Raw genomic sequence first — 110,838 nt, 5'->3', positions numbered from 1 at the left:
AGGATTTTTCTGCATATAATGGATTTCAACAGGGACCAACGGTTGAAGGATCGGCCAGAAAGCTCAGATTTCATAAAAAAATATACACATTTGTGTTTTGAAGATGAACGACGATATTACAGGTTTGGAAAGACATAAAGGCGAGTAATTAATGACAGAAGTTTCATTTTTGGGTAACTAATTTAATAAATTTAAAATCACATGATTAAACAAAAACACACTCAAAACTCTAAAGCAATTAATAAAATAATAACACACAATTGGATTGCATTTAGCCATTTATGCTTTACATCTCTCACCTCTACTCGCCAGTGACCGAATTCATGTTTATGATAAACTGATTCACAATATATAGAGAGAAACGAGATGCAGCTTTTTCTGTTACTCGTGTATGAATGAGCTTTATTCGCACTAAACAACGGCCATTCGTGTTCGATAAAGCAGTGGAATGTCACAATAAATAATCAAACATTAATTTAACTGGGGTTTTTTTCAAACTATAAATTTGCCTGAACAGTTCGCATTTATTTAAACACTTTAAACGCTTAAAACACAAACCTTCCTTCAGCAGAATCACAACAGATGCAGGAGCGCGGCGCAGCCTTATGACGTCACATCTCCACTACAAAATAAAAGTCCCGATCACACACTCAAGTCACAGATGTGTGTAGAGACATTCACATACATACAAACAATACAACACACATCATGTGTGTAGGCGTTCACATTCAAAGAGAAAATAGTAGGTTGGGATGTTTTTTTTTTCTCTTCATATTTGTAATGCATATAGGTTGTCATTAAATAATCTTCATAATAAAAAATGTATATATAAAAAACTGTGCTTGTAAACAAGTTGTTGACAAGTAAATCGGTCATTCACTTGTCCGTGTAAAAAAATTTGCTTGTATGAAAAAAAGTTCGGTGTGTGTGTGTGTGTGTGTGTGTGTGTGTGTGTGTGTGTGTGTGTGTGTGTGTGTGTGTGTGTGTGTGTGTGTGTGTGTGTGTGTGTGTGTGTGTGTGTGTGTGTGTGTGTGTGTGTGTGTGTGTGTGTGTGTGTGTGTGTTGATATAATTATTCTCACCATTGTTTAATCAGCTTTGACATACACTCACCTAAAGGATTATTAGGAACACCTGTTCAATTTCTCATTAATGCAATTATCTAGTCAACCAATCACATGGCAGTTGCTTCAATGCATTTAGGGGTGTGGTCCTGGTCCAGGCAATCTCCTGAACTCCAAACTGAATGTCAGAATGGGAAAGAAAGGTGATTTAAGCAGTTTTGAGCGTGGCATGTAGCCTAGAAATCTAGACGCACCCTAGCGGCAGCAAATTGAATCTGCCCGCAAGTGTCGTCTAGGAACTCTCAATATCCCTCTGAGCTGTAAACGCCAAACTCTGGTCGGGCCAATCACATCGTGTATAGTAGGGATGGGGAAATGAAGCCTCATGAAGCAGTGAGGAGTTACCCTGACTAGGGCTGGGCGATATGGCCGAAATTTCATATCCCGATATAGCTCATTTGATATCCCGATAACGATATACATAACGATATAGCAATTTTTCTGTTAATTCAGTTTATGAATAGTCTATACAAAATTGCAATGTGGAAATGCAGTTTGAAATGATATACAAAACAAATAAAGGTAGTATGGACTACATTTTTATTTTATTTAGAACCTTTTTTTAAAGCAAGACTGTTGGTAAAGTTAACACCTGCCTAGGGATGTTAACCGATGACCGTTTGACCGATGGCTGACCGTATCAACGTTAACCGATCAAAGTTGTCGGTTAAAATAAATAAAAAAGTGATCTCTAAATTAGGCTATTATAGACAGTGGACTAAACGCTACTACAGGTGGCCGTCTCATTCCAAAATCTTTTTGTGTGATTGAACATATCCCTCGCGCTCAATTTTTCATAACTCGCCTGTTTGTACTTAATAAACCAATAAAAACATTTGGCGCGAGGTCACAGCGTTTGGGTTTGCGCGCTCACAAGGTTTGCAAAAAGTAAACACTCGAGGTTAGAGCCAGAGCAGACGACAGTATGAAGCGTGCATTTCGCTTAAGATGGGCTTACATTTGGAAATATATTACATCTTCATTTCAGTGGAAACACATAAGGTGTTGATCGTCTTTCTTTATTATTGTTAGCACTACCTCGAACTAAAGCGGCGTCTCTTCAGAATGAGCCGCGGCAATGTTTCAAATGAGCTTCTAACGCTGGACAAACGCCTTTTTCACCGCGATCCCCTTGTACCCAAACCATTTCGAAACTAAGGAGCCATTTGTCCTCTGATTACAAACAAGCTCCTCTGCGGCGCGTTTGCGGGACTCGTGTTTCGCGCTGTGGGGGATTTTAAAAAAGTGACGTGAGTGGATGGGAGGCGGCAGCGCGTGTGTGTGTGAGTGAGAGAGCGAGAGAGAGACAGAGGGAGCGCGGCTCGCGGCTGTTATTTCAAATAGCGCAGCATATTTTAAACTAATCGGTTTCAACCGGCTAATGAGGCTCGGTGGTCGGTCAAGAAAATGTTTAGTTTTCGTCATCCCTACACCTGCCATTAAAATATTTCAATATATGGCTGGTGTGCCACGCGTAAAAGCCCGTTGCAGCGTCTGTGTCTGAAGTTTGTTTTGAACGCTTATGCCACCACTCTGGCATAATTACTCTGAGAATTACCCTGGTCTGAACCGCGTCTACTACCGTCTTCCTCCATGTTTGTTTATGTATTGCAGCGTCCATGGGCATGCCGTGGCATGAGGTGCATCTTGACGTAAAATTCTGCCATAAACGCCTTATCGTGGCGTAAGCGATAGAGCCTAATATAAAACGATAGACATTTTCTATCGTCCAGACGATATATTTCGTCATATCGCCCAGCCCTAACCCTGACTGTTTCGGGAAAATACTTGAAGCGTCGCGAGTGTCAAGAACAGCGCCATCTGGTGCTTATTTAAAATAAAGCGGGCAGAACCCTCTGGAAGATCGAAGCTCTGTCCGATAAAGCAATCACAACACACTACACCGTTTCAATGTATGTGCACAAATAAAAGCCTTGCTTTATAAAAGCATTAGTTTCGGCTTTTGTTCACACAGCGCTCGTCCCGGGTCGAATACCGCAATATTACTAGGTCCCCGACCCGGGTCGAATTCGGTAACCAATTCAGGGACGTGGTTGCTTTTACACAGAAGGCGACCCGGCAATGCTCCGGGAATACTGCGGGTCCGACGTGCAGTGTGAAAGGGGCTTATGTGATTCAAGAAGATCTAATGTAGGCATATTCTCTCCACACACACATAGTGAATAAGGCCATTGTGTGATATGATCATTAAATGTGCTTATGACACTTAGCAATGATAATGCTTGTGTACAGTGAATGACAGAAAAGTGATAAAGTTTTGAATTATTTTTATTAAGACATAAAAGCTGTTTTATAGAGTCTATTTCTTCTCTTAGACAGTAGTTCCCCATTTATTTATTTTGTAAAGCATACACACATTGAAAGCTATAAACTCAAAATATACCCAGATAGGGAAATGCCATTACTCTTTTCTTTTCAATTACTTTTAAATACAAACACTAACACCAAATTACCTTAAAAAAAAGCAAATGTTTTACCAAAAAAAAAAAGAGACAAATAAATAATTGTGACAAATACATTTTGGTTATGTAAATGACATTTATTGATTAACTTTTAAAGTACAGCACTCTCCTCGCAAATACATCAACCAGACTGACTGAGCCAACAACTCGATCTGGAGAACGTGATTGGACAGAAAGTGAGGCTTCATTTGTCATCGATCACATGACTCTGGGAAACCAATACACACCCCGATACGGAGCTTCACCTGTGCGTACTCTCTGCTCTTTTATTCGCCTTTTATTCTTCCGTCATACCCGTTTAAAATCTATGGGTGATAGGGCATTTTCAGTCGCTCCAAGACTCTGGAATTCCTTGCCTGCTCGGATTAGGCAAGCAGAATCCTTTGGTGTTTTTAAATCTTCCCTTAAAGCTTATTTCTTTAGGGTTGCTTGTACTTGGTAATATTTTAAAAAAAAATATTTTACTTTATATCTCACTTATTGTAAAGTATTGTTTGTAGAATTGTATGCTTTTTCCCCCCTTCTGTGAAGCGCTTTGAGATGCTAATTTTAAAGTCGCTATAGAAAATATCTCTATAAAATATAGCTGTTTACTGCTACTCTGCTGGTAGTGGGGAAGCTCACAGTTTTCGACCGCACAGCAGAGTAGCGGACAGGTTGATTGATTGTAAACAGTAGCAAAGGTATGGTTATTTGTTATTTGTATTCTAATGCTTGGAAAGAAGAAGACACAACAGGAAGCTTACTGGAAGCAATTGTTTAATTATTGAAGCACAATAAAAAAAGACACTGTTTGCGTTTTACCTCCATCTGCATGGACTCTGTTTGTCCACGTTTAAACTTACTCCTATACCAACGAGCGGCTTAATGGTAAGCCGCTACATAGCCTGTGTAACACATAAAATGTGTATTATGTTTTTTTTTCTGTTTCTTGACAGGCTATGCGTGATTAAGACATTAAAAATATAAATTATTGTAAATTAATTCACTCATTGCATACTTACAACATACCAAAGTCATCCACACTTTTAGTATCTCTAAAATGCTGTCTTTATTCAATAATAATAAATAAATACTAAATAAGTTTTTGGTGTTAAAGACTGGCACACTTTTAAATTGTTTATTGGCATGGTTTGGTGAAAATCTGGGAGAGTACTGGTGACACGCAGCCTCAAACTCAACCTTGAATTAGGCTTATGAAGAAGGTCACATATGGGCCTCATAATTTTTATTTATTTATTTGAATGATGAATTACGTCCCTTTTGTTTTGACTAAAAAGAAACTGGGATTGACCAATCCTGTGCCAGAAGAAATGGGCTGACTTGTATGACGGTCACAGTCACAAATGATGATTATAGCCATTTATATGGAGACAAAAGAATTAAATGATGACTTGAGGTTTTATTCAAAGCTTTATTCTCTCCAAAAAGCCTTTTTACGATTTACAAGTTTCAATGCAGCAAAATCCATAAAATTTGATGGGGTGGATGGGATCTTATACGGTGGGGATCCACCCCATCGGTGTGGCCTACGAACTCCTTATGAGACTTGAAGCTGGCTTCTGCTTTTGAAATGGCAAACTATTCTAAAGTAAATTTTTATTTTAATTAATTGCAATCCTGACTCTTTGTCTTCATTTCTTATCTACTGGTCCTGGTTCATAAGCTGTTAACCCCTAACAAAAGAAATGTTGCAAAGAGATCGGGGCTCGATCCTGTATTCAGGTCAGCCCGGGATGCTGGTTGTTTCCAAGATAGCCAGCATTATGTAATTTTCAGAAGTCAGGTATATATATTTCATTTTTATTTCGGAGTATTTGATGGATTACCTTTGAATTGACTATGTAATTGGCTTTATAAATTTACCTGACTGTTAATAAATTGCTACACTTTGATTGATTCTGACTTGCTCTGGAATTATTCAGGTTATGAACGGGTATAATTTCAACAAAAGGTTAAACAGAATAATTAAACATGTAGTTAATCTATTAAATATAAATGACCAAAGAACCAATTGGCATTCTAACCTAAATTCTAAATTATGATTAAATGGAGTCAGAAAAAGAGGAATTGGAATAAAATCCCTTTTCCCAACTGAAAAGATCGAACCCGCAGCGACCTTCACCCTCCAATCGTTAGCCTCCATTGGGACAATTTGGGCGCCCTTAAGCTACGTTCACACCAAACGCGAATTGAGCATGAAAATCGCGTCTACCGCGTCTAGTTTGACGAGTGAACATTTTGAATCCATTCGTGCGTCCGCAGCTAATTGGACGCGCGTAGAAATCGAGCATTTGAAGCCAAATAGACGTGCGTTAAAGGCGCTCCAGGTGAAATATGTTAAGCATTAACAGCCACACATGTGGTTCAGCCAACACACTACCTGGATTATCTTCACTGCATGTATATTTAATTAAAATATAAAGTTATAAAACTTCACTTTGCCCTCAGTCAAAATGATTTGGTAGGCAACAATAGATTATTTGGACCAAAGTTCACCCATTAGATGTACACAAGACGAGTTATATATCATGTTTAACCTCTACATAGACTTCCGAGCCAGCAGCAAATGCCAGAAGGACTGGCCGAGGAAAGGCTGCTCTCGCCGGGGTTAACGAGCGCTGAGCGCCCGGAGATCGCCTGGAGCTCACAACTCCAAAAACGCAAGAGAGTGTTCTTTTAAATAGGCTATGAGTAAAACATCCTAGGTAAACCACATATTTTAGCTTTAAACAACTACATTATCAACTGAAAAGCATTAAAACTACATTTAGTGACAGAATATCAGTATTTTTTTAAATTATATGCAGGGTTTCTCATCACGTGGCAGCAGCAAGCAGACTCCTCATTGGTTAACGCGGCGCGAATTGACGCCAAAGTTCAAATTTTTCTTCAAACTCGGGCGTAGACGCGAATTCGCTTCAAACGCGTGAATGCACAAAAAGCACCACTCGCGCGTATCGGGCAAGATGCTCAATTCGCTTCAAATTCGCGTTATTCACGCGAACTGGATGAGCGAATGAGGCGGAATCACGTCCATTGCGCCGCACGAAACACGTGTATCGCGCCGCTGGACCTCCAGACGCGCGTCCACGCGCCTTTCCATTGACTTAAGATGGAAATCATTCGCTCCAGACGCTCTATTCGCGTTTCGTGTGAATGTACCTTTACACCGCCACCTACTGGACGTGTGAACTGTGATTCATTATGGATAGGAGAAAAGAGAAAAATCCTATTGATTAGACATAAAATATTGTAAATGTGAACCTTATATTGTTTTGGTGTATTATTCAGTATATTTTTACATGTCACATTATCTATTTTGAGTAAAGCGCAAGAACTTTAACTTTGAAATGGTTCAATTGATTCCCCGCCTCTTTTTTTCTTCAATCCCTTATCCAAATCCTTTCGTCAAAAATCCCGCTGAGAAAAGGGAAACGAATGATTTGCTTTGCGAGCTTTCCAGCATTTGTTCGTAAACACCGTGTACAACAGTTTGCATTGCCTATTACTACTCGTGATTGGCAAACGGTTTGCCAGAATATACCCTGATTGTAAAATATATATATTTCAAGGTCAAGGTGTCATTTATTGTCTCCCTTTGGAGAAATTTGTTTTAGATTAGAGAAATGCTGCAATGTGAATGCACAACACATACACATACAACATTAACAACCATTCTAATCCTAATACAGTAGCCAACACAAATGTCAAACAGGATTTATCAATTTCACTACATAATATAACGTAAAGCACCAAAACTTCAAAGGAATTATATGTGGAACTAGAAGTTTGAGTAATACTGAAGATATTATTATAAATTACAGCAACACCTCCCCCTTTACCTTTCAGATGCTGTTCGTGTTTATAACGATAATCTTGGGGGGTGAACTCATTTAAAGTAATGTAATCGTTAGGTTTTAGCCAGGTTTCAGTCAAACACAGCACATCTACATTATGGTCTGTAATCATACCATTACCAATAATACATTTTTACCAGTGAATGTTTTTTTTTTTTGTATCTACTAATTTGTGGAACAGACACAGTCTCTATGTGATAATATCTAGGTGAAAGATTCTCTCTGGGTTGGGATTTATCTCATTTCGGGGGCCGTGAGACAACTAGCAGGCAGTTGGTTAAGCTAGTCCATCGAAGATCCCAATGAGCAAAGTGGCCTCCATCAGCCGTAAATGGAAAAAGTTTGGAACTTCAAGGACTCTTCCTAGAGCTGCTGCCTGGCCAAACTGAGCAATCGGGGGAGAGGGGGCTTAGTCAGGAAGGAGACCAAGTGACCTGCCATTTATGGTCACTGACAGACCTCCAGCGTTTCTCTGAGGAGAAAGAAGAACCTTCCAGAATAATAACCATCTCTGCAGCTCTCCACCAATCAGGACTGTATGGTAGAGTGGCCAGACGGAAGCCACTCCTCAGGAAAAGGCAGGAGTCTGCCAAAAGGCACCTGAAGGACTCTCAGACCACGAGAAACAAAATTCTCTGGTGTGATAAAACAAAAATTGAACTCAAACGTCATGTCTTGAGGAAACAGGCACTGCTCATCACCTGGCCAATACCATGGTGGTGGCAGCATCATGCTGTGGGGGTATTTATCAGCAGCAGGAACTAGTCAGGGTCTAGGGAAAGGTGAATGCAGCAATGTACAGAGACATCCTTGATGAAAACTTGCTCCAGAGTGCTCTGGACCTCAGAGTGGGGCGAAGGTTCCTCTTCCAACAGGACAACAACCCTAAGAACACAGCCAATATAACAAAGAAGTGGCTACTGGACAACTCTGTGAATATCCTTGAGTGGCCCAGCCAGAGCCCAGAATTTAACCCGATTGAACATCGCTGGAGAGATCTTAAAATGTCTGTGCACTGACGCTCCCCATCCAATCTGATGGAGCTTGAGAGGTCATGCAAAGAAGAATGGGAGAAACTGCCCAAAAAATAGGTGTTTCAAGCTTGTAGCATCATACTCAAAAAGACTGCCCATACGGAAATGTAATATATGTACATATATGTCCCTATATCCGAGTAGTGATGTCATATATGTTTCATATAAGGCAATACATTATTAGCGCATATATACATTCTCACGATATATGAAGATATAGGTTTATACCACGTATGAAATACCCATTGAAGAATTATTATATATACATATATTAAAATTATTTATATGTTGACTTTTTATATGGTACTGTATGTTAACGCCATATATGCAAACAATATATGTTGAATTTATATATATATAAGTTTATTTAAACATAATGTATGCAAACATTCAGTATGCTTGTATAGGATTTATATAGTGGTGTTTGAATCCTGGCATTTCATTCTAATTTAGTTTTGGTTCAGGCTTCGGACATTAAAAGCTCCATGTGTGTTTTTCTCCCCGTTGTGAGTGTACAGTTTGAGCATTCACTTGGTCTCGTGAGCATCTAGTTTTGCTTGGACAGTATATACTCTTTTGTCCATGTGTTTAGGGTTGTTTGTTTAGCATGCGGCTTGTGCTCATCATTAGCCATGGCGTGTACACTCATGACATTTTTCATCCTGTCCTCTAGAGGGCAACAAAGGGAGGAAGGGGTTTTAAGGTTACGAGTAGCATAGAGGAGAGGCATAGCAATGGAGCATGGGTGAAAATGCCTGGAATCACATTGCGTTTGAGAGTTAAGTGAATTGTACATTCTAATGCTTTACAATCTTATTCAAATGCACATTTTGATGTACCCATAAAAATGTTAATTCATAGTGTTTGGAAGTTTGCAGAGAAGCTAGCAGAGGACTCTGTTATCGGGCTTGAGTGCACTGATACCTACTTCTGACCTGTGTTGGATTGTGCCAGTGCCTAACCTAGGATTTAGTATTGTATATCTTCATTGCCTGCTTGGACTGGGCCTTCTACAACACTCATATAAGAGACTTGCATTGCAGACTGTATATCCTTTTCCCTCTACGGCATTTTGAATTGTTTGGTACTGTTTTTTGTTTGTGTATCACTAGTATTTTGAGTTTGGAATTGATGTACTGTTATTGTTTTTTTTACTTATAGTGTTAAGCTTCGATATTCACAATGCTGTCTTGGATATCTGTCCATGTGCTAATTGTTACTATGTTATCTCATTCAGTGGTTAAATAGATACAATTTATTTCCACTCCCACATTTAGAATCTTACAGTTAGTTTGAACACAAACTATTGGCAAAAGTGAATTCCCGTTTTTTGAGGATTTCTTGTTGTATAAAAAACTAAGGAGAGCCAGTTACAAGCATGACAGGGTTTGTTTGTTTCGATTGTTTATTTTTGAAGTCTAATAAAAAGCCCATTAACCTCTGCACCCTTGAGTCCTTCATCTCTTGCCTCACCTGACAATAAGTAACATTATAAATATTTTATATTTTAAATGTCATTTGTTTTATACATAGTATATATTTTAAGACCCTACGACATTCGACATTGATAGTGATTTGTCACATATATAATTTAAACATATGTTGACTAAAGATATATGTCAATATATGGAATTTCTGATGCTGTGCATATATGTGCATTTATGTTTTTACTCTATATGAGCATATTAGGATATTTCATATATGAGACCTATATGTCAAAATATGTATTATACATTCATAAACATATATAATATATGGGATACATTTATATGTCAATATATGGAATTGTTCCAATTTCTAATGTTTCATATATGTTTTTACTTTATATATCACATATATCGCATATATTGATATTTCATATATACACATATATTGCATTTCCGTATGGGTGTTTTAACAAAGTATTGAGCAAAGGCTGTGAATACCTATATACAAGTGATTTCTTTCCGTATGCAATGTATTAAACATGTTTAACTACTTAAAGGAAAAGTTCAAGTAAATGCAAAATCCAAAAGATGCAAAAAAATAAGTTTAATACACAGTTTGAGCAGGAAGATTGTATTCAGTTTTTACTGTTTTTTTTCTATCATTTGTTTTATATGAATTACAAAAAATGGCAGTAAACTATTTCTGTCACCATGGTGGAAAACAAACATTTAAACTGAAAATGACAACATGATACAGGAACACATGGCAGGATCACACGAGGCCAAAGAAATCAGGCATTCAGTCAAGATTAAATTATAAAAGCACACAGCCATAACATGATGAGAAAAGATACATGGGAAAAATGTAATTAGTTAAAATGTAATATTAGCTACCCGTGAACCTTAATGTAAAGTGAACACCTGTGAACCATTTATGAGTTGCAAATATTAATAACCTGTAAATGTGAACTTTAATGTAAAGTGGTGTCATGGTTAGGCTGCATAAACATGCACAAAAAGAAAGATAAAGTTGTCAAACAGTATTTAATAATATCCACAAGGTAAATTCCCACATAGAAAAGCAAGCTGACACAACCATACCTAAACAAGACAGGAAAAATGTGAACTGAAAGCACAGGATTTAAATACACAGACAAATTAGTTGATTAACTAATACACAGCTGAAAATGACCAATCAAATTACTAACTAAGATGCAAGACTAGTTGCAGGAAATGGTGCAAGACAGAAAGCAAAATTCAAACAGGGTGATATTTTGACATTATGTCCCCTCCTGGAAGTTGCAACCTGGCGGCATAACATAGGAGGTGAGGGATGGATGGAGGGAAGGTGGCTAAGAATGAGGATGAGGAGCAGGCAGAGGCTGTTAATGCTCTGTGCACACCACAAGATAATTGGGGCAATTTTGGGCCGAGTTCTCCCCTTCAGACAATCTAGGTAAAGTCCCAATTATCTTGAAAGTTCTACAGATTATTTTATCAGATTTTCCTGTGGTTTGAGGTGTGTTCAGAGTGACTCAATCTACTCAGAGGAGCGTCGGAGGCGCCCCGATCTCGGATCAAGTTGAATATTTACGATCAGAAATCCTGTTGTGTGTGGGGATCCCGAGGACAAACGTGCGCACGCTCTGGAGATTATCGCGTCAAACGAAACAATACCCAATTAAAAAGCGATATACCCTGCAATACCCTGCAGCTCGCACTGTAAAATGTAAAGTCAATCTTCACACCGTTTCTACAACTTTATCTAAACATAAAAAACTTTTCCCCCACAAATTCTTTCTAAGAAACTGTCCATACACTATAAGCCCCATTTCTTCTTGCTGGTCGTCCGCAATGTTTGTTCACTTTACAGTCAAGTCTGATGCTGGAGATTTTGCGAGATTTCCCGTGATCACATGCAGGACTCACTTTCATGATCACATTGTGGCACTCCACACACTAGAAGAACAAAATAGTCCAATTTATAATTTCTTATCGTCATGTTTGTGGTCTCTCACATTTTAACATTTCTAGTGTGGCCAGAGGTAAAGAGGAGCAGGTAAAAGGCTGGTGAGAGCAGGCAGGCAGACAGACCGCCATAAAAAGCCAGGGAGGTGTAGATTGTGGTGTAATCCAGGGGATGGCCTTGAGCAGGAATGGCCTGATGGCACTCCAAGCCACAGCCAGGGCAGCAGTCCATGGTGCATTACTGGAGAGAGAAGCCATGGTGGGGAAGATCTCCCTTTACTTTGGGGACGTACAGAGGTCATGGAACTGATGGAGGTGGAACCCTAGGCACCCTGAGCCCACAAAAAGCACCATCGAACGACTGAGGGCTGAGGCAAAGCTTGAGGGTTGGAGCCAAACAGAGTCGTAGGTGAGGAGGGCCAGAGAGCAGCGAATGGCCCTCAAATCCGTGGTGATGTGCTGTTGATGTTAGGCCTGAGCCGATGGACAGAGGGAGTCCAGCTAAAAGCTTGACGGTCACAGTTGGAGTCAAGGAAGGAAGGAGCACAGGTGGAGGAGTCAGGGTGATGGGTTGAGGTGGTACAACGGGATCTGAGGCCGGGGAAAGCGCCATGAGACCTCCACACCTATGAGAAAGGAGAAGTTGGCTCTCAGCAGGCCCCAGGTATAGCATTGCTACTGAGAAGAGGCTGATGAGGAACTGAGGGTTTTTTGGGAGACAGCAAGGACTAGATAGCAGGCAAGGCTGAGGGCTGGAGAAGGGACTGAAGAGAAACAGACAGGACCAGCTCATCCAAAATAGAGCAGACAGGCCCAGGAGGGATTAAAGGGGGTAGGGCAGGGGTGTCCAACCCTAGTCCTGGAGGGCTACCACCCTGCAGATTTTGGCTCCAACCTGAATCAAAACACACCTGAAACAGCTAATCATGGTGTTGGAGCAGGGTTGGTACTGAAATCTGCAGGACGGTAGCCCTGCAGCTATTATTTTTTCTTTCATAGACAGCTCTTATCTTCTTACTATGTATATTTGTTTAAATTCTTAATATTTTTAAATCATGTAATATTCTGCAGAAGAGCGAAATTAATCTCACAGCTTCTCTCGTAAGAAGTGAATCTCAGTTCCACTGATCCACAGCATGTGATTGGCTGTTCACTCCTAATGACAGCTAAACTCCTGAACTCAAGATCAAAGACTGAGTTGACAGAGAAAGCTGATGATCAGCATCATAGGACTAGCAAAGTCTGAATAGATTGGTTTGGTTTTGTCAACTCGAAACTAATACTGTAACCCTGAGTTTGTCAAACTACCATCATGGTACAGGCCCCTGGTTAGACACGCGAGGATCTGGCTCTGTGGCAACTTTTTGAACATGTCATAGTGCAAAGTTGTGGGAGTGTCACCTATTCAGACAACTGTCTGATAACGACATGACATGGCTAAATAAATAATGAAGGCTTCTCTCCAGTGTTACTTCTCATGTATCCATTTTGACTGAAACTTTTCCCTCACTTCTTGAGTGGATCCTCAAGTGGCAAATAAGGGTTCCTTTATGTTTGAAACACTTTTCACACTGACCGCATGTGAATGGCTTCTCTCCAGTGTGAATGTTCATGTGATATCCAAGGTTTATTTCTGTTGTGAAGCTCTTCCCACACTGTTGGCAGGCGTATGGCTTTACTCCAGAGTGAATCGACATGTGCCTTTTAAGGTTTTCTTTTTCAGTGAAGCTTTTCCCACATTGTTGGCAGGTGTGAGGCTTCTCTCCAGTGTGAACTGACATGTGCCTTTTAAAGTTTCCTTTATGGGCAAAATTCTTTCCACATTTTTGGCAAGTGAACGCCTTCTCTCCAGTGTGAATTCTCATGTGTTGCCCAAAGCTTCCTTTTCGAGTGAAGCTCTTTCCACACTGAGGGCAGGTGTAAGGCTTCTCTCCAGAGTGAATACTCATGTGGACTTTAAGGCTTACTCTATCAGTGAAACTCTTTCCACACAATTCACAGGTGTATGACTTATCTCTAGTGTGAATTATCATGTGTAATTTAAGCTGTCCTTTTTGAATGAAACTCTTTCCACACTGTTGGCAGGTGTAAGGCTTCTCTCCAGTGTGAATTCTCATGTGATTCTCAAGGCTTCCTTTTTGAATGAAACTCTTTCCACACAATTTGCAGGTAAAAGGAGACTCTCCAGTGTGTATTCTCATGTGATTGTTAAGGCTTCCCTTTTGAGTGAAACTCTTTCCACACAATTTGCAGGTAAAAGGAGACTCTCCAGAGTGAATTCTCCTCATGTGATCCTCAAGGTTTGCTTTTTTAATAAAACTCTTACCACACTGTTGGCAGGTGAAAGGCTTTTCTCCAGTGTGAACTCTCAAGTGGACTTTAAGGTGTCCCTTTTCAGTGAAGCTCTTTCCACACAATTTGCAGGTGAAAGGCTTCTCTCCAGTGTGAATTCTAACGTGCCTGTTAAGGCCTACTTCTTGAGTGAAACTCTTCCCACACTGTTGGCAGGTGTAAGGCTTCTCTCCAGTGTGAATTCTCAGGTGGACTTTAAGGAGTCCTTTATCGGTGAAGCTTTTTCCACACTCTTGGCAGGTGAAGGGCTTCTCTCCAGAGTGAATTTTTATATGCTTGTTAAGGTTTCCTTTTTGAGTAAAACTCTTTCCACACTGATCACATTTGAACAAATCACGGTTTTTCCCATATTGATCTTTGTCATCTATTTCATACAGTTCTTGACTCTCCACTTTCAGTGCCATCAGATCTAAAAAAGAAGAAAAATACAAGTTAACCCCAGTTTAATGGCACAAAACAACAGAAATCAAGACATCAAAACCAAAAACTTGTGCTCAGTCCATTAAGCTACAGAAAGAGAACTGTAATCTCAGAAAATGTTCTCATTATTCAAAACCCTTTGCTTTCTTTAGGACACATTATAAAACCCTTTTCCACTGCCGAAGGTATTACGGAAGGGGTTTAGAATGTGTGTAATGCACTGGTAAAAAGTAAAAATGTCAAGTGAAAGAGAATTTTACTTTTTACAGAACTGTTATAAGCAATTTCCTCAGAGTTTGACTGTTTTGCTATTGCTGGCTATTGCGGTGCATTTGTTTCATCTTTCCTTTTGTTTCTGTAAAACACTGACACAGGGGTATAAAATCTTGGACCTTTCTTTGTTCCTCAGTTCACACTCGATGCAGGCATTACCTGGGTTTGACTGTGGATTCATTCTTGCAAGGATTAAATCTTTATAAAGACACGATTGGCTAAGCTTTGTCTCTTATTCAGAAATGCAACAGAGTTAAAGGGGGGGGGGGGTGAAATGCTGTTTCATGCATACTGATCTTTTTACACTGTTAAAGACTTGGATTCCCATACTAAACATGGACAAAGTTTCAAAAGTTAAGGTGGACGTTTGATGGGAGTATTTCTTTGTCAAAAATACTACTTCCGGTTAGTCATAAGTTTCGGCAAGTTTTTTGCGATCATGCGTCCCCTTTGACGTTAATGGGGGCGGAATTTCCTTGTATGGGCCTTACGGACAATTCTACCGGAAGAGCGTGAGAGAGAGAGAGGGAGAGAGCGAAAGTAACAGGCTACGCCCATCAAAGCGCTGGCTCGTAGGCTGCGCTGCACAGGTGATGTGCACAATTACAATGTCACCAAAAAAGTGCGTTTTTGGTTGCCAGACCAAGACAGTCCTGCACAGATTCCCCAAAAACCCCGCGTTAAGGCAACAGTGGATGTAATTTGCTTTTCCGGATCAGCAACTGAGTTGCGCGAATGTTTATATCTGTTCGCTGCATTTCGGTGCCGACTGTTTCATAAACAAGGCCCAGCTCGACGCCGGATTTTCCAATCGCCTAATGCTGAAGGATGGAGCAGTCCCAACGATAAAGGTCCCAACGTTAGAACCGCAGGCGGTGAGTAAGACTGCTTCAAATGTCTGTGTTTTTGTCTATGCTCATCAAGTAGCCCAAACCTGATCACGTATAGCTAATTGATCAATGGAGCATGCGATGTGTAGTGCGTATACATTTGTTTAGCTGGCCACTATTTGTGTAACTTTATGTTTGTGTATTGTAAAAGCACTCCAAACAACAATACACAAAGAGTGGGGAAATATGTTGAACTAAATAAGCGCGCTTCTTCATTCAAATGCGCTACTATTCCGTGTCTTTCTATGTAAACACTAACTTAGCCTGCCGTGCAAAACCAGTCCGCTTACTGTCTACACAAACCACGTGTAAACACACACACACACGTGCACAACTGCACTTCCCACATGTACACCTTTAAAGACAAAAATACGACGATATAATTCAAGTATAAATATGTAAATAACACAAGCCGCTAAGCATATTATATAGTTCGTGTATAACTTGTACCACATAGAGACGTCCTGCTCTAGTCGTTTTTGCTGCTGCTCCTGTTCAACTGCAGCCTCTGGGTCTGATTCCGGATCATAGATGTATGGCTGTATCTGATTAAAAGCCATATTTTTATTTTGAATAAAGTTTTTTTCCCGCTGTTAGGGATGACACAGCTTTACGACGCACTCGACTCAACATAGCAGCAGCGAGCACACGTCATTATTTAGCTCCGCTCACACGATACGCCCCCACCCGCTCGGCTTTTTTCGGAAAGACTCTGAACAGCGCATCTTTCTTATATAATTATAAAAAAAATAAAGACTTTTCGGAGATATGCAGGATGCAATGCTACTCTATAGGTACTCAAGATTGACATGACACTGACTGAAACTGAGTGTTTCACCCCCCCTTTAACATATTTTTGCCGCAACACTGTTCTTAACACTTTTGATTTGATGCAGCATGAACATAGACCCACACACAATTGTGGGCACACTCTAGATTTACTTATCAGTAAAGGTCTAAACATTTTATTGATTGTAAATAAGGATGTGGCACTGTCTGATAATTTCTGTATTTTCTTTTGATATATCAATCTCTCCTGCCATTGAAGCTAGATCTGTCTTTGTAAAGAAGTGATGCTTAAATGATAACACTAATGTGCTGTTTATGAAGGCTATTATTTCTCTAACACCAAGCAAAAGAGTCACCCCTAAGAGTGGCAAACAAAAAGCGCCTTGGAGAAACTCAACAGCAGTTCAAATTAATGAAACAATTATGAAAAGTAAATCTGAACTCATGTGGCGGAAGACAAAACTTGTAGTCTATTATAACGTCTATAAAGACAGCCTTCATGCTTTTAATGTGAAACTATGGCCCTGTCCACACGAACACGGGTATTTTCAAAACCGCAGCTTTTTCTACGCGGTTTGGCTGTTCGTCCACACGCAAACGCTGTATCCGGTTACTAAAACCGGACTTTTTTGAAAACTCCGGCCAGGGTGAAGATTTTTTTAGAAACTCCGGTTACAGCGTTGTCGTGTAGATGGTGAAACCGGAGATTTCGGCTTTTTTTAATTGAAGTGCGCGCCGTTCTCTCCTTTGTTTGATATCAGATTTTCCACATCTCCTTTTGATTTACGTGAGTCGATTCTATGCGGTGGACTCCACTAACAGCGCTTATCACATGTTTATCCTACAGATACATGTTCAGTTATTTCATTGTATTGCAGAACAAAGGCGCCAGAATGCAATAATAAAAAATAGTAAAGCAAGTGTGTGAAGCTATTCCAGTCCACTTCGGCCCTGCACCTGTGTATACAGTTACCTGTCACTGAGTCCAAAGCAAAGGAACTTGTAGAAGGGTTTCACTGAGCCCATGCCATCCCTCAGTCAGTGCAGCATCGGTGCAGTGAATGGGACCCATGTGGAAATCAGGCAGCCAATCATAGCGTAGTTTTGCGTTCTCATGTGGACAGATTTTTTTTTAAAACCGTGCTTGTGTGGACGCGATTGTTTTTTAAAACGGAGGAGGAAAAACTCCGGTAGTAAAAATACCCGTGTACGTGTGGACTAGGCCTAGGCAAAGCTAGACAGACCTTCTTAAATATTATAAACATAAACAACACACGCATTCTTTTTGCTATGGTCGAGAGACTAACAAACCCCTCAAATCACTATCCTAGGGAAATGCTCTTAGACAGCAAATGCGGTGGGTTTGCTTCCATCTTCTCAGAGAAAATCAATAAAATCAGAAAGACAATTACAGCAGATCCTCGAGTTGCTCTGAAAGTTCACAACCTCAGAAAGTTACTATGTCTGATTTTGAAGCAATCGACCCTAACATTTTAGAAGAAGCGGTACAGCACCTTAAAACATCAACCTGTGCCCTTGACACACTCCCCACTTCTTTTTTTCAAAAGTGTGTTTAGCTGTTTAGAAGCAGATCCCCTAGAAGTGGTAAACTCCTCACTTCTCTACGGGACTTCCAAACTCCCTTAAAACCACAGTAGTTAAGCCTCTCCTGAAAAAATAAAAATAAAAATCTGGATAACGCCTTATTGAGCAATTACAGACTAATTTCAAATCTCCCCTTCATAGGCAAGATTATTGAAAGTTGTTTTTAGTCAGCTGAAAAAATTCTTAAGCTCAAACGGATACTTTGACAATTTTCAATCTTGTTTCCGACCGCATCACAGCACAGAGACAGCGCTCATAAAGATTATAAATGATATTCGCTTAAATACTGATACAGGCAAAACATCAACTCTGTGCTGCATTCGACACTGTTGACCACACCATACTTCTAGACAGGCTGGAAAACTGGGTTGAGCTTTCTGGGATGGTCCTCAAATGGTTCAGGTCATACTTAGAAGGGAGAGGTTTAAATGTGAGTATAGGAGACCATAAGTCTGAGTGGACATCCATGACAAGTGGAGTCCCATAAGGGTCAATTCTTGCACCACTCCTGTTTAACCTGTATATGCTGCCACTGAGCCAAATAATGAAAAATAACAAAATAGCTTGCCATTGCTATGCTGACGACACCCAGCTCTACTTAGCACTGTCACCTAATGACTACAGCCCTATTGACTCCCTGTGCAAATGCATTGATGAAGTTAACAAATGGATGTGGCAAAACTATCTTCAGTTAAACAAGGACAAAACTTAAAAAAATCACTACATTTGGAAACAAACGGAGGTTGAGTACATTGAAAACATTGCAGATATGCTGATTAAATACAAACCCAACAGATCACTCAGATCAGCAGGATCAAGTCAGTTAGAAATACCAAGAGTTCACTCAAAGCAAGGAGTCTGCTTTTAGCTATTATGCCAGCCGCAGCTGAACCAGCTTCCTGAACAGATCAGATGTGCTCCAACAGTAGCCACATTCAAATCCAGACTCAAAACACATCTGTTTATCTGCGCATTTACTGAATGAGCTCTGAGCCACGGTACGTCCGACTGAGTGCACTTTCTTATGGACTGCATTTATATATCCAAAGCGCTTTACATTTTTGCCTCACATTCACCCATTCATACACCGACGGCGGTGTCAGCCATGTAAGGCGCCATCCAGCTTGTCGGGAGCAGTTGGGGTTTGGTGTCTTGCTCATGGACACCTCGACAGTTTGTCAGGTGGAACCAGGGATTGAACCACCAACCTTTCGGTTTGTAGACAATCTACATGAACAACTGAGCCACTGCCGCCCACAATCTATGCATTATGCCGTCTTATCTATGCATCACCTTTTTATTCTTTTTATAATTGTTTTAGTTTACCTTTGTTCTTATCTTTGGTTATTGTTATTTTATATGTTCATTTGAGTTAAATATGATGAGTGAAAACTGGGTTTGATGGAAATGGTAAGTTTGACGATAAGGTTTGAGTATGTGTAAATCTGTGGAGGGTATGATGAGTGAAAATGGGTTTAACAAGAAGGTTCCTGAGTAAACATAAAAGAATAGTGATTTAAATGGATGTTATGAACGTGTTTGAGAAAGAAATGAAGGAGAGGTGATCTAATTAAGATGGTACATGTATGTAGACTGTAAACTGAAGGATGTTTTATTTTTATTTCAGACCACTATTCTGTATTTGACCATTTTATTTTTTTCAGTTCTCTTTACAACTGTTTTAATTATTCTGATTTTTATTTTTAATTCTTAAATGTGGCATTCATATTTCTCATGCATATGTTATCACTATTTTAATTAATGTCTATGTAAACCACTTTGAATTGCCATTGGGTATGAAATGTGCTATACAAATAAACTTGCCTTGCCTTCATTTGTATGTAAAGGCAGGTGTCCCAAAACTTTTAGCAATATATTGTGTGATATAGTTAAGTTATGCTAAATATTATCATGATTGCAAATGTTGCATTGAATTTATAGTTCAATAAACAAGTAGCCTAGTTAATATTGACGGTGGGGTGAGTGTTATTTTAAAGGGGTCATATATTGGTACATGCACTTTTACAAGCTGATTGTATGGAAATGTGTGTGGTGGCCGTGCCTGTACACAACCATCCTATAATGATAAAAATCTATCAAGTGTTTTGTTAAAAATCTCCTTATATGTTTTCCCCTGTCTCAAATCAAGCCGTTCAGCCGTGTGACGTCACACGACCCGACACCCCTCCCACGATTGTTGTAACGATGATGCTCCCATTGCTCCATGACGGCTCGTTGGCTTCTGTAATGTTAGTCGCAATTAGTCAACCAACTGCACAATCATGTAAAAGTCTCTTCACCATCATAACGTCGCTACTCTTCATCTTATATAATTAATAACTGTAACTCTCGAAAAAGGATTTTTGTACTGTGATTTTTACCACTGGATTTCAAAAAGGTTTGAAGTTAGGACGCCAGTGGGGTTGTCCTAAAGTTAAGACAGCTTTTAGGATTTTTTGTTGAGTTGGGTATTACAGAAGCATTCGGTTTCCTATCCATATTTAAGATAAGATTATGCATTTAATAAATGTCATCCTGTAATAGTTTTCCTAAATTCATTGATAACTGAAATTGTCATGGCTAACAAACAGATAAGATAGGAATCTAAAGCTAAGATCTTTCTGTATAACGCCCCCTGGACTTTACTTGTCATCTTCTATAACTGTGCATTTAATTTTATATTCATGCTTATCCCCCCCCCCCCCTTTTCTTCCCTGTTCTTGTTATGATGAAAAAAAAGAGTAAATTATCACATATTTCACATTTATGTATTCATATTCCCAATACATACATTACATAAAAAATAAGTACATACTGGGTTTAATGTTACTCAAAATAATTTAGTTTTTTTCCAGGCCACTTCTGTATTATTTTTCCTAATTTAAAGCAAGACCTCGAAATAACGAATGTCCATGGAAGTCAGATCTTCTCAGGTGGTCAGAAATTAGGACACTCTTCAAAAATATTTTAGTAATTTCTGTAGAGTTGGACATTTGAATACGGATCAAATGAGTGAGTTCAGCTTTGAGAATGACACCAACCTGTTTTGTCCTCAGTTTCTTCATCTTTCACTCTCAGTGTTTCTTCAATCTTCACATCTTCACTCTCCTCTTTAATAAACGCCATCTTTGTTTGGTCTCCAGTTTCTTTAACCTTAAGGTCTTCACTCTCCTCTTTAATAAACGCCATCTTTGTTTGGTCATCAGTTTCTTCATGTTTGACTCTCAATGTTTCTTCAACATTCATGTCTTCACTCTCCTCTTTAATAAACGCCATCTTTATAGTATTATGTCACGTTTCACCAGGAGCTTTTTCAGTGCGTGTGTCCTGTTTAATGTGAAAATAATTAAAAGAAAGGAAAATACACCCAAATTAAATCTCCAAGTGTCTCAATAAGCTCTAGTTGATACTAACAACAACAATAATAATATATAAAAAAAGAACAAACTACAGAGTAGGTTCCTATTTAGACATTTTATTCTGCATTTTTAGATTGCCTTTAATAGATTGCACTTGCATGAAAACATTAGCAGTTGGTTTACAGAATTTGTTAGTGTTTTGGTCGGTGTTTGTGGTGATTCGAGTGAGTCGACTCAGTGAATCATTCTGTGTAGCGATTGATTCAGTTGACTGTTGAGTTTCTAAAGCTCAGTTTCTCTCTTCTCTACTCGTCAGTGACCGAATTCATGTTTATGATAAACTGATAAAATTCACGATATATAGAGAAAAATGAGATGCAGCTTTTCTGTTGCTCGTGTGGGTGAGCTTTACTCACACAAAACAACGTCCATTAATGTTAGATAATGCATCATGATGTTACATTAAATAATACTTTTATTATTTTACATAGCTTGTAAAAACGATTAAAATGATTTAACAGTTTGCACCGATTTAAATGCTTTAAAAGGTTAAAACACAAACCTATCTTCAGCAGAATCACAACAGAGGCATGAGCGCGGCGCAGCCTTATGACGTCACATCTCCACTACAAAATAAAAGTCCCGATCACATGCTCAAGTCACAGTGTCTAGAGGCATTCACATACAAACAATAAAACACATTTCAGCGGTGTTTAGAGTTGAATTCTTAGTGTAATACATATCTAAATGAAAGTTGATCAATGATGACTACCAGTTAAATAGTATGGACTATGTTTAATATGTGAGATGCTGTTAGTCATATTTGTACACGTTGTTGGGAACTTTTTTTTTTTTTTACTGTCTGCCTCAATTAAACATGGTGAAGTTTTTTTTTTTAAACTGGTAACATCATGTCAAGTAAGGACACAAATCAATAGATTAAGAGAAGCCGATTACAAACAACGGCATTTGTGACCGTTTTGTGGTCCGAGTGCAACACCTAAAGGCAACTGATAGCAACAGCAAACTATATGTCTATGATGCAAGATCACCATGAAGACTTCCAGGTCTATTAACAAATAAAATATCAATTAATATAGTATCTGGGTCAATATATAATTGAGGGAGTTTTCATGTCCATGAGATTTATTTCGCAAACGTGCTTATTAAAATAAAATTTAAAAAGTCTCCAGTGTTCTTCATGATCTTGTCTTTACAGATTCCATAGTTAATTATTGTGGAAATAATTATTTATTTATAAAAATTCACTAGATATCCCTAAAATGTCAACTAAATAACCGTCCGAAATGAATTACAACCACAATCTCATTACCTAAAAAAACATTTAAAAAACTTATTCAAAAACAGTTGTAATTATATTATTTACATTAAGTTGATGTAAATGTGAACAATGTGTCTTTTTGGGCAATGTGTCACATTTTCAATAGAAATTGACAAATTGAATATGTGTCCGAGAAGTTGCTGTCATCTAAGTTACCCATAGCAAATACACCCCTCAAGGAAGAGTGTGTTTTCCAAATCACATGACCTGCTCCACATTATGTCATTTTCTCCTGAAGAGAAAACTAGCAAGACTCCAAGGTATGTTCTCCCTCCACATTTGCAGTTATTTCACTTAAAGTAGTGCTTGGGGCAAATGTGTACTTATCATATGTCAACAATGTTACTACAATGAATTCATAAATAACTTTGAATTTCAATTTTACTCAGTTGTACATATAATTTTTAGAAGAACCTCTCCGTAAAATGCCATTTGGTGTCTGGTCCTAGGCAACCATTTTGATTTTATCCCTAAAAACAACAAAAATGTCAACAAGGTTACCAGTCACCTATGTTACTCTGCAAATGTAACTTAGTTGACCAAGAGTAACATAGTTGACATTCATGACATGTTCTCATAGTTTTCAGGAGTTCATTTAATATTCTAATTGTACAGTAACTATAAAAGACTTTGTAATAAATATTATAAAAGTAAACTTGTTTTTAAGCAAATGCCACGATTATCTGCTGCAGAAAAGCAGCGCCGTTACACAATCGTTAATATTGGCCAATGCGTGATGATGCGCTCTGGTATCCATTTGAGGATGTGCTCAGGTTGATTCCTGCCCCACACACGTCATGTTGAAATAAAGAGATGTGTGGGAAGATATTGCCAAATCATATCTTCATGGTTAAGGACATGCACACACACACACACGCTAACAAACACGTGGCACAAGCATACGGTCAAGCACACACACATATAGACACCATACTTGTATAGTCCATGTGACAGAAAGTAAAAATCCTGCCATGTTTTTGGATCTGCCTCTACATCTAGAAGAGTTGCTTTCATTAATGAGCTCATCTATCTGGTAGAGGTGATGGTTGGAACAGCGGCTGGACAGGATTTCTGGCACCTGGGCTACTTTCTGGCACCTGGACTAACACCTCTGATATACACACACGCACAGATAAAGACACGTTTTTTATGTTTTTTTTTTGTTTTTTTTTTGTGACATATGGGGACATTCCATAGGCGTAATGGTTTTTATACTGTACAAACCATATTTTCTATCCCCTTACACTGTCCCTACCCCTAAACCTACCCATCACAGGAAACATTCTGCATTTTTACTTTTTTTGGGTAAAACTCATCCTGTATGATTTATAAGCATTTTGAAGTGTGGGGACATGGCCAATGTCCTCATATTTCACCCTCTCCTTGTAATACCTATATGTCATACCCATGTCATTATACACATTTTTGTCCTCATATGTCACAAAAACATGCTCAAAACAAAACACACAGACACACAGACACACACACACACACACACACACACACACACACACACACACACACACACACACACACACACACACACACACACACAAAGATTACTTGATTGAGCTTGACAAAGTCATTGAAAAAAAAAACATAATTGGCCATGCTCTTGGGTTACAAAATGGGAAGTGTGTTCTGTCTCCGCCGGTTTCATGGACGCCTGGAAGTTGGAGGGTTATGCAAATGTTTTACTTGGGTTCTGACATTTGAATGTTTTTGAGATACAACTGTTTGCACTATTACAATTTGAATCCAATGCAGCACACTTATTCTGTTAACCAACAGAATAAAACACTATTTGGTTATTGTTACTTATTGCAGTGCACTATTATTTTTTTCATTCCACAAACAAGATTTTCAAAATGTTTACATGGTGGAATTTTTGTGTAAGTGCTTTTTTTGATACTTTTGTTGTTTTTGTTGTTTTCTATGTTAGGATCTCTTGCTTATGATAAACACTCACCAAAAGGATTATTAGGAACACCATACTAATACTGTTTGACCCCTTTCGCCTTCAGAACTGCCTTAATTCTACGTGGCATTGATTCAACAAGGTGCTGAAAGCATTCTTTAGAAATGTTGGCCCATATTGATAGGATAGCATCTTGCAGTTGATGGAGATTTGTGGGATGCACATCCAGGGCACGAAGCTCCCGTTCCACCACATCCCAAAGATGCTCTAATGGGTTGAGATCTGGTGACTGTGGCGGCCATTTTAGTACAGTCAACTCATTGTCATGTTCAAGAAACCATGATTGGAGCTTTGTGACATGGTGCATTATCCTGATGGAAGTAGTCATCAGAGGATGGGTACATGGTGGTCATAAAGGGATGGACATGGTCAGAAACAATGCTCAGGTAGGCCGTGGCATTTAAACGATGCCCAATTGGCACTAAGTGACTCTACCATCTGAATGTCTCAACAGATATCGAGACTCATCAGACCAGGCAACATTTTTCCAGTCTTCAACTGTCTAATTTTTGTGAGCCTGTGCAAATTTTCGCCTCTTTTTCGTATTTGTAGTGTAGATGAGTGGTACCCGGTGGGGTCTTCTGCTGTTGTAGCCCATCCGCCTAAAGGTTGTGCGTGTTGTGGCTTCACAAATGCTTTGCTGCATATCTCGGTTGTAACGAGTGGTTATTTCAGTCAAAGTTGCTCTTCTATCAGCTTGAATCAGTCGGCCCATTCTCCTCTGACCTCTAGCATCAGCAAGGCATTTTCGCCCACAGGACTGCCGCATACTGGATGTTTTTCCCTTTTCACACCATTCTTTGTAAACCCTAGAAATGGTTGTGTGTGTAAATCCCAGAAACTGAGCAGATTGTGAAATACTCAGACCGGCCCGTCTGGCACCAACAACCATGCCACGCTCAAAATTGCTTGTAGTAAATCACCTTTTTTTCACATTCTGACATTCAGTCTGGAGTTCAGGAGATTTTCTTGACCAGGACCACACCCCTAAATGCATTGAAGCAACTGCCATGTGATTGGTTGATTAGAAATTTGCATTAATGAGAAATTGAACAGGTGTTCCTAGTAATCCTTTAGGTGAGTGTATGTGCTTGTTAATAAAGTTGTGATTGATCCTTTTAAACTGATGTGCGTCTGTATTTCTCCTTTATGTCATGAAAAATTCAACAGGTCTTGATTCAATACAATAAAAGATTAGCTAATATATAATAATTGATATAGTTTAGGATTGTTTTTGTTAAATACATCATCCTACTTTGTCATGTCCAGTCAACTATGTTACTTTTGTCAACTATGATACTGGGCTGTCAATTAAGTTACCATTATGTTTTTTAAAAAATATATGTATTTTAATGGTTCCCTAATCTCCAAGTAAATATTTAGAAACTGAGTAGCTGTCAAATATATACCTCAGCATAATTTAATCAAAAAAATTATCATAAATCTAGCAGTTTGGAAAAAAAATATACAGACCGGTTACTTCAGAACTTGAAATTAAGGGTTTTAATTGAACAAAATGTGTATTTTCTAAATTAATAGGGTATTTGAATTGAAAAGGTAGGTAAATAGACACATATTCTTCCAAGAGTAATGATTTTTTTAAATGTATGCCATTTACTTAAAGTTAAAACGTATTGGTTTTGTCCGTAACATAGTTGACCAAATAATGACTAAACTTTTTGTTTTTAAAACTAAATATCTGAAATAAATTATGCCTGAGCTTGGCAATGAATAAAAACAAAATATTTCAGGGATGATTTATCAGGAAAGATAATATTTTGTAAATAAATATATTTTTTCCCAGAATTTTTCAAACTCAAAATCTCCCACAATTATATATTGACCCATCTATCAATATGTACAATTTCTGTAACTGCTGTTTTTGAAACAAATGGGTAAACTGATTTGAATATGGGCCACACTATGAATGAAGACAACCTACTGTACATGACGTTTAGCTTTAATGTACTATTAAAAATTCAACTTTTCAGTAGGCTTTTGACATATACATCAAGAAGTGGAGTGGTAAATCCAATCTCGTTCTCATTAGAGTCATTAAAAAGCAGTGAAAAGGAGACCATCCAGTAGACGTCTAATGAACATGTATTCGTCTAATAGGACAACAAAATGATAGCCAAATTACTTAAATACAACAGGTTCACATAAATGACATTCCACCTAAAAACATGAAATATGATGGTTTTATTTAGAAAAAGAACATTAACAATTTAGACAACTTAAGATAATACATCAAAATGACCACATAAAATATTAAAAAGTACAATGTAACAATATTAATCAAACAAAGGGAACATTAACAGCTTAAGATACTAAAAATAAGACTCTCCCTGGTGTCTGTTTAAAATGCCTCCCAATTGCATTTCTTTGATTAAACTCTGTTGCTGCCAGAAAATTGGTCATCACAGCATCTGACCAGGAACAATCTAATGTTTTAGATTTAACTCCTGCAGTGGACCACCATCCTTCATATTGAACTTCGACTTCCATCAGTGAATTCAAAATGAACATTAAAGGGATTATTTTTTACATTTCCGATATGTGTTGTGACCACATGGACGACTTATTGAGTATTGACACCAGAATGTTTGATTAATGTGGCTTTACCTGTCCACCATATTCTTCTGGCACTGGTTTCTTCCTCCATAACCTGAGCAACACATGCCAATGTCAGCACTTGGCAGGAAGTATTATAGTATGCTTCCATGTACCTTAAACATTGATGTCCATTGACCTACAAGTTTTCCATCACTTTAAAACGATCTATTACAGCAGATTGAAGGCCTGCACCTCCAGACTGGGAGATGGCCATGATTCAGAAAAATCGAGAAAAATACTTTGATAATCCATTGATATTTACTTTAGTCTGACATTGGGAACTTGTCTTGCTTTTCTGAAAGAAAATAAAAACTAAATGCATTTAATAGATGTGCAATTTAGAAGAAAAAAAATGATTCTCTTAATAAATTGGGAGAAATAGTTATGCTGCCCTATTTCTAACAATTCAAAGTTAAAACAAATTCCGTTAATAAGGTTAGTTTGAGTGATGGTTCTTGACTGAGCTTAACATGTCCATACTTCCCTTGGGGATTTCTGCCTCGAGGAGTCGTGGAAGCTGTAATCACATCAGAAAATATTACCAATGGACTATTTCCACCAAAGGAAAGTGTCCTGAATTATCGGTTTTGGTTTTCCATTACCTGGGGTCGAGGTGTGTGTGTTGGTATTTCTAAAAAAAACGACCCCCTGAATGTCTGCTTTGTTCCTGATGAAAGCATATTTGGATTACAAATACATAAAGATCAGCAACGTCTGAAAAGCGTATTGCATTCACCAATTTGAAATAATTAATAATTTTCAAATGAATGCAATTAATCTCCGCAGGATCCAAGTTGTTTGGCAACAAACAACAATAATCGAAGAAAGTAACAACTTACTTTTTGGGCATTTGGATACTTGTGGAGTCCAGAGACTGTGGAGTATCATGGAAAGCAACATGTATTCAAATGTAAAATTTACTACAGCAATAGAGCATGGAGCTCGGAGCAATAGAGCATGGAGCATGGAGCAATAGAGCATCAAATCAATCCTAAGATTTTAAGTAAAGTGAAAATGGCACTTACCTTGTCTTTATACATTTTTGGTGCACGCCTTAGTTCTTGAGACACAATGGCAAATACATTACAAAATCAAATACAAGAATGATAAAATTAGATTTTTACGTGTCTGTATATTAATTGACGTTGCATTATTCTCACAGGAAAAGTTTAACTGATGAGACAGGACCAAGCTTCAGTTAATCTTTAAGACATGGAGGAGAGGCAAAATGGCAAATCCCTGTGCTTGTGGTAAACCCTAATGCAGATCCTTTGCCTCTAAAAGTTTCCTCTTCACTCTGCTACTGTCTGTCTGTCCACCACATATACGATGTTAATCAGCTTTGACCCACAAGGTAGATTAAACAGCTGCTTCGTGACCTTTGGGTCAAAAACTTCCACAACCAACATTTCATCTAGCCGCTTTTCCCTCACAAACACAATTTGCACAGTCTCCAACTCATTTGATCCTGTCTACAGCAGAAATTGCTGTAGACTGAAATAGTTCAGTTTCTTTTCAGTGATCAAGTCCGGTCAGAGATCTTGAATGCTTGGCAAACTCTACCGGTATTGCACCTTTCATTTGTACTAAGTTGATTTTTTCACGCTGTCCTTTTCGCAACCTGCAAATAACTGGGCCTTGCAACAAAAAGGTCAGTAATTTCACAGGTCCAAGAAAAATTAGGTGCATGTGGAAAAGAGGAAACCATGTGACTTTTGATTGCCAGTTGGGCTAGATGTGTAGGTTCCTTCTGATGGTTTGGATACTGCAACTGACTGAATATGCCAATTCCGCGATTACGTCCGCGATTCCGTGATCGCGGAAATTATAGGGCCCTACAGTTGTAGAATCAACATAAAATGTATACCTCAAGTGTTGGTTACACGTCTTGCATACGTCTGGGCGCAGTGGTTCTTGAAGCACTGACTCCAGCTGCAGGCCACTCATTGTGAATCTCCCCCACATTTTTGAATGGGTTTTGTTTCACAATCCTCTCCAGGGTGCAGTTATCCCTACTGCTATCCCTATATATGCTTTTTTCAACCACATCTTTTCCTTCCCTTTGCCTCTCTATTAATGTGCTTGGACACAGAGCTCTGTGAACAGCCAGCCTCTTTGGCACTGACCTTTTGTCAATGACCATTTTTTGGACAACTTGTCAAGTCAGCAGTCTTCCCCATGATTTTGTAGCCTACAGAACTAGACTGAGAGACCATTTAAAGGCCTTTGCAGGATTTTTGAGTGAATTAGCTTATTAGATTGTGGCACCAGGTGTCTTCATTATTGAACCTTTTCACAATATTCAAACTTTGAGATGCTGAATTTGGGATTTTCTTTAGTTGTCAGTTATAATCATCGAAATTAAAATAAATAAAAAATATACCAGTCTGTGTGTAATGAATGAATATAATATACAAGTTTTACTTTTTGAATGGAATTAGTGAAATAAATAAACTTTTTGATGATATTCTAATTATATGACCAGCACCTGTATAATGCATTTTGGTCGACATGAAATCCATGACCTATCAGGTTTATTTTTTATATACACAGTTTATTTACCTCTCAGGAACACAGAAAATACGGAATGGAATATTAATAGTATTACTATTGATCTGGCATAGTTACACTGACCTTGTTTCCCTTGCAGATTCTTGAGTTCATGCCTGTTATTTACCTTCTCCAGGTGGAAATGAGAGACTGGGTCTCACAGTTTTGGCCCACCTGGGAAAGCTTGCCCGAATATCGGCTAGAAGGACCCACCTTTCGAATTCTGGAGGTCAAACCGTTTTGGCTAAGGGCAAAGTGAAGTTTCATAACTTAATATATTTAAGCTATTTAACTTTATTTCGTAGCTACTAGAGTCCTGAGTTTCATTTTGTTTTAAATATACATGCAGTGACGATAATCAATGAATGCTTTGCCTGGACCAAATCTGTGTGGCTTTTAATGTTTAAGTTTCTTAAAATGAAAACGAAGAGACAGAGTACTGTTTTAAACATATTTTGTTTTATTGTGGCCTAAAATATACATTAGAGTAGAGCTGAGTGATGCACACTGTTGGGAGGTTTAAAGCTTATCTTCATTATGAATTGTTGTGTGTCTTTTAAAGTTTCCTTTTTGAGTGAAACTCTTTCCACACTGTGGGCAAATAAAAGCCTTCTCTCCAGTGTGAACTCTCATGTGGACTTTAAGGTGCCCTTTTCGAGTGAAACTCTTTCCACACTGTTGGCAGGTAAAAGGGCTCTCTCCAGTGTGAAGTCGCATGTGGACTTTAAGGTTGAAATGATGAGTGAAACACTTTCCACACTGTTGACATGTGAATGCCTTCTCTCCAGTGTGAACTCTCATGTGGACATTAAGAATCCCTTTTCGAGTGAAACTCTTTCCACACTGTGGGCAGATGTAAGCCTTTTCTCCAGTGTGAACACTCATGTGGATATTAAGACTCCCTTTTTGTGTGAAACTCTTTCCACACTGTTGGCAAGTGTAAGGCCTTTCTCCAGTATGAATTCTCACGTGTTTCTCAAAGTTTCCCTTTTGAGTGAAGCTCTTTCCACACTGTGGGCAGGTGTAATGCTTCTCTCCAGTGTGAATACTCATGTGGATGTTAAGGTTTCCTTGCTGATTGAAACTCTTTCCACACTGTTGACAGGTGTACGCCTTCTCTCCAGTGTGAATTCTCATGTGGACTTTAAGATGTTCTTTTAGAGTGAAACTCTTTCCACACTGTTGGCAGGTGAACGCCTTCTCTCCTGTGTGAACTCTCATGTGGGCTTTAAGACTCCTTTTTTGAGTGAAACTGCTTCCACACTCTTGGCAGGTGTAAGGCTTCCCTTTAGTGTGAATACTCATGGGTTTTTTACTGTTTTCTTTTTTAATAAAGCTCTTTCCAGGCTTTTGAGTGATTTTTTGTGAGAAAATATTTTCAGTCTGTGAGCAACTAAAAGATTTTTTTCCAGTTATAAAATCATGATGTTGCCCATACATATCTTTCTCTTCTATTCGATTTAGTTCTTGACTCTCCACTTTCAGTGCCATCAGATCTAAAAGAGACAAAAATAAGTTAACCCCAGTTTAATGGCAAAAAACAACAGACTTTAAGACATTAAAACATTTAAGGCATCAAAACCATGGATTTTGGTTTTGATGGTTTGCTGGATCCTATACCCAACTAAGCTACAAAAGAGGGGTTACATTTAATCTCAAAACCTTCTCTCAATATTCCTTTCTTTGGGAAATTTCCAAACTTGCACAGTGGTTATGGATTAAGTGGAAGGACCCTTGCTAGGATCAAAGAGGAACAACATGCCCCAACACAGACTCCTTCTTCGTTTCCTTTTGGCTGTTCACTTTAGGGGTCACCACAGCGAAACAACTGCCTCGATCTAGCCCTATCCCCTCCCTGCATCCTGTTCTCTCAGACCGACTACCTTCATGTCCCTTCACTATATCCATAAACCTCCTCATTGGTCTTCCTTTCGACCTCCTGCCTGGCAGCTCTAACCTCAGCATCCTTTTACCAATATATTTACTCTCCCTCCTCTGAACATGTCCAAACCATCTCAACCTGGCTTCTCTAACTTTGTCTCCAAAACATCTCACATGTGCTCTGATTCTGATGTACCTATTCCTGAACCTATCCATCCTCGTCACTCCCAATGAGAACCTCAACATCTTCAGCTCTGCTACCTCTAGCTCTTCCTCCTGTCTTTTTACTCTGTGCAACTGTCTCCACGCTTCTTCACCTCTTTTTCAAACTCCCCATTGCTCTGGACTGTTCTAAGTACTTAAAATCCTATACCTTCTTTGCCTCTTCTCCCTGTAACCTCAATGTTCCACTTGGCTCTCTCTCATTCACACACATGTATTCTGTCTTGCTGTGACCAACCTTCATTCCTCATCTCTCCAGAGAAAATCTCCACCTCTCTAGACTTTTCTCCACCTGCTCTCACTACAGATCACAATGTCATCTGCAAACATCATAGTCCATGGAGATTCCTGTCCTCATCTGTCAGCCTGTCCATCACCACCGCAAACAAGAAGGGGCTCAGAGCCGATCCTTGATGCAGTCCCACCTTCACTGTGAAGTCCTCTGTCTCGCCTATGGCACACCTTACCACTGTCCTACTGCTCTCATACATATCCTGTACCACTCTAACATACTTCTCTGCCACTCCAGACCTCCTCATACAATTCCACAGCTCCTCTCTTGGCACTGTCATATGCTTTCTCTAAATCTACAAAGACACAACGCAGCTCTTTCTGACCCTCTCTGTACTTCACCATTAACATTCTCAAAGCAAATGATGCCAAGAAAGAGCACTACAGATGCATTAACTCCGCTTAGCCTTGCTTCCACTACTCTTTCCCACAACTTCAAAGCATAGCTCATTAATACCTCTGTAGGTATATGTTAAGCTCAGCTTAATACCTCTGTAGTTTCCACACCTCTGAACTTCTCCCTTGTTCTTAAAATCGGCACCATAACACTTCTCCTCCATTCCTCAGGCATCCTCTCTCACTCTCTAAGACCTCATTGAATAACCTAGTTAAAAACTCTACTGCCATCTCTACTAGACACTTCCATACCTCCACTGGTATGTCATCAGGACCAACTGCTTTTCCTCTCTTCATCCTCTTCAAAGCTCTCCTAATGTCACCCTTGCTAATTCTGTCAACTTCCTGCTCAACAATATTTATCTCTACAACTCTTCTCTCCCTGTCATTTTCCTCATTTATCAGTTCCTCGAAGTACTCCTTCCATCTTTCCCTCCCCCGCCTGTCACCTGTTAACACATTTCCATCTCTATCTTTAATCACTCTAACCTTCTGTACACCCTTTCCGTCTCTATCCCTCTGCCTCGCCAACCAATACACATCCCTCTCACCTTCCTTACTATCATATCCTCATATGCTTTCTGTTTAGCCTTTGCTACCTCCATCTTAACCTCACGCTGCATCACCCTATATTCCTGTCTACTTTCCTCCGTCCTCTCACTGTCCCACTTCTTCCTAGCTAACCTCTTCCTCTGGATACTCTCCTGGACTTCCTCATTCCACCACCAAGTCTCTTTGTCTTCTTTCCTCCTTCCAGATGACACACCTAGCACCTTCCTACCCAGTAGTCTAGTCATGTAGAAGCACCTCCTGACCACCTAAAGCTCGTCTCAACTCCTCCCTAAAAAAACCACACAGCACTCTTCTTTTTCCAGCTTCCAACTTAGGAAAGTTCTTCCTGAACTTTTCCATCACTTCCTCGTCCCCACTATTCCCTTCACCAACATGTCCATTAAAATATGCCCCTATCACCACTCTCTCACCTCTGGGAGCAGTCTGCATCACTTCCTCCAACTCAGTCTTTCTTCTCTTGCTTACAACCTAATTGTAGAGCATAGGCACTACCAAAATTCAACATCACGCATTCAATTTCCAGCATCAGACTCATCAGCCTATCTGACACTCTCTTTACCTCCAGAACATTTTTCACCGATTTCCTCCTTCAGGATCACTCCCTACTCCATTTTTCTTCCTGTCCACACCATTATAAAACAGTTTAAACCCTGTTCCAATGCTTTTAGCCTTGCTAGTGGAGACTCTAATCTATGTAGAGACTCTTTCACCTAGATATTATCACATAGAAACTCTGTTATCCGAATGAATAAATACAAAAAACTCTCAAACTAATTTAAGGGTAAAAATTAAACAAATAAAAATATGACACAAAACAGATGATTAAATGATAAAACTCAGGTTGCTGAATACTGTATAGAGATAATAGGGGCAGACAGCTTTCTGAGATGATTCGATGAACCTAAAATACTTTTTGAAACTGGAAAGCAGTCGTTAATTTTGTAACTACTGATATGTTGCAATGGGTAGTAGACCTCTTAATCGAAACAGGACTGTATGCCCTATTTTGTATATCAACCACATCACCTATCCCTAATGCAATCATAAATTAATTATTTTGTAAAGCAGCTCTAGTGTCATATTTCATTATATTCACTGAAGTTGTTAAATGACAAATATTCAACGTTTTAATTTGCACATGATTACCAAGTTTTAGTTCAAATTATTAGTTCTATTAACTATAATAATATATAGTTTTTTATTTGTTTTTATTTTGATTATATTATGTAATTTGTTTAAATATAGGAGACTATTTTATGACGGATACGTTTTACTTTAGATCATTTTTGTTTTTCTGAGGCTTTTAAGAATGCATGTAGCTCTCACTTGTAGCCAAAAACATGGGAATGGCACTACATTTACAGTCAATAATATCGTTATCACAAATAACAGAAAATATTGTGATATTGTGAAAGTAGAGAGGCAATGTTCTGCTGGGAAACCTTGGGTCCTGCCATCCATGTGGATGTTATTTTGAAATGCACCACCTACCTAAGCGTTATTGCAGACAATTTTCAGCCTTTCATGGAAACGGTATTCCCTGGTGGCTGTGGCACTTTCAACAGGAAAATGCGCCCCTGAAGACTTAAATCCTATTGTTATATATATTAAAATTAATATTAATGTCGACTGTAGTACAGTAGGCCTATTCTATATATGGAAAGGAATGATTTCCACAGCATATGTACCAAGGTTGTATACAGTAAAAGAAAGTAGATTGTGTCACGCATAGGGTATCATAGGTTCTTCCTATAAAGTAATAAAGTCCAGTTTCAGTCTACTGCCAACGGAAGATAGCATAAGACAGCAGGATAGGAAGACAGAGGAAGGGAAAGGGAAGATAGAGCAAGAGAGAGGGTAGAGGAACCAAGGAATGGAGAAACACATACAACTGGCATGAGACTAACTTTTCAATGTCTCGGCTATGTCTGACATATTTAAATAATAAAAGAGATCTCTTGGCACAATAACTGGTGTCTGGTCCCGTGAATCAACCATAACAGGGACAAAGCTTAATATTCAAGTCTACAATGCAGGCACAAAGCACAAATGCTTCAGGAATGGTTTGAGGAGCAAAACAACGAGTTTGAGGTGTTGAATTGGCCTCGAAATTCCCCAGATCTCAATCCAATCGAGCATCTGTGGGAGGTGCTGAACAAACAAGTCGATCCATGGAGGCCCCACCTCGCAACTTACATGACTTAAAGGATCGGCTGCCTACATCTTGGTGCCAGATACTAGAGGAGGCCAATGCCTCAACGGGTAAGGGCTGTTTTTGGCAGCAAAGGGTAGACCAAAACAATAGGAAAGTGGTTATGCTTGTGTTATGCTATAATGTTATGCCTGATCAGTGTAGAACATACCAACCAGCTATACCAGTTAAATGTCCAATATTATTCCCAGACGTTCACAAGCAGTATGAAGTCATAAACTTTAGGCAGGTGCACGATCAGATAAAGCACTTCACTAAAGATTAAACAAAAAATGGCCACACTGCCACTGCTGCTCCCCAAAAGCAATCTAATAAAATAAGCAACATTTCAACCTGAAGGTCTTCGTCAGGCAAACAATAAGTACAGAGCAAGGTACAATTTATACATGATCCTTCACACCTGACCTAATTATTCAACTCATTACCAGATCATCCAATATATTATATTTCATCCCAACACGAGTCACGACTACACAGTAATTATATTGAAGTACGTTCAGACTGATCATTTAGAAGTCCAAATTCACTATATCATCAGAACAAAGACAAAAGAAAGAGTTGCGTTCAGAAAAACTGGAACAACATTCTGGTCTGAAAATGAGGATCTTGAAAAAGACACTGGAATGCCCTAGAAAAAAACAGATTTCTAAAACCCTTAAAATCAGGAATGACTGGGACGGCATTGGAAAAGCATTCATGCAAAGCAAAGATTGCAAGATTACAGTAAGTTAATCTCAGATCTTTTGTAACAGGACAATAGGACAGTGAGTAAACAGAAAGAGAATATCAGAGCAAATAAAGTTTTGTGAGAATCACCCTTACATCTTATGTTTACTTTGCTGGATATGGAAGAAACTAAATTAAAGTGAAATTGCAAAAATGTGCGCAAATGCAGATTATTTCTGTTGTCCATTTAATTTAATGAATTTAGTTTATATCTCCTTTCTGTCCTTATTAATGGCTGTGATAAAGAAAGGGAATGTGCAGATACTCCCAGTGCAATAAATGTATCTTTATAAAAAAGTAGAGTAGGGTTAATATCTTCTCGATGTCTGATCTTCTCAGTTTGAAGGCAGCATTAAGGTTTGTCAGGTCATGTGATATCAACATGTTTGTCCACATGAGGCGACCTGCTCCATGCCAAATAAAACTGCTTTAAATTAGGACACTCTTCAAAAATATACCTAATTTCTGTAGAGCTGGACATTTTGATAAAGATCAAATGACTCAGTTCAGCTTTGAGAATGAAACCAACCTGTTTGTTCCTCAGTTTCTTCATCTTTCAAACTGAATACATCTTCAATCTTCAGGTCTTCACTCTCCTCTTTAATAAACGCCATCTTTGTTTGTGTCTCAGTTTCTTCATGTTTGACTCTCAGTGTTTCTTCAACCTTCATGTCTTCAGTCTCCTCTTTAATAAACCCCATCTTTGTTTGGTCCTCAGTTTCTTCATGTTTGACTCTCAGTGTTTCTTCAATCTTCACGTCTTCACTCTCCTCTTTAATAAACGGCATCTGTGTTTGTGTCTCAGTTTCTTCATGTTTGACTCTCAGTGTTTCTTCAACCTTAATGTCTTCAGTCTCCTCTTTAATAAACGCCATCTGTGAGATGAGAATAATCACAGAAATAAAAAACACATCCAAACTAACGCCTGTTTCTCTCTCACACACATACACTCCGTCTGCGGTGCATTGTGCTGTTGTGCTTTCACATATGCTTTGTTTGCAGTCTGCAACTGATCAGCGTTTTTATACCATAAACACAACATTTATTCATTTAAAACAATTTTTATTTCAAATCCAACAGTTGTTACTGAACATGGCTTGTCTATAGCCTACACTCGTTCATAGATGTCAAGTTTAATCAACTAAACTAATTAATAAACTACATTTAAACAATGTTTTAATCAATTCCTTGCTTTATCTTGTCCTTTACATTTAGCTATAGGCCAATATTACGTTGTTCACGCAAATATAAATACATTTAAATGTTTTATAGCCTAAAATCACAAACATTTTAAATTAAAACTCACAATAGGACAAAAACAGCCGACTCTCGTCTTTTAAGAAATTTCTGAACGAATAGGCTGTTCCCAGATTTCTGTATCAAGGCACCTCAGTGGGAAGTCTGTGGGAAGGAAAAAGTGTGGCGAAAAACTCAGCACAACGAGAAGAGGTGACCGGACCCTGAGGAAGATTGTGGAGAAGGACCGACTCCAGACCTTGGGGGACCTGCGGAAGCAGTGGACTGAGTCTGGAGTAGAAACATCCAGAGCCGCCGTGCACAGGCGTGAGCAGGAAATGGGCTACAGGTGCCGCATTCCCCAGGTCAAGACACTTTTGGGCTACAGAGAAGCAGCACTGGACTGTTGCTCAGTGCTCCAAAGTACTTTTCTCGGATGAAAGCAAATTTTGCATGTCATTTGGAAATCAAGGTGCCAGAGTCTGGAGGAAGACTGGGGAGAAGGAAATGCCAAAATGCCTGAAGTCCAGTGTCAAGTCCCCACAGTCAGTGATGGTCTGGGGTGCCATGTCAGCTGCTGGTGTTGGTCCACTGTGTTTTATCAAGGGCATGGTTAATGCAGCTCGCTATCAGGAGATTCTGGAGCACTTCATGCTTCCATCTGCTGAAAAGCTTTATGGAGATGAAGATTTGGTTTTTCAGCTTGACCTGGCACATGCTCACAGTGCCAAAACCACTGGTAAATGGTTTACTGACCATGGTATTACTGTGCTCAATTGGCCTGCCAACTCTCCTGACCTGAACCCCATAGAGAATCTGTGGGATATGGTGAAGAGAAAGTTGAGAGACGCAAGACCCAACACTCTGGATGAGCTTAAAGGGGGGGTGAAATGCTGTTTCATGCATACTGATCTTTTTACACTGTTAAAGACTTGGAATCCCATACTAAACATAGACAAAGTTTCAAAAGTTAAGGTGGACGTTTGATGGGAGTATTTCTTTGTCAAAAATACTACTTCCGGTTAGTCATAAGTTTCGGCAAGTTTTTTGAGATCATGCGTCCCCTTTGACGTTAATGGGGGCGGAATTTCCTTGTATGGGCCTTACGGACAATTCTACCGGAAGAGCGTGAGAGAGAGAGAGGGAGAGAGCGAAAGCAACAGGCTACCCCCATCAAAGCGCTGGCTTGTAGGCTGCGCTGCACAGGTGATGTGCACATAACAATGTCACCAAAAAAGTGCGTTTTTGGTTGCCAGACCAAGACAGTCCTGCACAGATTCCCCAAAAACCCCGCGGTAAGGCAACAGTGGATGTAATTTGCTTTTCCGGATCAGCAACTGAGTTGCGCGAATGTTTATATCTGTTCGCTGCATTTCGGTGCCGACTGTTTCATAAACAAGGCCCAGCTTGACGCCGGCTTTTCCAATCGCCTAATGCTGAAGGATGGAGCACTCCCAACGATAAAGGTCCCAACGTTAGAACCGCAGGCGGTGAGTGAGACTGCTTCAAATGTCTGTGTTTTTGTCTATGCTCATCAAGTAGCCCAAACCTGATCACGTATAGCTAATTGATCAATGGAGCATGCGATGTGTAGTGCGTGTACATTTGTTTAGCTGGCCACTATATGTGTAACTTTATGTTTGTGTATTGTAAAAGCACTCCAAACAACAATACACAAAGAGGGGGGAAATATGTTGAACTAAATAAGCGTGCTTCTTCATTCAAATGCGCTACTATTCCGTGTCTTTCTATGTAAACACTAACTTAGCCTGCCGTGCAAAACCAGTCCGCTTACTGTCTACACAAACCACGCGTAAACACACAAACACACGTGCACAACTGCACTTCCCACATGTACACCTTCAAAGACAAAAATACGACGATATAATTCAAGTATAAATATGTAAATAACACAAGCCGCTAAGCATATTATATAGTTCGTGTATAACTTGTACCACATAGAGACGTCCTGCTCTAGTCGTTTTTGCTGCTGCTCCTGTTCAACTGCAGCCTCTGGGTCTGATTCCGGATCATAGATGTATGGCTGTATCTGATTAAAAGCCATATTTTTATTTTGAATAAAGTTTTTTTCCCGCTGTTAGGGATGACACAGCTTTACGACGCACTCGACTCAACACAAAACAGCAGCGAGCACACGTCATTATTTAGCTCCGCTCACACAACACGCCCCCACCCGCTCGGCTTTTTTCGGAAAGACTCGGAACAGCGCATCTTTCTTATATAATTATTAAAAAAATAAAGACTTTTCGGAGATATGCAGGATGCAATGCTACTCTATAGGTACTCAAGATTGACATGACACTGACTGAAACTGAGTGTTTCACCGCCCCTTTAAGGCCTCTATCGAAGCATCCTGGGCCTCCAGAACACCTCAGCAGTGCCACAGGCTGATCGCCTCCATGCCACGCCGCACTGAAGCAGTCATTTCTGCAAAAGGATTCCCCACCAAGTATTGAGTGCAGAACTGAACATCATTATTTGAAGGTTGACTTTTTTTTTTGTATTAAAAGCACTTTTCTTTTATTGGTCGGATGAAATATGCAAATTTTCATGAGCTGCATGCCAAAATCATCAGTATTAAAACAATAAAAGACCTGAAATATTTCAGTTGGTGTGCAATGAATCTAAAATATATGAAAGATTAATTTTTATCATTACATTATGGAAAATAATGAACTTAATCACAATATGCACATTTTTTGAGAAGGAATGGTATCCATTTTGTAGATGTTACATTTACACGTTTAATATTATACAATTTAATTTGGCTAACTTTAGGCATATAAGACCATATTTAACAACAGAGGCAGCAAAACTATTTATGCACTCAATGATTTTTGCTCATGCTTTACTATCTGGTCACAAGCAAACACAACTTTAAAATCAATTAGTGTGTGTGTGCTCCTAACTCATACAAAATGTAAAGCGCTTGTACACAAAATAAAGCTCATTATTGTTAGAAAACCCATTAAATCGTTAAGTTCAATAATCAAACATTCATTTAACTGTTCTTGTTAAAACTATAACATTGCCTGAACAGTTTTTATTAATTTAAACAATTTAAAAGGTTAAAACACAAACCTTTCTTCAGCAGAATCACAACAGATGCAGGAGCGCGGCGCAGCCTTATGACGTCACATCTCCACTACAAAATAAAAGTCCTGACCTCATGCTCAAGTCACAGATGCATTCACATACAAACAATAAAACACATCAGTTTTATTTTTCAATACATATTTAAAATGTGTGTTGGTCAGTGATGTGTTTAAAAAAAAAAATACCAAAGAAAGAGTTTGAACCTGATCTACTATATGAGATTCAGTCAATGCTAAACACAAATGTTTGTGTGCAGAAATCATTTAAACAAGGGGCAGAGAACTTTTAATTTGTTGATACTTTTTTTTAAGAGTTTAATCAAAAACAATAAATGTTTGTTAATATAATTGTATCACTCTTAATAACAATTCCAGTCTCGCACGAGAACTCCGGTCTGACACGTGTGCTTAGTTGAGAAGGGTCCAGCTGCGGCTTTGGCATTCCCGTCATGAAACAAGAATGACTATTGGGCATTCCTGGTAGCGTCTCATCGACCAGTCGCGATGAGTTTATCAAGGCACACTGGGTATGATGTAAATTTTCCTTACTGTGTGATTTTTTTCCCCCACCCCAAACCAGTTCAGCAGAAATGCCCTGCAACCGATTCTAAACATTTCATTGGCCATGTCAATCACAATAACGATTGCCTACACCCAACCCTGATCCCTAAACCTACCCATCACAAGAAACATTCTGCATTTTTACATTTTCAAAAAAACATAATTTAGGACGTGTATAAAACCATTTATATTGTGGACAGACACACACACACACACATAATGGTTTGTTTACGCAGAATCACACGGGTGTAGACAAACAGATAGCTCAAAATGCGTACAGATAACATGCCACTTGGCTTTTGAAAGTTTACGCAAAGTCATGATGTCCTGTTGCAAGATGCTAGATCTTATTTTGAAGCTGCTGTTTGAGAAAAACTAACTTGAACATATGTTGAACATATAAATCCGGATGTTGACAGCTATCAGTTCAGCAGAAGAGGTGAAGAAGAAGAAGAAGAAGAAGAAGAAGGGGGCATTCCAGTCTGTGAAAACGGTAACCCCCACCAGCACGATAACGCCCATTTGTGGCTGCAGTTGGATGATATTGGTTTAGTTGGGAAACGTAGTTTGCGCACTGGACAGAGAGAGTTGTGTAAACAAAGGAGTGACTGAATGCTACCCCAGATAGTCATGCAGTGTGAAAAGAGCAGTGACCCGACCAGTTTAAAAATCATGCAGTCTGAACTCAGAATAAGATGTGGAGATTGACTAGCATGGTAGGTAATGTGTACGCAAAGGTCCCACTTAAAGCTCAGAGTTATATCTAGTAGAGATATATTCATGGCGAAGTTCTCTGACTTTCTTTCGCAAGATTGTTTTTAGATTTTTACACCCTAAAATGCTTTTTTATTTTTATTCTATGTCAATATTTGTGGCATTTCTTGTGTTTTTTCAGTGAGAATTTAGCATTTTTATTACTGTAATTTCTGAAAGGAGAACACTGATAATAACTCCAAAATGTCATCTCAACATTTTATTTCAAAAGTAACATCAAATAAAACTTGGTGAATAAAACATTATTAGGAACACCATACTAATACTGTGTTTGACCCCCTTTCACCTTCAGAACTACCTTCATTCTACGTGGCATTGATTCAACAAGGTGCTGAAAGCATTCTTTAGAAATGTTGGCTCATTGTCATGTTCAAGAAACCAATTTGAAATTATTTGAGCTTTGTGACATGGTGCATTATCCTGCTGGAAGTAGCCATCAGAGGATGGGTACATGGTGCTGATAAAGGGATGGACATGGCCAGAAACAATGGTCAGGTAGGCCGTGGCATTTAAACAATGCCCAATTGGCACTAAGGGGCCTAAAGTGTGCCAAGAAAACATCCCCACACCAAGTGTACCCCACACCATTACACCACCACCACCAGCCTGCACAGTGGTAACAAGGCATGATGGATCCATGTTCTCATTCTGTTTACACCAAATTCCGACTCTACCATCTGAATGTCTCAACAGAAATCGAGACTCATCAGACCAGGCAACATTTTCCAGTCTTCAACTGTCCAGTTTTGGTGAGCTTGTGTAAATTGTAGCCTCTTTTTCCTATTTGTAGTTGAGATGAGTTGTTCTTGGTGGGGTCTTCTGCTGTTGTAGACCATCCGCCTCAATATTGTGATAAAAGTTCATTATTTTCCATAATGTAATGATAAAAATTAAACTTTCATATATTTTAGATTCATTACACACCAACTGAAATATTTCAGGTCTTTTATTGTTTTAATCCTGATGATATTGGCATACAGCTTATGAAAACCCAAAATTCCTATCTCAAAAAATTAGCATATCATGAAAAGGTTCTCTAAACGAGCTATTAACCTAATCATCTGAATCAACTAATTAACTCTAAACACCTGCAAAAGATTCCTGAGGCTTTTTAAAACTCCCAGCCTGGTTCATTACTCAAAACCGCAATCATGGAAGACTGCCGACCTGACTGCTGTCCAGAAGGCCATCATTGACACCCTCAAGCGAGAGGGTAAGACACAGAAAGAAATTTCTGAATGAATAGGCTGTTCCCAGAGCGCTGTATCAAGGCACCTCAGTGGGAAGTCTGTGGGAAGGAGAAAGTGTGGCAAAAAATGCTGCACAATGAGAAGAGGTGACCAGACCCTGAGGAAGATTGTGGAGAAGGACCGATTCCAGACCTTGGGGGACCTGCGGAAGCAGTGGACTGAGTCTGGAGTAGAAACATCCAGAGCCACCGTGCACAGGCGTGTGCAGGAAATGGGCTACAGGTGCCACATTCCCCAGGTCAAGACACTTTTGGGCTAAAGAGAAGCAGCACTGGACTATTGCTCAGTGGTCCAAAGTACTTTTCTCGGATGAAAGCAAATTTGTCGTCCGTGTCCGGAATGGTGGACCTGTGCCTTGGCATGACCAGCTCATCCTGGACTGTCTGCTGAGACCGTGTCAATTGGTGTCTCCTCTGAATTTGCCTCACTGGCGCGTCCTTCCACGTCCGTGCACTTAGAACTGGAGACTCTTTGGCAATGCACATCAGGCAGTCATGCTTTCCTGGAACCTTTTTAAGGGCGATTAACTTGGCAAGTCGTCGTTTGACCGCCGTCCTCTCCTGGTCATTCCAGGGTCTCTTACCTTTATTCTTGACTACCCTTTCTGGAGCATCTATGAAACAAAAACCAAAAGGTGTTTGTTAGAAGTTGAGTTGATAATAAATTGAGACCTTATTGAATTTGTATAACCTTCTGAACCCTGCAAGGCAAAGCAAAGCATGTTTATTTATACCGCACATTTCATACACAAGGCAACTTAATGCACCGTACAAAAGAATATATGAGAAATTACAATCAGGTTAAGGCACAACACATACATAAAAACATTAAGACATAGGAAATACACAGTACACGTGGCCACGTGCTGAAATGTGTTTCTTGGGGACAAGAAGGATAACAGGCCATTGACCAGTAATAGAATAATGTTAGTTAAAACATTTTGTTTACTTTATCACAAAGTCCTTTTCTGCTTGAAGGCCCTAAACCTAATATAAACAAACTAAAACTACAACTAGTCTATTATTGTACAGAAAGTAAAGCTCGGTACAGCATTAGTAAAGGTCAGCTGACACCAAAGCCCAGGCTGAGTTACAGCAGTGAAGTCAAAGAGCAGTGTTGGATTAATATAATCGCTGTTAAATATAGGCTAGGTGAAAAGTACGCCGCAAAAAATAATAAATGAAATGCTTTCTTAAAAAGGCAAAAGAACACATCCATTTCTTAATATGATAAATCAACAGACTGATGAAAATGTGAATAAATATAAAACGGTGGAGTGTTCTATTAAGTCTGTAAAGTCAAAGCAAATGCATAAACTAATGATCACACACACAAAACCAATGATAAAAACTGAGGAAAAAAAACCTTTTTAAATTTTAAATGGACACCCAGTCAATTTTAAAAGTTGGCTTATGGAGACGATTTATGCCAAATGCCATGCTTGTTTCACCAACCTGAAGTATTTTAGTAAAAAAAGTAATTTATCTGCTGCACTATCTGTAGCTCTTTGGGAAGCTCTAAAAGGTTTATCACGGCGAGGTTGAACTGTAACAATGTCTGTGCCTCATAGACAACTGCGGGCCTATATATGTACAATTTTTTAATTTAGTTGGAACAGTTTTTTATTCAGGTGTGCTCAATAGTCTGGAAATTACGGCAGATATATGATCATTTATGTTCAAACGAAGTGAAAACAAATCAAATCTCCCATTAGAAATGCAAGGTTGAAAGATGACCTTCTTGTATTTCTGTTAACATGGTAATAGATTACTGTTCTACAAAGTATTACAATTAAATTCATGCATGATAACAGTAGAGCTGGCTCACTAGGCCAAGATCAGAAGGGAAGTGTTAATGTTTTATGTGGTGTCTAGTTCATCAGTGCAGTTTAGCGATGCTGTTAGCTCCAGCCAGTCAATAATAATAATAATAATAATAATACATTTTATTTGTTTGGTGTCTTTCTAAGCATTCAGGGTCACCTTACATCTAGGAAACACATTAAAGGGACACTTCACCCATTGGCATTAAGCTTTGTATCGTTAGAAACCCGGTCATATTTTTGAATGGCCATGTATCATTCCCTCAGTTTCCCCTGAGACGGGAGAAATTAGTAATTAACGGCCAATGTGAGAGGAAAAGAAACATTAACGAACTCGATTTCATCAGGGGAGAGCATTTTGCACCTACTTTCTCAGTTAATCTAAGCTATTTGGGGTTCAGAGTATTTATTTTCCCCACATTTCTAGTACATTTATGCGGTTTTGTTTCATTAATACAGTGTATACTTTACAGCTACAACATAGATCAAAACATAATAATTAAGCATTTCTGAACATCGACTTTATCCACGACATTGTCTTTATTCACCCTTTTCTCATGGTTCCTCAATATAATTCATAAAACTACAGAATATAATATTCTGGTTTAAATAGGGGCTCATTGTGACAACGTGAGAAATTTGAGACACTGGGATTTAACCCTGGCTCATGTCTCCTGCTGTTAGATCAGCATTAAAGAACTATCTCAACTGTTAAATAACAAATATAAGATTACATTATCACATTTGTCTGTTTCCTTTAAAAGTTATTTTATCAAGGATTTAGTATGTGGCCCTTCACTTGATTTGCAAAAATTGATGTGGCCCTCTGGTCTAAAAAGTTTTCCCACCTCTGGGATAGACCTTCATATTTGATTACTGATATTTTGGAATGTAGAAAAACAAAATGGACCCCTCCATGAAGTAAAAATACTTAACACTGATTTAAGAACACTTAATTAGTGCCAAAGTTACAGACTTACCATCATCATGTTTTTCTGCAGTTCTCTCCATTTGTCCTCCACCTATCTCCTGGTGAACCAGTCCATCTATAAAAGAACAAGTTTTGATAGAGTCAAAGTCCTTGCATCTGCATCTCAAAAAAACACCAGTACTACAGCAAAACTCTTTAACTGCAAGATGTTTTAGTTGAATGAAATTGCCCAAAACACGACAATGGTGCAGTGAAAGATTAAAGTCACACAGAGAGTGTTCCCTGTGTCTTCAATGCCTTGACTGATGTTATCACTCCCATCATCCTCATCAGCATTACCATCATCTTCATGTCTTGTTCTTGCAGTTTGACATTGTCTCTTCCCAAGTGACCATCCCGCTGAGTCATCTTCCGCATCATCTTGTCTTTGTGTTGTGACGATCTGCCGTCCATCTGATGAAGCATACATTAGACACATACAGACAGTAGTTTTTCTGAAATGCAAAAATTTTTTATAGAAATGCTTTTTTGGTTGGTTAGCATCCATAGATTTATATGAAACATTATGAATTTAAATTCTGTTTTCTCAAAATGTAATTTTCTGGTGTCGCATTTAGGTTGACCATACACAAAATCAACAAATCGTAATACAATGTAAACATCATGCATCAGGCTTATTTTTTTCCACAAGAGTCAAAGTTTCAATTTAAATACAAGAGTATACCGTTCCTAATATGACTACTCTTGTGATTTTTAGAACATATCAGGAACTTGGGCAAGTTGCTCATTTTTTGGGCTTCTCCATGACCTTCCTGTTGAATTCCTGCATCTGACGTCCTTCTCTTTTTGACACCTTTCAGATCTTTAGTTGGGGTGGCTGCGTGTCTTTTGCCTATGAAAATATTCACAGTAGGAAATTGCTCAACTTACTTTTACAGTGATATTAAAAGAAAGTAAAAAATATGCAGATAAATAAAGATGCACACACACTTGATAGAAAGTCAGAAGGAGAGATGAAGACAGACATAAAAAAGATAGATAGAAGATAGTGTAATTGGAAGAGGGAGAACTTTAAAAATGTATAATAATAATTTAATTACCCCTGATAACAGAGTCCAGTGTTTGCAGACTCTTCCTTTTCATTGCCTCTGCTCCCTGCTCCATCGCAAACAGAAGTTTGCCGATCTTGGCCACTTGGAATGTTTTATCTGTCTAACGAGAGGCTTGTGCCAAGCCTGGCAAACAAAAAGGGGTTCTCCTCAAGTATGCCAACTTCCCTCCGTTTTTCAATTAGGAAGTCAAGCGAAGCTTTTGTGCGCTCAAGAAGAAGGATGGGCACCTTTCTGCCTCTCTTTCCGCGTGTCACCAAACGTGTCAGTCTGTGGCTCATTTGTTTTTCCACAGGTGATAGAGTTTCATAAATGTCCTTATTAACAGGACCGGTGTCTGCTTTTAGATATGTCTCAAGGGTTAAATGTGATGCTTCTCCTTCACTCTTCTTATTGAACACAATTATTTGTGCAAGAAGGCTCTCACTTAACTTCCTGTATGCTGTAGTACTCACGCGCTCTGTTAACTCTGCCTTTGCCTCATCCTCAACTTTCCTCAGGTAGTTCTGGAGAGTGATAACATCCTCTGTCAGAGGTACTGTGTCTTCTTTGCCCCACCGCCGTTGCTCCAATGAGCTATGAGCATTAGTCGACACATGAATGGACCATGAGTTCTCCAGCAACTCCTTAAACTTTTTTGCCTTCTTCACAGTTTTGACATCAGAGTCCATCAAGCAGTGGCCTATCCAGGCTTCAGTGGCCCCTTTGAGTGAAAACCCAATTTTAACAGCTGTAGATGGCTTTCCATATTCGTTCTTGTTTACATCATAGTTTGACACCTGTCTGGCTGCTTCAATTGCCAGTTTAGAATTTGCTGGATCACAAATGTCTTCAAGAGTTTTGGCACGCTTATCAATCTCCTTGGCAGCCAAAATAAACGGTCCTAGTTCTCTCAGCTTTTGTGCAATGTATCTGTGCTGAGATTCTTCACTGCCCTTTTTTGCAAATAACGCATATCCATATGCACAAATAATCTCATCACTTGTGATGTGAGCGGTTACATGATCTTGTAGCATAGAGTAGATGTGAGGAAGATTTTTGTACTCTTTTCCCTTTCTGTCTTTCCTCTTTCCGTTCTCTACATGACTTCTCATGTCTCCATAGTTCAGTCCTCTTGAACATTGCATAACAGTGTTGACATGGTAGGTAGCTCTCAACGTCTGCCTTCACAAAGGGCCGTTTCCATACTACAATCTCACCATTTCCTTCCTCGAAGACCATGTGATTGTGTTGCCAGTCACCTTTATTACGAAGCCCTTCTATCAGAATCTTCCTTTGTTTTGAGCCAACTGGGAAACTAAAAGCATAGGCGACATCGCGTTCCATACTATCTTTTCTTTGTAGATGTCTAGCTATCTTCATTTGAGCCTCTTCACAGAATACACAGTAATGGACTTTGTCCCAGACTCTGGCTCCATCCTTTTTTATGCTTCTTTTAACAGTAATCTTTTTGTCACCTTTAAACTTCCCTTTTTCTTTTGCCTTTGTACCTTTTTGAACTGCTATACCTTTGGCCTGCTGGTTCTCAGCTTCTCTGGTGTCAGTTTCACTGCATGATGCATGACTGTGGTGCTTTTCAGGAGTATTGTGGCAGGATGATTGGGACTCTAGTGAAAGCAACTCATCTTCACTAGATGATGGTGATGGAGGTGGTTTGTAGTCATCATCCAGTGGATCTGCATCAGACCCACTGGATGACAGAAGCTCCTCTCTGAGCACATTGTCTTCTCTGGATTGTGATGGTGTTGATAGGGGGCTCCCAGGTTCATCACCTCGACACTCTTTGCAGTGGTCCCGTTTGCCTTCACAGCAGGGCAAAAGAGGGAAAACAGGGAAAATTATCTATTAGATACAGATACATAGAGAAGGGGTCCTGAATAAAATTTCACCAAGGTACAAATAATAAAAAATAATACATAATCCAAAATAATAATAATATCCAAAATCTCCTGATAGCGAGCTGCATTAACCCTGCCCTTGATAAAACACAGTGGACCAACACCAGCAGCTGACATGGCACCCCAGACCATCACTGACTGTGGGGACTTGACACTGGACTTCAGGCATTTTGGCATTTCCTTCTCCCCAGTCTTCCTCCAGACTCTGGTACCTTGATTTCCGAATGACATGCAAAATTAGCTTTCATCCGAAAAAAGTACTTTGGACCACTGAGCAACAGTCCAGTGCTGCTCCTCTGTAGCCCAAAAGTGTCTTGACCTGGGGAATGCGGCACCTGTAGCCCATTTCCTGCTCACGCCTGTGCACGGTGGCTCTGGATGTTTCTACTCCAGACTCAGTCCACTGCTTCCGCAGGTCCCCCAAGGTCTGGAATCGGTCCTTCTCCACAATCTTCCTCAGGGTCCGCTCACCTCTTCTCATTGTGCTGAGTTTTTCGCCACACTTTTTCCTTCCCACAGACTTCCCACTGATGTGCCTTGATACAGCACTCTGGGAACAGCCTATTCATTCAGAAATTTATTTCTGTGTCTTACCCTCTCACTTGAGGGTGTCAATGATGGCCTTCTGGACAGGGTCGAGTCGGCAGTCTTACCCATGATTGCGGTTTTGAGTAATGAATCAGGCTGGGAGTTTTTAAAAGACTCAGGAATCTTTTGCAGGTGTTTAGAGTTAATTAGTTGATTCAGATGATTAGGTTAATAGCTCGTTTAGAGAACCTTTTCATGATATGCTAATTTTTTTTGAGATAGGCATTTTGGGTTTTCATGAGCTGTATGCCCAAATCATCAGGATTAAAAAAATAAAAGACCTGAAATATTTCTGTTGGTGTGCAATGAATCTAAAATATATGAAAGTTTAATTTTTATCATTACATTAAGGAAAATAATGTATATATGTGTGTGTGTCTGTGTATCAGTTTCAGATTGTGGAGGTAGCTCCTTCCTCCTCCACCATAGCTGTTTTCGCTCTGCATGTGAAGATACAAATTATTGTGGGAAGAATTTTTTATCCGAATATGGCAATTAATAACATATCGCCCTTCACTATTGTGAAGCTTTTTCCACACTGTTGTCAGTTTTAAAACTTCTCTTCATTGTGAATTGTTACATGTCTTTTAAAAGCCCTATTCGCACGGGACTCTAGTATTACTAGTATTATCTAGGGACGTCTGGTGATTTGTAATAATTGCAGAGAATGTCTGTGATCTTAATCCCGTGCGAATCGGCCATGTCTGTAATTTGTAAAGTAAAAATTCCTCCGCAAATTACCTACCATATTTTGCTGAACACCGAGGTCCTGTGATAGTAGTCCCATGCAAATCGGCATCTGTGACTTGGCCAGGATTAGGCGGATTGTATATAATTTTTGCAAGCTTTTTTTTTCTTCCTGTGAACATTTCTATATTTATCTTTCACGAAGAATGCAGTCTTATACTTTACGGATTATACTTTCACTTTAGAATGAGTATCAATTCGGGAGTAAACTGATTGAATGGTGTGTTTAATATTAACATCAATACTATTCTTAATGAAAAACAGAACAGAACAGTACAATGACAATCTCATTTAATCTTGACCAGCGGCTGACTCCTGCCGCTGGTCTGTGCTCAGTTCATGGCGTCTGTTTTCTAACTGAACGAAATTATGTTGATTTATTACTATATAAAAATTAAAACGATATTGATGCCTGTTTATGATTTCATACAGCTATATCTATAACAAAGTCTTGACATATCTGGGAGAAGTCAGTAAATTCAAGTAAAATCACAGGCTTTGCTTATCCCGTGCGAATGCGCCACGCAAACCTCAGATGTGGGGAAGTAATTTCTAAATCACAGAGGTCCCTAGATAATACTAATCCCGTGTGAATAGTGCTAAAGTTTCCTTTTTGAGTAAAACACTTTCCACACTGTTGGCAGGTGTAAGGCTTCTCTTCAGTGTGAACTCTCATGTGGACATTAAGATGCCCTTTTCGAGTTAATCTCTTTCCACACTGTGGGCAGATGTAAGCCTTCTTTCCCGTGTTTACATGTTTTCCGGGAGCCAGAGCGCCTGACATCAAAGCAAATTTAAAAGTGCTGGCTAATGCTACTCGTAAATTCTCTAAGATTATTGTTTACGTCTGCACTAATGATGTTTGACTTCGCCAGTCGGAGATTACCAAAGTTAACATTAAAGAGGTGTGTGAACTCGTAAGTACAATGTCAATACAATATCTTTCAACCTGAGATTGCAGCCACCATCCTTAGGCCTGAATTGGTAATCTGGTCCCCTTCATTAAAGTCTGATTACATCATAGAACTCAAAAGTCTAATTGCAGAATTCAACAGAAGAGGCCTATGAGTGCAAGAAATTGCTACATATAGAATGGGCACCAGACGCTCAACAACAAGAATGGAAAGCAAAAGTCTATCCGGTTGAAGTGGGATGCTGAGGTTTTACGGCTTCTTCCAACATCAGATTGCTAAAAGACCTTGGCATTAATGGACAGGCTCTGCGACAGACAATTAGTTCAGTCTCTTGACGGACTGGCTTAGTCGACAGTCTGCTAGCTGTCTCGTCACAGAGGTCAAATAAATCCCAACACATAGAGACTCTTTCACCTAGATATTATCACATAGAAACCGTCTGTTCTCCAAATGAGTAAATACAAAACAACTCTCAAACCAATTTAAGGGTAAAAATTTAATTGATGTTCAACAAATTAAACTACGATACAAAACAGATAATCAAATGATACAGCTTGGGTTGCTGAATACTCTACAGAAATAATAAAGGCAGTCAGCTTTCTGAGATGGTTCGATGAACCTAAAATATTTGTTGAAACTGGAATGCAATGGGTTTGTTAATGCGACAACAGTAGTCGTTATCTTTGTAACTACTGATATCTGGCAATGGGTGGTGGCAGTACGTCCAACGAAGAGATCTAAATCAATAAATTGATTAGCATGTCATCCAACGGGACAAAAAAAATGAGACTTCAATTGAAGCTGCTGATCAGACACACAGAGTTTGTGGAGGGGAAAGCAGATGATGAGTTTTGAGTGAAGACTTTTTTTTCAGTATTTATTTTAACCTCTTGTTGAATTGTCTTTGTATTATTTTGAAACTTTTTTGCGTAAACCAAAACCATTCTTTGGTGGTTTCAGTCTTCAAGTCTCAGAGTATTTTTTCCTGGAAAATATTTATTTTGTTGTGGTTTAGATATTAATATTAGCAACCTGCCTAGTGCACGCGAACCTAAGACTGAGCTAGTTTAACCCTCTGGACCCTAAGGCTATTTTGTGGCCCTGAAGAAGTTTTGAAATGCTCTCATATGTTTTTTATCAGTTGCTTTAAAGTATATTAATGGCTAAAGTCTGACAACAATGTATTCAGCACAAACAGGGCTACATTACAGTTTTTCTCGATTGCTTAAACACATTTCTTAAAATTATGCCTCATATTCTCAAAACTATAAACACAAATCCATAACGTCTCACCCAGTTTCCCAAACAACCTATTTTCAGGTCAAAATGAAGCTCTACACTCAAAACCATTCACTCTTGCTGAAAAACCAAACTTTGCCCTCAGACAAAACACACAAGCCCTCAAAATCACACACACTACAACATAGTCTAACACACTGGTGCAATAAATTCAAAACACCATTTCCAAAACTGGTAAGTTATGTTACTTGTGGTTCCCCTCCTCACAAACCTTTTCACATGATGAACAAAAGACACAACCAATGGATACATTGGCACATTTTTATTCATTCATTCATTCATTCATACTACACAGTACAAAAAAAACAAAAACAAAAAAATGTATTCCGCCTCAGCCTCCCATCTTTGGTCTGGGTCAGGCCAGAGAATCTCATCCACATCACAGGCTATATTAGCCCTAGCCTGGCAGCGGGGGTAAAATCCTCTTGCATGCCTGATCCACCCCTGGCACGCATCTACTGACACATGGCCTGGACGAGGTGAACAAGCATCAAGGTTCTCGATCATACACTTTCCACTAGTGTTGTAGTCAAGACCACCTAAACCGAGACCAAGACAAGACCAAGACTTTGAAGGGCCGAGACCGAGTCAAGACCAAGACCAAGACAGGCCGAGACTGAGTCAAGACCAAGACCAAGACCAGTGCATGTCCCCACACTTATGATAAAATGTGGAATATGCATATGATTGGCACTTCTCTCGTATGATCAACTAAACTGGCTCTAATTTCATCCGAGACTGCTTGTCTTCCTCCTCCTCATCCTCTTCCTCTCCCTCCTCCTTCACCATGTCCTCTTCCTCCTCCTTCACCACCCACGCCCTTACAAAAGGAAAATATATTTACCAATATATTATTTTGAAATATATTATAATATATTGTAAATACATGGAATAATATATTGATGGTATAATACAATATATTATATATTCCTGTAATATATTGCAAAATATACAAATGATTGCTGCTTTCATATATTGCAATATATTGGAGAATATAAATATTAAATCCCATATATGTGAATATATTGCCTAATGTATTACATGATATTTTCCAATACACTGCAATATATTTTTGTTTCGTTAGGGCGTCCTCTTCCTCTCCCTCCTCGACCTCTTCCTTCATTTCTTTGAGGATCCATTGTTCCAAATCTCAAATGAACTGCCTCTGGCACTTTTATGTAACTTGAAAGTTCTGATTGATGTGTGTTAAATTTTGACTCTTAGTGTTTTCACCTGGGTAATTGTGTGCTAATTGAGCTGAAACTATGCTGACTTGAGTGAACAATATTGAATGCTAGTGCTTTCTAAATGACCACATGGTCTAGGCAATGAGAAATTAAGGGATTTGTGTGTAGAGTTTTGCAGTGACAGTTCAACAAATCTGACTCATGTGTCAAAACAGGGAATAGTGTTTATAGTTTAGTGAAATGGGTGCTTTTTGATAAATGGCGTTATGGTTTTAAAATTTTAGTTCAAAAGCCTGGTTATAGTGTTTAAGCAATCGAGAAAAACTGTAATATGTGAGCAACATGTACAGTAAAGTTTGTAGTTTTGAGAAAAATTTTTTGCACAGTTTTTGAAAAACTAAAATGTTAAACTACTGAAATAAGGCCATCTAACACACTTTAAACATTTGTTCACAAGGCTTTTCAGAACTGGATGTTGTTGCCTAGTTTTGTCTTCAAAACAAGAAAAACATTTTGATCACACATTCATACAAAACAATATAGTCATTTAACTTTTGTAAGACACTTATTGTCCCAATGGCTGTATGCAGGGAGGATGTGGAATATAGTGAATTATACTGTGATTCACACCTGAGGTGTCACCAACTCCAAACCTGAATATCACTGAGGAACGTGACAGAGGCAACTATAGAGAATGAATGTGAGGAGACTTAATGATTGAATAAATAGTTTGTAGCTTATTCACAAAATCACATTTCATTATTTAAGGCATTGTTAAAGATTCTTAAAATGAAAACAAAGAAGCAGAGTGGTGTTTTAAAACATATTTTGTTCTATAGTTGTCTAAAATATACATACAGATAATCGCAAGTAGCCAGAGTGAGCTGAGTGACGCTATCAAGAATGCTGCTCGATTTGGAGAATTACTGGACTGAGTCCACTGGATTTCATTCTGCAGAGTCGAAATTGGCAAGTCCAAACTACCAAGGACGTGAGAGTGAAAGTCTCAAGCATTCAGAATAAAAATACACTTTATTGCCAAAAGTTTTGGGATGCCTGCCTTTACATGCAAATGACCTTTAATGACATCCCATTCTTAATCTGTGGGGTCTAATATGGAATCGGTCCACCCTTTGCAGCTCTAAAAGCTTCAGCTCTTCTGGGAAGGCTTTCCATAAGGTTTAAGAGTGTGTTTATGGAATTTTGACCATTCTTCTAGAATCACATTTGTGAGGTCAGGCACTGATGTTGGACGAGAAGGCCTGGCTCGCAGTCTCCGCTCTAATTCATCCCAAAGTTGTTCTATCGGGTTGAGGTGTGCCTCAGCTGACACTGAACCCGCTCTGTGATTATACGGTTGACCAATTTTTGGCTAAGTTGCTATTGTTCCCAATTGCTTCCAATTTGTTATAATTCCACTAGCAGTTGAGCGTGGAAAATGTAATAGTGAGGAAATTCCACAAATGGACTTGTTGCACATGTGGCAACCTATCACAGTACCATGCTTGAGTTCAATGAGGTCCTGAGAGTGACCATTCTTTCAATGTTTGTAGAAGTGTCCGTGTGCCTAGTGGTTTTTACACCTGTGGCCATGGCAGTGATTGGAACCCCTAAAATCAATGATTTTGAGGGGTCTCCCAGTGTATATCTGAGTGTACCAGTTCCAGATTGTAGCGGTAGCTCCTTGTTTAGTGATAAACTCATCTTAACCTACACCTTTTACAATAGTTCTTTTTGTTCTGCATGAGGTGCCAGTTTTACCGGTACGTCGCACACAATAGGATATTGCCCTTCCCTATTGTGAAGCTCTTTCCACACTGTTGGCAGGTTTAAAGCTTCTCTTCATTGTGAAGTCTAATGTGGGCTTTAATATGCCCTCTTCGACTGAAACTCTTCCCAAACTGTGGGCAGGTGTAAGGCTTCTCTCCAGTGCGAATGCTCATGTGAGATTTAAGACTCCCTGTTGGAGTGAAACTCTTTCCACACTGTTGGCAGATCTAAGGTTTCTCTTCAGCGTGAATTCTCATGTGTTTCTCAATACTTACTTTATGAAGGAAACTCTTTCCACACTGTGGGCAGGTGTAAGGCTTCCCCACAGTGTGAATCCTCATGTGGTGCTCAATATTTCCTTTTCGAGTGAAACTCTTTCCACACTGTTGGCAGGTGTAAGGCTTCTCTCCAGTGTGAACTCTCATGTGGGCTTGAAGATGCTCTGTTTGAGTGAAACAATTTCCACACTGTTGGCAGGTGTAAGGCTTCTCTCCAGTGTGAATTCTCATGTGCTTCTCAAAGTTTCCTTTTTGAGTGAAGCTCTTTCCACACTGTGGGCAGGTGTAATGCTTCTCTCCAGTGTGAACTCTCATATGGACCTTAAGACTTCCTGTTTGAGTGAAACTCCTTCCACACTGTTTGCAGGAATAAGGCTTCTCTCCAGTGTGAATTCTCACGTGGGTTTTAAGAATCCCTTTATGAGTAAAACTCTTTCCACAATATGGGCAGGTGAAAGGCTTCTCTCCAGTGTGAATACTTGTGTGTTTTTTGTTTTCTTTTTTAATAAAGCTCTTTCCAGGCTTTTGAGTATTTTTTTGTGAGGAAATATTTTCAATCTGTGAGCAACTAAAAGATTTTACTCCAGTTCTGAAATCGTGATGTTGCCCATACGGATCTTTCTCTTCAGTGTCATTTAGTTCTTGACTCTCCTCTTTCAGAGCCATTTGACCTAAAAGAGTCAAAAACAAGTTAACCCCAGTTTAATGGCACAAAACAACAAAAATCAAGACATTAAAACATTTAAGACATCAAAACCAAAAAACATGTTTGCTAGCTCTTATACCAACTAAGCTACAGAAAGAGGGGTTACATTTAATGTCTGATCTTTTTTTCCCATCATGTTTGGATTCAGTGTTCAGGACACTTCCAGGTGTTATTGAAGTGGTCTGGAATGGCAACACACTGGCAAAATGTTAAAGTCACTGTTCAAACCATGTGCCGAACATGTATTCTATATCATATACCAACTAAGATACAGAATGAAGGTGTATCCGTAACCATTTCCTTAACTTTAGCCCAATTTCCAAACTCTTTCATTATGTTTGGATTCTATGTGTTTAGGACACTGCCACAAATTTAATGAAGTGGTTTGGAATTTAGGGCTGTGCGATTTGAGGGAAATATCAATATTGAGATATTGCCACTCAATCTTTTGCAAAGTCAAGCTTGAGCTCAATATTCTCAATAGTGTGTGGCACACCTCGCAAACCAACTAGCAGGTGTTTTCACCAATATTTAATATCTCTTCTTCTTCTTGTCTGCAATCCCGAAGTGTTTTAAATCATCCTTCATTGTACCAATACAAAATACATCCAAAGTTACTTGCTTGAAAGACTAGTGCCCTGAATACTGATGATGGAAGTTGCTTTAACCTCCATCATCAGTAAGTGCTTTGAAAAGCTCATCAGAGATAACATCTGCTCTGTACTACCAGCATTGCTCGACGCACTGCAGCACCTATCGCACTAACCGCTCCACTGATGATGCAATTGCCACAATGTCCTTTCCCATCTAGACAAGAGAAACAAATACCACAGTGCCCCCTAAGCTTGCGGTAAAACTTTGGACTTTGGATCTGAACAGATCCCTGTGCAGCTAGATTCTGGACTTCTTGACAGGCAGACAGCAGTTGGTCGGAGTTGGTAGAAACATTTCCTCCCCACTGACCCTTAACGTTGGAGTTCCACAGGGCTGTGTTCTCAGTCCACTCCTATACACCTTGTATACACATGACTGTGTGGCTACATACAGCTCCTATGTCAAATTTGCAGATGACACAACAGTGGTAGGCCTGATCACCGACAATGAGTCAGCCTACAGAAAAGAGGTGCACATTGACATAGTAGTGCCATGACAACAACCTCTCTCTAAACAAAAGTAAAACTAAGGAGTTAGTGGTGGACTTAAGGAAAAGTGGTGGTCCATCATCACTGACGGGATTTCAGTGCAGCAGGTCGACAGCTTTAAGTTCCTTGGTGTTCATATCACCAAGGACATGCGGAATCAGTCACAAAGAAAGCCCATCAGTGTCTCTTCTTTCTCAGGCGACTGAAGAAATTAGGTATGAGCCCCAAAACTCTCAAACAATTTCACAGCAGTACTGTGGAAAGCATTCTTGGAATTTCATGGAAATTGCACCGCTCTCAGCAGCAAAGCCCTGCAGAGTAATTTGGTTCAGTGCATCATCGTCCCTCCAAGATTTTTACACCCAGCAATATGTGAGGAAACCACAGAAGATTCCAGCGATCCAAATCATGATCTGCTTTCACTGCTACTGTCTGACAGACGGTACCGCAGTATTAGGACCCGTTCCAGTAGACTAGAAGACCGGCTATTAGATTGCTGAACTGTAGCAATACATCATAGCACACTTCACTTTGTTGATTTGTTGATTTTCTCCTTGACTCTTTAACTTAAAAGTTAAGAATGTAATTGATGATATTGCTCCTCTGAAAGTCAGGAAAAAGAGTGGCAAACAAAAAGCACCTTGGAGAAACACAACAGCAGTGCAAATAATGAAAAGAACGCACAAAATCTGAACACGTGGCGGAAGACAAAAATTGTAGTCCATTATAACATCTATAAAGACAACCTTCATGCTTTCAATGTGGAAATAGGCAAAGCTAGACAGCTGTTCTTCTCAAATATTATAAACAGAAACATAAACAACACCCACACTATTTTTCTACTGTCGAGAGACAAAGCAAGTAAAACGGCATGATATGCAATGGACGCAGACAAAATGATTATTCAATGTTTTGCTTTCTGCACTTTTCCACACATCTTTAAAGGTCAGCAAAACATTGTTCTCGTAAGGTGGAGAAAAAAGAGGAGAGCCCTTGATCGCAGTTCGTGTCCACCTGAGTTGACGTCATTGGCCTCCGTCCCCATTTCAATTATGTACGACTCGCATTTACTGGGGAATATCCGATTTGACCGCTTGCATGGCAGACGCAAATCCACATATCCTATTCATATCGGATTTATTACCACATATGAGTGAGGCCTGAATCCGATCTGAGGATATCGGAATTCATGCGTTTTTTACCTGCTTACACGTTCACATGTCGATCTGTGCCAAAAAAAACGGAATTGGGTCCCTTGAACTATGCAGTGTAAAAGGGGCCTAACAATCATCTCTCAGACAGCAAATGCTGTGTTTGCTTCCATCTTCTCCCAAGAAAGTCAATAATATCAGCTAGGCGATCAGCACATTCTTGAGTTGCTCTGGGGTCAGTCAGATCAGATCAAAACCTCAGAAAGTTACTATGTCTGATTGTGAAAGAATTGATGGTAAAATTTCAGAAGAAGTGATATAGCACCTTAAAACATCAACCTGCACCCTTGACACACTCCCCACTTCTTTTTTCAAAAGTGTTTAACTGATAAGAGGCGGATCTCTAGAAGTGGTAAACTCCTCAAATCTCTTTGGTACTTTTCCAAACTCAGAGCAAACACAGACCAATCTCAAATCTCCCCTTCATAGGCAAGACCATTAAAAAAGTTGTTTTCAATCAACTGAACAAATTCTCAAGCTCGAACAGATAATTTGACAATTTTCAATCTGGTTTCCAACCGCATTACAGCACAGAGACAGCGCTCTTAAAGATTATAAATGATATTCGCTTAAATACTGATACAGGCAAAACATCAATTCTGGTTCTACTCGACCTCAGTGCTGCATTCGACACTGTTGACCACATCATACTTCTAGACAGGCTGGAAAACTGGGCCAGGCTTTATTTGGTCCTCAAATGGTTCAGGTCATAGTTAGAAGGGAGAGGTTATTATGTGAGTATAGGAGACCATAAGTCTGCGTGGACGTCCATGACATGGAGTCCCACAAGGGTCAATTCTAGCACCACTCCTGTTTAACCTGTATATGCTGCCACTGAGCCAAATAATAAAAAATAACAATATTGCTTACCACATCTATGCTGACGACACCCAGATCTACTTAGCACTGTCACCTAATGACTACAGCCCCATTGACTCCCTGTGCAAATGCATTGATGAAGTTAACAACTGGATGTGGCAAAACTATCTTCAGTTAAACAAAGACAAAACCGAAATCACTACATTAGGAAACAAAGATGAAATTCTCAAGGTGAACGCATATCTTGAGGTTAAAGGTCTACAAAAAATCAAGTCAGGAATCTTGGTGTGATTTGAGTCAGACCTAAATAAATACATTTTAAAACACCGTCTTCACGTCGTAGATTGGATGTAGTGTGATGCGTATTGTACCAATAGATATGCATGTTTATACCGCTATTGTGCCAGTTATGTGCTATTCACTTTCACAGTTGCTAAAATACGTTATTTTGTACACTATATATCACACTCCTGAAAGAATGACAGAAAATGTACTTTCTCACTTGTGTATAACTTTATGATGTCTGTATCATCTCAGTGAGCTTTTATGGGGTTTTACGCATGTGCAGTAAATGTAATTTGCTGAAGTTTCAGTGTGGATGAGAAACTTTTGGAAAACGTTAATGTGGACAGAGAGCATTTTGAAACGAAAGATTTGTCTTCTTTTGGTGCCCCACGCGCAGCAAATGATACTTGAGTGCCGGTCAATTTAATGGCCTAATGGAAAATAATAAAAAAACAGGACATTTTCATCACTTTATAAAAAACAGCCAGGACAGGACTTGAAAACAGGACATGTCCTGATCTCAACATGTCTGTCCATGAGGCAACCCACTTCATGTCAAATAAAAGTGCTTTAATTAGGACATTCAGCTTTGAGAATGAAACCAACCTGTTTGTGTCTCAGTTTCTTCATGTTTGACTCTCAATGTTTCTTCAATCTTCACGTCTTCACTCTCCTCTTTAATAAACAGCATCATTGTTTGTGTCTCAGTTTCTTCATGTTTGACTGTCAATGTTTCTTCAATCTTCACGTCTTCACTCTCCTCTTTAATAAACGCCATCTTTAAGATAAGAATAATCACAGAAATAAAAAACAATCAATCAATCAACTTTATTTATATAGCGCTTTTACAATCACGATTGTGTCAAAGCAGCTTCACAGTGTCAAACAGGATAATATTGTGACAAAATTAGATTTGGCTGTACAGTCGTACTGGAGAAAACAGTGATGTTATGAGCTTATTTTAATTTATCATATAGCAACAATGTTGGCAGATCAGTATTATAGTTTATAGAATTAAATAAGACCTAAAACACATCCAAACTAATGCACGTTTCACACATACTCCGTCGGAGATGCGTATGTGAAGCAGGAGCCATACGCGCTGTTGTGCTCTCTCACATATGCTGTCACAACATTTAATAGACAGATCAACAGTTGATTTAGCTGTAGGCCTATATAACGTTTTTCACGCAAATCCAAATATGTTTAAATGTTTTAGCCTAAAATCACAAACATTTAAAATTTTAACTCACAATAGGACACAAAAGACTCTCGTTTTTTATTTCAGTTTTAGCATTTTTTACAAGAAATCCTGCAGGTCATAAAGAACTGTTTTTGCCCCTCCAAGAAAGGAAAAGTGCTATTATTTACCTAAATGCCGGCATGTTCACATAGTTGACGTCTTTTTTTAAGCTGCCAGCATCTGTTTTACATTATAATCCTATGGAGTACAATGTGGGTTTTTTAAAGTTGTGAACGTCTTTTTCTGCAGCTCAGCGCCTTCTAAGTTGAAAAAAAGTAACTTAGGCAAACGCCTTTTTTAATTTGTAGTTACATTTACACGTTTAATATTATAACTTTTTGTTTGGCTAACTTTAGGCATAATACCACCATATTTAACAACAGAGGCAGGAAATCTATTTATACACCAAATGATTTTTGCTTTTGCTGTACTATCTGGTCACAAGCAAGCACAACAACTTTAAAATCAACTCGTGTGTGCGTTTGTGTGTGTTTGTTCTTTACTCACACAAAATAAAGCTCATTAATTTCAGATAACGCTGTACAATGTTATGTTCAATTAATCACACATTCATTTAACTGTTCTTGTTGAAACTATAACATTGACCGAACAGTTTTTATTGATTTAAACACTTTAAAAGCTTAAAACACAAACCTTTCTTCAGCAGAATCACAACAGAAGCAGGAGCGCGGCGCAGCCTTATGACGTCACATCTCCACTACAAAATAAAAGTCCTGATCTCATGCTCAAGTCACAGATGTGTAGAGACATTCACATACAAACAATAAAACTCATTTCAGTTTAATTCTTGAATACATATTTAAATGCGTTGGTCAGTGATGTGCTAAAAGTAACTACCAAAGAAAGAGTTTGAACCACATCTAATATGTGAGATTCTGTGGTTTATTTATAAAGAGAGCGCCTATTTGGTAATTTGATCTGGCGTTTTCGAGTTGTGAGATCCAGTCGATCCAGCGGGTGTTCAGCACTCGTTAACCTGCCGAGAGCAGCCTTTTCTCGGCTAGACCTTCTGACGTTTGCGGCTGGCTCTGATGTCTCTGTGGTGGTTAAACATGAGATATAATTTGTCTTGTGTAGATCTAATGGGCGATCTTTGGTCTCATTAATCTATCATTGTTCCCTGACAGATCGTTTTGGCTGATGGCAGAGTGAAGTTTTTATTTTAGGCTATTTAACTTAACCATTGTAGATAGCACTAAATTTGTTTGACTGGATTGTTCACTTTATTTATTGTATAGCTTATTATATTCTTATATTACTTAGATCACACATAAACTGACATTTAACAAAAAGATCTCATAGGCTATATGTTTTAAGTCATATTTAATTTTATTAGAGTTAAAATCGTATATGCACACTTGTCTGAACCACATATCATTATTATTATTCTTTAATGTGAACGAAAAGAGGCAGGTTTTTTTATATTTCGTTTTGTTATACATGCAGTGAAGATAATGCAATGTCTGATTTTTAAAGAATTTATTTATAAATTATGGTGGAAAATAAGTATTTGGTCACCTACAAAAAAAAAAGCAAGATTTCTGGCTCGAGGACGCATCGAGAGGTGACTTGTGCGAACTTAATACAGCCAGGTATCCCAGAACGCATCTCACACCAACCAAATATAGGAGTTTTTCAGGCAAGAAAGTAGTTGTTTAAAGCTGAAATCTGTGGTTGATTGATTGAAGTTTTTTAGAGTTGTGAGGTCCAGTTGATCATCGGGCGCTCAGCGCTCATGTACTTCACTGAAAACAGCCTTTCCTTGGCTAGTCCTTCTGCCGCTGGATCTGATGGCTCTGTAGTGGTTAAACACAAGTTATACAGTATTATTCGTCTTGCGTTGACCTAGCGGGTGAGCCTTATTTTATTGCAGTTAAGATAATCAGAGTACATATTCACATATTGCCTGAACCATATATTAAAGCTCCACTGTGTGATATTTTCCCCCATCTAGCGGTGTAAAGGTTTATGACCATCCAGGGAATAATAGTTTCTGTTCCTCTCAATTCTGATTTCGTTTGAACTCCTACGGTGGCCGATTTAGTCCAAGATTAACATGGCAATCCCCCTCTTCACATTCGACACGGTGCCATTGAGTGTTAAAACGTGAAAGGCGAAGCTTGAATTTACGGGTATGTCCCTCTTTGGCTACTGTACTTTCAAGATGGAGGAGCAACATGGCGACCGGCATTCGAACCCCTCACCCGTATGTATTTTCAATGGCATATTATAAACTTACCAGAATACTTTTTTTACGTGAAAGAAGTTAATATACATTAATGAGCGCATATATTTTTGAAAGAACTAAGTGTTTTTTGCTAAGAATAAACTAAAAAAGTTACGCCATTGTTTAAACGCTGGAGCAGAATGGCGTCTAAGCAGGGACGGACTGGGGCTAAAAAACAGCCCTGGACTTTCTCCCAAATAGGCCCATCATCCGCCATTCGCCCCTACCGGTGCGCAACAGACACTGTACTATGGTGTATTATGTACTACACTGTACTTGGCCCTCTTTTCTTTAACTTTTTCCCATCCACCTTTCTCTTTATGTTTTCTGCAAGCCATTCTGCCGCGATTTGATTCCGGAAATCCAGGGATCACTCACAAACTGGCTAGTAGGCCGACTCGTCTTCCTCAGGGTTTTTTGTTGTTGCACGTAACAGTATATAAGTGATCGTATTAGTGCCCCTGCTGATGGCTGTTCATATCAGGGGCGTTTCTAGGATTTTCGTTTTAGGGGGTTAGCCCCCAGTGAGGGTAGCCTATGGAAAAAAATAATGCTCACACTTTAGATTAGGGTCCAAATTGCGCTATTAACTAGTAGCTTACTAATATTCATACCCGGATTTTGGCTGTTACGTATAAAGCTAATGTTAATACCTTATTGTATGGCCATATTGTAGCCTACATGCATTAATCGTACCCAATAATGTTGGCAGGTTTATAATCTGATATCCCAAATGTTAGGGTGGTCGGGGGGCATGGTCCCCCGAGAATTTTTTTATTTCTATGATCTACATATGTGCATTTTAAGATGTTCTGAAGGCCAAAAAAATAGATAACAATAGCTTGAAAACCATGTCACTGGGCAGTAGATTATTTGTCTTTCTTATCTCCACATCTCTCTTTTTCTCTGTTTTTATCTTGCCCTGTCTCTTCCCCTCATAACGCTGAGCTTTGACTGATATAGTTTTTCCATTTTCGTCAGTAAATAAAATAAACATATGGTTTACATATTAACATAAATTGGAAAGGAGAAGTCCCGCACACTATCAACTTGCAATTAAAAGGATTTATTGTTTCATAGCAACGTTTCGATCTTGCGATCTTCCTCAGGCATGAAAAAAAACATAAGAAACTTTCATTTCTTTTAAAGGGTACCGTTGACCAATCACAATCTTAAGGTCAACGTAAACCAATCACAATAAATGATGGAACACATTAGCGTAAGATCATCACACCACAATCGTGCGCTTCTCTTAAACCCATCACATTACAATGCATCAATAATGGCACAATGAATGATAGAACACCTCATCATAAACTCATCACATCACCATGAATATTAAAAAACATAATAGACTCGTCACATCACACTGAATGATAGAACACATCATCATAGACTCGTCACATAACAATGAATGGAAGAAGACATCATAGACTCGTCACTTCACAATGAATGATAGAACACATCATCATAAACTTATTACATCACAATGACTGGTAGAAAACATCATAAACTCGTCACATCCCACTGAATGATTGAACACATCATATACTCATCTCATCACAATGAATATTAGAAAACATAAACTCGTCACATCACACTGAAAGATAGAACACATCATCATAAACTCATCACATCACAATGAATGGTAGCAGACATATCATCATAAACTCATCACATCACAATGAATGGTAAAAAACATCATAGACTCATCACATCACAGTGAATGGTAGAACACATTATCATAAACTCATCACATCACGATGGATGGCAGAACACATCGTCATAGACTCGTCACAGCACAAAAAATGATAAAAATTGATCACATCTGAATGGTAAAAAACATCATCATACATTAGTCTCCATCACAATTAAGTAGTATTTTGTAACAGTATGAGATTATAACATTACATTATATAATGCTTCATCATTCATACCCAAAGGAGATAAAGTGTTTAAAGTAAAAATCCAAAATAACTCACGTCTCTGTAGGAGCAGTTCAATGTTTCCGCCTCTAGGTGGCATTCTGACTTCCTCTATCCCACAGAAACGTAAGGTTGACACATCATGATTATGTAATAAAAAATGTGCTGCCACTGGATAATTTAAATCTTTTCTCCTGATGGTGCTCTTATGTTCACTAATTCTTTGTTTTAACTGACGTGAAGTTTTTCCAACATACCCCAGTCCACAAGGACAACGAATCAAATACACAACATGTGTAGATGCACAGGTTATCACGGATTTAATCCGGAATTTTTTTCCTGTTCTAGGATGACAGAAGAAAGATGTTTTTGTAGTATTGTTACATTGAGCACAATTGCCACACCGATAATTTCCACTTGGTAATGGACTCAATAATCTCTGCGACGGACTAGGAGTGTGACCCTGAAATCGTGCATGGACTAGAAGATCTTTTAAATTCTTCGCTCGTTTGTATGCGATCAGTGGAGGATGTTGAAAGACCGTACTCAATTCGGGATCTGAAGCTAACAAATGCCAATGTTTTTTAAAAATAGATCTTATGGCAAAAGAATTAGAAGAATAGGTCGTAATAAATGAGAAAGAATGTTTCTTAGCTTTTTTTGTTCTCTTTTTCAATAGTTCAGCACGTGTCTTATGTGATGTAATATTAAAAGCCTCCTCAATCCATTCAACAGGATAACCTCTTTCTAAGAATCTCTTCTTCATAATTGTCGATTTTTCAATGAAATCTGTATCTGAATGGCAGATTCTTCTTAATCTAAAAAATTGACTCTTGGGTAGACCTTTTTTAAGAGAGGTGGGATGAAAGCTGGTCGCAAGTAACAACGTGTTACGATCGGTTTCCTTAGTGAATAAAGTGGTGCTCAAACCTCTATTATTCTTTTGTATCCACATGTCTAGAAAATGTACTTTCGAATCATTAACCTCTATAGTGAATTCTAAATCCTCAACAAAACTATTCAGAACAGACACAAACTCACAAACCTCGTCTTTTTTCGTATGTTTCGTGGCGGAAACATTGAACTGCTCCTACAGAGACGTGAGTTATTTTGGATTTTTACTTTAAACACTTTATCTCCTTTGGGTATGAATGATGAAGCATTATATAATGTAATGTTATAATCTCATACTGTTACAAAATACTACTTAATTGTGATGGAGACTAATGTATGATGATGTTTTTTACCATTCAGATGTGATCAATTTTTATCATTTTTTGTGCTGTGACGAGTCTATGACGATGTGTTCTGCCATCCATCGTGATGTGATGAGTTTATGATAATGTGTTCTACCATTCACTGTGATGTGATGAGTCTATGATGTTTTTTACCATTCATTGTGATGTGATGAGTTTATGATGATATGTCTGCTACCATTCATTGTGATGTGATGAGTTTATGATGATGTGTTCTATCTTTCAGTGTGATGTGACGAGTTTATGTTTTCTAATATTCATTGTGATGAGATGAGTATATGATGTGTTCAATCATTCAGTGGGATGTGACGAGTTTATGATGTTTTCTACCAGTCATTGTGATGTAATAAGTTTATGATGATGTGTTCTATCATTCATTGTTATGTGACGAGTCTATGATGATGTGTTCTATCATTCAGTGTGATGTGACGAGTCTATTATGTTTTTTAATATTCATGGTGATGTGATGAGTTTATGATGAGGTGTTCTATCATTCATTGTGCCATTATTGATGCATTGTAATGTGATGGGTTTAAGAGAAGCGCACGATTGTGGTGTGATGATCTTACGCTAATGTGTTCCATCATTTATTGTGATTGGTTTACGTTGACCTTAAGATTGTGATTGGTCAACGGTACCCTTTAAAAGAAATGAAAGTTTCTTATGTTTTTTTTCATGCCTGAGGAAGATCGCAAGATCGAAACGTTGCTATGAAACAATAAATCCTTTTAATTGCAAGTTGATAGTGTGCGGGACTTCTCCTTTCCAATTGATGATAATAGGACTTATTTGTCCTGCTCTCCTACGCACCTATCACACACAGGTGTGCGACGTTTATGTGATTGATTACATATTAACATACTCATGGGCGTCTGAACCATTGTGTGTGTGTGGGACAAGACACAACCACTTTTTAAGACCAATGATATTGGACCCACTCACTTTTATCGTCTCTAATTCAGCACATGTCTGCTTCCCTTGACTACCCCTTAACCGAGAAACTTATTAAGAAACGTATTTTTTAAACTTTTTTAATTTTCCCCTTTTCTGATATTTGCTCTTATTTATTGAAAATAAATACCTTTCCGATCTGATGTGATGGGGAAAGGGAGTAGAGCGAGTGTGGCAAAAGGCGGATTCGAACCTCTGATCGATTTGCCTCAAAACTTGATGCAATGCGTCTTACCCCTACTCTGTAGCCACGATAAATTATTCAGTGATTTCTGTAATTATGTCTGGCCCAATCAATCGTTTAGTAAACGGCACTTTTTCTATCTGGACACGGAGCATAAAAAACATGCCACTTGTTCATTATCATTATCTGTGAAACTGTTGATTTCTATGGCAGTTAAATGAATATAGCCTTTTTATTAGACTATTGGTATTGACTGGTTTGAGGTCTTTTTTGGTATAGGAAAGGGATATGGCCTCAAACGCACCATAATGCAGGAAATCACATCTATGAAATCATTTTTTTAGCCGCTACTGACTCACTAACCCACGTTTTATTTGCTTCCGACGCCCATGAACATACAGTTATATATATCTTTTATGAATAATGTTCTTAGACACGTTAATTTACTGTTTATTAAAGTTTAAGTGTATTAAATTAATTCACAATATAAACACATTCATATTCAACATATTCCTAAAAAAAAGCTGAGTTTTTTATTTTATTTACTGATGTTTACAAATGGAATTATATTCATTTACAATATATACACATTCATTATTAATATGCCTAATCTGATGAAAATGGCTGTTTTAATATTTCTTGTTTGTTAGAATTAGACCTTGGCTACATGAATCACATAGTGTATTTTTAATATTGTGTATTAATTACATTTTGACTATAGTGTATTTTCAACTCAAAATGATGAAATTAGACAAAAGTTTATTAATTTCCCTGAATAATTTTGTCTTTTCGTTTAACTTTTTGTTTTCTGAATTAAAGCAGCAGCTGTCAAACATGAATGTTTAGTTTTCCTGCTTACATTTCTCTCACTTGACGTCATCGAGTTGTGCTGCTAAAATTTACGCTCGGCCTCAGCAGTTTCTGTGTGAACATAAAGCCCAGGCTTCTCTGATTTGATTGGTTTTCTTAAATATTTTGACATTGACGAGCAGTGACAGGCCAATGAGGCTCAGATTTAAGCGCACACACACACACACACCTGCTTCTGACGTGCACTCTGCTCGGTGCCACTGCGGATTGAAGAACTCAACACACAGACAGACTAAAAGACGGGCCGAAGCCGAAGCCTCCTGCCACTTTCATGTTTTAAAGGTTAATCACATATTTTTTAGGGGGGCTGAGGCATAAGTTGAAACTGCAGCCCTCCTAAAAGGGGCCTAGCGACGGCCCATGGTTCATATTGTGTGACTTTTTTTTGCTGATGGCCGGCCGACCCTTCTGGACTTTTCCAGAACGCACAGATTGCCAATCCTTCCCTCCGTCTAAGCAATTGTGGTGTTCTGTTCTTGGGTGTAATAATGAACACAGCAGTCAATTTGATTTTCCTAAAGCCGAACCACTGAAGACACAGTGGCTGAGTTTTGTTTTCGATGGGAATAATTTGTTGTCGAACGCGTCTGCTTTAGGGGTGCAATGATTCACTCGTTTTCTCAATGCATCGATTACAAATCCTGACGAACTATACAGAAAATGCTTTCACACAAGAAACGAACCGAACTTTGTTCAGTTTGATCCGGACAGAGACTACCGCTTTTCGTCGAACCAAATTTCGTCTGTTTGGTCCGGACCCTGGTACGGGGAACGTTTCACAGCTGTAATTTTGATTCAGACCAAACTAAAAGAAGAAAGAAGGCTTTTCTGTCTATTCCATTAAGAAAAGTTAGTTTAATGCTTTTTATATTTCCTCTCCATTGGAAGCATCGCATGTTTCATGCCTAAAACACTTTGGCAAGGTTGTGTTGCCAGTAACACTATCATACACAATAGTTAGCATTAACTAACAATACTTTTAAAGCCTTTTTAAATTTTGGCTTATTTAAACTTCTACAAATGCCATTGTATATAGGCTGTTAATGCACTGTGAACTAACGTGAACAAACCATGAACATGTTGTTGTTGTTTTTTAAATATACTGCTCATGGTTAGTTCATGTTAGTTAATGCATTAAATAATGGTAACTAGGGCTGGGACAACGCGTCGAAAAAATATGTTGACGCAAAATATGTGCGTCGATTCGGCAGACCCAAAAACAAAGATGGCGGCGCCGGAGAGTAGTAGCAACCATAGATATACCTAATAAAGTATATTATGTAATTAATATGAACGTATATTATTTATCATGTATATCTATGGTAGCAACATGAGTGGCTCCTCAGATTTTTCGGAAGTACAAGGCAGAGGGGTTGGCGCTCAAAGTTAAGAAATTAAGTGCAAATTAAGTGAAATTAACAAAATTAAGTGCAGTTCATTATTAGTTTGTTAACTAATGAACCTTAATCATTCTTGAATCGAATCTAAAACCTATGAATCGCGAATCGATTAGCTGCTTACCCAAAGATTCACAGCCCTGGGGTGCTTCCCAATTCTTATTTGTGCATCCTCGTTTCCTTTCCTCGCTCCTTAGCTCCGCCTCTTCAGAATGCGAGGAAAGGACACGAGGAAAAGACGCGAGAACGGAGGAATTGAATCAAGTGAAATGATATATCCTCGCTCCCTTTAACGTAACTTTAAAGCGGCGTCAGTTAATGATGCCTGCACTGCTAGATTTAGTCGGGATTCTTGAACATCAGAGACAACTATTTATATTGTAAGCTTCAGCCTCCACAAAATACCACATTTGTCCATATTTTAATTAATATACCAGTTATTATTAACAACGAATTCCAGTTATTAACTGCTTTTTATTTATTGTATAGTATTACTTTCTATTTTCTTGTGCTTTGATATAATTCTGCAACTGTCAGATGTTGTTACTTGAGAAACAGTTGTCTTGTACATGTAAACATAATAATAATGATGAATAAACTGTGGCACGATGTGAAGGGGGAGGAGAATTAATGCGTGTCACGTTTAGTCAATAAAACACTTCCGCAAAGGATACTCTTGTGTATCCTCACTCATGACTCCTCAGGAAGCCTCCTCACTCCTCCATCCTCGCCTCCTCACAGTACAATTAGAGAATTGAGATCTCCTACAAGATGGCTGAGCTCCATCGGTTTCTGCGTCATAGGATGGAGGACGGAGGAGCGAGGAAACGAAGAGGGATATTAAGAAGCACCCCTGGTCTGCATGCCTAGGTCTTGATTTATACACCTGTGGCCATGGAAGTGATTGAACACCTGAATTTAATGATTTGGAAGGGCGTCACAATTTTTTGGCAATATACAGGACCTTCTCAAAAAATTAGCATATTGGGATAAAAGTTAATTATTTCCCTTAAGGTAATGATAACAATTAAACTTTCATATATTTTAGATTCATTGCACACCAACTGAAATATTGCAGGTCTTTTATTGTTTTAATACTGATGATTTTGGCACACAGCTCATGAAAACCCAAAATTCCTGTCTCAAAAAATGAGCATATCATGAAAAGTTTCTCTAAACGAGCTATTAACCTAATCATCTGAATCAACTAATTAACTCTAAACACCTGCAAAAGATTCCTGAGGCTTTTAAAAACTCCCAGCCTGGTTCATTACTCAAAACCGCAATCATGGGTAAGACTGCCGACCTGACTGCTGTCCAGAAGGCCATCATTGACACCCTCAAGCGAGAGGGTAAGACACAGAAAGAAATTTCTGAACGAATAGGCTGTTCCCAGAGTGCTGCATCAAGGCACCTCAGTGGGAAGTCTGTGGGAAGGAAAAAGTGTGGCAAAAAACGCTGCACAACGAGAAGAGGTGAGCAGACCCTGAGGAAGATTGTGGAGAAGGACCGATTCCAGACCTCGGGGGACTTGCGGAAGCAGTGGACTGAGTCTGGAGTAGAAACATCCAGAGCCACCGTGCACAGGCGTGTGCAGGAAATGGGCTACAGGTGCCGCATTCCCCAGGTCAAGACACTTTTGGGCTACAGAGAAGCAGCACAGAGTTGCTGTTGCTGTTGGACTGTTGCTGTTCCAAAGTACTTTTTTCGGATGAAAGCAAATTTTGCATGTCATTCAGAAATCAAGGTGCCAGAGTCTGGAGGAAGACTGGGGAGAAGGAAATGCCAAAATGCCTGAAGTCCAGTGTCAAGTCCCCACAGTCAGTGATGGTCTGGGGTGCCATTTCAGCTGCTGGTGTTGGTCCACTGTGTTTTATCAAGGGCAGGGTCAATGCAGCTAGCTATCAGGAGATTTTGGAGCACTTCATGCTTCCATCTGCTGAAAAGCTTTATGGAGATGAAGATTTGGTTTTTCAGCACGACCTGGCACCTGCTCACAGTGCCAAAACCACTGGTAAATGGTTTACTGACCATGGTATTACTGTGCTCAACTCTCCTGACCTGAACCCCATAGAGAATCTGTGGGATATTGTGAAGAGAAAGTTGAGAGACGCAAGACCCAACACTCTGGATGAGCTTAAGGCCGCTATCGAAGCATCCGGGGCCTCCAGAACACCTCAGCAGTGCCTCAGGCTGATCGCCTCCATGCCACGCCACATTGAAGCAGTCATTTCTGCAAAAGGATTCCCCACCAAGTATTGAGTGCATAACTGAACATAATAATTTGAAGGTTGACCTCTTTTGTATTAAAAACTTTTCTTTTATTGGTCGGATGAAATATGCAAATTTTTTGAGACAGGAATATTGGGTTTTCATGAGCTGTATGCCAAAATCATCAGTATTAAAACAATTAAAGACCTGAAATATTTCAGTTGGTGTGCAATGAATCTAAAATATATGAAAGTTTAATTTATCATCATTACATTATGGAAAATAATGAACTTTATCACAATATGCTATTTTTTTGAGAAGGACCTGTAGTGTATCTTTGTGTACCAGTTTCAGATTGTAGTGGTAGCTCCTCTTTTAGCGATAAAGTCCTCCTCAACTTCACCTACGCCTTTCATCATAGTTGTTTTCGCTCTGCATGTGAGATGTGAATGGGCTATAGAGAAAATCATCATCTAGGCTTTTGTTATTATTGCGGGTAGACAAATTCTTAAAGAGGGGAAAATGTTTTACCAGTATGTTGTAAACGATAATATATCGCCCTTACCTATTGTGAAGCTCTTTCCACAATGTTGGCAGGTTTAAAGCTTCTATTCATTATGAAATATCATATGTCCCTCAATGTTTCCTTTGTGAGTGAATCTCTTTCCACACTGTGTGACGGGGTAAGGCTTCTCTCCAGTGTGAACCCTTGTGTGGCCTTCAAGACTTTCTTTTCGAGTGAAACTCTTTCCACACTGTTGGCAGGTGTAAGGCTTCTCTCCGGTGTGAACTCTCATGTGGGTTTTAAGAATCCCTTTTAGAGTGAAACTCATTCCACACTGAGGGCAGGTGTACGGCTTCTCTCCAGTGTGAACACTTTTGTGGCCTTTAAGAAGTTCTTTTCGAGCAAAACTCTTTTTACACTGTTGGCAGGTGTAAGGCTTCTCTCCAGAGTGGATTCTCATGTGGACTTTAAGGTGTCCCTTTTCAGTGAAACTCTTTCCACACTGTGGGCAAATGTAAGGCTTCTCTCCAGTGTGAACTCTGTTGTGGCTTTCAAGATGTTCTTTTCGAGCGAAACTCTTTCCACACTGTTGGCAGGTGTACGGCTTCTCTCCAGTGTGAACTCTCATGTGGGCTTTAAGGTGTCCCTTTTCAGTGAAACTCTTACCACACTGTGGGCAGGTGTAAGGCTTCTCTCCAGTGTGAACTCTTTTGTGGCTTTCAAGGTGTTGTTTTCGAGCGAAACTCTTTCCACACTGTTGGCAGGTGTACGGCTTCTCTCCGGTGTGAATTCTCATGTGTTTTCCAAAGCTTCCTTTGTGAGTGAAACTCCTTCCACACTGAGGGCAGGTGTATGGCCTCTCTCCAGTGTGAACTCTTGTATGGCCTTCAAGATGTTCTTTTCGTGTGAAACTCTTTTCACAATGCTGGCAGGTGTAAGGCTTCTCTCCGGTGTGAATTCTTATGTGGGCTTTAAGATGCCCTTTATGATTGAAACCCTTTCCACACTGTGGGCAGGTGTAAGGCTTCCCCACAGTGTGAATTCTCACGTGTTCCTCAAAGCTTCCTTTTTCAGTGAAACTCTTTCCACAATGCTGGCAGTTGTAAGGCTTCTCTCCAGTGTGAAATCTTATGTGGGCTTTAAGACTCACTTTATTAGTGAAACTCTTTTCACACTGTTGGCAGGTGAACGGCTTCTCTCCAGTGTGAATTCTCATGTGGACTTTAAAATGTTCTTTTCGAGTGTAACTCTTTCCACACTGCTGGCAGGTGTAAGGCTTCTCTCCAGTATGTAATCTAACATGCCTATTAAGGACTACATTTTGAGTGAAACTCTTTCCACAATGCTGACAGGTGTAAGGCTTCTCTCCAGTGTGTACTCTCATGTGGACTTTAAGAGTCCCATTATGAGTGAAACTCTTTCCACACTGTTGGCAGGTGTAAGGCTTCTTTCCAGTGTGAACTCTCATGTGGACTTTAAGAGTCCCTTTATTAGTGAAACTCTTTCCACACTGTTGGCAGGTGTAAGGCTTCTTTCCAGTGTGAACTCTCATGTGGACTTTAAGAGTCCCTTTATAAGTGAAACTCTTTCCACACTGCTGGCAGGTGTAAGGCTTCTCTCCAGTATGTAATCTAACATGCCTATTAAGGACTACATTTTGAGTGAAACTCTTTCCACAATGCTGACAGGTGTAAGGCTTCTCTCCAGTGTGTACTCTCATGTGGACTTTAAGAGTCCCATTTTGAGTGAAACTCTTTCCACAATGCTGACAGGTGTAAGGCTTCTCTCCAGTGTGTAATCTCATGTGGACTTTAAGAGTCCCTTTATTAGTGAAACTCTTTCCACACTGTTGGCATGTGTAAGGCTTCTCTCCAGTGTGGATAGTTATGTGGGCTTTAAAGTGTTGTTTATCAATTAAACTCTTTCCTGAATTTTGAGTAATTTTTTGTGAGGAAATCCTTTCAGTCTGTGAGCAACTAAAAGGTTTTTCTCCAGTTATGAAATCATGATGGTGCCCATTCATATCTTTCTCTTCCATTTCATTTAGTTCTTGACTCTCCACTTTCAGTGCCATCAGATCTAAAAGAGACAAAAACAAGTTAACCCCAGTTTAATGGCACAAAACAAGAGAAATCAAGACATTAAAACATTTAAGACATCAAATCCAAAAACATGTTTGCTAGATTCTATACCCACTAAGCTACAGAAAGAAAGGGGTTACAAGTGGCTTGGAATGTGAGCAATGCACTGAGAGCTGTGGTTTGGGCATTCCCGGTAGTGTCTCATCGACCAATCAAGATGAGTTTCTCAAGAGACACTGGGTATGTCATTTCCTCTTCCATATGCATGATTTTTTTCCCCCAAACAAGTTCAGCGGAAATGCCCTGCAACCGATTCTAAACAATTCATTGGCCATGTCAATCACAATAACGATTGCCTACACACCAACCCTGATCCCTAAACCTACCCATCACAAGAAACATTCTGCATTTTTACATTTTCAAAAAAACAATTTATTATGTTTATAAATCCATTTACATTGTAGGGACACACACACACATAATGGTTTGTTTCGCCATAGACATTCACGCGGAATCACATGGCGTAGACATACACGCGGATAGCTCAAATGTGTACAGGTAACACGCCACTTGGCTTGAGAAAGTGGCGTGTATCTTTACGCAAAGTCATGATGTCCTGTTGCAAGATGCTAGATCTTATTTTGAAGCTTGTTTGAGAAAAAGTAACTAGCGAACGTTGAACATTTTAAACCTGATGTCGACAGCTATCAGTTCAGCGGAAGAGGTGAAGAAGAAGCCCCACCAGCACGATAACGCCCATTTGGGGCCGCAGTTGGATGATATTGAATGCACTGGCCAAATGTTAAATTCACTGCTCTAACCATGTGCGACAAATATGCGACAAAGATCTAAGACAGACGAGCAACTTAAAGCTTATATTAGACAAGAATGGGACAACATTCTTTTTCCTAAACTTGATCAACTTGTCTCCTCAGTCCCCAGACGTTTGCAGAATGTTATAAAAAGAAGAGGGGATGCCACACAGTGCCAAAACATGGCCTTGTCCCAAGTTTTGTTGAGATGTGTTGATTCCATGAAATTTAAAGTCAACTTATTTTTTCCTTAAAATTATACATTTTCTCAGATTACACATTTGATATGTCATCTGTGTTGTATTCTGAATAAAATATTTACATTTGAAACTTCCACGTCATTGCATTCTGTTTTTATTCACAATTTGTACAGTGTCCCAACTTTTTGGGAATCGGGTTTGTACCCAAGCTGCTGTTTTAGACCCACGTTTGAAGAGCTTGTCATTCCTTGATGCAAAGAATCCGGTTTTGGATCCGGTTTCCAGAAAGTGGTAAGCAGTAAGCCTACAGTGGAAAGTGAATCGGCACCAAAGAAAAAAAAGGTAAAAGCAGACAGAGATATCCATGCAGATGGTCACTGATTAAGAACAGCATTAAAGAGTTAGTTCACCTAAAAATGAAAATGTAAGACACCTGTAAGACCTTTGTTCATCTTCGGAACACAAATGAAGATATTTTTGTTGAAATCTGATGGCTGAGAAAGGCTTCAGTAGGCCTCCATTGGCATTCAGTACATTTCCACTGACCCACTCACAAGACCCATAACAGGCACTAAAGACGTCGTTACAAAGTCCATCTCACTACAGTGGCTGTACAATAATTTTACAATGCGACGAAAAAAGTTATTGTGCGCACAAAAATCAAAACAACGACTTTATCCACCAAGTTATTGACATGAACTCGACGCATGCGCAAGAATATGACGCAGCTCCACCCTTCCAATACATGACCCAGAAGAGGAGGAGCGCCGCTATCGCTCACGTCCGAGACCTACACAGAAGCAATAACTTGATGGTCTTTGTAACAACGCCTTTAGTGCCTTTTATGGGTCTTGTGAGTGGGTCAGTGGGAATGTACTGAATGTCAATAGAGGCCTTTCTGAAGCCTTTCTCAGCCTTTAGCTTTCAACAAAAATATCTTCATTTGTGTTCCAAAGATAAACAAAGGTGTTATGGGTGTCCAACGACATGAGGGTGAGTAATTAATGTAATAATTTTCATTTTTGGGTGAACTAACCCTTTAATAAGGAGAGAAGGATGAAATTAATGTACTTGGAGGTCAAAACAAAGGTTGATTCTGGGACACTGACAATTCTCTCAAGCTTTCTAGAGTCAATTAACCTGCACTACATCCCTTCCAAAGCCATCTACTCCATCTGAGCACATTTTCTCAAATAGTCTCTCAATAGTGTACGTCAGTTATAATTGACTATATTTTTGTACTGTTTCTGTGTGTATGTTAGCCTATTTATTTTATTTGTTTTATTTTATTTAATGTATAAGCAGTATTATTTATCTTTTTTGGGAAACTCATTAGAAGGCTTGTGCTTTAAAGTGAGCGTTAATTAAATAGGCCATAATTGTTTTAGTGTGTCAGTTTGACGTTAAATATCGTTAACACGTTTATCTAAAGAAAAAATTTAATATGCTATATCTAATTTGGGAATTTCTGACTGAAACGTTTTTTTTTTTATGCAATGTTTGTGTTTCTTTTTCAGTTTGCGGTCGTTACAAACCACTCAGAGACTTTAAAAGGTTGGAGATCCAAATGCAGCTTTTATTAGAGGCAATCCAAACAAGCAAACAAGGCAGGAGACACAGGCAAAAGGTAATCCAAGAACAGGCAAGAAATCCAAAAAAACAGAGGCAAGACCAAGGGAAACGCTCAGAGATGCAGTGCAACAACATACAAAACCTTGCCGTGAATGACAGGGCGAACATGCTAGATAAAAGCAGAGGTAATGGGGTAAATGAGATACAGGTGTAAACAAGGAGTGCTGATGAGTCCAGGCAAATCATTATGGGTAATGTAGTATTTGATGGAATGCCAGTCGGGCGGAGCATTGCCCTTTGGTGGTAATCACGGGCACTCTCAATGGTTAATCATGACATAGCCCCCCCTCAAAAGAGCAGCTTCTGGACGATCCTAAAATTGTCCAGGAATTAGGTTGAGACCCCCACGGTGGAGCAGACAACCACCCAGTAGTGCAGATGGTCTTGAACCCCATGGTGGAACAGACAACCACCACCCATCGCAGACAAGATTGAAGACACCCCCGACGGAGTTGGCGACCACAACTGAATATACGGGCTAGAAGACCCCCACGGCGGAGCAGGCTGAGCAGGTGTGGCGGCCGGAGTCCTCTCTGGTCTCAGGACAGGAGACAGGGTCATCTTTGGACTCAAGGCAGGAGAAGGAGTCCTCTTTGGACTCAGGACAGGGGACGGAGTCATCACTGGACTCGAGACAGGAGACGGAGTCCTCTCTGGACTCTGGACAGGAGACGGAGTCCTCTCTGGACTCTGGACAGGGGCTGGAGTCCTCTCTGGACTCTGGACAGGGGCTGGAGTCCTCTCTGGACTCTGGACAGGGGCTGGAGTCCTCTCTGGACTCTGGACAGGGGCTGGAGTCCTCTCTGGACTCTGGACAGGGGCTGGAGTCCTCTCTGGACTCTGGACAGGGGCTGGAGTCCTCTCTGGACTCTGGACAGGGGCTGGAGTCCTCTCTGGACTCTGGACAGGGGCTGAAGTCCTCTCTGGACTCTGGACAGGGGCTGGGGTCCTCTCTGGACTCTGGACAGGGGCTGGAGTCCTCTCTGGACTCTGAAAAAGGGGCTGGAGTCCTCTCTGGACTCTGGACAGGGACTTCCCACACACACCACATTGCCGTGACCACAATGGTCAGCGCTACACACGCCAAAGACTCTGAATGGGGCATGGAGACCATCTTGGACAAGGACTGGCGTGATGGCAACCATCTTGGCAGAGGGCTCTGGCGAGGAGGTGGTCATCTTGGCAGAGGGCACTGGCGTGGTGGTGGCAATCTCAACAGAGGGTTTTGGTGTGGTGCCAGCCATCTTTGCAGAGGCAGCTCAGAAAGAACTGAACAAATCTTTTCAGTTGAAGTCTTCAGGAATTAAACAAAGAAATTAGAATCTGAATCTGTTTTTTTTCTCAGTCTTATGTCAAATGTGCTTTTTAGTTTTTATCATATTTAGTTAACCTTGTCCTGTTTTTGGTTAGTCAAGTATTAGGCGACTATGATGTCGGAGCATTTCAATAATAATGTTACATTTATATAGCGCTTTTTCTGGCTCCTCAAAGCGCTTTACATATAGAAAGAGGAAATCTATTAAATCAAATCAAACCAAAGTTTATTTATAGAACACCTTTTGGGGGATTTTTTTCTCTTCGAGCCACCTTGGGAGGCTCAAAAGGGTCATAGGATGGGTAAAAATTGTGTTCATTGTTATGTTTATTATTATCTTAGTTGTTCATTCCCTGCCGGTTCTTGCAGGGAGGGGGAAGCGCACCAGTTTTCTGAGTGGGATTAAGGGGGAAATCACATAGATGCCAATGTAGTGAACATCAGTTAGGGTGGCATTCCAGAGACCAGTTTATGGCAAGGCCCCCCCCCCCCCCCAACTACCAGTGTGGAAGAAGATGTGCCACACTATGATTGGACCCTTGGTGAATGAACATAAACAAATGTTCAGCAACATCAGATAAGATGCCAAGACAACTGCCAGACACCTCTTACATGGCAGGAAGGGGGGACCTTCTGCACCCACCACCACCAAAGAGAGGACTTCTCATTGGTCTACAAGTGGATTTTAACCTCCAAACTCATTCCTAAGGTTTAGGCAAGTGCTGCCATAAAAATTCCTCCAGGACCTCCTGAAGGCAGCAGCAAAAGAGAGGCCACAGAGGTCTATCTAAATCCATTCATACACATGTTTGGATGTCTTAAATGTATATGAACTGCAACTCATCCACCTCATCTTCACACAAAGTGCAGTTTATGTTAATGGTTATTGACTGTAAAAACAACAGTCCACGGGACAGGTACATTAACAGATAAACGAATGCGTGGACGATGACTTAGCCGTTTCTTATCATGTTTGGTCTCTATCTGTTCCATACGATGCCTTTTATATTTTAAAAGAGGTTTGGTAACGAAATAATGCATGGGTAAAACATTTAAGACATTGTTTTAACATGCCACTTTATGCTATGCAAATGAGTTCCACACTAGGGTGGGCAACACCGTGCCTACTTCAGAACCCAGTGGCCAATCACACTCCAGGACTGGAAAGGCGCCGGATTTCAATCTCCTCCTCATCGGAAAGGGATAAATATGTCCCCCGGGTAGACACACCCTCGTTCTGCGTTTCTAACCCGATGGGGAAGGAGACACTAACAGACACACCACGTTCTGCGTTTCTATCCCGATGGGGAAGGAGACATTAACAGACACACCACGTTCTGCGTTTCTAACCCGACGGGGAAGGAGACACTAACAGACACACCACGTCCTGAGCTTCTGACCTGACGAGGAAAGAGACTACAAGACAGTGGAGGTTAAGCTTTTGCGAGCAAAACCTTTATATTGCTTTCGGCAAACTCTAGCAGGAAAAGGGCTCTCTCCTTGAGAGATCTTATCTGACCTTTACAACTCCTCCAGCAGCACATCCAGTCCACCAAGGACCTCTGCATCGGCAGACATTGCCGGTCCCACACGGCTCCTCAGTGACGCAGCCAGCCTGCAAAGGACCCTGTGAAGATTCGACTGACCCAGCTGCCTGGTCCACGTTTAAGGACCCTCTTGGCGCAACCAGAGTTCTGCATCCTTCAGCCCAGCGTGGCAACGGCTTCTCGCAACTCTGCGCCCTTCCCACCGCACGCTACCCGCATAACCAGTGGAAGACGTATCTACTGCCAGGACTGATCACCCGACTGTGTGGAACGTAAATATAAACTTACCAAACCTCTTTCTAGAGACCTTGGCATTAGTTTACACATGCAGCATATGTTTTCTAACCTGTTTAGATAACTATTACTTGAGGTCAGGTTGTTACAAATAATAGGTTTATTATTTGTTTAATGATAAATAAGCATTTATTTATCACCATGTGCCAGAACCATTAGGTGGTTCCCATAAGAAGCATTCCCATACAATTGTCTTCTATTGCTACATTCTGTTCAACAGCATTGCATTTATCCATTCTGTGCTCACATCATTTATTGGTTTTATTGTTTCGTTCATTACTTTTTGGTTATTAGTTTACTATCCTTTAGAAGTATATATCCATTACTAGCATTATTAATCGTTTAAGTATTTACTCTTGCATATCTATTGTTAATAAATTTCATTCATTTTATTACACTGTGTCTTCATTGTGTTGATGATCAAAGACTACTGGTTGTCCAGACTCACAAATCCTTCAGATAAATCAGCTGACCAACTCCCTCTAATTTACATTAATTCTGAATTACTGAACAGCTCTTTTGCGAGTGTTCTTATATTGTTAAGATAGTATTCTTAGCTGGTGCCCCGTATCAAAGAGGGAGGGGTCATCTGATACACTCATAACCACACCTTAAGTGACACGTGATCTAAAAATCACTACGTCATCGGTGAACTGAGTAATAATCACTACACCAAACAGTTCTTTAAAGATAGCATCATTTAATATAAATGGAACACACGGTCCAGTTAAGAGGGGAAAAACCTTATCAAAATTAAAGAAAGATAAAATTCCGATTGCAAGAATCACATGTTAATAACTCTGAGCATGCCAAATTGAATTAATCAGGAGATGTTTACTTTTAAAAGATGTTTACTTTTCTTCCCATGGATCGGTAAGGAGGACAGGAGTGGCGACTCTGATATCCGGTGCTGTAAATTACGAACACATATCCGAACATAAGGATAGTGAAGGAAGATTTGTTATGATTATGGGCAAAATAGAAGGAATTGTGATGAGTCTCCTTAACGTTTATGTCCCTGGGCAGTGACTGGTCCTTTTATAAATATATAATTGATGTAATGACAACAAAAAGTCAAGGGACTTTAATATGTGGAGATTTTAATATCCGATATATTAAAAGCTAGCACTATTTCAGACCATAGTCCTTTTTATTTCAGTCCACATGAATAATAATAAGATGTCCACTCTCTGGAGACTAAACTCAAATATCCTGAATAACCCAGTTACTAAAAATTTTATTCAGCTGTACTTAGATAATAATGATTATAATGAAGCAGTGACTCCACCTATTCTCTGGGATTTATTAAAAGCAGTGATTAGGGGCAAAATAAAAGCCATATCCTGATTTGAAAAGAAAATGAAAGGAATAAAACTTGGAAAATTGGAGGATGATTTAAAGCGACTACAGAAAGAACATGCAAAGTCTCTTAAAGATGACGACAAACAAAAGACTACATTTAAAAAAAAAAGAAATAGATGAAATAAGCCCCGTTTCCACCAAAATTACCCGGAACAATTTGTACCAGGAACTTTTTTACAGGAACTTTTCTCCCCCCCAGACCTGCAGCTGTCTGCGTTTCCACCGCGATAAAGTTCTGAGAAGATTAGGCAGATTAGTCCGGTGATGTAGGACTGCGCGCGACTGTTCCTCCAAGTCAGTGACGGACAAGGGCTATCTCTTTTTATTCGATATTCGAATATGCATTCGAAGATGACGTGAAATATCCGTAATCGAACTATAAATAAACTATCCGGTTTTTAAAGTGCCATGTAGCGCAATTTTTTTACTGTCGGTGCGTTTACATGGAGCACTGTAATCAGTTTAAAAGTCCAATCTGAAGAAAAATGCTCCATATAAACACCTCAATCGTAATAAAAATGCCCAAACTGAATGAAATTGTAATCGTTTTGAGATGGGTGGATAAACCTTTTCATGAATCGATCAAACTAAACATTTCACCATGTAAATGACCTGACCGGATTACTTTTGAGTGTGCGTCCTTATGTGATGTACACAGCGCGCGCCTTCACCACTGAAGAGCACACGTCGCGCTCATGCACCAAGCATGACAAGAGAGGAAATTACATTTTTCTGAGGGATAATCTTTTTATTTCATAAGAAGTTATGAAGATAATGTTGGCATAATGACACTGTCCCTACGCCTATGTAAGCAAACAATCATTAACTACTTCAACTGTGCCTGACATTAGAATATATTTTTTTCTGAGATGATTATTACACTTTAAAACAAATGAATAGCTTTTATAAAACCGTATAAGTCCTGGTATACGGTTTTATAAAAAAAACGTATAAGTCCTGGTATACGGTTTTAAAAAAATACATGTAATCGACGCGCCATCCCATCATTTATTTCCAAATAAATCTGTCTCTTCCGTGATACCCTGAAATTTTGAATATTCCAATCTGATATGATTTCTGACCTGTAAGGTTGCCAGAATAATAATCTTACACGGTGTGTTAATAGGCCAGAGGAGAACTGGCACCCCGACTGAGTCTGGTTTCTCCCAAGGTTTATTTTTCTCCATCACGCCCTGAAGGAGTTTTGGTTCCTTTGGTCGCCTTTGGCTTGGCTTGCTCAGTTGGGGACACTAAAAATATGATTAAAGTTATTCAACTTATTATACAAATAAAATGTATAAATTAGGTCTTATTTAATTCTATAAACTATAATACTGATCTGCCAACATTGTTGCTATATGATAAATTAAACTAAGCTGATAACATCACTGTTTTCTCCAGTACGGCTGTACAGCCAAATCTAATTTTGTCACAATATTATCCTGTTTGACACTGTGAAGCTGCTTTGACACAATCGTGATTGTAAAAGCGCTATATAAATAAAGCTGATTGATTGATTGATTGACTGGTGGCCGTTGAGAGTTGCTATGGCATCCGTAAACACATTCCAGCTGCTGGAGATGACGGCGTTGTAGATAATTGAATATATTCGAATGAATTGCTTGATATTTTAATTCCGTTCAATTAGATTTTTTTCACAAATGACAGCCCGGGCAGTAATCATTTTTTTATGTACCGATTGAAAGATTTAGTGGACTGTTTACATGAGACGTTATCTAAACCGATCTGGTGTTTACATGTGATGAGTTTCAATCACAATCATTTTGTCACATGCAGTTTGTCTGCCACATCAAAAATGTCTCCGCTGTTTTCTCCAGCAGCTGGAGTGTGTTAACTGTAGCCATAGCAACTCTTAACGGCCACCAGGACTAATACAGTATTATATTATAAGCTATTTATTTGTTTAAATAATCATCTGAGAAAAAAAAAAATTCTTCTGCGCAGTTAAAGTAAAAACTGCCTGGGGCAATATACGCTGTGTCATTACTTCAACATTATCTTCATAACTTACGAAATAAAAAGTTTACCCCTCAGAAAAATTAACTTTCCTCTCTTGTCAACATGAGCGCGGCGTGTAAGACTGATTATTACTGAACGTAGACCGAACCTCACAAAAGACTTTTAAAAATGCCGAGTTGAAATAAAATGCTGCGTGAGCTCAACCAATCAGCATGTTCAGCGCCCAAGTCCCGCCCTCGAAAGTTCCTGAACTTTGAAAAAGTACTACCTCGCGAGCAGGGCCGTTTGGAGGGGGAAATATTTACCCGGAACTTCATTTAGACCCTGGTTCCTGCGGTCTAAACACACCGAGTGCCAACCAAAGTTCCTGGTTCCTGGGTAAAGTTCCTGTGGTGGAAACGGGGCTATAAACACTCAAGAAATAAAAAAAATAAAAAACTAATTTTCACAAAGTAACAATAATATGAGGTAGAGGGGAAAAAAAAATATCACTGAAACTTCTATCATATAGGTTGAAGCCCATCTTTCAAGTTGAAGATCACTGTGAATGAACGTGTATATAAATAGTATAGGAACTCGACTTGGCTCGACATGAAGAAATTAATCATAAATGTGCATTAAAACAGTTTTTTAAAAGAAATTGTGAGTAAAATTACTTCCGTTGTGAAAAACACTCTGATCGGAAGTGACGCAACGGCCGGTAAACATCGTCTCTTCGTAATGGTATCAGACAGCGAAGAGGTTGCAGTTGCAAATTGCTAGCTGATGTTCAATCAGTAACTTCTTTTAGACCTAGGTGTCCGCATGTTCTGCTTCTGCAGATGTCAAGCGTTTGGGCCGTATATCTGAACAACATAACCGGACAGCTGGAATGCCGAGCTTAGTCGGCTGTTATACTACTACACCTCTTATTATTTACGACGGACATACTGTAAATAAGCTCACATGTACTGTGGAGTAACGTTACGTGTATGAAAGCAGTTAGTCTTTCGGCTAGGATGGGAATATGCTGTTCATGTAAATACAGTCATTGTAACAAGGATCTTTTATTGATTCACCATTGTGACAACAGAATTCACCACTGTGACAACTCAAACCTACTATAACTATAATGATGATAACGACAATCTCTATTTTCTGTTTCCACCTCTCAGACTACGTAAACCCACACAGAGCCAGGGCTGCAGCGCCTATGTTTGCCTGTCGTTGCGTCATATGACGCGTTCTCTGGGAAAAGGCGGGTTTTTGGAGCGTAGCTTAGAACAGGCACTTTTTTTCTTCATTTCTGCCCATGGGTGTTGTAAAACATATGTATTCTTATGTATGTCTTTTTAAATTTACATTTTCATACAATATTCTGTATAAATTAAACTATAAAATTAAATTTTAAAGCAGCACTTGGCTACTTTTGCTCTCGGGGTCCCCCTACAGTTTGGAAAAAATAATGTCCTCCACTACTGTCGTAAGAGCTGTCCTCCTACAACAGGGGATGCCATCGCGCATGCATTTGTTGACATGACACCCTGATAGCCCTGAACTAGTGATGCGCGGGTCGTCTCATAACCCACGGACCCCGTATGTCTATTTAATGGTCGCGGGTGCGGGGCGGGTTGTAAAAATATATACAGTGGTGTGGTGCGGGCCAAATAACTTCATAAAAGCGTCCCGCGGGTCGGTGCAGCACTAACAGTTCCCCTGAACACTGCAGGAGGAGTTCAGAGTTCTTCTGGCGTCGCGTGTGAAATGTCTTCATCCCAGGTAACGTTACAGTCAGTGGCATATGTTTCAGCATGTCATATGAATATCATTTCATGGGTTTTATTTTTTTCAAACGCCAAATAATCACGATGCTCACGTTTACAAGCCAGCGTCATTATAGTAGTCTATTGGTTAGCGTTTTCCAGAATCTATATGATACTTCAGTTTAATGTTTGAGTGGTCGGTAATCACCATAACAAGCAGGACAGCATCGGTCGGGCACGCCTCCTTCAGCTCACGCCGACGAGCAAACGCTGGTCACATGTTGATCCTCGTCCTGCCTTTAATCACATCACTTTCTCGTTTCCTCTTATTGCTTTCCTCCAACAAAACCTTTTCTTTCTTATGTGTCTCTGCTGCTTCGGACATGACTATATTATCCGATGAGCAAAGTTGGGCTCGCACGTCTGAATGTAAGGAAGTGTGGGTGTTGGTGGAAGTGACGTATATGCCGTAAAGCAGTCGAATTTTGTAGTTCTTTTTGTTCTCGGGTTACTACCCGAAACCCGAAGTTTAAAAGTATGATTAAAAACGATACAGACCCCATCAGGCTATGGCAGACGTGTCATTCAACCTATTGTAAGTAGATTTATCATCACAAGAGTCTTAAAAAATATATTATGAAGGTTGAAAAGTTACCTAGTGCTGCTTTAAGGAAACAACAAGCGGACTTGTTAACCTCCCACAGATCACCGATGAACAAAAAGGAAAATTAATATAAAATATTAAAATAACAAAAGAAGAAAATCAATCAGCAATCAAGAGAATGAAATGGGGAAAGTCTCCAGGCGCCGACGGTTTTCCCACAGAATGGTATAAAGCAATGAATGGATTGAAATTGTCTATAAGATTTATGTTACGGAAAAGATATCTTTCTCCCTCAAAGTTAAAAAAGGAACATTTTAGAAAATTTTGACTAAATAGACTGAATATGTAAAACCAATTAGATCTGATTTAATTTGACTGTATTTGTGCTTTGTGTAGACCTGCCCTCTTTTGAGGTGATGTTTTAATTACCTGTAGTGGTGCGTATCCCGGTTCTGTTTTGTTTTGTTAATGTTCTCAACTGGAATAAGTATTGGTCAGGAAAAGAAAATCTCAGAAAGGCACTATGGACAAACTCATCTAAAATATCTGAATCCACCCCCTACCTATGTACTTGAACAGAAGTTGTAATTAATCTATGTGATGGGAAATTGCCTTTCCAAATAAAACGATAATAAAAAAATAATAAAAAATAAACCAACCTGTTTGCTCTTCAATTTCTTCGTGTTTGACTCTCAATGTTTCTTCAATCTTCACGTCTTCACTCTCCTCTTTAATAAACGCCATCTTTGTTTGTTCCTCAGTTTCTTCATGTTTCACTCTCAATGTTTCTTCAATCTTCACGTCTTCACTCTCCTCTTTAATAAACGCCATCTTTGAGATAAGAATAATCACAGAAATAAAAAACACACCCAAACTAAATCAGTAGTTCAGTCACTGGTAAGAGAGTCAGTCAGAGTGAGAGTTAATGGCCTTAAATGACCAGGGGTGTGTTTCCTAAAAGAGTTGTTAGCCAACTGTGGTCACAAGTTCGGTCGCTATCCCTAAACCAGTTCCATCAAACATTCGCAAACAGCATCGCAAACTTGTGTGGTTGGGACGACAGCTCTTAACCCGTGATTAGAAGCAGAGCTTCTTGTTTGCATGACATGTGGATTTAATAAACCCTCATCTTGAGCAAAATAAGCAAACTGGCATTACAACAATCTATATCTTTTATTTTGAATACATACGAATGTCATTTACGTTTTTTAAGTTTGTCAAGAGATTTAAAGCTTCTTTTTTGAAAAGTGTGCATGTTCGGACGTGCTCGAGTACGTAAGAACGAGCCTATTTGAAAACGGAAAGAAAGCAAAATAACTGAGAAAAATAAGAATTAGTGCCATGTCCATATTTTATAGCAAAAAAACTAGCCAATAATTTGATCGCAGAATAATTCATTAAAAGCAGTTATTACTCTACGACCTCTGTGATATCATTAGCCAACTTGGTTGAATGACTACATACGCAGAAAAAAAAGGAAAAATGTATAATACTTTTTGCGGCAATACGGTTTTGGGAAACAGTCGTGACTAGCTAATTGATTTCCTCAACTATGCAACATACTATGGTAGTTAAGCAGTGAGTAATGTCGTTGGACGGAAAACAAACTCAAGACAAAAACAAACTCTCTAAATATTGCAAATTATTAAAAGAACAATTTATATAGTAGGTTCATATTTAGACATTTTCTGTGGATTACATTTAATAGATTACACTTCTGTGAGAACATTAGCAGTTGCTTTACAGAAGTTTTCATTACTTGTGTTTGCTGTTCTTGTAACATTTACACATTTAACTTTATTACATTTAATTTGGCTAACTTTAGGCATATAAGACCATATTTAACAACAGAGACAGCAAAACTATTTATGCACTCGATGATTTTTGCTCATGCTTTACTATCTGGTCACAAGCAAACACAACAACTTTAAAATCAATCGACTCTCTTTACAAACAGACACTCAAAATATTTCTAATAATTACCATCATTACTAAACATTTTGCTAATGTTTGCTTGATTTTTTAAGATTTTAAATGTGTTTGCACAGCCCCCTTTATGCCAGTTTATAATGCAGAAAGAAAGAAAGAAAATAATGTCAGAACAACGAGAGCAATTACTAGAGGAGACTGTGTTGAACAGTTTAGATGGACAACATTTGGGCGATCAGTCTTTTCAGTTAAAGCCATTCATTACTGGAATACTCTACTAACTCAATTAACGGATAGTACAAATTACTCAACATTTAAATAGACACTAAAGGAATGGCTAAAAGCTAATCAAACTATAAGCAGTCATGTGTAAATTATATAATTTTTAATGTTTCTGCTATTATTATCTCTAGGAGTGCTACTGTGTCCGTGATTTGGCACTATACTGCTTTGATACCAATTCTTTGTGTTTGATAAATGATTTATTATTTGTGGATAATAGTGAATTTTGTATTTAACTGTTACATGTGATAATTTACTCTCCATGTTTATGATAAACTGATTTATGATATAGAGAAATGAGATGCATCTTTTGTCAAGTTCAATAATCAAACATTCATTTAACTGTTCTTGTTGAAACTATAACATTGCCAGAACAGTTTTTATTGATTTAAACACTTTAAAAGCTTAAAACACAAACCTTTCTTCAGCAGAATCACAACAGATGCAGGAGCGCGGCGCAGACTTATGACGTCACATCTCCACTACAAAATAAAAGTCCTGATCACATGCTCAAGTCACAGATGAGTGTAGAGACTAGGGATGGCTCGATACCACAATTTTGGCTTCGGTACGATACCACAATCTAATACCGAAGTACCGATATTAAATCGATACCACACGGTCTGATATTAGCGCGGGTATATTGCACGAGAATGAGTACAATTATGCAAGTTGAGTTTATAAAGTGTGAAATTACCACAAATGTTTATTAGTAAATTAATCAGCAAAGCTTATCACATCAAATCAGTCATTTGAAAACTTTCTTGTGAGAAATAATTTCAGCAAAAATCTCTCAAAATTAGCAAATTGCTTCTGGTTTCAAAAGACATCGCACTACACTTAAGCAACCTGCATAATCCTATTCAACATTTCACGCTCGTCTCGAGATGGATAACAGAAATCATTTGAACACGCAAGAGATTTTATAGCATTTCGTAATAAGTTACAGGAGATATGAGCTCATAACAACGACACACACACACACACACACACACACACACGCCTGTCACTTAGAGCTCGCACATTACAAATTAAGTTTCCTTAAACAGTCAAATACACAGAATTATGTACAAATGTCCGTCTTTAGTGAGTGTTCACATAAACACAGTCGGTTGTGTCCAACGCGAATGTAAATAGTGCAATAGTACGCGTGCACATATTATGATATAAATGTCATTGGTTGAAACGAAAGCTGGAGATGTTGTGATATTCAATCTTATGTGACAGGTGCTTCATGGCTAGGTTTGATGGTTCTTCATCAGTTTTATAAGCAAAGTAATTACAAATTTTCCTTCTACTTCTACTTTATTAATTCGTTTTGGGCATCTTGAGTGAGATTCAACTGCTTTATCCATTTTGTTCGTCTGTTGTTGTCACATTTGCCGGTTCTTTCGGCTCAGTTTGGGTAGCGCGCTGCCATCTAGCGGTGAACTTCGGAAAAGCAGCATATACCGAAATGTGTAAAATCATGATATCGTACCGTTTTAAATAAAATATATACCATTTTTTTCCAGTACCTGTATACCGCGCATCCCTAGTAGAGACATTCACATACATACAAACAATGCAACACATATCAGTCGAATCCTTCAATACATTGACAGATTTGCACAATTGTCCCGTTTTCCGTGCCCTTCTCCGTCTTCCTTGGTAGATGCAAAACAAACTCAGATCTGAGGGAAGGTAAAAGATCTTCAATTTATAAAGAAAGAGGTGGGGATATATAGGAAAAGAAAAGAGGCATATTATGAATTCAACCAATGAGAGAAAGATTACATTACATCTCATGATATGAGAATGTGATGCACATGATACCTATGAAATATTTTTGTAAATGTGTTAACTTCATCAAAACTTAATGTTACCCTTTCATTGTTATTTATGTTTAATTTCCAATGGTTCCAGTCGGGAGTTCCTACCAATTGTTGTAGGTGGGGCCTTAATGAGTGGCGCACCTTAGGATGCGTTATCGCTTCCCCTTTAGGCGTTCGCGCTCAGTCTGACTGTGAATGCAGACGGGGAGGTGCAGTAACTTTCACTCTCTCGTGCATCTATCTCCTATACTGTTTCTGTAACTTCATTATAGTGTACATTGTGTTCATTTGAATATATTATGATGTTCATTCTATTCGCAAATTCTCTTAGAAAGTGGCACATTTAAATCGTGGTATGTTGAGTGCTTCATTCGCACGTGTGCTTTTCTATGCAGGAGTGAGAGAGTAGGCCTTCCAGTGTGTGTGTGTGTGTGTGTGTTTTCTAATTTTGCTCCAACCTATTTTTCTCTAAAGGTATGTTTGTGCACTTAACAATTATATAGTTTATGTTTAAATGTGATTGTAGCAGTCTTAAGAAATAATACTTGGTTAACATCAAGGACCATATGGTCCAGTGTTATTTAAGAATTGCATCAGTACAGTCTTATTCACACATTTTTATATTTTCATGATGTTTACATGGAGTGTTGCAATTAAGTACTCTGAGTATCACTTTATTTGAAATTACTGTTTTATTTGATTGCCTACATGTATATGTGCAATGTAGTTCATACACCGCCTTTAAGCGTTCGCGCTGAGTCTGACTGAATGCAGACGGGGAGGAGTGAGAGAGTAGGCCTTCCAGTGTGTGTGTGTTTTCTAATTTTGCTCCAACCTATTTTTCTCTAAAGGGAAATAAATGTACATCCTTCAACTCATCCATGTTTGGCTGTCCTTCTGTCCTGAGGGTACCACTTGATATCTGCTACACTGCATTTGGGATTTTACTTAGTTGTCTCTTAAGCCTAGTCGGGTCACTGCTCTTTTCACACTGCATGACTATCTGGGGTATCATTCAGTCACTGCTGTGTTCACACTGCACGATGGATCCGCGACAGAGGGTTTCACACTGCATGACTGAACAAGAGGAACAAACTCTGACTGAACTAGTGATGTCCGGTGCGCGAACGAATCGTTCTTTTTAACCGGATCATTAAGATCATAAAGCTGACGCTGTCTTACTGTATTATATTAAAGTTTGGAAACATAATGGATTGTAAAACGGTCAAATTAAACATTTATTTTTTATCAATATTGCATATTTTCAGAAACAGCTTTTTTCTTATTTAATTTCTAAGTCGACACACATTTTAAAATGTAATCAAAACAGTAGGCTCCATATCAGACTGTTCAGCTTCCAATAGTTCGCAGCTCAGCACACACACACACACACTGATACAGTGGTTCTCGAGTCAGGACCGGGTTGCGGGTCGATCTGTCGGATCACCAGTACAGAATCGGGAACCGTTTCTGTCTGACACGTTCGATCTTTCGGACATATTCGATTCTGAGAACCGGTGAGCGGAGATACTGAGCATGCGTGATAGCGTCGTCCGAACTGAACTGTTTCTCTCGGATTGGGACAGCTGATGCTGATAATATGAGCACGAGTGAACTGTGGATTTGTGTAAGTTTATGTAATGTCAATGTAAGTTTATTTAATCTGTTAACGTCATTACGTAAAAACGTAAAAGCACCGGTGATCCAGTTTTTTTAACCGGCTCATTGAAACGAACTGTCCGAAAGAACCGGTTCGCGGAAAAGAACCGAACTTACCATCACTAGTTGAAATAGAAAAGAATCGCCGACAACTCTCTCTCCGACGCACACAGGGCCGTCGCTAGTGGGTGAAAAGTGGTGACGATTATAGGCCCCCCACTGCTCAAGGGGCCCCACAAAATCCAGAACTTATGGTTCAGTCCGGTTTAGTATTTATTAATTAAATCAGTCAGTGACGAACATTAGATCATTTGACCGAATGAAATTGTAAGTCCCACCCCAGCTCGTGAACAGAACCAATCGGAGTTGAGGCGGCAGCTGAAGTTAAAGATGAACTTGTTTAAAGAACAGGAGAAAATGTCGGAGAAAAAAAACATAAATCAGGGTAAAAGAAACGCCTTGAAAAGAACGAGAGGGAGGCCAGGAGAGTTACTGTATCCCAGTAAATCAAGACATTGTTTAAAACAGGTTAACTTAGTGTATTGCTATTTCGCTGTCAGATTTACTTTTGTGGGAAAACTATACCGCCTGCCGCGGCACGCACCGCCGCCAAATTGATCGAATGATTACGTGGTCAAAATCCCCTTCTTTTTACGGTATTGTAAATAGAGTTTGTATAATGAACAGAAAATGTTTCCGCAACGCATGTCACAAGCATTATCCTCCTGCCGGCTGTTGATGAATTTTATTACAGTCAAGAAAAGACGAATACAACAGACAGCTCTTATATGGATACATTCATTAGCTTTATTTAACAATATATTACACAGTTACTAGTATCTATATATAATAAGACAAGTAATTCTTACAAAAAAGACAAAAGTATTTACATGTGACTGCATTCTTGACAATTTATGTTTACTTTTTGACCCTACTCGAGATTGACATGAGATTGAGTGTTTCACCCCCCCTTTAATAAACATTTACAAATTAGTTGAATAACTGCACATTTGCTACACTAGAATAGTATATTGAAAGTATTAAAAGTTACATATCTCATTGAATCTATAAATGTTCTCACAGAGCAGTTTGCAAGGGACCACAGATACTTGGGTGCATGTTTTGCATTCGTCAGAAAAAGTATTTTTGATCAAATACCTGGGAAGATTGTTCTAAATCTGTTAGAAGTGGGCTTGACTTGTCAATGTCTCCACTAACATTTCCATCATCATCAATCACAGTCACATCATTTACAGACTCCAAAATAATATAAATCGATTTGAACTGTGGAAACATTAAGAAATCATTATGAATATAACAAATAAAAACAATACAAATAGAACCTACAGTCTCAGCTGTTTTGCACTACTCGATGTGTAAGGGCAACAATGGCAATGGTATTTTCCAGCCACATTTCATACAGTTTGACAGTGGCATCTTTGCAAACTCCACAGAATCAAATGGTAATGGTTCAATGGAAAGCTGCTCTTGTAGTGGAACAACATAGAGCATGTTCTTTCCATTGTTTGACACTGACTTCAGGGGCCGAGTTGAGCTTCCATCAGAATCAGTGGGAATTAAATTCAACTTACGCCTCCCACCACCACCTGAGAGTAAAATCAGAGGAGGATCAAACTTAAAAGCCAGATTTGTAAAACATCCAGCCCCCTGAAGAGTTTTTAGTTTAGGAAATTCCTCCTCAAGCAGAGTGACAATCTTAAACAAGCAACACCACATTCATCATTCAAGTCATGGAAAAAATATAACTTGCCTCATTACTTAATATTTACTCATGTTATGTTTGAAAATACCTCACTTTGTTTAAAAGTGTCCAGAAAACACTTAGCAGCCTTTTCCCAAGCCCAGCATGTACAAGTTCTACCTCTTCATCTCCTTTTGGAGTATACAGGGTTGGTTCGGAGAGCACATATATTTGAAAATCTGTCTTTTTCACATTGACAGGTTTGGCCAATGAGAAACATTTTTTTCCCTGATCATTTTCAGCCCTAAACATACTTGGGAATTGCCTACTGTGAGAGTGTCATTACAATCTTTTAAAATATTTTAATAATGCTTTTGCTAAATGTTTATATGGTAAATTAATACAATTACCTTTGCATTGCCTGTCTCACCCTATTCTCTGGTTCTGGCCGAGTGGGCAAAAGAGTAATGGCACTTGGCCCACTCAATTGCACATTTTCTCTTGAAGTATTAGCCCTCCTTAATGAATCAGAGCCACCTGAGGAAGATGGAGCCAGGCCCCTGGCTAACACATCAATAAGAGCTCTTGCAGCTGACTCAACTTCTCACGATAAAGGCTGTAAAATAAAAACTACATGGCTCATGTTAAATCAACAATTATGTGTTATAAATTATATTTGCTTTAGTCACCTAATAAGTAATGCTGAGTTTACATTAAAAAAGTTAGGCAAAGAAAGCTTCTGCCATTATTGTCGCTTCCCACTGTTAACCATTTAGTCTAATAAAAGAAACAATTTCAATGTGTTTATTTTTTATATGACTGCTTGCTTAAGTTCTTCTTAAAATTAAATTAAAATGCTTTTGTTATTATAGATGTGCCTACAATTACATTTGGACATGTCCAGAACAACTTTTTATGAATTAATTTAAATTGAAGCAAAGATTGTCCATGTAAATATAGCTAATGACAGGAACACAGTACAATGCTGATGCCATATCATGCCGTTGTCACTGTATTTGATTACTTTACTCATGTTTCAGCTGATGAAACCGTAAAAATATCTAACTGTATATACCATTGATTATTCACTGTTAGATCTGTGTTCGTTGTAAAAAATTAAATGTAACGCGGTATCCAGATTTATCATATAACATGACCATTGGAAAAGCCTATTGTTTAGTATAATTAGTGGAATACACTAAGTTAACATCAGCAAATTGCATGCTTCGTTAACAACAATGTTCTCATGTGTTTTCAGTCACAATAAAATAGTCAAAAACAATTCACATCACTTTTTACGTGCATCCCGATCTTCGTTCGCCATGCTGGATGAGGCTTCTTCTTCTTTTTTTGAGTGAGGATGAAGCTTCATTCAAAAGGTTTGCAATGCTGTGTTCCTTGAGTGCAGCACACTTAGTGGCTTATGATTGGTTGAATGGTAAACTCAAATCTGATTGGCTAAAGAGTACGACCGACCTGGGTGAGAGTGCAACGCTGCCAGGGAAGTCTCATACCAAACGCGAATAGAGCGTCTGGGTCGAATGATTTCCATGTTAAGTCAATGGAAAGGCGCGTTGACGCGCATCTGGAGGTCCTGCAGCGTGATAGATGCGATTCTGCCTCATTCGCGCGAATTGAGCGTCTTCCACGATCCGCGCGAGTGGTGCTTTTTGTGCATTCACGCGTTTGAAGCGAATTTGCGTCTACGCCCGAGTTGAAAAATTTGAACGTTGGTGTCAATTTGCGCCGCATTAACCAATGAGGAGCCTGCTTGCTGCTGCCAAGTGGTAAAGTGATGTGATAAACCCTGCATATAATTAAAAAAATACTGCTATTTTGTCACTAAATGTAGTTGTTTAAAGCTATGTGGTTTACCTATAAAGACAGTGCCTATTTAAAAAGAACACTCTTGCGTTTTTGGAGTTGTGAGATCCAGACGATCATCGGTTAAACATGACATATAGTTCGTCTTGTGTACATCTAATGGGCGATCTTTGGTCCAATTAATTATTGTTGCCTACCAAATCATTTTGACTGAGGGCAAAGTGAAGTTTCATAACTTTATATTTTATTTAAATATACATGCAGTGAAGATAATCCAGGTAGTGCGTTGGCTGAACCACATGTGTGGCTGTTAATGCTTAATATATTTCACCTGGAGCGCCTTTAACGCGCGTCTATTTCGCTTCAAATGCTCGATTTTTACGCACGACCAATTAGCTGCGGACGCGCGAATGGATTCAAAATGTTCACGCGTCAAACTAGACGCGATTTTGACACTCAATTCGCGTTTGGTGTGAACGCAGCGTCAAAATAGACACACACAAATCAAAGACAATTCACACTTGAGTAACGATTTGCATATTCACATTCAAGGCCAAATCCGTAAATATTAAACACTCAAAAGTTTTTTTTTGCACAACTGTAGATCTACGAATTGTGTTTTGCATTTGTGAAATGCATTTTATGAATATATATATTTTTTTTTGCGCACGCGAATCACTTTTTGTGAATGTATATATTATTTTCATGCACGTGAATTGTTTTTTGTGCATGTGAATTTGGTTTTGTGCATGTTAAATTAGCTATGCGTGTGTGCTTTGTGTTTTTTGCGTGAATTATTAAAGAGTCTATTCTGCTTCCATAGTCATCTGTTAAGATTTTAATTTATAGCATATTTTTGCACAACCTGATTTTTTACCTACATATGAGGACAAATATTCATTTCATCACCTTTCAGGATACACAGAAGACACACAAACACAATGATGTCTAAATCATACCTACATATCAGGAGCATGGTGAAGAGAGAGTGCTAAACTAATCTCCTAATAAAACAGTGTTACCTGGTTTGAGATGGGCATTGTCCAGGTCTACCGTGGAGGGGGATTGAGCTCTACCCACATGTGCTTTCTGGGAGCCTATAATGAAGCATTTTAATAATTAATTATTCAAGTCTTTATCTGAATAATAAGAACATGCCAATGGTTTATTGTACTACTTTGCAAGGCTATGTTAATTCTCTTAACATTGCATCCCTGTATCTTTACTATAAATGTGATATTCTTATGACTTAAGCTTAAAAGTTAGACAAAGTTTAGCAGAGGCCAAGACTTTAGTCAAGTGAGTTACTATACGTTTTCTTATACCCTGTTTGGCTTTTTTCTTTGAAGATACTTTTGCTCCCTCATCTTGAGGTCCCTCATCTTGATGTTTGCCGATATTTATATATACCTCGTCCACAATCCCTCTCCATACACCGGCGAAGCTCTCAAGGCATTTAAAAGCACCGAAGCCTACCGCTACTTCACCTCAGGATGGGTTAATGATGCCAATGTTTTCTTCCACAATGCCTACCTCAAAGTGGCTGAGTTCATCAAGACCGGAGTACTACCAGAGTTGCTGGGGAAATGGTATACAGCCCCACGCCATACTCTCACAGACACTGCAACCACTGAACGGCCACCTGAAATGGGATGCTACTGTGGTAAACCTCGTGACACAGATGACATCACCTGCACATCTGGACAGTGTAGGCGCAAACACTTTCACAAGTCTTGCCTTAAATTGAACAGGGTACCGAAGACATGGAAATGTGTGGAGTGCAGAAGGACAAGTGTAGTATTGCCTTAGTTTCACCCCTTATTTACTTCTGTCCTTTCAACATAAGCTCTTATTATTACAGAATAAATCATATTTTACTGTTACTGAAGTATAAAAAAAAGTGTCTTATCTTCTACGACTGAAGTTTTAACATGCTTATCTTCATTAAATGTTTGTTTACAATGTGGTTTATAATGCCTTCTTTGTGTTCTTCAATTACTTGTTACATTCAGTTAAGTTACTATATGTGAGCAGAATAGTGCACAGTGGAAAAGCACATACCTAATTGGTTTATAATGTATGTTTTTTTATGACTTTATTATAAATGATTGTTAAAAATGAGCAGAATAAGACCAATGCATTTTACTGCCACCGTTTTGTTTATTGTAAAAAGCTACAGATTATTTAAATTTATATTATATATATACAGACAGACTATAAGAACAGACAACATACTACAAAAACAAGCAATATGAACTTATGTTATACTGGGAACACAATGTTACATAGTCTCTATTCTGAGGGCACAACAGATGGGCAAATGTTATACAAAGCACAGCAGACTTTGACCATCTTGTCAAGAGATGTATGATCTCCAGGAGTTGTAGTCTGGCAAAGAGAGATGGGTATTGTGCTTTTTTGGATTGTGTACTTGTTCCTTACGAGACCAATGACGCCTTCCACAAGGATCTGAACAGCTGCTAGTTCACTTGGATGCAGTTGTTGTTTCCCTTTAGTGAAGGCAGGTAATTTGAGATGAGCACTGTACAAGCCCACAGCATCTCCTATGGCAAGACCACATTATCAGGTGACAGATTTTCCAGGTAGCCACAGCTTTCAGTCAGGTGCTTATCACTTGTTCGCAAAATATAATAATCATGATTACCGATTGTGTTAAAATGCATTTTACACAATTATATTTACCTTGTTGATCTATTATTATTCCATCCGACCCTTTACCCTGGAGTTCGGGCAGCTTGCCTTTTTCCATGGCAAGAAGCAGTTTACTGATTTTTGCAAGCTGTAGAGTGCTCTCAGGGAGGCGGTAGAACTCCCGATGTACTCGGATGTCATGGCCAAGGAAGTTGGCCCGTTGATCCATCTTTTTTTCTTTTAGATTTAAAACTTTGGACAATGTAGCCACTTGCTTACGTAGCTTCGTTGAGCAAAGGGCATCTGAATGCTTTGCTCCATTGGCTTGTGCAAACTGGCGGATGCAGTCTGCACCACGGTAATGAGTCAGAGCACCTGGCAGAGCAAACAAATGCTTGTTTTCATCAGGAACTTGACACTTGTCTCTGATCTTTACAAGGAGATCCATGGCTACAACTCTCGTTCCACCACATTAGTCAGGTCCGAATCTTCAAGATTGTGTAACCCTGTAGGCATTTTTGAGGAAAAGTTGTTATACCACATTTTTAGAAAGTTCAATGTCTCCTGAATAAGGATCCACCGTATAACATTTAAATAAGGGTCCCGTTTTCTTGTAATTGTTATCGAGACAATAGGTCCATTAATCACAGCTGAAACACTACAGGTGGATGGGGTAACATTTTTAAGTTTTAGATCACCATAAAACTTTTCCAGTTTTTTTTACTTACATGGAGACAAACATTTTTTGTATTACAAGTTTTCTGAAATGTAATGAGGCATTATCTATTTAAATGTGCTAATTTGCATAATCTAAACTTTTATATCGGAATTGAAATCCACAGACTCGAATAGAAAAAGTGTAGTGAAATGAACAATTGTGCTTTGTATTGTTGTGTATTTTCTTTGCACTGATCTGAAGGAATACAAGTTAAGGAAGCAAAATAACACAAAATCTCAATTGACAACTGCATTAAAAAACAACAACTGGGTTTTTGGTATGCATTATGCAGGGGTTAATAGTGCATTCGCATCGCCAATGTCACATGATTTCAGCAATTTGGCAGTTTGACACGCGATCCGAATCATCGATTGATTCACTGATTCACAACCGTTTTAATCTTTGAGGATTGAACACAAATGTGGAAGAGAAGACAATGCTGAATAAAGTTGTAGTTTTTGTTATTTTTGGACTAAAATGTATTTTGGATGCTTCAAGAGATTCTAATCAACCCACTGATGTCACATATGGACTACTGTGATGATGTTTTCATTAGCTTTCTGGACATGGACAGTATAGTGTGCATACACTTGAATACGCTCTCAGACTAAATATAAAATATCTTAAACTGTGTGTGAAGATGAACGGAGGTCTTACGGGTGTGGAACGACATTAGGGAGAGGAGTTAATGACAGACATTTCATTTTTGGGTGAACTAACCCTTTAACTACCTACTGGATAAGACAAAGAACAGCCCTGTAGAAGATCTTGTGCCACTGCTTGCTGCTTGCTTCTGAAGAATTTCAAGCAGTCACAGAAGCCTACATTAAAGCCAACAACAACCCAAGCTAATGTTTTGGTGAAGCTACATGAAGATGGTTTCGATAGTCCAGCAAATGTTGCGCTATTTTATGTGGTATCACCACATCAACTATGCTCAATAGGGGACCATCTACCTGATCAATACTTCCACAGCCTGTGAAGAAGGAGTTTGAGGCTGGAAACTTTGTAGTGAAGCGCTCTTTACATCACTTCAACTAAGTGGATCCCAATCATAGTCAGGGGTGGCTAGGCTGTATTGGAAATAAGGGAGGAGGAATTGTTTGTATCACAAAGACAAAGTCTTTCAACTTCCGATCCCATCTTGCCCAAGGCACAAAAGTTGTCTTTGACTTTTGTCTGGATACAGAGGATGACTACATCCACAATGAAACCACAAAAGGCAGAATGAAACGGGACACAATAGATGAAGATGCTTTGCTTGCAGTATTGCAGAGATTTGGTCTCTTTTCAGCTAACCTGCCCCAGACACTGCAAAACATTGCAAACATTGCAAACAACGACTTTGCCACCCAGGATATTGAAGATGAGCTGTTGACAGCTAGCCTGGTTAAAACCAGACCATTCTCAGTAGTAACTGAGTTATGGTCTGGGAAAGCTTCATAGATAAATCATTTCCAACGGACGATGACGAATCCAGAGCAACAGAGAAACATCTGAGATGGTAATTCTCTGTTTGTGATTTCGAGGAAGATGTAGCGGTGGCTTCTGATGACTTTTGCCATTGTTGTAAAAAAATATGACAAATGCTGGTTTCCACCACCACTACATCAACTTTTTTGCAAAATTTGGAAAACCTAATAGCATCTCAGACCAACTGAAACATCTCGGATTGACGGTCGAACAGAAAACATCAAGCTCTGATCATATCAGCGCCCATTGAAAGGCATTTGTATCGGTTTTAACGAAAAGGAAAAGTTTAAATCGCTTAAAACAGACCCGATAGCTGATTCGAACGAGTGACGTTCCACGGTGGCATCCATCTTTGTAATGTACAAAATCTGCTTCACCATCGCTGTGCTGTCGTCATCATGAAAAGCAACGTTTCTGATTGGTCTGCGATTTCCACAGATTATAAATGGCCTTGAATGGGCTCTTTGCCAGACTACTTCCAGAGCAAATCAAAATTTGTCGGAAGTTGTCTGGGTTTTCCCAGGCTAGTTGACAGCTACACAGAAAGGGCAAAGTCAACTGGATACATTTGTAGAGGACAGGATGTTGCCATCTGGGGGGAGAAGAGTCACTTTCAGGGATAAACTGAAAAAGAACAAGTATTTCACTTTTGCTTCCTTGTTTGAAGTTCAACAGTCAGACCCAATCACTGGGAAGGCAAAAACTGTCAAGGCAGACAGACAGTGCCTCATTGCTGCATATGAGGCAGGACGCCCAGTCAAACTCAAAAGCATTATGATGCATGAACTAATCCATGCACTGCATCTTGCAAATGCAGAAAGTCCAATGATACTTGTATGAACAAATAACTTTTGGAATATCTGTTATCACAGTATTGTTACTTGATATTGTTGAAATTTCAGAGTTCCAGCAGCCATTTAAACATTAAAAACTGTCCCTTTCAAGTTAATGTTGTTTTCTCATTGTTTGCATATTTAAATATTCTGAGAATGCAGAGTTTAGTTCTATTGATTAATGTTTTAACTGCAATAAATGCATTAAAACGTTTTGTTTTGTTTTTGGCAGCCATTTTGTTTTTATTGTTTGTGCCAAAACAGTAATGTTTACAACTTGTTATACGGCAGAAATGGATTCAGCACCTAAAAATCATATAGAAACAACAGTTGAAGTACTTTTCCTCAAAAATGCCTACTGCATTTTATCCAGGGCTATTTTATCTATTTTGGGACTCGACTAATCCCAAAGATGCTCTATTGGGTTGAGATCTGGTGACTGTGGGGGCCATTTTAGTACAATGAACTCATAGTCATGTTCAAGAAACCAATTTGAAGTGATTTGAGCTTTGTGACATGGTGCATTATCCTGCTGGAAGTAGACATCAGAGGATGGGTACATGGTGGTCATAAAGGGATGGATATGGTCAGAAACAATACTCAGGTAGGTTGTGGCATTTAAACAATGCCCAGTTGGCACTAAGGGGCCTAAAGTGTGCCAAGAAAAAATCCCCCACACCATTACACCCCCACCACCAGCCTGCACAGTGGTAACAAGGCATGATGGATCCATGTTCTCATTCTGTTTACACCAAATTCTGACTCTACCATCTGAATGTCTCAACAGAAATCGAGACTCATCAGACCAGGCAACATTTTTCCAGTCTTCAACTGTCCAATTTTGGTGACTTGCGCATATTGTAACCTCTTTTTCCTATTTGTAGTGGAGATGAGTGGTACCAAGTGGGGTCTTCTGCTGTTGTATCCCATCTACCTCAAAGTTGTGCGTGTTGTGGCTTCGCAAATGCTTTGCTGCATACCTCGGTTGTAACAAGTGGTTATTTCAGTCAAAGTTGCTCTTCTATCAGCTTGAATCAGTCGGCCCATTCTCCTCTGACCTCGAGCATCAACAAGGCATTTTTGTCCACAGGACTACCGCATACTGGATGTTTTTCCCTTTTCACACCATTCTTTGTAAACCCTAGAAATGGTTTTGCGTGTAAATCCCAGTAACTGAGCAGATTGTGAAATACTCAGACCGCTGCTTGTCTGCTAGATGCCTGCAAACTATGGAATGGATTTCCTGAACGGAGGCGCAACTCAATGAGACACAAAGTTATTTGACACGGTCCCGCTCAGGAAATCCATTCCACAGTTTGCAGCAAGATAGTACTGAGCAGCATTGTGGCTAGCCAAACACCGCCAGAGCAAGACGATGTTTGCAAAACCGTAATTCAGAGAGGTGGAAGCTCCCTCGCGTCATACAACACACCGAAAATAATGGGGGGGGGAAAAACAACAACAAAAAAACTCCCTTTTATCGTAAGCTACCTGGAGAGGAAAACAAAGCAAGTATCACAAGTAACCTAGTAAAGGCTTTTTAATTATTTCCTTAACCTTTACATCTGACTGAGTGCCTTGGACCTGCCCTTTTTGTCATTAGACTTTTCCCTTTCCAAAGCGCACCTATTACCACCTACTTAACTCCACCACAGAGCCGGGTTGAACCTGTTGTAGTTCAATGATGCACTTACCTTTTGAGTTGAGCTTTGCTTTGACAAAACTACAGAATGTCTTTATGGTCAAGTGCTAGTCCTAAGAAACTATTTCCAGCTCAGGACCAGCTCAAACCAGCTCAGGAACAAATTAAACCATCTCAGGACTGGCTAAAACCAGCTAAGGACTAGCTGAGGACCAGCTTAAACCAGCTCAGGAACAAATTAAACCAGCTCAGGACCAGCTTAAAACAGATCAAACCAGCTCAGGAACAACTTAAGCCTAACTTGTGTGAACTTAAAACAGCCAGGTATCCCAGAACGCATCTCACACTAACCAAATATAGTTTAATGAGTTTTTCAGGTGAAAAAGTAGTTTTTTAAAGCTCAAATCTGTGCTTTATTGATAAAGATAGCACCTGTTTGAACACTTAATCTGAAGTTTTTTGGAGTTGTGAGATCCAGTTGATCATTGGGCGCTCAGCACTCATGTATTTCACTGAAAACAGCCTTTCCTTGTCCTTCTGACGTTTGCCGCTGGATCTGATGGCTCTGTAGTGGTTAAACTTGATATACTGTATTATTTGTCTTGTGTAGACCTAACGGGTGATCTTTCATTTTATTGCAGTTAAGATAATCAGAGTACATATTTACATATTGCCTGAACCACATATTAACAGGTTGAGTTTTAAATTTAATTTTGTTTTAAATTTACATCCAATGAAAATAATCAAGATATGCTTTGCCTGGACCACATTTGTGTGGCTATAAATGTTTAAGATTCTTAAAATGAAAACGAAGAGGCAGAGAAGTGTTTTAAAACATATTTTGTTTTATTGATGTCTAAAATATACACAGATAATCGCGAATATCCAGAGTGAGCTGAGTGATGCTATCAAGAATGCTGTTCGATTTGCAGAATTACTGGACTGTGTCCTCCGGTCCTCTTATAGGTCTGGAGGTATTGACTCTGCAGAAAGTTGGTGACTTCTGCGCACTGTGACCCTCATGCGCTGATCCCACTCTGTGACTCTTCATTTATACACCTGTAGCCATGGAAGGGATTGAAAACCTGAATTTAAACATATTTTGTTTTATTGTTGTCTAAAATATACACACAGATAATCGCGAGTATAATATCCTCTAATAGGTCTAGAGCTATTGACTCTGCAGAAAGTTGGTGACCAAATCTTCTGAAGTCTTCTGAAGAGACACAATAGCTTATGATGAATATATTTAACACGACGCACATACTGTAGTAAACACAGACATTCAAATGATTGCATGACGCGCAAAAACAACCTGATAGGGAGTAAATGCAGAAATAAAATTCTTTGAAGAGCTAGACATTTACAGTTTGAGAGTGGTTTGTCATTTTGACGAGCTTTCTTGCAATTAGAACTGTGAGTAGTGATGGGAGTCGACTCCAAAAAACCTGGAATCAACACCCCTATCTGTGACGGATTGCACTGATCGTCTGAAGTGCAAGCGCTGCCGAAACGGCACTCCTCCAAGTCAAAGCGCAAACACATTTAAAGTGGCACTCCTTAGTGAAAGCGCAAACATAATTTAAATCACCAGATCACATTTAGTTTTAATAGCATTATTATTCAAGGCAATTTGGATGGTTCATTCTTGCATACTGCATTAATAGCGGGAGAGGAATCATACAACAACTGAATCATAATGTTGAATATAATGTATGATAATACAATGGGGGAATTTTCGTGGGTCCTGATCATAATACCGTACACAAATAATAATATAATAATAATAATAAAAACGTTTAAAAAAAATCTTTATTTTCGAGTTACATATCGTATCTTGAGTTTAATATAGAGATACATATTGAATCGTGAAAGAAGTGCATCGTTACACCCCTAAAATATAGTGCATCTGTGTGTACCAGTTTCAGATTGTAGTGGTAGCTCCTCTTTTAGCGATAAAGTCCTTCTCAACTTCACCTACGCCTTTCATCATAGTTGTTTTCACTCTGCATGTGAGATGCGAATGGGCTAAAGATAAAATCATCTTCTAGGCTTTGGTTATTATTGCGGGAAGACAAATTCTTAAAGAGGGGAAAAAAATGCACCAGTATGTTGTGAGCGTGGTAATTGCCCTTACCTATTGTGAAGCTCTTTCCACACTGTTGGCAGGTTTAAAGCTTCTCTTAATTATGAATTATCATATGTCCCTCAAAGCTTAAATCATATGTTCTCTCCAGTGTGAACCCTTTTGTGGTCTTCAAGATATTTTTTTCGAGTGAAACTCTTGCCACACTGTTGGCAGGTGTAAGGCTTCTCTCCAGTGTGAACTTTCATGTGGGCTTTAAGACTCCCTTTTAGAGTGAAACTCTTCCCACACTGTTGGCAGGTGTAAGGCTTCTCTCCAGTGTGAACTCTCATGTGGGTTTTAAGATGCCCCTTTTCAGTGAAACTCTTCCCACACTGTTGGCAGCTGTATGGCTTCTCTCCAGTGTGAATTCTCATGTGGGCTTCAAGATGTTCTTTTCGAGTGAAACTCTTGCCACACTGTTGGCAGGTGAAAGGCTTCTCTCCAGTGTGAACTCTCATGTGGACTTTAAGACTCCCTTTTAGAGTGAAATTCTTCCCACACTGTTGGCAGGTAAATGGCTTCTCTCCAGTGTGAACTCTCATGTGGGCTTCAAGATGTTCCTTTCGAGTGAGACTCTTGCCACACTGTTGGGAGGTGTATGGCTTCTCTCTAGTGTGAATACTCACGTGGGTTTTAAGTTGCCCTATTAGAGTGAAACTTTTTCCACACTCTTGGCAGGTGTAAGGCTTCTCTCCGGTGTGGATTCTTATGTGGGCTTTAAGATGCCCTTTATTAGTGAAACTCTTTTCACACTGTGGACAGGTGTAACGCTTCTCTCCAGTGTGAATTCTCATGTGTTGCTCAAAGGTTCCTTTTTGAGTGAAACTCTTTCCACACTGTTGGCAGGTGTAACGCTTCTCTCCAGTGTGAATTCTCATGTGTATCTCAAAGGTTCCTTTATGAGTGAAACTCTTTTCACACTGTGGGCAGGTGTAAGGCTTCTCTCCAGTGTGAACTCTTGTGTGTCCTTCAAGATGGTCTTTTCGAGTGTAACTCTTTCCACACTGCTGGCAGGTGAATGGCTTCTCTCCGGTATGGATTCTTATGTGGAGTTTAAGACGCCCTTTATTAGCAAAACTTTTTCCACACTGTTGGCAGATGAATGGCTTCTCTCCGGTATGGATTCTTATGTGGAGTTTAAGACGCCCTTTATTAGCAAAACTTTTTCCACACTGTTGGCAGGTGTAAGGCTTCTCTCCAGTATGGATTTTTATGTGGGCTTTAAGATGCCCTTTATGAGTGAAAGTCTTTCCACACTGTGGACAGGTGAACGGCTTCTCTCCAGTGTGAATTTTCCTGTGGACTTTAAGGTGTTGTTTTCCAACAGTGATTTTTTGTGCGGAAATTTTTTCAGTCTGTGAGCAACTGAAAGATTTTTCTCCAGTTATGAAATCATGATGTTGCCCATACATATCTTTCTCTTCCATTTCATTTAGTTCTTGACTCTCCACTTTCAGTGTCATCAGATCTAAAAGAGACAAAAACAAGTTAGCCCCAGTTTAATGGCACAAAACAACAGAAATCAAGACATTAAAACATTTTAATGTCTTGATTTCAAAACCAAAAACATGTTTGCCGGATCCTATACCCACTAAGTTACAGAAAAAAGGGGTTACATTTAATCTCATAACTTCTTTTCCAAACTCTTTTTTTGTCATCATGTTTGGATTCTGTGTTCAGGACACTTCCACATGTGTTACTGAAGTGGCTTGGAATGTGAGTAATGAACTTAGAAGGGTCCAGCTGTGGTTTGGGCGTTCCCGTCATGAAACAAGAACGCCTATTGGGCGTTCCTGGTAGCGTCTCATTGACCAATCGCAGTTTGAGAGTTTCTCAAGGGACCAGGGCTCTAAATTAACTTTTTTGATCACTGGCCAATGTGGCTGATAACTTCCTAAAGTTACCAGCCAATCATGATCTCCACTAGCCAATTTTTTTCACTGTGAAAATAAGAGAAATTATGAGTGCCAGTGAATGCATTTGATCATTTTATTAACATTGTTGGCATGAAAAACACAAAGTAGGCAGAAGCAGACAGTATTGGAGTATTTTTACTTTATTCTCAAGTAAATTTTTAAGTACTTTATTAGTGTTTTTATTTAGAAAACTTTTACTTCACTACATTCCAAAAAATATTACATTAATGTTTGTAAATAATATTTGTTTATTTAATGTATAAGCAGTATTATTTATTTTGTTTGGGAACCTCCTTCGAAGGCTTGTGCTTTATAGTGAGAGTTAAAGGGTCATGAAACCCCCCTGCTGCAGCGGTGTTTTATCACACCTTCGATTTGAAAAGGCTTGTTAAAAGGGGAGTGGTCGGCTGTGAAAAGGTGGGATGGTATTGTGTGGAAAGAGGGAATGGTTTGCATAAAAAGAGGAGTCTCAGTAGGTGCATTAAGATTAGCGATACCAATAGCAGCAGTTACAGCGGTTCTGAGACATGTTCTTGGTTCACGTTGGCATAGTTTAGGCTATAACAGAGAGATTAAATGGTAAATGGACTGCATTTATATAGCGCTTTTATCCAAAGCGCTTTACATTTTGCCTCACATTAACCCATTCATACACCGACGGCGATGTCAGCCATGTAAGGTGCCATCCAGCTCGTCGGGAGCAGCTGGGGTTAGGTGTCTTGCTCATGGACACTTCGACACTTGGTCAGGTGGAAACGGGGATTGAACCACCAACCTTAGATTAAATGAGGGATGAGTAGCCTACAGCGAATGAGAGAGCTATGAGTCGCGTGCAGCAGAGATCGCAAATCATTCAGCTCTTCAAACCAGCATAATTCAGTGAGAAATGAAAATAAATGTTATTCTGCATGACGAAATATTTTGCAAACGTGACAAAACTATATTTGTCCAAATATGCACGCTGTTTGGCAAGATGAACAACGCGCTGACGTGATAAGAGAACGTGAACCACCCAACATGCGATGCGGTCTACAGTCTATGGATGCGACAGAGATTTGTAATTCTAGATTGGGGTAAAAGCGAAGGGGTTTGAGGCTAGTCTCGACCACGCATCTGAAGCACAGAGCGACGCGCGCTGGGTTGCCGTGACGATCCGCGCGGTCACTCGGCAGCTAAATCTATATCTGTCCAAATATGCAGCACACTGTTTCACTAAGAGCCCGAACACATGCGGTTTAGCGAATGGCTGTGACCACAAATAAAACAGAGAGGACGTGGCTTTTGTTCATTAGCCTACAGATTACAGATTGGTTATTTTACACTCCTGACATAAATTAGATTCGGCGTGCAATTGCTCAAGTTAATTTTACTTTACCGAGCCTTTGTAGCAAAGGCTTCCACAGACGACGCCGGTTACAGCTCGCTCGGCGCCCTTTACGTTATTTCGTATCAGCACAACGCCTAGCTTTCCTCCGTGACTTTTCCGCACGCTGCTTCCAAAACTTCCCCACCATATCTCTACAATAATGATGGAAGACGAGCCTGACAGAAGTGACTGTCTCATGCATATTAACTAAATTATCTTGTAAGTATACTACAGCGCAGGGATTGGACTGAATGAGCTTTATGTCTAGAATATGTATCGAGAATCGCTCGGAGCGGTCGACGTCAGCATGTGCCCAGCAGCCCACTAAGCTTTTCAAACCGGAAGACAGAAATTGCTCTGAAAAATGCAAAAATAACTATTTTCACATATGAATACCATTAATGAGTAACCTTAGTGTTTTTAATGATGTGCAGCCTATACATATCTGTTTACATCTTAAAACAAGTGTTTTGGGGTTTCATGACCCTTTAATTATAATAGTCCATAATTGTTGTAGTGTTTCAATTTGCTGTTAAATATAGTTTACACATTTCTCTAAAGAAAGATTTAGAAAAATGTCTGACTGAAACTTTTTCTTCTTTTAATGTTTGTGATTGCAGTGTTATTTCTTTTTCAGTTTGCGGCCGTTACGAACCAATCAAAAACTTGAAAAGGTTGGAGATCCAAATGCAGCTTTTTTTAGAGGCAATCCAAACAAGCAAACAAGGCAGGGGACACAGACAAAATGGTAATCCAAGAACAGGCAAGAAATCAAAAAATCCAGAGGCAAGAGCAAGGGAAACGCTCAGAGATGCAGTGCAACAACATACAAAACCTTGCAGTGAATGACAGGGCGAGCATCCTAGATATAAGCAGAGGTAATGGGGTAAATGAGACACAGGTGTAAACAATGAGTACTGATGGGTCCAGGCAAAGGATTATGTGTAATATAGTAATTGATTGAATGCCAGGAGGGCCCTCTGGTGGTAATCACGGGCACTCTCAATGGTGAATCATGACATAGCCCCCCTCTCTGGACTCGGGTCAGGAGACGGAGTCCTCTCTAGACTCGGGACAGGAGACAAAGTCCTTTCTGGACTCGGGACAAAGTCTTCTCTGGACTCGGTAAAGGAGACGGAGTCATCTCTGGACTCGGGACAGGAGATTGAGTCCTCTCTGGACTCAAGGCAAGAGACAGTCCTCTCTGGATTCTGGACTGGGGACAAAGTCCTCTCTAGACTCCGGACAGGGGTTGGAGCCTTCACCAGACTCTGGACAGGGGCTGGAGACAATGTACAGTGAGGAAAATAAGTATTTGAGCAGCCTGCTATTTTGCAAGTTCTCCCACTTAGAATTAATGGAGGGGTCTGAAATTGTCATCGTAGGTGCATGTCCACTGTTAGAGACATAATCTAAAAAAAAACTCCAGAAATCACAATGTAGGATTTTTTTACTATTTATTTGTGTAATACAACTGCAAATAAGTATTTGAACACCTGAGAAAATCAATGCTAATATTTGGTACAGTAGCCTTTGTTTGCAATTACAGAGGTCAAATGTTTCCTGTAGTTTTTGACCAGGATTGCACACTGCAAGAGGGATTTTGGCCCACTCCTCCACACAGATCTTCCCTAGATCCGTTTCTGGCCTGCCACTGAGAAACACGGAGTTTGAGCTCCCTCCAAAAATTCTCTATTGGGTTTAGGTCTAGAGACTGGCTAGGCCACGCCAGAACCTTGATATTCTACTTACAGAGCAACTCCTTGGTGATCCTGGCTGTGTGCTTTGGGTCATTGTCATGTTGGAAGACCCAGCCTCGACCCATCTTCAATGCTCTAACTGAGGGAAGGAGGTTGTTCCCCAAAATCTCGCAATACATGGCCCCTGTCATCCTCTCCTTAATAAAGTGCAATCGCCCTGTCCCATGTGCAGAACATTTTTCATGATGCTACCACCACCATGCTTCACAGTAGGGATGGTGTTCTTAGGATGGTACTCATCATGCTTGGCAATTTCCCGGTAGCCCTTTCCAGCCTTGTGGAGGTGTACAATTTTGCCTCTAGTGTCTTTGGACAGCTCTTTGGTCTTGGCCATGTTAGTAGTTGGATTCTTACTGATTGTATGGGGTGGACGGGTGTCTTTATGCAGCTAACGACCTCAAACAGGTGCATCTAATTAAGGATAATAAATGAAGTGGAGGTGGAAATTTTGAAGGCAGACTAACAGGTCTTTGAGGGTCAGAATTCTAGTTGACAGACAGGTGTTCAAATAGTTTGCAGCTGTATTATACAAGTAAATAGTTTAAAAATCATATATTGTGATTTCTGGATTTTTTTAGATTATGTCTCTCACAGTGGACATGCACCTATGATGACAATTTCAGACCCCTCCATGATTTCCAAGTGGTAGAACTTGCAAAATAGCAGGGTGTATTATTACTATTATTTTCCTCACTGCATATGCTGCCCAAACAAACCACATTGCCGTGGGCACAATGGTCAGCGCTGTACACTCCAAAGACTCCATCT

General features: G+C 39.3%; 4 protein-coding genes across 6 annotated transcripts; all 4 read right to left on the bottom strand.

Annotated features, from left to right (window-relative positions):
- Positions 1–10,516: 10,516 nt before the first annotated feature.
- On the bottom strand, positions 10,517–40,737 carry LOC137049414 (zinc finger protein 585A-like). Its single transcript, XM_067427964.1, has 4 exons — positions 40,709–40,737; positions 36,900–37,245; positions 30,590–31,565; positions 10,517–14,574 (listed from the first exon to the last, which is right to left on the bottom strand). Exons 2-4 carry the CDS (start codon positions 37,243–37,245, stop codon positions 13,371–13,373), a joined length of 2,526 nt encoding a protein of 841 aa, XP_067284065.1. The 5' UTR covers positions 40,709–40,737; the 3' UTR covers positions 10,517–13,370.
- A 2,587-nt stretch (positions 40,738–43,324) lies between these two features.
- LOC137049367 (uncharacterized) lies at positions 43,325–47,299 on the bottom strand. Its single transcript, XM_067427914.1, has 5 exons — positions 47,161–47,299; positions 46,785–46,952; positions 46,400–46,513; positions 46,110–46,175; positions 43,325–43,920 (listed from the first exon to the last, which is right to left on the bottom strand). Exons 1-5 carry the CDS (start codon positions 47,222–47,224, stop codon positions 43,547–43,549), a joined length of 786 nt encoding a protein of 261 aa, XP_067284015.1. The 5' UTR covers positions 47,225–47,299; the 3' UTR covers positions 43,325–43,546.
- Positions 47,300–48,671: 1,372 nt separating this feature from the next.
- On the bottom strand, positions 48,672–60,791 carry LOC137049343 (gastrula zinc finger protein XlCGF8.2DB-like). Its single transcript, XM_067427868.1, has 3 exons — positions 60,620–60,791; positions 55,848–56,521; positions 48,672–48,971 (listed from the first exon to the last, which is right to left on the bottom strand). Exons 1-3 carry the CDS (start codon positions 60,789–60,791, stop codon positions 48,777–48,779), a joined length of 1,041 nt encoding a protein of 346 aa, XP_067283969.1. The 3' UTR covers positions 48,672–48,776.
- Positions 60,792–62,092: 1,301 nt separating this feature from the next.
- LOC137049223 (zinc finger protein 585A-like) lies at positions 62,093–109,612 on the bottom strand. Of its 3 annotated transcripts, none has more exons than XM_067427698.1 (3): positions 105,189–109,612; positions 72,864–74,729; positions 62,093–63,073 (listed from the first exon to the last, which is right to left on the bottom strand). In XM_067427698.1, the coding sequence occupies exons 1-2, from the start codon at positions 106,489–106,491 to the stop codon at positions 72,907–72,909; spliced, it is 3,126 nt and encodes a 1,041-aa protein (XP_067283799.1). In that variant the 5' UTR covers positions 106,492–109,612; the 3' UTR covers positions 62,093–63,073; positions 72,864–72,906. The 3 variants fall into 3 exon arrangements, 2 of the variants coding, with proteins under 2 accessions (XP_067283799.1, XP_067283798.1); XM_067427697.1 differs by lacking the exon at positions 105,189–109,612 and adding an exon at positions 87,032–87,203 and having other exon boundaries at positions 72,864–74,882; XR_010899569.1 differs by lacking the exons at positions 62,093–63,073; positions 72,864–74,729 and adding an exon at positions 103,726–103,959 and having other exon boundaries at positions 105,038–109,611.
- Between the last annotated feature and the right edge of the window lie 1,226 nt (positions 109,613–110,838).

The sequence above is a fragment of the Pseudorasbora parva genome, chromosome 20 (genome assembly GCF_024679245.1).
Source record: "Pseudorasbora parva isolate DD20220531a chromosome 20, ASM2467924v1, whole genome shotgun sequence".
NCBI lineage: Eukaryota > Metazoa > Chordata > Actinopteri > Cypriniformes > Gobionidae > Pseudorasbora > Pseudorasbora parva.
The sequence above is the reverse complement of the archived record's forward strand: the minus strand, read 5'-3'. Positions and strand labels throughout refer to the sequence as shown.

Bases quoted from the DNA above. Each gene is read 5' to 3' on its own strand.
- LOC137049343 (XM_067427868.1), bottom strand. From the start codon at position 60,791: ATGGCGTTTATTAAAGAGGAGAGTGAAGACGTGAAGATTGAAGAAACA. The intron at 56,522-60,619 runs GTTGGTTTCATT...TGACTCTTTTAG, and splicing joins AGAAACTGAGACACAAACAG to GTCAAATGGCTCTGAAAGAG. The intron at 48,972-55,847 runs GTAAGTATTGAG...CCTGCTGTGAAG, and splicing joins GAAAGAGTTTCCTTCATAAA to GCAAACGGGACCACTGCAAA.
- LOC137049367 (XM_067427914.1), bottom strand. From the start codon at position 47,224: ATGGAGCAGGGAGCAGAGGCAATGAAAAGGAAGAGTCTGCAAACACTG. The intron at 46,953-47,160 runs GTAATTAAATTA...ATATTTTCATAG, and splicing joins ACTGGACTCTGTTATCAGGG to GCAAAAGACACGCAGCCACC. The intron at 46,176-46,399 runs GTAATGCTGATG...GTTCTTTTATAG, and splicing joins AACAAGACATGAAGATGATG to ATGGACTGGTTCACCAGGAG.
- LOC137049223 (XM_067427698.1), bottom strand. From the start codon at position 106,491: ATGACACTGAAAGTGGAGAGTCAAGAACTAAATGAAATGGAAGAGAAA. The intron at 74,730-105,188 runs GCAAGAGTTTCA...CTCAAAATTCAG, and splicing joins TTACACCTGCCAACAGTGTG to GAAAGAGTTTAATTGATAAA.
- LOC137049414 (XM_067427964.1), bottom strand. From the start codon at position 37,245: ATGGCGTTTATTAAAGAGGAGACTGAAGACATTAAGGTTGAAGAAACA. The intron at 31,566-36,899 runs GTTGGTTTCATT...TGTCTCTTTTAG, and splicing joins AGAAACTGAGGAACAAACAG to ATCTGATGGCACTGAAAGTG. The intron at 14,575-30,589 runs AACCTCCCAACA...CCGTGATTTGTT, and splicing joins CATAATGAAGATAAGCTTTA to CAAATGTGATCAGTGTGGAA.